The 144,179-nt window shown below is 36.2% G+C and overlaps 7 protein-coding genes, 1 non-coding gene and 5 pseudogenes across 13 annotated transcripts; 8 read left to right on the plus strand and 5 right to left on the minus strand.

The window, feature by feature from the left end:
* Positions 1–27,072: 27,072 nt before the first annotated feature.
* On the plus strand, positions 27,073–30,916 carry LOC143607032 (R-linalool synthase QH1, chloroplastic-like; annotated as a pseudogene). Its single transcript, XR_013148862.1, has 7 exons — positions 27,073–27,317; positions 27,690–27,960; positions 28,374–28,744; positions 28,833–29,051; positions 29,152–29,290; positions 29,385–29,633; positions 30,415–30,916. The product of XR_013148862.1 is annotated as an R-linalool synthase QH1, chloroplastic-like (transcript).
* Positions 30,917–34,027: 3,111 nt separating this feature from the next.
* Positions 34,028–36,026, plus strand: LOC143605337 (pentatricopeptide repeat-containing protein At2g37310-like). The gene has a single exon (XM_077081493.1). The coding sequence runs from the start codon at positions 34,086–34,088 to the stop codon at positions 35,997–35,999; it is 1,914 nt and encodes a 637-aa protein (XP_076937608.1). The 5' UTR covers positions 34,028–34,085; the 3' UTR covers positions 36,000–36,026.
* Positions 36,027–38,369: 2,343 nt separating this feature from the next.
* LOC143605342 (E3 ubiquitin-protein ligase SGR9, amyloplastic pseudogene) lies at positions 38,370–39,634 on the plus strand (annotated as a pseudogene).
* A 14,015-nt stretch (positions 39,635–53,649) lies between these two features.
* LOC143606920 (putative protein phosphatase 2C 38) lies at positions 53,650–57,508 on the plus strand. Of its 2 annotated transcripts, XM_077082543.1 has the most exons (5): positions 53,650–53,894; positions 54,037–54,546; positions 54,907–55,274; positions 55,933–56,169; positions 57,014–57,508. In XM_077082543.1, the coding sequence occupies exons 2-5, from the start codon at positions 54,213–54,215 to the stop codon at positions 57,242–57,244; spliced, it is 1,170 nt and encodes a 389-aa protein (XP_076938658.1). In that variant the 5' UTR covers positions 53,650–53,894; positions 54,037–54,212; the 3' UTR covers positions 57,245–57,508. The 2 variants fall into 2 exon arrangements, with proteins under 2 accessions (XP_076938658.1, XP_076938654.1); XM_077082539.1 differs by lacking the exon at positions 53,650–53,894 and having other exon boundaries at positions 53,986–54,546.
* Positions 57,509–57,992: 484 nt separating this feature from the next.
* Positions 57,993–72,996, plus strand: LOC143606153 (geranylgeranyl transferase type-2 subunit beta 1 pseudogene; annotated as a pseudogene).
* A 1,927-nt stretch (positions 72,997–74,923) lies between these two features.
* LOC143606933 (glutathione S-transferase L1-like) lies at positions 74,924–79,926 on the plus strand. 2 transcript variants are annotated; one of them, XM_077082556.1, is made up of 10 exons: positions 74,924–74,937; positions 75,060–75,131; positions 76,047–76,107; positions 77,664–77,750; positions 78,346–78,444; positions 78,517–78,619; positions 78,710–78,783; positions 79,356–79,463; positions 79,526–79,585; positions 79,682–79,926. In XM_077082556.1, exons 1-10 carry the CDS (start codon positions 74,930–74,932, stop codon positions 79,688–79,690), a joined length of 681 nt encoding a protein of 226 aa, XP_076938671.1. In that variant the 5' UTR covers positions 74,924–74,929; the 3' UTR covers positions 79,691–79,926. The 2 variants fall into 2 exon arrangements, with proteins under 2 accessions (XP_076938671.1, XP_076938666.1); XM_077082551.1 differs by having other exon boundaries at positions 79,526–79,606; positions 79,682–79,920.
* Positions 79,927–80,269: 343 nt separating this feature from the next.
* TRNAK-UUU (transfer RNA lysine (anticodon UUU)) lies at positions 80,270–80,342 on the plus strand. Its single transcript has one exon. It is a non-coding gene; the product is annotated as a tRNA-Lys (tRNA).
* Positions 80,343–84,526: 4,184 nt separating this feature from the next.
* On the minus strand, positions 84,527–90,152 carry LOC143606950 (putative DNA helicase MCM8). Its single transcript, XM_077082563.1, has 17 exons — positions 89,917–90,152; positions 88,285–88,425; positions 88,093–88,207; positions 87,766–87,988; positions 87,529–87,692; positions 87,178–87,441; positions 86,958–87,053; positions 86,584–86,736; positions 86,431–86,501; positions 86,230–86,348; positions 86,030–86,159; positions 85,896–85,944; positions 85,663–85,819; positions 85,251–85,425; positions 84,977–85,147; positions 84,793–84,906; positions 84,527–84,712 (listed from the first exon to the last, which is right to left on the minus strand). The coding sequence occupies exons 1-17, from the start codon at positions 90,124–90,126 to the stop codon at positions 84,671–84,673; spliced, it is 2,394 nt and encodes a 797-aa protein (XP_076938678.1). The 5' UTR covers positions 90,127–90,152; the 3' UTR covers positions 84,527–84,670.
* Positions 90,153–96,738: 6,586 nt separating this feature from the next.
* On the plus strand, positions 96,739–100,372 carry LOC143606962 (uncharacterized). The gene has a single exon (XM_077082571.1). The coding sequence runs from the start codon at positions 96,751–96,753 to the stop codon at positions 100,189–100,191; it is 3,441 nt and encodes a 1,146-aa protein (XP_076938686.1). The 5' UTR covers positions 96,739–96,750; the 3' UTR covers positions 100,192–100,372.
* Positions 100,373–103,381: 3,009 nt separating this feature from the next.
* On the minus strand, positions 103,382–104,409 carry LOC143606164 (small ribosomal subunit protein uS12y pseudogene; annotated as a pseudogene). Its single transcript, XR_013148696.1, has 3 exons — positions 104,394–104,409; positions 103,776–103,888; positions 103,382–103,685 (listed from the first exon to the last, which is right to left on the minus strand). The product of XR_013148696.1 is annotated as a small ribosomal subunit protein uS12y pseudogene (transcript).
* Positions 104,410–105,116: 707 nt separating this feature from the next.
* Positions 105,117–107,831, minus strand: LOC143606972 (interactor of constitutive active ROPs 2, chloroplastic-like). 2 transcript variants are annotated; one of them, XM_077082585.1, is made up of 4 exons: positions 107,620–107,831; positions 106,352–106,436; positions 106,124–106,211; positions 105,117–105,878 (listed from the first exon to the last, which is right to left on the minus strand). In XM_077082585.1, the coding sequence occupies exons 2-4, from the start codon at positions 106,369–106,371 to the stop codon at positions 105,132–105,134; spliced, it is 855 nt and encodes a 284-aa protein (XP_076938700.1). In that variant the 5' UTR covers positions 106,372–106,436; positions 107,620–107,831; the 3' UTR covers positions 105,117–105,131. The 2 variants fall into 2 exon arrangements, with proteins under 2 accessions (XP_076938700.1, XP_076938694.1); XM_077082579.1 differs by lacking the exon at positions 107,620–107,831 and having other exon boundaries at positions 106,352–106,936.
* A 12,968-nt stretch (positions 107,832–120,799) lies between these two features.
* On the minus strand, positions 120,800–130,428 carry LOC143606173 (3-oxoacyl-[acyl-carrier-protein] synthase I, chloroplastic-like; annotated as a pseudogene).
* Positions 130,429–139,832: 9,404 nt separating this feature from the next.
* LOC143606183 (3-oxoacyl-[acyl-carrier-protein] synthase I, chloroplastic-like) lies at positions 139,833–142,483 on the minus strand. The gene is made up of 7 exons (XM_077082039.1): positions 142,046–142,483; positions 141,165–141,483; positions 140,797–140,954; positions 140,320–140,607; positions 140,145–140,246; positions 139,987–140,053; positions 139,833–139,900 (listed from the first exon to the last, which is right to left on the minus strand). Exons 1-7 carry the CDS (start codon positions 142,481–142,483, stop codon positions 139,833–139,835), a joined length of 1,440 nt encoding a protein of 479 aa, XP_076938154.1.
* Positions 142,484–144,179: the final 1,696 nt, after the last annotated feature.

A 144,179-nucleotide genomic window follows, 5' to 3' on the forward strand; every position in this document is an offset into this window, starting at 1 on the left:
GATGTATCTTAATGCCCTGTTTCTGACTTCGTCTAATGTCCTGCATGGAGTCATCACTAAATCATCATAAAAAGGTGAGCTCTTCTGAATTCCCATCTTGAATGCTTCAACAGCAGTAGTTATGTCAAGATTTAGGATTTCTGAGCTTATATGCCGAATCTGGTGACAAAATACCTAAGGGATTCATCACTAGGTTGGACAACACGATATAAATCACTGGTTAACCTTTCAAATTTCCGACTACAGGAAAACTGAGTGTTAAACAAGTTAACTAAGTGTGAGAAATAAGTAATTAAAAAGGGAGGAAGACTTAGCAGCCATTTTAGAGTGGCTCCCGTTAGTGTGGATCCAAAGCCCTTGCAAAGGCAAGCTTCTTTGAGTTTCTCCAGAATAGGATTGATCTCTATCCTTTCCCTATACTGTGCTACATGTTCTTCAGGATCATTGGTCCCGTCGTAAGTCTTCATATTCGGAGTCTGGAACCGCTTCGGGATTTTAGCATCACATATAGGCGGAGCGAATCTGGATACACTGTTGCTTCCTCAGGTATCTCAGAAATTGGTCTTATGACCCCGGGAACACTGGATATCATATCCTTGAGCTTCTGCAGCTCCTTGGCCATAGCTTGGTTGATACCTGCATCCTACATGGAACCACGGTTAGCATCTAAGGATAAAGGATCGTACAAGTTACCTCTTTGCTGAGTGAAGGTTGGCATCTTGAATGAGTAGATGGGATATGAGGAGTCTGTGATAAGAGTTAGTCCTCCATAGGCTATAGTCTGCATGGGGATTATGTCCCCTTTATGTACTTCGGAGGATCGTTGATGTTGGACGCCCGAGGATCCTTGATTCGGAAAGAAGGATTCTTGATTCGGGATGAAGGATCCTTGAGGTTAAGTACCATAGGATCCTTGTGGAAGGATGACCGATCCTTGCCGATAATATGAGGATCCTTGATACTGCTGACCCATGGATCCCTGTTGAAGGATAGATGATCCTGGCTGAAAATAGCGAGGATCCTTGAGTCTGTTGAACCATGGACCTTTGTTGAAGGATAGATGATCCTGGCTGAAATAGCGAGGATCCTTGAGTCTGTTGACCCATGGACCCCTGTTGAAGGATAGATGATCCTGGCTGAAATAGCGAGGATCCTTGAGTCTGTTGACCCATGAACCCCTGTTGAAGGATAGATGATCCTTGAGAGAACTGAGCCATGGATTCTGGACTGGTGAAATCTAGCATCCTTGGCATCAGGGGGTGAGATCCTCTGCTGGCCTCTTGTTCTTCTTGAGATCCTCTATCTCACGGAGGATCCTCTGATTAGTCTTGTTCTGCTGCTCCATGTATGCTTTAACCTGCGAAAACATAGATGAAACATCACTGTTAGTATTAACCACCGGGGCAGAAGCAGCGGTCCTTGAGCTCTGGAAGACTGGAAGTTGCGTCTTGCTCCCAGCAGCAGCAGGCCGTTGCGTTCCCGTGATTGGCGGAGGAATCGGAGGCAAAGTCCTCGATAAGAGAGGAGTCATGGCCGGCATGGTTGATGAAGCAGAGGTTGATTGGGAGGCCATTGATAGTGATATGGGTATGAAAAAGTTGAGAATGATAAGAATAATATGGATTACAGCACCAATTGCCACACGGTGGGCGCCAAATTGTTTTGGATAAAAATCTGTTAAGGATCAAGTATCCAAATTTGTTAAGTGAGGTAAGGTGCTAATTTGATAATGACAAATGAGTAATCGTAATATTGGTGAACACAGAGGTTTGATCACGAGGGGAAAAGCCCTTAATCAAGATAGTCTTACTTCGGTCAAAACTTATCAAGGCAATCTTTGGTAAAATAGCTTCAGTCAAGGATTAATGACATAATATTTGGTCGAATTACTTTAGTCAATGATCAACAAGGTAACCTTTGGTCGAGGAGTATGTGATTATCGTGATCTCCGGCACAAAAAACCCCCGGACGGTGAAAACTATCACCGTCGATTATATTAATAAACAAAAGGTGGTTACAAATGTGGTGGAGTGTATGATCGAGATTACAAAATACGCTAGTGTAGAGAGAATGCTTGTTTCAGCTCTAGTGTGTGCAATATTACATGTGTCATTTCTACTCGATCATAGCTCGTTTAAATAAGATAATAACATTAACAATATCTCCTAATTAACCGGAAGTCCTCTACTTAGCCGCTCCACGATCTTTGACCACGTGCCAATAGTCCTTCAGCAGCGATATAAGCGGTAGACCAAGTCTAAATACCGTTTTTGTTAAACATCAATCTTCTAGAGAATTCGTTCATAATCAGCTGTGTTGAAGTAGGATCCTGGATCCATGCTCCAGCTAGAAGTTGCTATATGAAGATAGTTGATACAAACCTGTCTAACACGTCACCATACTAAACGCAATAATTAGTAAACAAATAATAACGAGGATCGCCGGTCATTTATATCCTGATACATATTTCAAGGATAACCTATCCATAAGACAATTAAGGATAAAGGATCCTCAGTATAAAATTCATGGCCTAACATTCGTATCTTCTGGAATCTTCAATGATGAAGCTAAATTTGCTAAAGCATCTGCCCCAGCATTCTCTTCTCTTGGTACTTGTATAATACTAAAAGAATCGAAGAACTTTGATAGTTCCTTCACCATCTAGATATTTGATTAGTTTTTCACCTTTAACAGCATATGAGCCATTAAAGTGGTTAGTCATTAATAACGAATCTACATATACTGGAAGATACCTGATCCTCATGTGTTTAGCTAATTGCAAACCTGCGATCAGAGCTTCGTATTCCGCTTCATTATTGGTGGCAGGGAATTCACACGCAATGGACTGGGGTATTATGTCCCCCTGTGGCGATTTCAGTAGGATACCCAATCCTGTTCCTCTTACGTTGGATGCTCCATCAGTAAAGGGGATCCAAGGATCCTTGGCTTCTTCCAGTTGTTGAACCTCCAAATCAGCCTCCTCTTGTATGTCACTACTGAAATCAGCCACAAAGTCTGCAAGTGCTTGTGACTTAATGGTTGTTCTGGGCTCACACTGAATATCATATGCACTCAATTTCACAGCCCATTTAGCCATCTGACAATTCTGGTTTTCTAAGCACATTCTTAACAGGATAATTAGTTCTTAAAATAATAGTATCTAACAAGCTTTTACTTACATAATATACCGGGTGTTGTTGTCCTTCATGATCCTTGGCCAGAACAGCACTGATTGCATTACCTAACACAGCTAAGTACAGGGTCAGCGGCTCACCATCTATTGGCTTCATCAAATCAGGTGTTGAGGATAGATAATCCTTAAGAGCCTTTAGTGCATCTTCATGCCTTTGAGTCCATTCAAACTTTTTATTTGTCCTCAAGATATCATAGAAGTCTCTTTGCACTTCTCTGAGGATCTTGAAATGAATCTGTTGAGAGCAGTTATTCTTCCCGTCAGTCTTTGGACATCTTTAGCATTCACAGGAGACTTTAAATTAATGATGGCTTCTATCTACTCGGGGCTCGCTTCTATTCCCCTTTTGGTTACCATGTATCCAAGAAACTTTCCAGCCTTAACACCAAAATGGCATTTTGACGGGTTCAGTTTCATGTTATATTGGTCAAGGATATTGAATGCTTCTTCAAGATCTCTAAGGTGATCCTCAGCCCTCTTCGACTTCACTACCATGTCATCTATGTAGACTTCCATGGTTTTTCCTAACGGATCCTTGAACATCATATTGACCAATCTTTGATATGTTGCCCCTGCATTTCTTAGTCCGAATGGCATAGCAATATAACAATATATGCCGGTAGGAGTCATGAATGTTGTATCCTCTTGATCTGATGATTCCATCTGATTTTGTTGAAATCCAGAGGAAGCATCCATAAAGGTAAGCATCTCATGCCCTGCCGTTGCATCCACCATGGAGTCTATATGTGGTAACGGGAAAGGATCCTTGGGGCATGCCTTATTTAAATCGGTGAAATTGACACACACCCTCCACTTTCCATTCTTTTTAGAAACAACAACCACATTAGCCAACCATCGAGGATACTTAACCTCTCTGATCATACCGGCATTAAGAAGTTTTTCTACTTCTTCTTGTATGATTGCGTTCCTCTCAGGAGCGAATTTCCTTCGCTTCTGATGGACGGGTTTAATAGAATAATCAAGGTCCAACTTATGAGTAATTACCTCCTTATAAATACCTGTCAAGTCTGAATGTCTGAAGGCAAATGTGGATTTTCGTCGCTTTAGGAAGGATATTATATCCTCTTCGATCTCGTCAAGGATACAAGATCCTAGGAACACCTTCGTGTCTGAATCTTTAGGATCTAAAGATACTTCTTTTACGTCTCGCTCCCGAGCTTCCAGCACATCCCTAGGAAGTTTTTGTAATTGCTATGCTATCGTTTGTTTAGCTGTCGGCTTCATGGATGAAGAATAATAATTCTTGGCTTCCACTTGGTCACCATCTATCCTTACTACTCCCCAAGGAGTTGGTATTTTGATGCAATGATGGTATGTAGAGGCTATAGCCTTCATTCCATGTATCCAAGGCCTGCCAAGAATAACGTTGCAACAAGAAAGATTGTCAATAACACAAAACTTTTGGTAAGAGTTTAACCCTTCGATGTATATTGGGAGTTTGATGTCCCCAATGTTTTCTTATTTTTACCATTGAAACCCACTATCACCGAGGTTCTCGGGATGATTTCTGAGTCCGGGATGTTCATTTTCTGTAGTACGTCATGTTGGATGATGTTGACCGAGCTTCCACCGTCAACTAGGATCCTGCGCACATAATGGTTAGCAATAAATAATGTTACAATCAAACTGTCGTGGTGAGGATCCTGGATGCTTGTCTTATTTTCTTCATCAAAGAAGATTCTTTTATCAGTCGTCAAAGTAGTGGATATGACTGGTCGTTCTCCGTTCTCCAACTTTGTTTCTTTGGCGAGTCTTTTTGCTGAGGAGAAAGAAGTACCGCATATATCTGAGCCACCGGAGATGAAGTTGATTACTTGCGTCAGGTGGGGGCGGAGTTGCTTTCTGTGGTACATCTTCAGGATCCTGGATCCTAGACTTTTTTCTTCCCAAGAGTTCTTTGAAATGACCCTTGCTCAGGAGGTATCCAATTTCCCTCCTTAAACCAATACAACCTTCTGTCTGATGGCCAAAGTCTTCATGGAATGCACACCACTTGGACTTGTCTTTGAAGGATGTTGTTTTCTCATTTTTTTCGAGGCCACCTTGCTTTCTCTCCAAGATCCTTCATGGCACAAATCAAACCATGAGTGTCAACAGAGAAGTAATACTCGGAAATACTTGGGTAGTCCTCATCATCTTCTCCTTCTTCAACTGCCCGGACATTTTGATTGTTGAATTATGTGTACGTCTTTGAGTCGTTGTTCCTGTATGAGGATCCTTGTTTCTGGTTAGATGACTCTTGTTTTGTTGGAGCTCCTGATCGTTCTTGGATCTTCTTGTCATCCTCTAGCCTTATAAATTTGAGTGCCCTGTTTCTGACTTCATCTAAAATCCTGCATGGGGTCATCACAAGATCGTCATAAAATGTGGAGCCCCTTTAAAGTCCCATCTTGAACGCTTCAACCGCCGTAGCCATGTCAAGATTCGGGATTTCTAAGGCTTCCCTTCCAAACTTTGTAACAAAATCCCTTAAGGATTCATCACGAAGTTGGATAACTCTATATAAATCACTAGTTAATTTCTCGAAATTTCTACTACAAGAAAATTGGCTATTGAACAAATAACTAAGTGAGAAAAAGAAGTAACAGAAAAGGGAGGAAGACTTAGCAGCCATTTTAATGCGGATCCTGTTAGTGTGGATCCGAAACCCTTGCATAGACAAGCCTCCTTGAGTTTTTCGGGAATTGGATTGATTTCCATTCTCTCCCTGTATTGAGCCACATGCTCTTCGGGATCAGTTGTTCCATCATACACCTTCTATTGGGGGTCTGAAATCGTTTTAGGACTTCAGCATCACAAATAGGTGGAGCAAATCTGGACAACTTATGGCTTCCTTCTGGTATTTCAGGAATTGGACGGACCACTCTTGGCACGCTGGATATCATATCCTTAAGCTTCTGAAGTTCCTTAGCCATGGCCTGGTTGATACATGTATCCTGCATAGAGCCAAGGTTAGTGTCTAAGGACATATGATTATACATGTTACCTCTCGGTTGATTGAACGTTGTCATCCCAGAAGTGTAGCCAAGGTAAGAAGCATCTGCCATGGTAGCTGGTCCACCATAGGCAATGGTTTGCATTGGGATGATGTCTCCTTCATGGACCTCCAAAGACCTCTGATGTTGAAGTCCTGAGGATCCTTGATTCTGGAAGAAGGATCCTTGAAGTTGGGAGTTGAAGGATCCTTGGTGATAAATCCCAGAGGATCCTGGCTGAAGGAACAAGGATCCTTGTGTTTGCTGACCCATGGATCCTTGTTGAAGGATAGATGATCCTTGTTGAGGGAACGAGGATCCTTGAGTTTGCTGACCCATGGACCCCTGTTGAAGGATAGATGATCCTTGCTGGAAAATCGAGGATCCCTGAGCGTGCTGACCCATAGATCCTGGTTGAAGGATAGATGATCCTTCCTGGAAGATGGAGGATCCTTGAGTCTGTTGAGCCACAGATCCTGGAGTAGTGAAATCCTGAATCCTTGGCATTAAAGGAGTCTGATCCTCCAGTGGCCTCTTATTCTTCTTGAGATCTTCAATTTCACGTAGGATCTTCTGATTGGTTTTGTTCTACTGCTCCATGTATGCCTTAACCTGTGAAAACATAGCAAAAACATCATTGTTAGAGTTAACCACCGAAGTGGCAGTTGTCTTCTTTGAGCTCAGGAAGACTGGAATTTGTGTCTTGTTTCCAGTAGCAGTAGCCCTCGGTGCTCCCGTGATAGGAGGAGGCATCGGCGGCAAAGTCCTTGATGAGAGAGGAACCGAAGATGGCATGGTTGATGAAACAGAGGTTGATTGAGAGGCCATTGATGGTGATATGGGTATGAAAGGTTGAATACTGATACGGTATTTTCTGGATTATAGCACCAATTGCCCCACGGTGGGCGCCAAATTGTTTTGGATAAAAAACAGCTAATGATCAAGTATCCAAATCTGTAAAGTGAGGTATAGTGCTATGTTGATAATAACGAATATGTAATCGAAATCTTGATGTACATAATGATTTGATCACGAGGGAAAAAGCCCTTGAATACGATAATCTTACTTCGGTCAAAACTTAACAAGGTAATCTTTGGTCGAATAACTTCGGTCAAGGATTAACGAGGTAACCTTTGGTCGGATAGTACGTGATTATAGTAATCTCTGGCACAAAAAACCCCCGGACGGTGAAAACTATCACCGTCAAGTTTATTAATCGAATAAAGGGTGTTACAATTGGTGGAGATTATGATCAGTGATAATATTATCTAAGTGTGTGTGTATTGCTAGCCTTGCTTGTCCTTAGATGATTATAAACGTGTACTATATATAGGTAGTGTGTCCTAACTGATCATAACTCAATTTAAATAGGGAAAGAATAACAAATATCCTAATTTTAGCCTAGAATCAAGCATTTCCATAATTATAGCTCTTTCCTTCATTATCCACGCGGTATATTAAATCGATTGCAAGATTATAGCTTTGACTTGGTCATTAGCCGTTATACCTGTCATAAATATCAAGATAACAAAGGAATATCGTTAATAAATAATAAGTACTGAGGATCATTGATCCTGACAGATCTGCAACCTATTCTAAGGATAATTGATCCATATTATATGCCAGGATAACATATTCACAGTGTCAAATTTCCGTGCACTAACAGTTAGTATTAACCACCGGCGCAGCAGCAACAGCGGTCTTCGAGCTCTGGAAGACTGGTAGTTGCGTCTTGCTTCCAGTAGCAGCAGCCCTTGGTTCTCCCGTGATTGGCAGAGGCATCGGCGGCAAAGTTCTTGATGAGAGAGAAACCGAAGATGGCATAGTTGACAAAGCAGAGGTTGATTGAGAGGTCATTGATGGTGATATGGGTATGAGAAGGTTGAAAATGATTGGAATAATATGGATTATAGCACCAATTACCCCACAGTGGGCGCCAAATTGTTTTGGATAAAAATCAGCTAAGGATAATGTATCCAAATCTGTTAATGTGAGGTCTAGTGCTATGATGATAATAATGAATATGTAAACGAAATAATGATGAACACAAGGATTTGTTACGAGGAAAAGCCCTTGATCTTGGTCGGATCGCCGGCACAAAAACCCCGGGTGATGACAATTGTCGATCACCACTTTATTAATATCAAAAAATGGATGTTACAAGGGTTGGAGATTATGATCAGAAGTACAATAGTTGTTATGTGTGTGTGTATGTTGCTGGAGAGAATTATGAGAGCTGCTAAAGTGTGTGAGGTGATAAGTGTGTAACCCTAGCTGATCACAATCTCGTTATATACAAAAAATAACAATAACTAATGTCCTATTTTTCAGGAACTACTCCCACTAGCTTCATCCACGACTTTGACCACGTGTTTGACAAGTTTACTAGCGAGATATGCGGTGGAATAAGTCTTGGAGCCGTTGCACTTGATAATATCATCTTTCATATAAGAAACAACCGTTAACAACACCAAATACCGAGAATCCATGATCCTGACACAGCTCTGGAACTCTTTGGAAGGATAATTGATCCAGACATGTCTTCAAGAATAACATATCCTCAGTACGCAATTATTTGTGAGTCAACAAGAGGTCCTATAAATCCGCCATTATCCCCACTAAACATGTTACAGCCATTTGACCACGTGCTGAAGGTGCCTTGTAGCGAAATATTAGGTAGACCACGTCTTATAGCCGTTATACCTATCAAATATTAACCTACACATGAGAAACAATCGTTAGTAATACCAATTGCTGAGGATCCTTGATCCTGACAGAATCTGGAACACGTTCTAAGGATAACTGATCCAGAAATATGCCAAGATAATGTATCCACAGTGTCAAATTTCCGTGCCCTAACAAATATATAGGAAATATTTTAGGAATGGAGTATAATATATATACAGAGATCTGCGCGCGGTTTTCGCTCTTGTGGTTTGACCAAATCTGTGGTTTTAGTCCAAAAGTTTCAAATTTACATTTTTTGTCAAATAGTTTTATTTTCACTTACAACTAAACCTGACCTCACTAACACCGTTAACTCTGGTCGTGAAACTCATCAACGTGCCCCTCACATGAGGAGCAATATACCCATCAGCTAGCATACGGGGATGTCACTTCACATTCTTTCTGACATAGTTCGCATCTCATCATTTATGTCGGTAACATTCTCGTATGCTAGCTGCCAAATAGCGGACATGCACTTTTGAATAAGTAATTCGGTTGGTTTGAAAATATGTAAATGATTTAATTAATTGTTTTTGTTTTTTTTATTTAAGCGGTCATGTGATCATTAAAAGAGACGTTGGAGCATGGAACAATCGAGGTGGAGAGCAGCATGCATAAGTGTAATATTATGAAAATATCGGGTTAAAAATGCCAGGTTTCTAAGATAAAGGACCAAAAAGGAAAATTTTTGTTTTCTTGACGTATCGCGATACGCGACACCCGAGACGCAACGTCATGGCGTATCGCGATGACGTGTTCTGACAGACGGACACGTGTCCCGCCACGTGTCCACACGTGGTACTGAGTCCGTCACGTGGCACCCCGTCCGCCACGTGGCGCCACGTGACAGACCTATGTGTGACTCGCCGTACCTTGATCCACCAAAACGTCCGTAAAAGTAAAACAAGTGAGACAGATAACATAAAACCACCCAAGTTTCATTATACGTAGGTTCATGTATTGTATTATTTCCACTTAAATTCAAAAAACATAAATTCTAAAACAGGTAGCTGTTGTATCCTAAACATTTAGAAATACGATGAATTAATACTTTTGAGAGCCCAAGAATCTGATAATCAACTTATGTTTTTGGCATGTAATTAGCATGTGTTGTTGGTTTGATACAGGTTTCTAAATAGTAAAGGTTGAACTATCAACTATGGTCCTCCTTATGAGTGGAAGGTTTGTAAGTACTTAATTATTTATCCTTTTAAAATAAAATGTATTAAAAGTCATTGTTGGCTCAATTGTTGTTTGGCCGAGTGTAAGGCTCAATTTAAGAATTAGGGTTTTATTATATTTGATAATGTCTTGGCTACCAAGTTAGGTTAGTCTATATAAATCGAGTTATGGTTATTGGAGAATGTGAAATTGGTGTAACCGAGTTAGGGTTCATCAAAAGTCAAACCGAGTTAGGGTTTGATAGAGTTGTAATCAGTTTTGAGAGTGAGATTTTCTAAATAATATAAAACGAAAATTATTCGTTTAGTTGTTGTTTGATTATCGATCCAGGACTTGAATTGATATGAGAGCCAAGTTCAAGAAATCGATAATCAAGTTAACATTGATCGGCGGTGAGGCGGATCAACGTACGGTGATCGACGACAACAATCCGTTGAACAAGTTGAGTTCGTTTTCTACTACTTTTGTTCTTTGTTTTGCGATTAAACAAATAAAGAAAATTGTGACAGTCTTTGGAATTTTGTACTCACAAAAATTACGTTGGTGTTGAATCGGTGTGACGGGGATTTCGAAGAACTCAAAAGAAAAGAATAGCTTGGTATTTTTTATTGAAGAATGCAAAAGTACTTCAAAAGGAATTAAAAGGTTGTGGTGCATAATAAGCAGTGCCGGTTTTTGGACCGTGCAGCCCGTGTAATGGCACAAGCCCCAAATTTTAAAGGTGAAGAGGTAGGTCCCAGCAGAGCCCAGTTGGACCCGCAAGACTCACCTTAAACAGGGACGTCTGCGCAGAGACCAACTGGATCCGCAGGACCAACCATGCTCAGAGAAGTGACGTCCTTACGCGCAGTATGCAAGCTGGTCCCGCAGGAAATGCCTCCCATGGTGAAGGACTCCGCCTGTTCCCGCAGCCTCGGATACAAGCCATGAGGGAAGGCCACCCGCGCAGCATGGCTACACGCACTAGGCACTTAACTCTCCCCAGTGTCACCTGAAGGAATGAGCAAAGGCGGGAGGGGGAAAACTCCCGCCTAAATGAGCCAGTCCGTATGATGGAGGATCTTTTGTGTGATACCTGACGAGGTACAGACAAAAGATCTGACCAAGACTGCGACAGCTCACTGACAGCAGCATGGCAGACAGCACGCCACAGCACTGTGACCAATAGCCGCCGCCTACCCACCAACTCCTGCCATACCACGTGCCTAGCCTGTAGTTGGCAGAAGAGGAAGAGTGCACGACACGCCTGCTCTGTGTCAGCCGCTACCTATCCACCACTCACAGGCAGGGCACGTGCATAGGTTACAGTTGGTAGCGTGTTGGGCCGGCTAAACCCCTTGGAAACCTACCTTCGGCTATAAATACCCCAATGGTATGATCATCTTACAACATCTTATCTTATCATATATACCTGATATCTGCTCTAGCAATCTCTTAATATACTTTTATATTTAAAGAGCAATCTAGTCTGATTCTCACGCCGGAGGGTGGTCACAAGGAGGAACCCCCCCCCCTTCTCAGTGACGAGCTCACGGTGTCTGTTTTGCAGGTTATCAGAAGAACCATCTTCCAAGGGTCTAACCCCTCGTGGGAAACAGCTCTCCAACCCCCAGGTTACCAGTAATCTGCCCGGGGTCTGGTTAGTGTTTCTTCATTGGCGCCATCCGTGGGACAAGCTAGAACTACATTTTTCTCCAGTTTTTTCAAACTTCAAAGATGGTTAGAGAAATTCCGGTAACCACAACTCCAGCTACTGGGGAGAACACCGGCAACACAGTTTTTACAAACACTACCCCGGCTAACCAAGTCGGGCCAAGTGAAGCAAATTTTACGAACACTACCCAGTTACTCAAGCTGGGGCAAGTGCAGTAAAAGATCGTCTACTGAGGTCCACTGATACCCAGTTTGAGAAACGAAGGCTCCCCCACCAAACTCTTGATGAAGTTAAGGCATGGGCGGAAACACGGCAAAAGGAATTCCAGGCTGAGTTGGACGAACGCTTGCGTTCCGTGCAACAGGCCGACGAGTTCGAATGCTTTGACTCGGAGGAATCCGACTCCGACGTAAACCCTCGCCACAGGGCGAAAGGGAAGCGTAAGGAAACGGAACCCCAACCGAAAAGGCAGTTTGGACAAGCCTTCAAACCAAAAAATACAGGTGGAAGTTCACGAGACTTCTCCAAAACGTTCAGACCGAACGTTGCAAATGCGGGAACGTCCAAATTTGCAAGGGACATTGCGGAAGCAATTGCCCCAAAAAGTGCCAAACAAATGCCCAACATAGGCACTTATGATGGTATATCTGACCCAGACGACCATTTGAACAGGTTCATAGCAGGGGCAACCGTCAGCAACTGGACGGAACCCACGTGGTGTTACATGTTTCAAATGACGCTGGTGGGGGCTGCTAGGGTTTGGTTTGATCGTTTACCGGTTAACCACATTTACGACTGGGCAGACTTCCAGCAGAAGTTTAGCCAACACTTCAGCCAGCAGCGAAAGTATACCGAGGAGCAATGGACAATCCTCAAATGCATACGGGAAGAAGATGAATCTCTGCCAAACTTCATCACTCGCTTCAACTCAAAGAAGTTAAGTTTGGGCAATATCAGCGAGGATCTTGTTCGCGCAGCCTTCATCCAGGGCGCGCAGGACCCAGAGCTTATCCGCACCCTAACGGGTAAAGATGGAATGCCATCCACATGGGATGGCATCATGACAGCAGCCAAACGCTATGCGGAAACGGAGAAGCAACTGGGTAGAGACCTTCCGCAGAGCACAAACCTTTACACCCAGAGGACGAGAGAGGACAACGTCCTCACCGCCCGATTGAACAAAAAACAGAAGCAAGGCATTTGGCAGTCAAGGGTAAACTTTGACACCTCATCCGGCTTACAGCACCGATTGGGTGAAAGGGATAATGTAAAGCTGCACCGGAACTCCAGATGGACGCCACTTACCAAAAGCGTCACTGACATATTTGCTACTGAAGAGCTCCCATGGCCAAAGCCTCCAGTAATCCGACATCGTCACGATGCTGATCGGAGCAAGTACTGTGACTATCACAGAACAAAAGGCCACAACACTGAAGAATGCATAGACGTAAAAGACATGGTCGAAACATTCGTCAGAGATGGGACGCTCGCGCACCTCGTGGCGAAATAAAAGCTAAGCAGGCAGGCAGGTGCGTGTGGAACCATGGCTGGGGTAAACACGAATAAAAAATCAGCTTCAATATGGAGACTACATGCTGCGTAAAGAACGAGATCCCGAAACAGGTGCGTGTCGGCTCGATGGCACTCCTGTCCCAACATGGAAGGGAGTTCAATTACACAGTTTGCATGTAATCAATTCCAATTTGTACAGAAAAGGCCAAGAGCCACTTCTAATGGAAATGATTCTCTTTCAAACGTCGAAGCTGATGATTTACATTTATACTTTTGTACACACTAATATGCCGGTTTTCACCGCATAATTACAAAAAACGTCATTGCATGGGAAGGCGGTCCTACCCGCACGAACCCAAAAAGCATGATAAACCTTCACGCAGGTCAGTTGAAGGGGAAAAAAGTTACCATATGAAAGTGCTGGTCTATCCGCATGAATCATTCGAGGGAACTGCACCAACCTATCAACAACCGCGCGTGGGACGGTTCAAAATTCTTAAGAGGAAAAGGTAAACCTATACGCAGGTCAGATATGGGTAAAGTTATGCCATCCTACTAAGTGCAAGTGACGGGTCTACCCGCACAATCACGAAAGAGGAAGCAAAACTTCACACCTATTATCAGCCACGTTCAAAGGTTAACTTATCCTAAACAGGTAAACCGACACGCAGGTCAGATATGGGTAAAGTTATGCCATCCTACTAAGTGCAAGTGACGGGTCTACCCGCACAATCACGAAAGAGGAAGCAAAACTTTAACCCATCAACCACGTTCACAGGTTAACTTATTCTAAACACTTGGAAAATTGCTATTTTAAACTAAGTATGCAAGTCATAAGTTTATAAAGCAAAGAATCCAATGAAAGGAATAACAATCGTATATTTCAATGATATATTACAACAGTGGCCGGGTAACTACCCGCCTAAAAGAAATCTATACAAAGCTAAGACTATCCTAGCAGTGGGAAGGGATCTTCAGGATCAGGCTTCAGGGCCACCTCCGCTTGGACCAGCACCGTCAGAGCGCGGCTGCCCAAGGAAAGCCTTAAGGATGTTTAGCCCATCATCAGCAGCAGCAGCTTCATTCACCTTCTCCACCACTGGATGCGGGAAGGCAGCGTACTGGTTCACAGCTTGGTCATAAGCAGCTTCAGTATTAACATTGAATAAAGGGAAGTTGGAGGGCGGAAAGCCTCTCTCAGCAAACCCTAGACCAAGCAGGAAGCCAGTCTTCTCCCCATCCTCATGAGAAGCGTTGAGGGCTGCGCTCATCGCATCGTCATAAGAGGTCTCTGAAAGGACCCGACGCACAACCTACAAAAGAATACAAGTTAGAACATTTTCTAATTACGAGCGGAAAGCGTAAAGAAAAAGATAAAGATACCTGAGGCAACGCTTCTCGAAGCAGCCATTGGAGGGTAGCTTGACTTTCTTTGTAAGCACGTTCGGCTCCGCTTTTATCAAGGTTGGCAAGTTGAACTTCCTTGGCGGCAGCTTCTTCGACGCTTTTGAGTTTCCTTTCAGTGCGGTCAAGCACCCCCCTCTGGTCAAGGATCTCCTGCAGCTTCTTGGCATCTTCCATTGCCAAGGCGTCATGAGCATGCTGAAGAGCCTTTAATTTGCATTTAAGCTGCTCATTCTCTTCGCGAAGCGGCTCAGCAACAGCTTCAGCCTTGGCAGCCCTCTCAGTTGAGTTTCGCGCAGTCTCCTTAGCCAGCCGAAGCTGTTCATTCACAGCTTGGGCAGCCTTGGAGCGGGCCTCGAGTCGCGCCTGGACTTCAACCTCGAGGGCCTTGAATGCTCTCTCCTTCTCGGCGGCGGCAGCGGCCAACTGCCGGTTCTCCTCCCGCAGAGCCCGCGTCTCAGATATTTCTTTGGCGCGAGCTGCTTTTAACTTGTCGTTTTCACGACAAAGCAGCTCGACGCGGGGCTGCATCCGGGCTTGGAGAACCCGAAGCTCATTGGTTAGCCTACCCTCCTGGTAGCTAGCCATGGCTTCCCCCAACGCACCATGAGGAGCAGCGTGGCGAGCCCAATCCACGCACTCCACAGGGGTGCGAAGGGTTGTTCCTCGGCGTATGTTCCATCTTGGAACATACACTTCATTGGAATCCGACACTGCAAAAGAAACAAAGGCAGTTAGGAAAAGATGACAAAAATATACAAAGGAAAAAGAACCCTACGTACCTGTAGGGTCAATAACAGGCCGATAGCCGCCAAACCCATCACCTGAACCTAAAGGAAATCCATCCAACAGGTCAGGCAGACGGGAAGGTGGCATAGATCGGCGGGAAGCCCGGCGCGTACCTGATGGTCCGGCCGTCGGTGCCGGTGGCGCAGGTATAGTGGCAGCCGCTGTGGTAGCCATTGTTGGCGTCGCCTCCTCAGCAACAGTAACCGCCGGCTCCGTGAAAGATGCTGTAAAAATTGCACTCACGGCCGGCGGAGACACCTTCTCAGCTGGAACAGCCTCAGGAAGGCTGGAACCAACGGAAGCAGGCGCAGACGCCTGGGTCGACGCCTCGGGAAGGCTGACCGAGCCTTCCCTCATTGGCGGGGGAATACTTGCTCCAACTCCACCCTGGAATGCGTCAACATCCACACCTGCACAAGCAAAAGTGTTAGAAAAATTTATTTGAAACAACAAATCTAGACAAGAATTATGGGGGTACTTACGGGGTTTCTTGAGCTTGAACGTACGGACGAGCGGGGGCGAACCCGATGGAGCCGGCCTCTTGACACCGGTAACCGTCGTCGTCGCTGCCTCCCCGGAGGTAACAGCTACAGCCTCCGGAGCGGTGGTCTCCTCACCACCGGGCTTCCCCGCCACCTCTGCACTATCTGACTCCGAGTCAGATAGGACTACCGGGTCGGCCGTAGAGGCCACCTTCTCCTTGCCTTTCCCGACGGCAGCCTTTTTCTTCCGCACCAGTGGAGGACCTTCTGCGGATTCCTCAGAAGAAGAAATGTCAACTCCAGCAGCAGGCACAGCATTGAGAGGTTCAGGGTAGAAGATAGGCTTACCTGGCCGTCGGTGGCTCAGGATCTCTTGGCCTGGCGGGTAAACCTCCACGAACCGACCCGCGGTCTGCTCTAAGATGGGCAACTCGTTCTCGTCCAGAGCACGAGTACCCATCCGCGCGGGACCATCTTCCTCCCGCGGGTTCAGGAGCGACTGAAGATCGTTCCCCTCTGAAATCAACAAGAAAGTTAGAAAAAATCGAAGTCAGCAAAATGAAACAAGACGTACCATAAGGGACAGAGTTCGAACCATATTCAAGGACGATCGGAACCTTATCCGCATTCGCCGCCTTCCACACCCGGCTCATCCCCAGCATCACCATCGCCGACTCCGGAAAACGGAAAACCGGGGACTGGACCCGGGATATCTTCGAGAACCATTCCGCCTCCTCGTAGTTGAGGGCGGGAAGGTTCGGAAGCGCCTGGCCATTCTTGAACTTCATGGCGATGGGGATGGCGCGAGCGGATATGAAGAAGAACTCTCTTCTCCATGAGCGAAGACTCCGCTCGGTGGTACAAATCTTTAAACCCTTGATACGGGTTGTAAGAGTGTACCACCCCTGGATGCACCTCCAAGTGTAGAAGGTCATCAGACGGTCAACGAGGGGCTCAAGGCCCAGTATCCGGCACACCCACTCAAAGTGCCGGACCTTGGCAATGGCCATGGGGTGCACCTCTGTCAGGTGCACACCGTGCCTCTCCAGGACACGGTACACAAACTTTGTCAACGGAAACCTAAGGTTTCCGTAGACAAAGAATGCAGCATAAACCCCGATCTTGCCACTAGGGGCATCGTACACAGTATGGTGGGGTTCAGGAAACTCAGGCTCGAGAGACTCGAGCATGAACTTCCTGACGATATACTGGTACAGATCGACAGGAAGAGAGCACTGGCATTCGCCAGCAGTCTTCTGGTCATCAGCATCATGAGAAGACATTTTTGCAGAAAGAGAAGTGATTTCGGGAAAATGCTTGCCTGAAAAAGGGGAGTATTTGCCGGAAATCACTAAGAAGAAGAAGAAGAAAGGTGAAAGTGTGAATTACAAATAACCCTCTTCCCCTTTATATAGTAATCGCAATTAATGCGGTGAATTTAATGCGGAGGAGAGAGAAATCAAAGGTGCAATGAAACTATGACACGTGGCAAAAAGCAGGCTGGCAACAGCTGTTGAAAGGACGTGTGCCAGTAATTTCGCTGCCACGCGCCCGAAAAATCACGCCCACGCGCCTGAAAAAGCGACTGGAATGACCATGTTCTGTCACGTCACCATAACTTCCTGCACGTCCTGACAGTCAGAAGAAACCGTTGCACGACGTTTCAGAGGTTTGGACTGTTCTTATCTTTCCACCAACTCTTCGAATTTCAAAATTCAAAATTTAAAAAATATTAAAAAGTAAGCGGGAAAATACCCCTTACCCCTTGGCAAACAAGTAACCGTTAGACGGATGCGGGTACAGTGTAAAGGCAAAACCCTTCACATACCTAGCACCCGCAGGGAATTGAAGCCAAGTAAACCTTGGCAAACAAGTAACCGTTAGACGGATGCGGGTACAGTGTAAAGGCAAAACCCTTCACATACCTAGCACCCGCAGGGAATTGAAGCCAAGTAAACCTTGGCAAACAAGTAACCGTTAGACGGATGCGGGTACAGTGTAAAGGCAAAACCCTTCACATACCTAGCACCCGCAGGGAATTGAAGCCAAGTAAACCTTGGCAAACAAGTAACCGTTAGACGGATGCGGGTACAGTGTAAAGGCAAAACCCTTCACATACCTAGCACCCGCAGGGAATTGAAGCCAAGTAAACCTTGGCAAACAAGTAACCGTTAGACGGATGCGGGTACAGTGTAAAGGCAAAACCCTTCACATACCTAGCACCCGCAGGGAATTGAAGCCAAGTAAACCTTGGAAGTAAAGTAACCGTAAGACGAGCGCTGGTACAGTGTTAAGGCAAAACCCTTCACATACCTAGCGCTCCGCTGGGAATTGAAACCAGGATCTTCTGGGCAATGCTTGCGGAAACGGAAATAACATCCCCGCATAGCGGGAACGTTGAGAACTACGTTGTTTGAAGCGCCAGAATGGAATTGATGGTTTTAACATAATTGATCACTATGTTCAAAACTACCAAAACCTCATGGAGAATCCACACAACTGGGACTCAATGCTCCTGACTTGCGAGGAGGTTACAGACCTACCCGCATCATACCCAAAGACCAAGCAGGAAACTCGGGCATTTCTGCAAGTGACAAGGACTTCCCATGGAAAACCTTACAAAACCCTTTTCAAAACCCTTTGCTTAAGTCCAAAAGTTCACCTCACTTTATTAAACACGCATGAGAAGAACATTGGACTGGGGGGACTTGAAGAGGTAGGTCCCAGCAGAGCCCAGTTGGACCCGCAAGACTCACCTTAAACAGGGACGTCTGCGCAGAGACCAACTGGATCCGCAGGACCAACCATGCTCAGAGAAGTGACGTCCTTACGCGCAGTATGCAAGCTGGTCCCGCAGGAAATGCCTCCCATGGTGAAGGACTCCGCCTGTTCCCGCAGCCTCGGATACAAGCCATGAGGGAAGGCCACCCGCGCAGCATGGCTACACGCACTAGGCACTTAACTCTCCCCAGTGTCACCTGAAGGAATGAGCAAAGGCGGGAGGGGGAAAACTCCCGCCTAAATGAGCCAGTCCGTATGATGGAGGATCTTTTGTGTGATACCTGACGAGGTACAGACAAAAGATCTGACCAAGACTGCGACAGCTCACTGACAGCAGCATGGCAGACAGCACGCCACAGCACTGTGACCAATAGCCGCCGCCTACCCACCAACTCCTGCCATACCACGTGCCTAGCCTGTAGTTGGCAGAAGAGGAAGAGTGCACGACACGCCTGCTCTGTGTCAGCCGCTACCTATCCACCACTCACAGGCAGGGCACGTGCATAGGTTACAGTTGGTAGCGTGTTGGGCCGGCTAAACCCCTTGGAAACCTACCTTCGGCTATAAATACCCCAATGGTATGATCATCTTACAACATCTTATCTTATCATATATACCTGATATCTGCTCTAGCAATCTCTTAATATACTTTTATATTTAAAGAGCAATCTAGTCTGATTCTCACGCCGGAGGGTGGTCACAAGGAGGAACCCCCCCCCCCCTTCTCAGTGACGAGCTCACGGTGTCTGTTTTGCAGGTTATCAGAAGAACCATCTTCCAAGGGTCTAACCCCTCGTGGGAAACAGCTCTCCAACCCCCAGGTTACCAGTAATCTGCCCGGGGTCTGGTTAGTGTTTCTTCAAAAGGGGACCAAAAAGTTGTAGTCTATTGTTTTGATAGATCTGCAGCCCAAAATAAAAACTGTTAATATTGAGCCAGACTACGTGAATGGAATGGGCCAGGCTACCTGAATGGAATGTATTATTTCTAATTTATATGCCAAGCTACGTGAATATGGAATGTATTATTTCTAATTTTATATGATTGTAAAATTGAATTTGCTATGTTTGACATAAAAGTATGTTTTTATTTTAAATTTCTTCTTAATTCTAGAAATAGTTAGATTGATGATGAAATTTCTAATTGTTTCATCCAAACTATTTTTTCTTCCAATTGAAACTTACCATCTCTTTAAAGATTTTATTATTATTATTATTATTATTATTATTATTATTATTTGAGAGAAAAAGTTTTCTGATGGTTTAACAGTAGCTTGTTTATAACAATATTTTAGTTTTTTTTAACATGTTAGTTTTTTTATTTCATGATGAATTTATATGAATCTCATATGAGTTTTGGGTTTGTTCTAGAGTCGATTTATTTTTTGGTGGGCGGGAAGTTGATTTGCTTCTTTAAAATTGAAGTTGTTAAAGTCTTATTTACAAACAAGGTCCCAAGATAGACTTAATGGATTGGCAATGATATCTAATGAAAACGAAATATTAGAAGGTATGGAAGACTTGATCGATAGGTTAGCTTCCCAAAACACTAGGAGAGCCTCAAAATTCATTTGAATTCCATCATTTTGATACACTACTTTTGTTTTGTTTATTTATAGCAATTGTATTCGTATTGTGGTTTTTGATATATAATTGATGAGTTTATATTATAAGGAGGAGGCCCGAAATTTATCTCGCACGAGGCCTAAATTTTTTTTATCATTCTCGGAGACGGGCCTGATAATAAGTCAGAATCTTGTTTACGAAGGAAGAAAATAAAACTAATCGGATTCTTTTCGACTACGAATAGTTCAAGAAAATCAAACAAGTGAGGTTTGATATATTTATTTTTTATTGGTTATACAGGAAAGTTTAACCATCGTTGTTGGGTTTTTTATTTGGGTTGAACAAGACGGTTTAATTCAAAGTTCGTAAGCTATTGGGTTAAACGAGTTAGGTTTTAACCAAGGTTTGAGCAAGCGCGTTTGGTTCTGAAAAGTTGTTCAGACTGAATTAGTTTGTATTTGTTCCAACGAAGTGGAGCAAGGGATCCGACACCTTCAATGGCAGGTGACAAAGAAGAACCGATAATGCAACCCAACGCGACCGGGGGATATCGTTGCAAGTTCCAAACTTGAATGGAACTAATTACATCACATGGGCGATTGTGGTGGAAGCGTTCTTAGATGATCAAGAGTTATGGGAAGTTGTTCAACCGAATGAGGGTGTGGTTATTGATACAAGATAAATAAAACGGGTAAGAGCGTTTTTTATTTCAAGTAATAGAAGGTGAGATTCTTCTTCAGATTTCTCAATACAAGAATGCCCGAGAAATATAAACGGCTTTGAAAGCACGGTATGTTGGGGCCGAGCGAGTTCAAAAGGCTCGACTGCTAACGTTGAAAAGTGAATTTGAGAAACTCAAGATTGCGGAAGACAAGACCGTTGATCAGTTTGCAGGAAAGATAAAAGGTATGGTTTCAAAGGCAACGAGTCTAGGTCACGTGTTCGAGCAAGATGTCTTGGTGAAGAAGTTACTGGATACGGTTCCAGATAAGTATTTCCAACTTGTAGCCTCAATCGAGCAAAGTGTTGATCTCGACAGTATGTTTGAAGATGGGGTGATTCCAAAGCGTTTTAAAACCGAGCAGATGGAGAAAGATGTTTGGTATCTCGACTACGGAGCATCGAATCACATGACGGGTAATAAAGCGTATTTTTATAAATTGAATGAACAAATCATGGGAAAGGTGAAGTTTGGAGATGAATCTTGTATTGATATTCGGGGAAAAAGGGATGGTCTTAATTGAAGGGAAAACAGGGGAGCAGCGTCTGTTGACCGATGTCTACTACATCCCGAGCCTACAGTGCAATATCATAAGTATTGGTCAAGCAACGGAAGGTGGATGCGAGATTCACATGAAACACGATTTGCTAACCATTAAAATACAGGTATGCTTTTGATGAAGGTGACAAGGACCAAGAATCAATTGTATAAGATTAGCCTCAAGATAACAAGCCCCGGTAAACGAGCTAGCATTGGAATGAAGAATTTTGCAGGTAAGGATCTTCAAAGTACTGGACTGAAAGAAGACAATCCGGTTACGAGTCAGATTCCAATCAAAGATCCAAGTTCCAAAATTCAAAGTTAAAAGAAGAGTGTTCAAGAAACTAAACGCGTGGTCAAGGAAGTGATTCAAGCCCAAGGGAAGACGTGTGATGATCAAACGAAGCAAGTGTGTCTTCTAACCAAGTGGAGTCGAAAGAACATTGCAAGTGATCATGAAAAGCCTCGATAGAATCAAGAGAATGATGACAAGCGTGAAGTTGACGGCCCGCCAATTTCGAGTAGGAAATTAGGGGGTGAGTCGGGTGACTCGGGTACAACAATTGCGGGGGTGATTGTTGGCTCAATTGTTGTTTGGCCCAACCAAGAATTAGGGTTTTATTATATTTGGTAATGTTTTTGCTAGCAAGTTATGTTAGTCTATAAAAACCGAGTTATGGTTAGACATTAGAGAGTGTGAAGTTGGTGTAACCGAGTTAGGGTTCATCAAGAGTCAAACCAAATTAGGGTTTGATAGAGTTGTAATCAGTTTTTAGAGTGAGATTTTCTGATTAATATAAAACGAGAGTTATTTGTTTAGTTGATGTTTAATTATCGATCCGAGACTTGAGTCATAAATTAATCTATTATAATCTAAACTCTGTTACAAAAGTAGATAAAATGGATGCTATAGGGGATTCCATATGCTCACTAAATGTTCAATATCTGCATTTGTGGTAGCATATGCAAGTTAAAATATATTCAATTTGGTCAATCAGGGCCGACCTTTAGGGAGGGCGGGGTGGTCGACGGCCCCCGGCCTGACATCCCGTTAGGCCCGATATATGTATTATTATGAATAACATGATGTATATTTAATTTTTGAATCTAATTACATAACAACTAGTTTGGCTTAGTGGCAAATAGGTATTACTCTCAACCAGAAGGTTGTGGGTTCTAGTCCCATTGAAACATGTTTAAGCTAACTTTTATATAAAACTTTTTTACACAACTAAAATCATAACCAAGTATTGCCATTTAAAAATTTAATTTTTTAAAGCTAACAAAATACTCATTTTTCTTGAAATCCGAAAAAATTTTCGCCTTCGGCCCAAAAAAATTTTTGGCTTCTCAGAGCCGGGCCTGTGGTCAACCTTTAAGATCGTCCGTAGTCATGCATGGCGTTTTGCATTTTAACGCCGGGGCACCCCCCCCCCCCCCCCCCCCGGTGTTTTGGTTTTTTTTTTTTTGAACGCTATATATACAACGCGAGAATTGGCTCTAATATCAAAAAAAGAGCCGTTATATATTACCGTTGGAGAGGAATAAAAAAATTATTTATTTCCTATATATTAAACAATTTCATCCCCAATCAAAACTCATCAAACTTATAAAAAATCTCTTTCAACTCTATATTTCCTCACACAAAATTCATTATATAAATGGATCCTCCGTCTATATATAAACGGTTTTTCGGGCCCGACCAACAAGCCGACGACGAGGCGGGGGAACAGGCGGTTACGAGTGCGATTATGCTCGCGACAACTTATATGAGTTCCGTTACGAGTGTGGTTAGCTCTCCACCACCCTCCCCCCTGTTTCAAAAAGAGCATATATCGAACGAGATCGTACCAAAGCCAACAACCGGTTGATGGCGGATTACTTCTGCGACATGCCGAGATACAAGAACCCGAAGACCTTTAGGCGTCGTTTTCGGATGTCTAAAAATTTATTTATGCACATCACCAATGATTTGAAACGTGAGCTTGATTACTTTAAGCAAAATCTGGACGGTCGAGGGATGCTAGGATTCACGACTATTCAAAAGGTTACGTCAGCCGTACGCGTGCTCGCCTACGGAAACACGGCCGACATCAACGACGAGTATTTAAAGATGGCCGATAAAACAACACGGGACACCTTGGAGTATTTTTGTTACGGTACGTTTTGTTATGTTTTTTTTAATAATTTTATCACTTGTTTACTTTAATCATTTATTTTATAAAAGTTGTGTAAAATATAGGAATATTGAAACTATATGGACCACATTATCTGAGAGAGCCCAACTGTAACGATCTACAACGTCTTTACGAGGCACATACAAGGGTGCATGGTTTCCCCAGCATGATAGAGAGTGTAGATTGCATGCATTGGGAATGAGCAAATTGTCCAACTGCATGACGAGGTCAATTCACACGAGGTGACCAAAAGGGACCAACTGTCAGCCTTCAAACGATTGCTTCATACGACCTTTGGATTTGGACGGCATTCTTTGGTGTTCCCGGTTCCAACAATGACATAACTGTCTTAGAGCAGTCTCCCGTGATGGAGAGTTACACATCTGGGACCGTTCAGGTCGCTTCGTTTTGGGCTAACGATAACTTCTACCATCATGGGTACTATCTCAGTGATGGAGTATATCCAGAGTATGCGATAATCGTTAAAACATTCAGAGACCCGATGGATGAAAAAAGACAGTATTTTAAGAAAGTGCAAGAGTCTGCGAGAAAGGATATCAAGAGGCGTTTTGGTGTTCTTCAACAACGATGGCTATGGTCTTTAGAAAGAATGAAATGTTCTATGTATGCGTGTATCATAATGCATAACATGATCATCGAGGACGAGGAGGAGCAATATGTCCAACTTTCATACCGGACCCGGATCCACCACGGACTCCGGCAAGTATGGAGCAAAGACTTGAAAACTCGGATTCCGTGCGGTCAAAAGAGATACATAACGCACTAAAGGAGGATTTGGTCCAACATCTTTGGATGTATCGGCCTTTTCCTGGTGAAAACGATGATCAAAACGAGGGCAACAATGAAGACGATGATGAAGACGACGACGACGACGATGGCGAAGACGACGAAAACGAAGAGGGCGACGACGACGAGGACGAAGACGAAGATGAAGACAGCGAAGACGACGAGGACGAGTAGTTTTTTTTATTTTAATGTAATATTTATTTAATAAAATATTATTGTTATTTGATTATTCTTACTAAAAAATTAAAATAAAAAAAAAACAAAAGTGTAAAAGTGACTGTGCGCCACGTGGCGCATAACGCCTAGGGGTGGAGAGTTATGACTACACCCTGTTTTTGTAAAAAATCATAACTCTGACTGGGCGCCACGTGACGCATAATGCCTGGAGGTGGAAAATTATGACTACTCATGGTCTAAGAAATGAGATAATTTGCTCTCTCTAACCCTAAAACTTAGGTCTAGATTTTTGTTTTATCTAAATTGATTATTTGAAGTTAACGTTTTTGTTATCTTTCTAAGTCTATGAAGTTATACATTGAGGAATCAGGAATGTTACACTTCTCTTATTTGGTGAAATGTTATAGAAAGAATGTGATAGTACAGTATTTTATCATATATATATTTATAGTATCGGACATGGGAGGCTTGGAGGGTGTGCGAGTCACACCATCAGCCGGGACACATAAGTATCGGGGCACCATCAGCCGGGTCATATAAGTATCGGGGGACACAAACTTTTTTATACATATTACACACACACACACACACACACACACACATATATATATATATGTATATGTTTTTTGGTGATAAAAATAAGGTTATTTGTAATGGTTTATGAGATAATTACATCAGTGGCGAAGCTTGGACTGAGGCACCGGGGGGCTGAGCTCAAAATGTATACAAAATTTCACAAACGGGGGGGGGGGGGGGGGGTGGGCTCAATTTTTTGGCCGAAAAAGGATAAACTTACACTACGTATATAAAATTCCGGCCGAAAACAGGTAAATTTACAATACTTCGCAAAAAAACAGGGGGGGCGGGGCCACCCCGGGCCCCAACTATACTTCGCCAATTAATTACATGTTCAGAATGGTTTTAGCTTATAATAAGTCGGTCGATAAAAGTTTTATCATGTACATTAGCGAATAAAAATATTTCGTTAAGGTCTACGGGCCTTTTTATTTTAGCTCGGCCAAGATATTTAAATTCTCGGAGACGGCGTATTAGGTCGGTCCAGCTAACCTTATTTTAAGAGTGCAAGTGCCTATTCTAACAATGTTTTTTAATAACAGATGTGATGCAGAGTACCTTCTTCATATTAGTGTGCTTATTTGGACTACAACTTTATGGCACACATCCTGCTATGGCTGCTATATCAATGGATTTGGCTTACATGATATTTTTTTTTGGAACCTTCATAGATTAAGCATTTTTTGACTTTTAATGTCTAAATGATTAAATCTCAAATTTGATTATAATGTTTTAAAAAAATGTCAGTCTTAAAATCAAGGTTTTTTGCAGCTCATGAAATTGTCAAGTTTCAGGATTATTTGAAGTTTCATGATATATATATTTCGTTCAAGGTTTTGGTACGGTATTAATGGTACCAAATCATTTACTGTACTTAACAAACTAAACCAACACTGAACAAACTCCCATCACAAACTGAACCGAAGCCAAACAAAGTACCATCACAGCACGCGGGTACGTTAATTAGTTATCTTATTTTGTGAAGATTGAGATTTTTCTTTTGATCCATTCACTAGTGACCCGACACATGAATATGCTCGTTGGAGCTCATAATTCACCAAACAATACTTATTATTAGAGCATTCGCATCACTTTCCCTATATTTAAATTCAAAATTATACTAAAAATCATTGTATTCTCTTTCTCTTGTTCAATTAAATAATATTTTGTATATCTTTTTTGATTTAATGTTCTCTTTTCTCTACTCACAACCACTTTAAAGAATATATATATTTTTTTAACCGAATCATTTTATATATAATTTACTATAAAACGATTACAATAAAGTGTCAGGCAAACGGGCAACAAGCTGCGCCGCAAAATATTTATAGGGTGTTATAATAACTTTTCAAATATACAGAAAAATCACAACATTTTCTCTCTCATTCCCTCGCAATACCATAAATCACTCTATATATTATAAAAATCTCACTCACATTATATGATGGATGGATTGAGAATGCTCACTCTTTCAAGTTGTATTGTTTTATTAATGAACTCGGTTTTTAATTGAATTTTATATTTTAATGTTAATAAGAAATACAAGTTATGCACAAATGCATTATGTAAATACTAACTAAAGATAATAAGGGGTGGCTGCCTTGCCTCTTTAAAGTGTTTAAACAATTGGTCCGCCATGCATGGGTCCATGAAACGTAAAGTTATGTAATTAAAATATAGTGCAACCACCATTATCTTCCTCTATATATACACACGTGCATGCATGATAACAATTAACAATAATCACCCAAATATTCTTTTAGCAGTTTATTACTTTTGTAGCATCTCTCTTGCAAGATGGCTTCAATATGCTCTTTTTCTTGTTCAATTCTCCATTACAAAAATCATCATGACAGATTAAGGCAATTTAACATTCGCAAGCCGTCGCCCCAAAGGCTATTAAAATCCACATCAAAGGCACTTGTCACTGCGAAGGCTGTCACAGCGGTTGAACCCATCCCTAGAAGATCAGCAAACTATGCGCCATCGTTATGGTCATTTGATTATGTTCAATCACTTTCTAATGAATACAAAGTAAAATTTCAAATTTGTTTTCATTTACATGTTCCATTAATCAGGGCCGTTTCTGAGAATCGTTAAAAAATTTGGGCCGAAGGCGAGTATAAATTCGGGTCGTAAGTAAAATATAAATTCGATAACTCATATATAAAAAGTAATCGAGTATTGTATATGATTTGGATTTTGAGCCTGACTTATTAGGTATTGTTTAAACAAAACTTTTAATACAGCTTTCTTTTATAAATATATAACTTTTCTCAAAAAAAAATTTCAGCCTCTAGGATGATCGGGAGGTGGTCCCTGCCTCCCCATCCCTGACGGCCCTGCCATTAATTTCTAGTATTATATATAATCAACATGACTTGTATGCATATACTCACCATTTAGGGAGAAGGTTGCAAGGCGAGAGCGAATACATTGAAGGATGAAGTGAAGATGATGATACGCAAGGTGGGAAGCGCGTTGAGTACCCTAGAGTTGGTTGATGATTTGCAAAGACTAGGAATATCGTATCATTTTGAGGATGAAATAAGAAATCTTTTGGAGGTGATTTATAACAATTACTACAAAACTCATGACAAGTGGAATACAATGGATTTGAACCTTAAAGCCCTTGGATTTAGACTACTTAGACAACATGGTTATGTGGTTCCTCAAGGTACTCCCTACTAATTTAAATAGTTGTATTGTTTTTCCGTACATGAGGTTTGGTTAATATAAAACATAGACTAAGATCATTCACATTCAATCCATCAAAAAAATGCGAGTGGAGTTTTTATAATGTATTGAGTGGTTTAGGGTGTTGTGAGTGAAGGAAATTAGAACTGCAGTGATTTTTCTGAATATTTAAAAAAATACTATACTTCACACCCTGTAATTTTTTAATATATTTTGAAAGTGGTTGTGAGTGAATGAAAAAAAAATCGTAATGATAAATGTATAAAACAGTATTATTTAATTGAAAGGAGAAAGAGAATATAGTGATTTTTAGTGTAATTTTGGATTTAAAGATAGAGGATTAGATGTGAATACTCTAATAGTAATGTTTATTTAACTTTGGTATATGTTTAGAGATATTTGACAACTTTAAGGACATGAATCAAAATCTTAATCCACGCTCACTCGAGGATATGATGGGAATGCTGAACTTGTACGAGGCTTCATATCATTCGTTCGAAGATGAAAGCATACTAGACAACACTAGAGACTTCGCAACAAAATATCTCAAAGAAAATCAAGACAAGATGGACGATATTATATCGTCATTAGTAAGCCATGCTTTGGAGCTTCCACTACACTGGAGAGTGCCAAGAGTAGTCAGAATGGTTTATCAGAGTATACGAGAAAAGAAGCGACATGAATCCCGCATTGTTAGAGTTTGCCAAACTAGATTTTAATATGGTCCAGGCTATCCATATTGAAGATCTAAAAGAGGCATCAAGGTATCAATCTAATATGGTCCGGGCTGTCACGCATACTATCTATATTATTAATCTTAACGAATCTAACGACCTAAAATACTATGAATAGGTGGTGGAGAAATACAAAATGGGTTAAGAAGCTCAGCTTCATTCGAGACGGCTTGTTGCCAAGTTTTCTATGGACTATCGGTTTTGGTTACCAGCCTCAGTATAGCCACGGTAGGAGATCACTAGCAAGGGCTGCTGCCATGATTACCACTATAGATGATATATACGACGTGTATGGCACGTTGGATGAACTTCAACAGTTTACTGATATTATAGACAGGTAAACGATAACTCGATTAGAATTAATTTGGTGTTTTGTGTTTTGTGTTTTGTGTTTGTTCACAAATGTTATGAATGATTATTAAACATCTAATCAATAGATGGGATATCAATGCGATGGAGAAACTCCCGGAGTATATGAAGATAGCTTTCCTCGGATTCTACAACACGATTAATGAGATCTCATACGACACATTGACAAACACGGATATCCTCATCCTTCCATACCTTAAGAAAGCAGTAATTAAACCATCTTTGATCTCAAACTATAAAAATATATTGTATTGTTTTAATTTTTTTATCTGTCTTATTTTTCGGAATGTTAATATTGTAGTGGGCGGATTTATGCAAGACTTACCTTGTCGAAGCACGGTGGCACTATAGCGGATATACACCAACACTCAAAGAGTACTTGGATAATGGTTATGTATCAATATCTGGTCCAACATTACTCATGCATTTTAGATTTGCAACATCAGTTGGTGCAACCGAAGAAATCTTGCAACGCATGGAAGAATTTGAGGCATTAGATCGCTACTCGTCACTAATCTTACGACTGGCTGATGACTTAGGGACATCCACAGTATGCATTTTTATTAATTGGAAAATTGATTTTTATTGGTCCCAAGTCCCAACTATTGTCTTTTGGTCATTGCCGGTCCCAACTAACGAATTGGTCACTGAAGGTCCCAACTTTTAATGTTTTTGTTTCTAACGGTCCGCGGCTAACAGAATCCTAACGCCGTTAGTTTCTGGTCGCCGTACTAACATTTTTGGCCGGGAAAATCATTTTTTTGCCGGGAAACACCACCTGAACACCGCCACCACCACCAATTGACTTGCCGCCAACCAACCACCATCACTTAAGCACAATAAACTGATTCTGATGATAGTTCTAGGGTTCCGGCGACCTCAATAATTGGGGCTTTTACTAGAAAAAGGTTCCTAAAGGTACGATACAAAGAAATCGTGATGTTTGGAACAAAATTGTCGAGTTTTCGGGAAAAATGTGTGTTTTCCGGCCAAAAACATTTTTCCGGCGACCTGAACCTAACGACGTTAGAATTCTGCTAGTCGCGGACCGTTATGAACAAATACGTTAAAAGTTGGGACCGTCGGCAGTCAATTTGTTAGTTAGGACCGGCAATGACCAAAAGACGATAGTTGTGACGAATAAAAACCAATTTTCCTTATTAACGAGTATCTAAATATCTATACTTATAGTACATTAGTATATATATGTTGGATAGACAATATCAATCATATACTTTCTTTACAAAAACATATTTCAAATTTGAAAATGTTAATAATAATATTATCAAATATAGAATCAAATAAACTTATATATCCTCTAATCCTTTAAGGATGAACTCGCAAGAGGCGACACACCAAAATCAATCCAGTGTTACATGCACGAGAGTGGTGCGACAGAAGAAGAAGCTAGAAAATACGTCAAACAATTGATCGGGGACGCATGGAAGAAACTTAACAAAGAACGAGCGCTTGCTAATACTCAGTTTTCGCGAGAGTACATTGAATATGCATCAAACATGGCTAGGACGGCGCAATTCATGTATGGCGAAGGAGACGGGCATGCTCGTCCTGAAATAACCGGATCTTACTTATCATCATTGCTTTTTAATCCAATCTAAATGACAAAATAATCAAGAATATATATGTGTCTTTCATCATAAGTGAAACTTTATTTATGAAATAAGATGGTAGAGAGCATCCCATAATAACTTATATATTGTAATGGAGTTAGAGCAGTTGTCTTTGTAATTCTATCACATTTTAATATACTAAGTTTGTTGAGGTTGTTTAACTTGTGACTACTTTTTAGTTGTGTAAGTAGCATGTATGAAACAAATCAGTATCATCGATCAAAATCTACTGGTGACACACCGTCGGATTAATTACCATTCGACTTTTAACAGCGGAATTATCGACAAGTTTTTACAGATAATAAATAAAATAAAAAACAATTTGCCGACTAATATTTGAAAATTATTTAAAATAAATTAATGACTTTTGGTGATTTTTAGTAGCCTAAACATAAAAAAGAAAAGTATGTTTGCTGTCATGATGCAAAAGTAGAAAGTTTGATGGTCAAAGCATAAAAGATGAAAGTTTTGAAGTTGGTTTTTTATAAGTTTGGCAGTCAAGCCAAACTATAAAAATAAAAGTAAGTTTGGCAACAAAAGTATAAAAGACAAAAACAAGTTTGGTAATCAAAGTATAAAAAACAAAAGTTTAAGTTGGAAATGTCGCGTGTTGTGACAACTCAAACTTGATTCGCAAAGAAACACTAACTCCTCCGCCAGTTATCTCGTCGGAAACCCGAAAGGATCCGGACCATTTCTCTATAGTTGTGTTAAATTGGCACCTTGCGGGGGGACGCGATGTATATCGGTTCGGTTTGATACAATACCATCCCAACAAAACATGTCGCCCGTGACAAGCTTCGCAACTTGTCCCCACACCCCTCCCTACACCCAGTGTGCGACTGTGTCACGACCCGCCGTTCTCACCCCCGTAAGATATAGCTTATGATTAACATGTCAAAGGTAGAGTGATTACTTAATATAAAATCTTAAATTGAAAAATATTATAGAAACTAAATAAATGGATGCAAGTTAAAAGCTTTATTCTTGGCATCAATGCGTACGGGTGTGTAGTGCGGTTTTAGGTTAAAAAAACCTAAAAAACAAAACTTTGATTTTTGGATTTTTGAAACCGTTTGGTTTTGGTTTTTCGGTTTTCATTTTGGTTTTGGTTTGCATTCGATTTTTCGGTTTTTACCATTTGAGCTTGAAATTTTAAGCCGTAAAGAAAATTTGGCCGACAATAATGAATTTAGATATAAATAAATTTGTTAATTGCTAACTCTAATAGACTATTATACATTTGACCAAAAGCATTTGAGTTACATATTTATTAAATTGGGGAGCTTACCAAGAAGAATATGAAAACATAACATTTCAACGACAACAACTGAATAATTGCTACTGCCGACGGATCACACGGGAGGAGGTGTAGACCGCACTTAGAAGGATGGGAAGGGCTAAAGCGGTTGGCCCAAACAACGTACCCATCGAGGTATGGAAGTGTCTGAGAGAAAAAGGAATCATGTGGTTAACTACTTTGTTTAATATTATCCTCAAATCTGGTAAGATGCCAGACCAGTGGAGGAGCAGCGTCGTAGTCCCTATCTATAAGAACAAAAGAGACGCCCAATATTGTGGTAACTACCGAGGAATCAAACTACTAAGCAATATTATAAAGCTATGAGAAAGAGTGATTGAGGTTAGGTGAACCAATTTGGCTCCGTGCCGGGAGTTCCACCACAAAGGCAATACACATTATAAGAAGATTGATGGAAAAGTATATGGAGAAGAAGCGTGACCTTCATATGGTGTTTATTGACTTAGAAAAGGCGTACGACAATGTGCCACGCAAGATGCTCTGGGAACGCCTGGAGGGTATAGGGGTCCCGAGGAAATATATAGAGATAATTATGGATATGTATAACAGAAGTGCAACAAGTGTCCGTGTGCCCGTGAGGGATATTGATTTCTTCCCTGTGGAGGTAGGCCTTCACCAGGGGTCAGCGCTGAGTTCGTTCCATTTTGCAATAGTCTTTGATGAGTTGTCAAAGTCAATTCAAGAGACACTCCCATGGTGCATGATGTTCGCAGACGTTATTGTGTTAGTTGCTGAGAGAAAACAAGATCTAAACATGAGGCTGGAGGAGTGGCGAACAACCTTAGAGACAAAGGGTTTAAGAATTAGTCGCTCTAAAACGGAGTACCTCCACTGTGACTTTGGTGGGGTAATTGACAATGAGGGCACCTGATCACCATTGAAGGGCAAGTGGTTCCGCAGGTAACGAAGTTCAAGTATCTAGGATCATTTGTTCAGAGTGATGGGGAATTAGACAGTATTGTGGCCCATCGAGTTCAGATAGGATGGTGTAGATGGAGAGCAGCCACAGGCTTATTGTGCGACAAGAGATTCCCAACTAATCTAAAGCGAAAATTTTATAGGGTCGCAGTTAGACCTGCAATGTTATATGGAACAGATTGTTGGACCATCAAGAAGGCACAAGTGCGGAATATGGAGGTAGTAGAGATGAGAATGCTACGCTGGATGTGTTGACACACAAGGTTAGACCGAATTAGAAACGGTATGTTTCAGAAGAGATTAGGGGTAGTTAACATATCCGACAAGATAAGAGAGTGGAGGTTGAGATGGTTTGGACATTTGAAGAGAAGACAAACGATGAATCCTGTTAGATCCGTAGAAAACATTACTATAGAGGGGAGGAGGGGTAAAGACCGACCTATATTGACTTGGGATAAGAGGATTATGCATGATTTGCTAGACCTAAACCTCTCCGTGAACATGGTTGAGGATAGGAATTTTTGGAAATGTAGAATTAAAGTTTAGGATTTTTAGGAAGAAAGAAATACTTTATGGCTGCTTTTTACTTTATTTTGGTCACACACCATTATGCTATTTTCTTTTCATATATTATATATTTTTATGTATTAGTAGTATTAATTTTACTACGTGCTAATATTATTGTTGAATTTTGATTTCCTCTTATATTCCCTCATACATATGTTTTTTTAGAGCTTAGGGTCTCTCTGGAAGTCACTTCTTTATCGCATTGGATAGAGGTACGGGTGCCTATACCCCACCCTCCTAGACCCTGCTTATGGCTTTCTATTGGTGGGATTCCACTAGGTATGATTGATTGATTGATTGATTTATTAAATTCTTATAAATTACTTAAAATAAAAATTAAAAGCTAAAAATCCGGTTCGATTATGTTATTTCAGTTTTTATTATATACAAAACTAAAACCAAAACGTTAGTTCGGTTTTTAAAAATAAAACAAAACTGTCGGTTTTTGTATCAGTTCGCTTCGGTTCTTTTTATGTCGGATCGTTTTTTCAGTTTAATGCACATCAAGATATACAAAACTTTAGCAAATTCAAATCCCACCCGCCACAACCCAATTCACACACCAATGAGCTTCAACTACACTGCATACGGCCGTTTAATCCAACACTGCACCGACCACCGTCACCTCCGCCGTGCCAAACTCCTCCACGCCAAGCTCATCATCTCCGGCGTCACATTAGACAACTTCTTGGCTTCAAAGCTCATCACTTGTTACTCAAAAACCCACAATCTTTATTATGCACACCAAGTGTTCGACCAAATTCCCCAAAGAAACACATTCTCTTGGAACGCATTGATCATGGGCTATTCAATGAATACCCGGTATACCGACACCGTAAACCTCTTTTCGGGGTTTTTATCTTGTTCCTCGATGTGGGTTAAACCCGATAATTTTACAGTTACTTGTGTGCTAAAGGCATTGTCTTGTTTAGGTTATGAATTTAGTATTGGTAAGGTGTTGCATTGTTATATCGTACTGAACGGGTTGGATTACGATGTTTTTGTTGTGAACGCGTTGATAACGTTTTATTGTCGGTGCGATGAGATTGTTTTGGCGAGACAGTTGTTTGATTGTACGCGGTGTAAAGATCTCGTGTCGTGGAATTCGATGGTGGCGGGGTATGCGAAAGCGGGGTTTTTTGATGAATGCAAAGAGTTGTATTTCGAGATGATGTGTTTGGAAGATGTGAAACCGAACGAGTTTACTGTTATTAGTGTTCTGCAAGCGTGTGCGCAGTCGAACGATCTTGATTTGGGAATGAAGGTTCATAAGTATGTGTTGGATAATGAAGTTAAATTAGATCTCACGGTTTGTAACGCGTTCATCGCAATGTATGCGAAATGTGGTAGCTTGGATTACGCTAAACAGATTTTCGATGAAACGAGTGAGAAAGATGAGATTAGTTATGGATCTATGATATATGGATACATGCTTCACGGTTTTGTGGATAAAGCTATGAGTTTGTTTAGAGAAATGGATAAACCGAGTTTAAGTACATGGAATGCTGTGATATCAGGGCAATTTCAAAACCGACACTATGAAGAAGTACTCGATTTGTTTCATGAAATGCAGATAAACGGGTTCAAACCGGATACGGTAACGCTTTCGAATATTTTTCCTACACTTTCGCATTTATCAAACTTAAAAGGAGGGAAAGAGATGCACGCGTATGCGATCCGAAACATATATGACAAAAATATCTATGTAGCAACTGCAATTATCGATACGTATGCTAAGTTAGGTTATCTTAAAGGTGCACAAATAGTTTTTAACCGATCAAAAAAGAAGAGTGTTGTTATATATACATCGTTAATATCAGCATATTCTGCTCACAGTGAGGTAAATTCAGCTCTTGATTTGTTTAATAACATGATTAACAAATGCATACAGCCGGATCCTGTTACATTCACATCAGTTTTATCAGCTTGTGCTCATTCTGGATTAGTGGACGAAGCGTGGAGGATATTTAACAGTATGTTAAAAGTGTATAATATTCATCCATTAATGGAGCATTATGCTTGTATGGTAGGTGTGTTAAGTCGAGCTTTAAATCTTAATGAAGCTATAGATTTCATAAAGAAAATGCCTTTTGAACCGAGTGCAAGAGTTTGGGGTGCGCTGCTTAACGGGGCGTCGGTTTCTGGCGATGTGGAAATTGGGAAATTTGCTTTTGATCATTTGTTTGATATTGAGCCTGAAAATACGGGGAATTATGTTATAATGGCTAATTTGTATTCACAAGCGGGAAGATGGGAAGAGGCTGAAAATGTTAGGGTCATGTTAAATAACGTCGGTTTGAAGAAGATCGCGGGTTGTAGTTGGATTGAAACGCCAGGTGGAATGCAAAGTTTTATAGCGAAGGATGTTTCGAATGGGAAAACAGAGGAAATATATGCCACATTAGGAGGATTGTTTAATTTGATGAAAGATGAAAAGTATACTGTGAGTGAAACTTGTCCTGAGGAAAGTGTATGCTAATGATAAGTTTACAACCAAATCATTCAATCCGGCTGTAGAGGTAAAGTTTTCATCTTTCTTGTATTATATTAACAGTTAGATTATTGATATTAAAAGTAAAATGAATCAAATTGTAGCATGGTCTTGAAATTCTTGGTAATTGCTTCCTGCATCTCAAGAAAATGAAAAAAAAATAATCACTTTCATTTGGCAAATTATCGAATTACATCTATCCATGGCATTGTTGTTACAACTTACAACAAAATCCACTTTTATATATATAGGATTAGGATCATTTTGGAACTTCCAGGTTCCAAGTAATTTAAGAACTATAAGGACTTTTAATTTTATTTGAGGGTAGTTTGGTCATTTATTATGTGTAATTTTATGATTAGAACATATATGTAAATCAGTCATTACACATATGTTAATTGGTTATTACACATATATGTAATCACAAATTTACATAAGTAGATGACAAAACTGCCCTCAAAAGACATGACACAACTGGTGATGCATAGTTTACTAATTATACAATTAGAAAATCACAATAGTCATTTATGGGAATACTTAAGTATCATGTGAGATGAATTTTTTTTTACCGCTAAAGCAATGATATGTGTGAAATATTTCGTCTATCTACTTTATGACCATGTATCATCATAAGTGCCTTGGAATATACATACGTGGCCCGCTTTTTACTTTCTTCTATTTATACGTCAAATAGTCGTCAAGTCAAGTGCATGCTTTTTCACGTATCTACTTTATTTTCTTTCAAAAGTGGGCCAGGCTTGCACATTCCAAAACATTTTTGATGATACGTGAATATAAAGTAGGTACGCGTTCGTTTAGATGTAAAATCTTGTATGACATACGTCTCCCGTATAAATATTCTAAAAAAAATTATTATTCTCGATTTTCTCGATTACAATTACCTATGCATAGTTGAGATATGTAGCTTGCACAAATACCAATCTATAGTTTAATAGTAAATTTTACAATTGACAATTACACATGTTCCTTCCCATTATTAAGACCTGCTGTAGGATGTAAAGAGATGCATGAATGGGCCAAATTGTTTTTTATTCACTTCTGCTTGCCTTATTAGTGATTAACAATATAAATTAATTAAAAAAGAACACAGACATACACTTATGGACAAGTTTCCAACATTTTCTAGCAACTCCATTCCATTCATACTCTGAAAGGTCTCATTTACACACACAAACATACACTAAGTTTTAGTTTCTCTGAATCAAGAGTAGGAGGATGATTGATTCTGGATATGACATATTTTCCCTCTTACTGACTTCTAGTTATACAAAGTTACAATCAATTGATTTGCTTATTTCCATTCTCATTTTCCTTGATGTGACTTTATGTTTTCTTCAATTATTTCATAAGTTATATAGAGTTTATCTACTAAATATACATGATTGATTATGTTCTTAGTATCAAGGGTGTATGAGCACAACTTTTTATCACTTTACCCTTTATTTTTTCAAGCTCAATTAAACAAATAAATGTGGTGATTTATTATTTAACATGTCAAATTAATATTTCTCTTTGATATTTTTTCGTATATTTTTTATTTCATTTTATGAAATTTTGTAGTTGGGCATTGCTACCTACAAAAATTTTAGGTGGAACCACCAAATTTTGAAAAGCGGCAAACTAGTCCGGCCGGGTTGGTAGGGTCGGCCTAAACGGTTCGGTTTGAATCAGTTTTTTCATTATTTTCATAGTTATTAATTTGTATTAAAAGCCTTACAAAATGTTGCTATGGTTCATGAACATTGTACATGTATACCGTAAGTGAATATTGTACATGCATATGATGTCATAATTACATATTCCAAAAATGAAATATAATGATAACAAAGGTAATGGCGGGTTTCAAGTTTCAAACCGTGAACTGAAACACCGAGACGTAAAAATTTTCAATTGTTTAAGAACGCCTCTAGTTAAAATTATTCAAGTCCAAGAGCATGATAAACTTTAGAAGTATAGTTTTGTGATTGTGCAACTTTATAAGGTCCAAAATATAACATATGATATACATATAAATCAATATATGTATTTAATTTGCTTAGTGGGGTCATGAATCTTGTTAAGTTTCCACATCAACTCAGTGACTCACTTGATCTAGGATCACTTAACAAGCAAGGATCATCTAAAATACTACAACCATATGTTCAAAAGCATAATATCTATACAAATTTCATATATTATGTTTTTTGTCCTTTCACTTTTCATATATATTATTTCTGGTCTTTACTTTAATTGCTAAATGGTATCCAATGACCATCTCATCATTTCCAAATGTACCATGATTTTATGTTAAAATCATTGCAACTTTTGCTTTATTTAAGCGCCTTTTCGTTCGTCTCATAATTTAAATCGATCAATTTGGGTCGTGTTACAATAAGGATAGTAATGAAACGGATATTGATCATCTCAGTTTCATACGTGATTGTAAAATCATGTCTCATACTCGATTTTATGCAATGTGATGGAACTTAACAAATGTGTCAAACTTTAGACCCCACAAGCACAACAAATTATCCTAATTCACTAAAGTTTAGAGTTTATAAACCTACTCTATTTACAAAAGTTAACATATTGTTTTTAGTCAACACTTGACTATATATCCTCAATTAGATCACACCACAAATTTAGAAACACTCATCCACACACACTTAACTACAAGAATAAAACCCCTTATCTCATTTCTTGGCACATGATCCCATAATGGAAGAAAACACCACCAAAACCACCCTCATGGCTGCCCTCTCCACCCTCACACCACCACAAATCTCCACCCTCGCCACCACAATCAACACCCTCTTCCACCGCCACCGTCACCGTCTCTCCATTCTCCTATCCTCACACACCATACTCTCCCTCTCCCTCCACCACCTTCACTCCCTCTCCCTCCACCAAAAATCCCTTCTCATCGCGCGCCATCTTTTATCAATCCTCTCCCAACTTATCACCTTCCTCCACCCGACAACCACTCGAACGTTGCCATACACCACCACCATTCTTAAAGACCGTGATCTTGACTCGGTTCTTCTACTTCTACTACTATGTGAACTCCACCAACATGATCCCAATTCGTTAAAAACGTTATCACCAACACATTGGCGGGAATCCCTTTCCCGCCATGTATCCACCACCACGTTGACTCTCTCCGGCATTGGTTTTTCCAATAGTGAAATATTGTTGAAGTACATTGACATAATAACAAGATGCAAGAAGTTTGTTGATGTGATGGGGTGTAGAGATGGGAAGGAGCGGAGAGAGGTGGCGGCATCTGTGGCAGCAGTGGTGGCGTTTCTGTCGGTTGAGGTGAAACAAGGAGGGAAGGAGTGTGCTATATGTAAGGAAGAGATGAAGCAAGGGAGAGATGTGTGTGAACTGCCTTGTGAACATAAGTTTCATTGGATGTGCATATTGCCTTGGGTGGTTAAACGGAACACATGTCCTTGTTGCCGCCACCGGCTGCCGACGGATGATGTTTACGGTGAGATTGAGCGGCAGTGGGAGGTTCTTGTCAAGATAGGTGGTAGTTATTTTTAGTTGTATGATAAGCTTTATATGTTAACATGTTTTCCTTGGTGTCTCCATCGTTATAGCCTAATATGTTAAATACAATCATATTGGTTTCCTACATAAAGTGATACTATGCATAGTTGCATACACCACTCCAAAATCTACAAACCAGCATGTCTGTCACATCATACGGGCCGTATGACTTTTCTCGAATGGTCATATAAGATCATATAACTTCTTATACGACATGTCATATCACATCAGTCAGTTTCAATAAAGTTAGAAGTGTTATGTAAAATCTTATTATATTTTTATAAGGGTCCATATAAACACTTATATTACATATAATATGTTGAAAATGTTATACGATTTGTATAATATGTTTATGTCAGTGGTGTGCGTATAGCATGATCCTATTTAACTACGCTTTTGATATTTATCAACTTGTTTAACCTTAGTTTTTCTAGTCCGTGTATGATGTATATGTTATATAATATAACTTATATCAACTCATTAATGTGGTATGTATGTTAAAAGGTCACATCTAAAGCGATACATAGGTCGTTTATCGAGCATTTTCTCACTAATCGTTAGATGACAACGTTGTATGTAGATCAAGGTGCAACCAAGCGATTTCGAGATAAAAGGTTTAATGATTAGCAAAACAGTAAGAATCAATGCTTTGCATAAGAACTATTATCTTGTTTCGTCAATTATAAGTTTACATTGGATGCCTTTGCAGTACTTCCTACTAATATGTTATGCATTAAAAAAAATTGTACAAAACTAGACTAGTTGTCATATATATTTCTAAATTCTAATTTACATGACAATAGTTGTGTAAGCGAGTCAAGCAAATCATGATTTGTTAATGACTTGCTTGCTAATAGATAAAATTAAACAAGCCCTAGTCAAACTCAAGCCTAAATTGTAACTTATATAATATTAGAGTTTGATTTCGCAAGTGATCGATTCTACATGAACTTGTTACTTGTATAAATATAATGTAACATATCATCAATATGTGTGTATTTTTACATATGTATAATAAGGTAAAAATATAGAAGTATAAATACATATTATTAATGTTAAGTTCATTGATTTGAATTTTCATTTTTTAAGTTAAATAAGTCGTGTTTAAGTTCAGTTAGGTATAGATTTATAATTTTGATAGACTTATTTACGTTTGAATGCATTAGACCAAATGCTATTAGGTTAAGTGTAGGTACTTATTTACATATGTATCCTATTGCAACTTTCCTTGCACAATTATGTAAATATAATTGGTGGCGTCTACACGAATAATTTGCGCGCAAAGACAGGTTATTATAACTTGTCTTTTTTATAAATTCTTCTAGCTCTTTTCAGCCCATAAACATCTGTGTAGGGGTGTTTAGTATAATTTGAAATGAAATCGAAAAATTAAAATTCGATTGGAATCGAACTTGAATTACATTATCAAATTTAGTTTCTAAATTCTCAAATTGTGTGTGTGTGCGTGCCTTTTAATCTTTTATGTCTTAAAAACATAATTTTATTGGCATTATTCAATAAATTTGCCGTAACTTATATTCGTATAGAAGTTATGAATCTTAATATTACTACTCTATTTCGAAAACATAATCATTTATTTTATATTTCAAATGTTGAAATTGGGATCATTTGATGCCTTATTGTTTTTAAAGAACCTTTTTGTTGCACAAAATAAGTTCTAGTCTTTATGCAATATAAGACTACGTGTTATAGTTTTAACTAAAAGTGAAAAACTTACCATCTTTACCACCACGTAATGGTGTTTAGTGTTTACTGTTTAGTGTCCGTGCCTGGCGACCTACCAAGGTACGTTGCTCCAATACACCCGGTCTAATGATACCTCTTAATTGCTTCTTATGCTTCTAAATTTTGCTTAATTTGTATTATATTCTTAAATAACCCCCACGATGCTTTCATTAAAAGCCCAACACCTATAAAAAAAACCTTGGATGCATATTTCTAACTGGACCTTCATTTTAGAAACATAAAAGAAACATTCTGTCTATTTAAGATTTAAAAAAAAAAAAAAAAACTATGCAAAATGAAAATAATCAGATCTCTTTGTTTTGGAAAAAGACATGTTTTGTTGTGTCTAACAACGTGAAGAACAACTTCTGATCCCAACATTCAACCCCATAACATGTTATGTTTACTCAATTTCAGTGTTCTCGTATATTATATGTAGTTCATTTGTTTCATGTTTGTTAAGGGGAGAAGAGGCGCCTACGGGTACTCACCATCGTGTATAGTACCCGATTTAGAGAACATTGCCTCCGCCCTTGGAGGCCGAGTTCGGGTAGCCGTTGGAAATGAAATAAAAAAATTTTTAGCTTTTTTTCTTATTGTTTTCACATATTAATACTTTACAAACACTTTTAAAGCAAAAAAATACAATTTCTTTCTAATTATAAAATTTTATGCCAATTGATCCCTTGTTTGTAATAGATTTTGGCGTAAGATGCCCAACAAATTCAATTAATTACATAAAACATATTTTATAAAATAAAATAAAAAATTTATGTGTTAAATGGGTCAAGATAGGTTAGCCTAAACATGACCCATTTAGCTAAACGGGTTTGCTAGTTTGATCCAAAATTGACCTGGACTCATTTATAACAAACCCAAACACACAAATTTCATGTTAAGCTAATGCCATGTTTAGGTTAACCCATCAAATGTGTTAAAAAAACGTCATCAAGTATGGTCCCTGCATTTCTAGCGGTAGTGACGGCTTCAAGATCATGAACTAATAAATCATCGGAGTGTGTGTCATATATCCGCTTTAGAAGAATAGCATAGATTTCACTCGTGTCTTAATTGTGAGTCTCGTGAGTTTTAGTTGATGGTGGTGTGTCATCAATATGATCAAGTACCTAACCTCATGTTTTCTTTGAGAAGTTAACCTTGGATGAGTACGCTACTATAGTGTCGTCAAGGATTCAAACCTTGTTATCGATGTTGGCTACAATGTAAATAGGTTGAAGAGCCGTTAGTTTTGTGATGCATGTACGTTGTAGCATCATTATCATATTTGGCTGCCATGGTATAAATGGAACAAAGAAAATAGGCAGAAGAAGGTCGTCGCTGGCAGCTCAGAGTAGTATGATGCCGAAGGCTAGGTATTATGGTTTTGGCTCTGATACCATAAAAAGTGTTTATACTATAGAATTCTTGATTAGCATTATTCTGGTGAAGATACCTCATTTGTATTGATAGCAAGGTTATGAACAAAATTAGCTTAACAATGTACTAATATAAATAAAAAATAAAATTAATATAATGTTGCTAATATTAATATATTATAGTCTTTGTAAATTGTAATAGTACATTACACTCTCTTGTCAATAAATTTTGTTTTTAATGATTTAAATTAAAATACTCAAAGAAAATCATATGTTTATTGTTTTATAATTACACGTTATGGTGTTTAAATTTCTACTAAATACCCATCATTAGTTAAAAATAGTAATACATCTAATAATATTTTCACCGTTAAAAAATAGACTGGTAAAACACTTCTTAACTTTTGTGACCCCAATCGTAAAAATTTTAACTTAATTTCATCGGTAGATGGTATCGTCGCGATATATCACTAGTGACCAATTCGTAGTGACCTCTACACATGTTAGGACGCATAAAGAAAATATTCTCTTTAGGCTTTTTGCCAAACCTAGTGCCAGAACGTTCATGTCTAGATTACTCCATTAAGGTTCTTTCATGTGCAAAATTTTTGGCAATTAACACATTGCAATCTATCTATAGTGGTGTATACCTAGTGACATAAAAATCTTAATTTTTTTATTTTTAGTAATATAGTTACCCGAAAATCCTGAGAGCTCTCCTTTAAATTTTGCAATCGTCACTCTTAAACTTTTGAAATCGACCATCACGAAATTTAGAAACCAACGTTAAGAAAAAACAAATTAAAAATGTTAATACTTTAAATATAATTTTAATATAAACACTAGTTATCAATATTATTTACCAATATTCAAATGTTAAGACCATTGTAATTTAAGCCCCAAGTTGGTTTAAACTTAATAGCCCTATGGCCATAAGCTTAGGCCCTTTACCCTTATGTCTTAGCCCACGATTTAAGAAATTTAGTCCTTATTAAAATAACGAGGAAGATTCCCGACACGTTGCGCCGGGCTGATGTTATTGACATGCGTACTCGTACAAGTTATCAAATTGTGCAGTGCATCTGCGAGTTGAGGTGAATTCGATGGGTGTCAGGTTACGAAACCAGTAATTACCCCCCCCCCCTCAAAAAAAAACTTTGTTAACGCAAAAGTACAACAGCTTAAAATAACAAAACACGCATTGAGGTTACGAACAGATGACACTTGGTTGATATCTTGTTACGACCAAAAAATAAAGCAAACCATAAAATCATCCATTTTTAAATACAACAAATTAATATATTTATAATTTTTAAAAATGTGGCGAACAAAAAACACGCACGTTGCAGTTTCGAGCTTATACGAATTCGTTGATTGTGGAATCGAAGGACAAAAAAAGTGATAAAAAACCCACGCGTTGCGTTTGTGAACAAACACGAATTCAGCCGGAATCGACGTTTTTCGAGACTGAATCGTACATAGAAAACCATGTGTTGTGGTGGTGAACCGACACAGGTTCGGTTGGTATCAGGTTACCACTCCGAAATTAAAGCAATAAGTTAACTCGTTCACACTCAAAGTACAACAAATTAACATATTTACATAAAAAATACCACGACGAAAATAAATAATATAGGCGTGTGCCTTGACCTGACGCAGGTTCGTCCAGAATCGCTCGACTAAAATAACTCACGGGAAAAAACCCTTGAGTTGCGACCGCGAGCTAACACGAATTTGACTTGAATCATTTGACAATATTAACGATAAAAAAATCCGTATTTTACGGCAACGAACCGACACGAATTTAAAAATATAAAATAAGTTAAAAGCAAATCACGTGATTGTGTCACCAAACTTCTTGATTATAATATAATAATAAGCCACAATTGCAAAGTAAAAAGAACAAGAAGTAGCGATAGCTAGCGCCCCCTTCGCCTACCAAATGACAGACAGACAGACTTCTGAGTTCTGACTCTAAGTAATTTATTAAGTGAATCGCTCATTTGATGGTTTTATTATTTTAATTTATTTGATTCACGAATATGGATTGGGTTTTAAAAATTATATAAGTTATAAACTTTAGATTTAAACATTGTAAGAGTACCATATATTAGATTTTAAATTTTCATTATGCATTTGTAATGACATTTGAAGTACTTTTGTTAATTATATAAAACTTAGTTTTTTTGTCTGTTTTAACATGACTTGACCGAGCCGATCTGAAACAGACAAAAAAATATTATTATATAGACAAACGGCCTCTGAATTTTTGCCTCCCATTATTAAAATTTTTGGCCCCGTCACTGTCTATCTATTCATGTTTACTTTTTTATTTATCAAAATTACCATCACTAATTATATTCGTAATTTATATATATTCATTTACGGGTGAAAGTGTGCTTCACCAGTAGTACATCATGCAGCAAAGGTTGTATACCACTCCACGTGTATAGGTTACTGCTTCTCCATCTCAGTTTTAACCCACGTGTCTCTAACTCCGTTCATATGTTCGGATTTCTGACGTGGGCATATTAAACCTAATGAACGATATTGGTTTCTTTCTATTATGTTTTGAGTGTCAAATTACCAAATTGGCGATGGTGATTGTGTTGTTGATGGCGGTAACGGATTTCTTATGTGTATGCATCAGGGATGGGATGGTAATTATTAATTACTCATCGTTCTTATTTGTCATGTGTATATTGTTCTTAGGTCAAATAAATTGCATTATTTGACAACATTTCAATTTGTTCTTGCAGTTGGTTGAGCTCCCAATTGTGATTCGAAAACATAGTTTGGTAATTCATCATTTTTTGGAATCGGTTTTCATAGGTATAATTGAGTGTATATTTTTAATAGTGTTACATTGTAGTACTTGAATGATGTAGTTAGAGGTTTATTATTTAGTAGTCATCTTGCTTATCTTGAAAACTTAGAGGGTGAACAGGTAATTACGTTTTACATTATATCTTTTCAAATTATTAATAAGATTTGTTATACTTGAGTGTACAATGAATGCCACATGTAAAAATAACTGTGTCACCTTGCTGCGAGGCTAGCTCAAGAGGATGTTGATAAAGATGAGTGGTTTATTGCTAAAGTAATTCACTTTGATAGGGACATGAGAGTATCGATTATGTAAGTTTTGATGTTTTTTTAGTATATGTGTGTGTGTGTGTATGATGTTTAAGTGGAGCTTCTATCTCTGTATATGTGAGCTGGTGTAGGGATATTTTGCATTATAAGTTACATAAATACAACCCGAAGCGACCCCTTAAGAGATTGAACATTTGAGATAAATCGTTCCGAGTTTGACCCACTAGAGATAAATATAACCCAAGTCGAACCATTAAGATTTCAAACATAACTGTTAAGATGTCAAACATAATGCAGATCAACCCGTTAGAAATATTTTATAGCCCGAATACGAGCCGTTAGATAAACATACCTGAGTTTGACCCATTATATAAACCATGCTCGAATTCAACCCGTTAAACGTAACCCAAGTTCGACCCATTAGGGTTAAAGATAACCTGAATCGACCACCCGTTAACTCAGCGTTAGGTGATAAAAATAACCCGAATTCGACCCGTTAGATAAACGTTACCCGACTATTTTAATATTTTTGCTTTATAAACGGGCCAACAAGAATTTTTCGTTGTAAACAAGTGTATGATATTAACGCTTTCTGATTCTCTTTGTCATGGAATAAACAAAGTGAGGCAACCAACTTAAGGCATTCAAACTTCTTTAAAACACATTATTTTGGATTACATAAACTAAAATTCATGTATATCTGGCATGTTTAGATTGGTCGACACCCTAGCATGATCCGTTCTCACATTTTGCCCAATCGCACGTAATCCTATAAATGGTGACCGTATTCCTTGACATCGAAGAAATACCATTTTTATTTAAAAATATTTACCATGAAAATTACATGACATTAGTTCTCTGATTGTAATGTACAATGTATTTATCCAAATCAATGTCAAGGTTGTTGCTATTGACGATCGTATGCGAGTAATCGATGCAAAGGGAAATATAGTTTGTTGCTGCAAGTGTACATGGGATATCAGGTAATGAGGTAAATGATATTACCATGTCTATCCACCTCATAATTATGAAATCAGTTTGAAAACGAAGGTCACATGGGTAATTTGGTTACGGGTTCGGTTGAATGAAAACACTTTTTGTCATTTTTTAAATTCACTATTTGATTAGTGACATTGCCCAATTTTGAACATTGCAGCCTCTTCCAAAGAAGAATGCCCAAAAGGAAAGTTTAAGATAAGTTGTAGGATAAAAAATGTGTGGATGTGGGCTTTGTTATTGTATTTGTAAGGACTCTGGTTGTTAAATTGGAAAGGGTTAATATTAGAATGGCAGTAGTCGTGGTGGTTTTTGAGTTGGAAGTTGTAACCCTTTTTGAAACAGGACGATTATGTCATGTCCCTCATATTTCATTCGTTAATTTCAAATTGACCGCACCTGCCCCTGCAACGCGGGGGTTAAAAATACTAGTTTTGTATATAAAATTCTACATGTATATATGATTCTTTGGTAATATTTTTATATATAAACACAGTGATTCTTTTCCAAATCTATAATATATATAAACGAATACCCAAAAATTCTACGTGCCGTGATGTAGTCTCCCTCCCTTCTTGGAGTCACTAGATTTGCTTGATTTATAAATGGAGGCTTCTCATGCATTTGACCCGAATTCACGGGTATGTGCCTCATCAAACTCATATATTTTTAAACGAGTTATAATATCTCAATAAATTAAAATCTAATCTCACCAAATATTTGATATAAAAATCCTATAAAATAGGGATATACTATAAATTAATTTCTGATTTATTTATTTTTTTTAAATATATATATTATTTATAATTAAAAAACCAATTTTATAGTAAAAAAAATAAACGGGTTTTAGGTCTCATTAAACACATATAACTTTTAAACCCGGTTATAACATCTCAATTATTTGTGAAACAATTTATCATTAAACCATAAGTATATCATTAATTTTCATACAATAAAAAAATAAAAATTCAAAAAATAAATTAATATTTAAAATAAATAATATAAAACCACCCGTAATACTACATAAAAACTAATATAAAACTAATATATGTATATTTTTGGATTTAAATGTCAAAATCAAGCCCATGTTGTATTTCTTAGCAGAGTGGACAAAAATTAGAGAGACGTCTGAGTCATTATAAATTTATAATGGTGGTGTAGGACCAAACATTTAAAGATCATTTTCTTCCACGTAGTGTGTTATAAGTTTATATGCAGATTTTAAGTCAAGTGAGGGGAAAATATCTATTTTATTTTGATTTCTTAGTGAAAAGTATTGTTATAAATTAGTCTGTAATAAACTTTTAAAACTTTTGTTAGTGAGTTTAAAAGAATATAATTTGCTTGTTGATCTAATTCATTTTAACTTGGCAAGTGCAACAACGGAAATTAATTGATGAGTCGTTGTGTGACATTTAAGTTTTTAAACCGATCTGGAGTACATATCAGGGTGGTGGGAGTGATTTCACCGATTCCCCGAAGCCATTCTTCCCAATTTGCTCTACTTACCTCCCTCTTTCTTCTTTATATCCTTCCCGAATCAATGTAGCAACCCCAATAAGGGTATTTTTGTGGGTCCCGACGGACACGGGTTGGTGTTGCCAGCGGTCCTGAGGGATTCACGAGCCCCACCCGGAAACCACTCTCACCTTCCTCATGGGGTTTTTCTTTTCGATGTCTTTTAGATGTTTTATTATATTGGTGAAACAAATTGTGATGTGTTTAGCCAAATATAACTCAAAATTTGATTTAAAAGTAATTAAAATATATTATGAATTCATGTAAAAATAGGTATGTGATCCAAAATTTAACCAGACTTGTGTATACTTAAGTACAGTGTTACCTTGATAAAAAATTTCATAAATATAATTATTTTATAATTTATTGATAACTATATAATTAATTGTGTTATATAGACGCAATTTATTAATTGTCAACAATAAACAAATTGTGTTATATATTAATAACCATACATGTCAACATATTTAAATTGTCAAACTAATAATTATCAAAGGATTACATTCAAGATTGACGGAAAAAGTACGTAACAGACTCTCAACATTGAAAATACTTAAAACAATTTTGACAAAAACATCGTTGGAATAAAACAAGCCAAATTTATAAACTTATGTTTACAAAACTACTTGAAAATTATGTTGCATGCTTCATGCGCTTTTGATGTACATCTAAAATGAATCTTGAGGTAATTTCGAATGATGTGCAAGAGTGACCGGGAAAATACTGTTAAGCATGCTTCTATTTCATAAGACTTTTAAACGCTTGGCTTATGCATTCTCTCACCACCAATATTCACATGTCTTCATGCATAATTGTTTGACTGTGTCAGACTGTCATCGCTTCATAAAATTAGATCTACATTAGCTCGAGAGAGGCTCGATAAACACTTGCTCCAAACAATCTCTTAGGTAGGTCGATCACTTTCTTGCGATCCGTTTTCCAGCCCTTCTAACACTCGAACGAATCACTCGACCCCATGTGGCATCATGTTGCCCTTTATAACACTCTAGGGAGTAAAGATCCTTGTCCACTAGCATCACCTATTATCATGTGCCTATTAAATGTAGCTTCTTTCACTACCATTTGTTCATCCACTTTAGAAACTTTTGAGACTATGATATTGACATGTGTCTATTTTATTTTTATATGTTAATTTGACAATTTATTTTTTGGGCTTATTCTGGTGCCACTAACCAATACCGAGTGATTACACATCGACTCGCCGCAATGTGATAGGTACATAAACATATTTGAACTGCCTGCCGGGTAATAAACTAGTTTTATATGATATTTAACAATCCTGCACATAACATTTTAATGTATTTTCTACAAGTTTTCATTCATCTCATAGTGGATAACCATCTATAGTTATATTTATTGGTGCATAATAAAGTTTTGGGTTGTTTGGAGAATAATTAATCACATGGTTAAATGGATATGTCATTTTTCTTTGTTATATATTTAAATAGTGTTAATGGGGGTGCCGGCTTCTATAAAAAAATGTTCAGTTGGATAAAACCAAATTGTCTGACTAGACAAATTTAATTAAATTAGCTAGTAGTTTTTTTAACAATTTTATTAAACTCATTACAAACTTGAATTAAGTATTTAACCGGACTAATAATTAACTTTGATTCTTAAATAGCGAACTGATATTGTCTGAATTCTTGTTATGTCTCGTCGCAACACACTGATTTAATAGCAACTTTTTTGGATTTAAAGTTAGAGAGTCTATAAATAATTAAATATCCAATCTAATTATCTGGCCCCAAGTAGTTAATGTGAATATACCCACTTATAATAGTTCTTGACCCGACCATGCTTGCAACTTGAGGGGTCAAATTAACGTATTTTTTCCGTTGATATTATGATAGTATCAAATCAAAATTTTCATTTGACTTTGTAAAATAATTAAACACACATATATACATATAGACTATTTATATTAAAATATTAAATAATTATGACTTTTTATTTCAATATGCTAATTTCTATGTATTGTTTGTTTTTGTTTTTGCATGATACAACCTAGCCAAAATGTTTTAATATCTTGTTTTCCAAACGCAACAAAGCCTAGGCCAACAGATTTGGTGGCATGGGTGGTGATATTACATGCTAGACTCTGAAAATGGTTAAAAAATTTTGTGCCAAAAGCAAACAAAAATTTGGGCCTTAATAAAAAAGGGTATCTTGTTGGGTTTAAATAATTTAATATTTAAATAAGCCTTAATTTTTTGAGCGTTATGATTTGGTTGTGTAAATTTTTTTTTTTATAAAAATAGGGTTAAAATGTCTCTAAGTGAGGTTAGAATACACAACCTTTTAGTTGAAAGTCATACATCTTTACCATTAAAACAAACTAGTGGTTGTGTAACTAAGGTTAAATATATACATATTGTTTTTCATAAAAATATATATATAATTTTATTTTTTTTAAACCCGGGCCTATCAAGATGTCGGGCCGGGGTCCATTGACAACCCCGCCCTCCCTTATAGATGGCCTTGTGATACTAGCGTCTGCGGTGGTGATGGCGATGGAGGTTATGATGTGGTAATGGTGGTGGTAGAGCTAGCTTACAACATTGTTGACGGTGGTGGAGTTGATCGTGTGGCGACAACTAAGAGTTGGTTGTGACATGGCGACAGTTGTAACATCACAAATTTCGCAAAATTTTTAAACTGTATTAACATGTTTAAATAAAGATTTTATTGTACATTAATTTTTAACTAAACTCAAGGGGTGGTAAAAATGAGTAATCACTAATAGATAGATTTTAAAGTCACAAGGTTGTTGAAAGACCCATTAAGGTATGGTGTCAAAGACTTTTTAATTGTGACTTATTTGATTCATTGATTATTAGATTTGAGAAAGTCAAGTTATGCCAAAGAAATTGGTTGGATTTTAGTTATAAACATGTTTGGTATATATGTTGGGACAATGATTAAAAGAGTTAACAAGTCGTACGAGATTAGATTGGTTCATTAATATAAATTTCGGATTTAAAGTTTGGCATATTATTCGCTAACCTACTTAGCCGATACTCCTAAATGTGCTGCCAACACCAAGATCATACGCCAAAAAGAACCAGACTGGCGTATCATACGTCAAGTTATGTTGTATTGTTTCAATTTTGCGTAGTTCGATTTGTTATATGTATTTTTGTTATTTAATGATGTTTATATGTATTTATACTAACCATTTTATTGTAAATGCCTTAGTTAAAGTCAATTATTAGATGGTGCATAGATCAAGTGCTCGGGTTAGAACACGAACGACACATCTTAAAGTATTGTATGGACTGTCCTTGGGTCACTTAATAATGTTATGTGAAGCTATATTTGTGAAAAAATAGTTATATTTTGGTAATGAAAACAAGTTTTAGGTTGTTTATGAGAACACAAATTTGGAACCTATTTTTTTTCATTTTAAAAAGGTTATTGAGTCTGTATAGTGATCAGATCTAAGTTAATTTATTTATATGAGTGATTCATTTTGACTCATGTATAATTTGGGTGACTAGATTCAACTTATCTTAGTTATCTAGCTAATTAAAAAATTACACCAAAACCAAGTTATTTATTAAAGAATTAGTGATGATTGTCATTTGTACGGATTACTATAACAATAAAAGCTAGAGTCTCAAGAGGAAATTACTAGTTTACTACCCTTATGGCGTTGTCAGAAATTTTTTCTACGGGTTTGAAAAATTTCGAGGGACGAACGACCAATTATTTATCACTTAGATTTGGTTTTCTACGGGTTCAATGTTGAAATTTCTACGGGGTTCGATGTCAAAATACACTAATATATAACACTAAAACAAAATTTTGTACGGATTAAGCCGAATCTGTTCCCCTAAAGCTGCTTATGCCCCCCCCCCCCCCCCCCTCCTTACTTAAGGCCTTAACACCCCATACCGAAAATAAAAGGAACAAATAAGCTACAAAATAAAAGGAAAAACCTGAATAACATTACGATTAATTATACGAATGATTCATATGTTATGTCTATATTTTACATTTAGCCATAACTTTTAAGTAAATATGGATGCTATCTTAAACTTCTAACAATTGCGGTGGCTAAAATGTTAAAATACGTGTTTAAAATATGGGATTCAACAGTTTTACCTTTTTATAAAAAAGAAATAAAATATTCATAGATGATTCATTCGGTTTTTTCATATCATCTGATTGACTTTAACGACTTGTACATGCGAGCATGTCATGATCATGCATTCTTTGGTTAACGTCAGTAGTATAGTAATAATGTGAAAACGTAAGGATGAATGAATTGTTTGGGAACAGTTTACGAATGTTGAATTTCTGGACTGCAGATGCTCTTATAAGTTTACAAAACGTGTTGGCGCCAATGGTGGTGGTTTTGACCCGTATGCGATGGCAGATAGAAGTTGGTGGCTGGTGGGACTAGCTCGAAGAGGATGGATTGAAATACAAAACAAGATTCAATTTAATATTTCATTTCTTCAATTAAAATAATAAAGTTGAGTTGACATATCATATATTACAAAACAAAGTATCAAAAGCAAACAAAAATGTAAAAGAAAAAAACCAATATATGTACTTCTTTTTTCAAAATTAGTATAGTTTATTTTTAAACACTACACGAATCATTCAAATGAATTATTGTTAAAATTCATAATATCGGAATACACTCATCTTTTAATTTTGAGAAAATCCTTACCTAAGGCCTCCGTCACCGGCTCATTGGCCAAAATTAGCATCAATGGTACAATTAAATTGGCGTTCTTTATTCTCAACTATCGTCTTTTGGTCGTTGTCAGTCCCAACTCATGAATTGGCTGATAATGATTCCACATTTTATCATATTTATTCTCAACAACCCACAACTAACAGAACGCTAACGCTGTTAGTTGCATGTCGCCAGAAAAACACTTTTTACAGGAAAAGCCACTTTTTTTTTCCAGAAAACTCAACATGTCCACGAGCACGACCATACCAACTGACTTACCACCAGCCAACCACCACCACTTGAGCACCAACCGATCCCTACGATGACTTTAGGACTTCGATGACCTCAATAGTTGAGGCTTTTTACTAGAAAAAAGGTCTTAAATGTCCGATCTAAGTTAACAAAGATGTTTGGGACGAAAATGTTGAGTTTTCCGGTCAAAAACGTTTTTTCAGCGACCTGCAACTAATATAGTAAACATCTTGTTAGTCACGGACCATTAGAAATAAATATGATATAAAAGATGAAATCGTTATCAGTCAATTTATTAGTTGAAACCGACAGCGACCAAATATCAAAAGAATAGAAAATTGGAATATGAAAACCAAAGCTGTTTGTCTGATAAGTTGATGATGAGTAGCCTTTTCTTTCTTTTTTAAAGCTCTGAGATCCCAATCAGACACCAATTTAAAAGATCTCCTGCCCAAAAAATTCCAAAACCCTTTTTTTATTTTTATTATTTATTATTATTTTCTTATTATCCATTGTCATCTTCCTCTGATCTATGAACAAACTCTGTCACAATCAAATCTATATGGGCTTTTACAGCTAATACTGTTCTTGTAAGTTGGCACAATAGGAAGGTCCACATGAATTAAGTTCAAGGTATGCACACCTCCATATTATTATTATTATTCTCTTAACTCCATCTCAAAAAAAAAAAAAACTCTCTTTTTTGTCTTTGAAGAACATTCATTAGCTTTTCACCAATCTTTACACATACCCGCTTGATATTAATGGTGTTTAGGGTTTCTTTTTTGTTGGGTGTTCATAATTTCAAGAATCTTGAGTGTTTTGACTTAGATTAAGGTCAAAGTTTAGGGCTTTATTGAGTTCTCATCATTGGTTCTTGATTCTTGAATTTTGATGAGTATGGTGTTTGTGAGGTGATGAATTGGTGTGATTTTGGTGGGATTTTGATCAATGTTGTCTGGGAATAATTACTTAAACATGGTCAAACCGTGTTGGAAGGCGTCGGTTGAAGGCGATGAAGGTTGTGGTAGAAAATCTGCAGATCAAATAGGAAGAACAGATGGGTTGTTATGGTATAAAGATTTAGGGGCTCATGTTAGTGGTGAGTTTTCGATGGCTGTGATTCAAGCTAACAATTTGTTGGAAGATCAGAGTCAGGTTGAATCGGGCCCGTTGAGTTCCTTGAATTCAGGCCCGTTTGGAACGTTTATCGGCGTCTATGATGGGCATGGTGGACCGGAGACTTCAAGATTCGTGAATCAAAATCTATTCGCTAATCTTAAGAGTAAGTTATTATTGTTCGATTCATATTAGCTTATATAAAGATCTTGTTTTGGTGATTCGGTATAGAAGATATTATTCATCAATACAGTTTTTTAGTTCTTTTGAATTCTAATATTTATGTAACTTTATAAATTCTTTGAAGATCAAAAATTTGTCTGCAAATGTCATATCAAGAACTCGATTTGATGTTATCCGAGTTATGAATATTTGATTTATATCATTAGTTAGTTAACTTTATCATAATCCTTAGTAATCTATAAAAAGATCCGGTTTTGAATATTATTCACGAATACAGTTTTTCGGTTCTTTTGAATTCTTTAAATTATGAAACTTTATTAATTTTTTGTTTGTTTTGGTTCAGAATTTGCATCGGAAGATCAAGAAATGTCTGCAAATGTTATCAAGAAAGCATTTTTAGCGACAGAAGATGAGTTTCTTTCGGTTGTAAGAGAACAATGGCGTATGTGCCCGCAAATAGCTTCTGTGGGGACATGTTGTTTGGTCGGTGTTATTTGCAACGGGTTGATTTATGTTGCTAACGCTGGAGATTCACGAGTGGTGTTAGGGAGAGCTGACAGAGGTGTTAGAGGCGTTGCTGCTATACAGTTATCAACCGAGCATAATGCAAGTTATGCTTCTGTAAGAGATGAACTTCATTCTTTGCATCCTGATGATCCAAAGATTGTTGTGTTGAGACATAATGTTTGGCGAGTTAAGGGCATCATACAGGTTAGTTTGATTTTTAGAAAGTCAAACATGGTACTTTTTGAAATGAAAAATTAGTTGATGTTTTTTTGGTTTTTTGGGTCCGATTCTTTCATAGTTACAATGCCTTTCTTGTATTTTCGATTCCCATTTTTTATTTTTTTTTATTAATCATAATTCTTCTTGAAGATAAAATGTAGCTCATTTGACTCCAAAAAGTCAACTGTGGACTCTCTCTTTGTGAGTGACTTTTCGTTCTATGAAAATGATTCAGTCTTCAGCTTTAAATCAGTTTAGAACAAGCGTTTCTCAAGCGTTTCTTCTTGTTGACTGTTTTAATACCCTAGACTAGATATGAAAAAAAATCATTTGACTTTCAGAAACCGTTAGTTTAGACTTTTGGAAGTCAATTCTGTTGACTTATAAGTAACAATCTAGCTTTGATATTTTTATTATTATTATTATTATTATTATTATTATTATTTTATTTATTTTTTTTTGGGGGGGGGGGGGTTCTGTATGAATTTGTCTCAGTTTTATTACTTTCTTTAATAGTTCGTCAATGATGTATCGTTTTCTCTAAAGTCATAACATTTATCATCGATTTGAAGAGAAAGTTCATCTTTTTGACTCTCAAAAGTCAACCATGAACTCTATGTGAATACTTGTTTTGGTTTTCAAGGTTTCAAGATCCATTGGTGATGCATATCTAAAGAAGGCGGAGTTCAACAGAGAGCCTTTATTATCGAAGTTTAGGCTGTCCAAACCCTTTTCAATGCCGATTCTTAACGCTGAACCGTCAATATTAATACACAAACTAAATCCTAAGGATCAGTTTCTAATATTTGCATCTGATGGTTTATGGGAGCATCTCACCAACGAGGAAGCAGTTGATATCGTCCATAATTATCCACGCAGTGTAAGTTTATTATCCGTTATTATTATTATTTTTTTTTGCTTTTTTCTTGATATTCTTGTTCCCACAAGCAAACGTACCCAGTAAAATCTCACTCATAACGTAGTGAAGAAAGTACATGTTGAAGGTCTTGGATTTGCACTTGAAAGTGATTTTGACACATTCTTATTTTTTGACAAATTAATATACTAAGTAATAAAAAATTAAGGCTGGTCAAAGAGCTCACGGCTAACTCAAAGTTCGCTCAGAAAAAGCCCATTTCTAAACGAGCCGAGCTCGAGCTCGAGCGGTCGAGCCGGGGTCGACTCTCAGCTCGTGGCTTGTTTGTTTATTTTCTCTAACTTAAACCCCAAGTATTAATCTATGTGTTATATAACTTATACATATTATTATTATTATTATTATTACTGCTACTGCTACTGCTACTGAAAAAGATAAACAAAAACAAAATCAATGTATATAATATTATAAGTTCTCTGGTTTACAAAATTTTCATTGTATGTATATTAAAATTAGTTTGTCGACTTTTTATATATCAATATGTGTAATTATTAAAAAAAAGGAAAAAAATAACTAGCCAGCTCTAGCATTTTACGAGCAGAGCCGAAACTCAACTTTTCAACCATTAAAATAAACAAGTCAAGTCAGCTCATTTAAGTTCGAGCTCGAACCCAAGCCTGGGCCCAACCTAGCTTGGCTCGTTTATAAAACCAGAGTATCTCAAATTAGGCTGCATAGACGACAAAGAGATTTATTTTCAAACACTCGTTAGACGTGTTTAGACTTTAGATTTCATTGGTTTTAAAAACCAAAACTTTAATTGATTAGAACCTTGTGTTTTGTGTAGGGAATCGCAAGAAGACTAGTTAAAGCCGCACTTCAAATAGCAGCCAAGAAACGAGAAATGAGATATTCGGATTTGAAGAAAATCGACAGAGGGGTTAGAAGACATTTCCATGACGACATCACTGTAGTCGTCATGTTTCTAGACCCGCCAATAACAAACCGAGCTTCTGCACGTGGTTCGGTTCTATCAATAAAAGGAAGCCGAGGATTACCACACAGCAACAAGTTGTAGCCTGCTGTTTTGTTGAGTTAATGTTTGTAAACTAAGAGCGTAAAAGAATGGTTTAGCAGCGGTAGTTGGAGTCGAGTCGGGTGGTGGTTGAATGGAAGTGGAAGGATGTTTATTCTTTCATTCTTAATTAATCAAAGATGTGTTAATGATAATCTTTGTGTTGTTTTTGAGGTGTTGGATGGATGGTCTTCAGATAATGATCTTGAAGAAAAGTGAATCAGTTTTTATTACAGCATGTAATTTTATAAATATAAACACACAAATTCACAGTTTATATGTTTTTTCACTGTGCTTTCTCTCTAGATTGGATGTACTTTTATATTCATTGCGGGTGGTAATTATCAACACGAATAGAATATGACAAATTCACCGAATAAACTGGACTGATTAACTGAAATTGATTGGTTAATAAAATAGATTAACCGGTGACTTCGGTTTCTGTTTTGGTTGAAGTTAATTAACAGAACTGTACAGAACCATATACACCTCTAGGATGGGGTAAAATTATAAAAACAAGTAAAAAATTAATTATTTAAACTTAAAACAAAAAAAAAAGTAAATAATGACCAGAGTAAGGGTGTGTTTGGGATTGCTTATTTAAGTGAAAAATGACTTATTGTTAAAAGGGCTTATTAACTTATTAATTTTTTAAAAGAAGTTTTTTAAAAAATGTTTGGATTAGCTTATGTGTTGGAGAAAACCAAAATGACTAAAAATGACACTCTTTAATGAGTTTTGAGGGTTAAAGATGTGTAACAGGTAAATCAAACTCATTAAGTTAATAAGTTAGAGATTCCTAACTTTACAAAACCCCTTTATTTTGCCTTCTCCATAAGTTAAAATCCATAAGGCCTTACGGTAGGGGTGTGCGTGGTGCGGTTTGGTGATGTTTTGGCTAAAACCAAAGCGAAAACCAAAACTTCGGTTTTTGGAGATTTTGAAACCGTTTGGTTTCGGTTTTTTCGGTTTCGGTTTTCCGGTTTTCGTTTTGGTTTTGGTTTTTATGGTTTTTGCTATTTGAGCTTGATTTTAGGCAGAAAAAAAGGTAGCAAAAAATAATGAATTTAGGTATAAATAATTTTGTTAATTGTAAAATAATAGACTATTATACATTTGATCAAAAATATTAGAGTTATATATTTATTAATTTCTTATAAATTAATTAATATAAAATATAAAAAAAAATTAGGAATTCGGTTCGGTTTTTCGGTTTTGTTTACATGCAAAACCAAAACCGAACCGTTAGTGCGGTTTTTACAAAAACATAAACCAAACTGTCGGTTTTTGTTTCGGTTCGGTTTTTTCTGTTTGAATTTTTTGGTTTTTTCAATTTCGGATCGGTTTTTTCGGTTTGAATTGTTTGGTTAACCTTATGGTTCGTCAAACACCTTATACACCTTATTAACTTTCTTAAAAGTTTATAAGTTATAAATTGATGAAAATAAGAAATCCCAACACAAAATGTTAAACATTAAGTAAGCTGAGACAACTTAAAAGACATTTTTGAAATTTTGTCATCAATCAATATTAAAATTTGTCTTTTTTTATATATATATTTTTAGAACGACTTTCTTTGTGTTTAGTTTATCGCACTCATCAAATTAGAGAGTCTCGTTACCTCGCTCTAGCCAAATTATGTTGTCTTAACTGGGCCCAAGCTAGCGAGTTTGGTTTGACGTTTCCCTAAAAAACCATTCCGTCGGCTGCCACTTGACAATCATTGTGCCATCACAAAAGCAGCACTCTCTAGTCGGTGAGTTGATGATTTTTCTTGTTGAGTTGACTCATACCGATCGGCCTTGTTTGATCATGTAAGTGTTCAAACTGGCTTGTTTAATTTGCTGAACACTAAATTAGTTTTTGAACGGTTGAATCCTATTAATCACCCTAGATATAAATTGTTTACAATAATAATATGTTGTAATAACGAAATTCGGATTAGAGTGTATGCAAAGATTTTATTGCTATTGGGGATTTATGGTTGAGAATTTCTCTATGATTTATACAACCAACATTGTGTTTGCTATGTGATCTTAACCTCAAAACTAGAGGTATTCAACCAGGGGATATGGTGGGAATTTGCTCGGTATTAGTGAGATTCGTTACGGTAGCAGTACAATACCAGCACTGTTGATTAGTTCTTCATGTAAGCAATAGAAAACATGATAAATATTAAACCTATGAACATGTTACAACAAGGAAAGTAGTAACCGCAGCAGGGTATGATGTAGTCGACATGTTTGTCATCTTGATCGAGTTCCCTTTTAGGATGTATAGTTAAGGATGGTAAGGGTTCTTGAGAGGAACCCGGTTTAGAAGAGAGAGGAGACACATGATTTCTTATTTGTGTGAGATTAGGTTATGATGTTAATTTATTCTCTCTATATATACACCCAAAGAGAAACCCTTTATTAGCTATTAAGAGTAATATGGCCCATCAACAATTACTAAGCTAATATATAATAAGGTATAATAAATTATTTTGATCTATTATTATATAAATGATAATGATGGCCATATAAATATATATATATATAATATATTTATTCTTACATTCTCCCACTTGGCCGAGTAATCATTTATTATGAGTATTAGATAAGCCTGATCAGGAGTTAACACTCATTTTAGCTTTAAACTTAAACTGGAGGAGAGAAATACAGTCATTGAATTGAACATCAGCTCAAGACCCCCATTAATCATACTGCAGTCCTTATTTAAAACCTAAGTAGTTATGATCAAAATTTTCAAGTAAGCCCTTCAGAACGTTTGATTTGTATATTAATTCGTCTATATGTCATTATGCATGCAGAACATATTAAGAGACGTACAAAATCAAACTGATGAGGAAATATAATAGTTAATCATTCATGGTACGATATGCAGTTGTACGTGGTCATTAATAAACCCCTCATAATTATAAGCGCTTTCATAATACTTATGGGCAATAGACCTTTAGTTATAGGATCCTTAAGCATATCATGAATGTATTCGATATGAAAATTTAGATTCCTCAATTCGTTCATAAACGAATAATTAATTTCATATCAAAATTTAATGCAGCACCTATCAAACTGTTACTGTTTGAGAAAACATGGTAGCTGACGTTATCACAATTAGTCTTCAATATATAAGTTATTTGGAGTTTAATAAAACTTATGAGTCCACTAATAAAATTCAACAACATTTATTGACAACAACGTTGTAATTAATCAACATATTATGTTGTTATGACTTAGGTTGTTGTTATCAGTTCATTATGACTCCTCCATGAGATAGATTTATCTGCTGACATGAGAATATATCCCGAAATTTACATTAGGTTATCTTTGAATATAACAAAGTTTAGAGTAATCTACCGGTTTGAATTCTCACTTCTTCTTTTAAATTATAGTCTTTCGTTTCTTTTAAAGATATTTTAATACTCTTTTAAATGCTTCACATTCATCTAGACATATCTAGTGTGTTGCAATTTTAATTAATATCTGAACGAGTATAGACTTGAACCTACATAAGGCTTCTACTTAATGAAGCATAAGGTAATAATCTCAATGATCCTATTATCCTCTAAATAGAGCAGTATTGTTTGTTACATGTGTAAGGAATATCTCTGAGATCTATAATATCAAAGTATGTGTGAACAATGTTTTGACTTATGTAACATATATTTGTCAGAAGAATATCATCTATATAAGGACAAGTTTGTTTTTAGTTGCTCCCACTCATCTTGAGGTATGTACATTAATCCACTTGGTTTTTGATAAAAATAATTGTATAAAGATTCCATCACATTTTGATGTTTGCATTAACCCATATATGAATTTTATTGACTTATAGACTAAATGTTCTTTGACCTTCAGTTTATAACTTTTAGGTTGCTTTATGAACAAATAAGTATGTAAGCCGATTGTTAGGGGAAGTTGTTTTAATGTTCATCTAATGTAGCTCTTAACTATTATTATAAGCTACTAGAACAATAATGATACTTAAAGAAATCTTTTGTAATATAGGTAAGAAGATTATTTGATAATTTATTCCCTCTTGAATATAACCTTTAACAATCAGTCATGCTTCTTAGTGTCTTAATGTATGTGTTAGGATTTAGTTTAGTTATGAACACCTTTAGGTGATTCAACCAAATCTCAAAACGTTAGCCTGACTTATGGAGTCAATTATGATTCATGCTAATGGTTTAATTATAAGGGGTAGGATCATTAAACTTTCCAACATCCATTTCAACTTAGTTAGGAAGGTTACATAATCATCAAAGTTAGTAGGTTTTAAAACCTTGATGACCTCCTGAGTTGATTATTGGGTTTATTTGAAGTTTCAGTTTCATAAATTAGCTCTTGGTTAGGTTGCTATTGTAGGTTCCCTGGACGGATCGCACGAGATATCTCGGTCTACTCAGGTGCGGATCCCTGCATAGATCGTTACGAGTATAGAACACGAATCACACGAACACACGAAACGAACACACGTTATATATTATAACTCAAACACGTGATGTAATATCACTGTTACAGACTCTCGTCCTCACGTTACAATGAACTTGAACAACTGACACGAACTTAAAACTACTACACAAACCAAGCCGTAACCTAGGACTATTTATACACGACAACTTCGCCTGGCATGTTCAGGCGAAGTTGTCCATAACTTCGCTTGACTAACAAGTTCGCCTGTTAAGCGAACTTGTCAGTAACTTCGCTTAAACATACAAAACATAATTAAACATTACAGACTCGATTACAGACACTAGACTATGAACTACTGACATTATGCACCAACAGACTCCCCCTTGGCAGTAGCTTCATATCTTGATCTTTAAGCACTTGTCTTGTAATCTTCAATCTTGTATCTTCACGCATGCACTCCTTCTCTAACACAAACTGACACAACTCTTTGATACTTCCTCGCTTCGTCCTTCCAAGCAGGAATATAAAAGATTTTCTTCTCATTAAGCACCTTCAGATCAGCTTGCGATAAGTTTACCAAATGCATCGGATCGTAAACTCTTAAGAGCTCTTGTTCATACTCGTCTTCCATCACCGCCTCTGCTGTCTCACAATCCACATACCACCACTTTAGGTCTTTAAGCACATCCTTGGGCATTAGCTTCATCGGTACTTCTTTAAGGCACCGGATCGGTTTATACTTCATGACCATCCAAGGTTTTCCATCAGCTCTCAAACCTCTATCCTTGTCTTCAACAAGTTTTCCCTTCTGCAGTTTCAACAGCTCAAACTTCTTCTCTTTTATACTCTTTCTCCATACAATTTTCTCAATGACTCTAGCTATATAATCGTCACTTCGATTGATTAACCCCAATCTGGCTAAGTCTTTCACTTCACATTCCGGCAGTGTATTCAACGACCTTAACATTCTTTTAAAATACTGAGCGCCGTCATACCGTTTGATCACAAAGAGCTTCAACTGCTCATCATAGATCCAGCAAATAATCCATTTCTTCGCTTCAGCATAGCCTTTAATATTGTAACTCTTCTTAAACATTGTAGGGACCGCTGGTTTCTTCGTTTTGACGAACCACTGAGCATAGCCTTCCTTCCACCTAGGCTGCTCTTCCCATTCAGTCTCATCGATTACTGTCTCATTACCCATATCTGCTTTCTCCACACCTGGAATGTCATGCTCTACATTCTCTTCTACTATTTCACCTTCTTCAACATCTTCTTCAATCACAATCTGAGCTCCAATCTTCTCAATCTCCTCAATTGGCAGCACATCATCATCAAACAACACATCATCACTAAACATATCATCATCTAATTCTTTCAAAGCATCAATCACATCATCTCCCATTCCTTCATCATCAAGCATCACCACCTCATCACCACCAGAACTGCCAGCCGCACCTGCAGACTCCCCTTGAGCTGTGGAAGTCCCAAGAGCTTGAGTAGTTCTTGGCAACTTACCACCTGCACCTTTCGATGCATTGGGATCATCGTCTCTGTCATTCCTCTTCTTTGTCCTTAACTCATCGCCTTTACAGCTTGTCTCCCCTTGAGATGCCAAGAACTCCTTCATAGCATCTATAATTCTCCCATGTTCAACCAGGAGGGACGACTGTAGTTGATTTTCTGCTACAAGGCGTTGAATAGCCTGGGTCTGGACTAGATTCACCCTTGACTGTTCTGCCACGACCCGCTCAAGTGCAGCTATTCTCTCCGAGTCTGAGAGGGTTGCATCGAAATCAAACCTCATGTGAGATGTGTCTTGAGAATACTGAGGTGGGATTTCACATGTAACCGGGACATCTGAAGTAGTTGTGGACGTAACCGCAGGTGGTATCGTGACCGACAACCCTGCAGTTGCAACGACTGTGGACTTTACAAATTGTGCAACCACCTCTGAAGGAGTAAGCGTTGGAGGTGGTAAAGACACAATCTCCGGAGTCGTCAGCTGGATAGTAGTGATTGGGATGCCAAAAGCTGATGACGTAGCCACCACGGGAACATCCGCGGCGCTTAAACCTGTGACCTGTAGTGATGTAGGAACAATCGACATACCTGACAGTGCGGGCGGAGCGAAACGTACAACTCTTGAAGTCTCTCCAGCTCCCATACCTGCACCTGTCCTTTCACGTCTTGAACGTCTAATCAACTTGTGAATATCCTCTTCTTCTTCTGACTCGCTATCATCAAATGTCCTCTTTCTCTTCCCAAATGTTCTCTCTTGAGTCACCAACATCCTTCTCGCCTCATCCATAACATCATCAAGATCGGAGTCAGCCACCGTCGTAGCTGCTCTAGTAATACGCACAGTCGAGACACGTTCAACTGGGATCCGAACGTTCTCCTCTGGATCCACCCGATCCATATCAAAGAATCCTTGACCTCCGAATTCTGCATCAAGGTCCACTTCCTCCTCCGGTGACACAACAGGAGCAGCAGGTATAGCTTGAGATGCTCCTGCCTGTTGTGTTGCGGGTCTCTGAACTCATCCCCATGAGCTGGCACATACCCCGGGTTTATTAAGTACCCAAAGAGTGGAGTATGCCTTGGACGCAGTTCAGGCTTGCTCCTCGCACTGGATGTTCGGCATTGAGCGAAGATACGTTTGCTCACACTCTCCACATATCGTATTGGACGTCGTTGAGGCAACGTGGGAGCAACATGATTCAAGATCATCTGAATGAATCTTAGATACATGATGAACCTCTCACGGGCCATCGCTTTTCTCTGTCTATCGATCTCGTAAAAGACCATCTGACTAAAGCTATAACGTTTGTTATAAGTCAGAGCAGTCATTGCTGACTGCATGGTCGCACCCATACCATCAGTGCCCGCCTTCCTCCCAGACATGCAGACAATCATTACGTGCATGAGGAAGCGCCACTGATCAAGTAGGAAACCCTTCCTCCGTTGTGTATCGCCCAATGGACCAGAATAGCCCATTCGTAGAAATGCTCCATCGCGGAACGGAGCAACAAACTCTGTAGGGTCATCCCTAGTCTCCTCTCCAAAACGTAAAGCCACCCGTATTTGTTCAGAAGAGAACTGAACTTCTTGATTGTTGACGGTTGCTCGCATAACCGGGGGCTCAACGCGGCAATCGTATTCCACTGTCTGCCAAAAATCCTCAATATTGGGTAAGGAAATCGGCAGAGTCGTAGTGATTGCGTGGAATATCCTCGAGCGAAGTAGGAATGTGATTATCTCGCGGTAATCCTCCACACCACTCGCTTCCGGATCTAAGGTGATGAACATGTTGTGACCTGGGAAGAATTGCCTCTGATTATCTCCTCCGTCATCTCCTCCAGCACCTCCAGCACCGGCAACAGTAGCCATATCTGCAACAAACGAACCAAGTTAGATAAACATTAAGGCATAACACAAGTTTGCTTGTTACCATGAGCGAAGTTGTGATAAAATCTGTATAGGCGAAGTTAAAGTTGGGGCGAAGTTGGGAACAACTTCGCTTCATCTTTAAGTTCGTCTGATAAATGATAAGTTAAAAAAGGTCCAGGCGAAGTTAATGTTAACTTCGCCTCAACACAACATCGCCTCAGGCGAAGTTTAGACTCAGGCGAAGTTACGGATAACTTCGCCCAAACCTTAAGTTCGCCTGAATCTGAAACGACAACAGTAAGCAGAATCTAAGTCGGAAAATCTGATGTTTCGGTCAATTTTGACGATTGAGGAGCCTAAAACACATGATATTAAGAGTATCTGGACGATCGTTTTGTTCATGACCACGTAAAAACAAGTTTTGACAATCCGGTAATAAAGGTCGATCGACCGAGGTCACGAAACAAGTCGAAACGACCTCAGATTAACATCAATGAACATTGATTATACGATATGATGACCCAACAAACCTATAAATCTGTTTGAAATCGAAGAAAGATAGCAAAGATGAATCGACAGATAACTTCGCGAAGTTATCGAGAAGTTCGCTTAGGGTTTTGCAGACAAGTTCGCTGAATTTGAAAAATATGAACAGTTTGACCTTTGAAAATCCTTATATAGGGACGATGTTATACAGGCGAAGTTACGGTTAACTTCGCCTAGGCGAAGTTATTCACAAGTTCGCCCGTTTAACAATTTCACCTATATTTACAAAATCAGACCTTATAATTTGAACATTTTTCAATTAACTTTTAAAACTTCCCTTTAAGAATTAAATGACACGATCAAGTCCCAGTAACCATTTATAAAAGCATACAACTACATAAAAAGAAAACTTTTAACAATTAAAGTATAAGGGATCAAATTTCAGTCTCGATAGGGACTACTACGTTTTAGAAAAATCCGAACAGGAATCATACTAATTACGTGACTGTCACATAGATCCGTGTTTAGCTGTATTATGACATAAAGAGACAGGTTGTAAGCAGGTAAATAACTTAAGATGGTTTTCATCGTTTCTGTGATACGAGTTAGGTTCAATTATGCCTCAAAATTTAAGTGGGCAACAACTCAGAGATTATGATGCCTCCTATCTATTCTCAAAGCGTATTTGGCTTTCCCCAAGTCACCCCGAATTGACCTCGACCCATAGTGTCTGATTAAGTTTGTAAGTACTCTTCATCTGGTTCCCGTTCTCTTTCTTACTCCATGATTGAGAAGTCTTGACATTTTCAGCTCTAGAATGTTTTCATAACTCATAATTTTTTTTTTATGATAAACATTTACATAGACTTCAGAGTAGTAAACAACTGCAAGTCCGGAATCTGGATCACTGCAGTTTCTTCATACACTATCTTTACGGGAATCAGAACACGTACGGGCTCGTGTATGACTGGGTAATCGCTTTTCTGCCTATCATTCGGAAAGATATATATGGAGACATGCAAAACTCGTAGGGAGTTTCCACGTAAAATCAAGTAGATTTAGTTTGTATCACATCTACTTTTACGCACCATAAAAAGCTACCATGACATACAATAACTGTCCTAAAGCCTTTTAAGCCTAATAACTTCACTAGTTAAGCACACAGAATCAGTATATTTATCATTTTCCAAGGTTGGATCAATTTTCTGTTAAACATAGCAAACGAACTTCTTACGAAGTAGCAGACTTGAAAAATAATTTCATTTCCCTAAAAAAATTTTAACATTAATCGCCCCGACCAAAACAAAGTCTTCAGGTAAACGGCTATCCCGAAGATCCAATGGATCAGCTGGACTGACCACATACTAGTATGTGTCCTTCTAACTAAGTATGATCGACTAATTTTAAGCGAAAGAATGAAAACTCATCATAAACCGCCCCGGTCACTTTCAGTCATCTGGTTAATGGCTATCCTCAAATTCTACAAGTAGAAAATGAGGACCAAACATATCCTAAGACATGTCCTTCAAACTGAGGTAACCGACATAATTTTAAGCGATAATGACGTTTTTTTTTTTTTTTTTTAACTCGAACACAAAAAGCATGGTTACTCGGGATTGATCATCCCATTCAGCTCAATAAGGTTTTGAAATCTTGTTTTGTCAAACGCTTTAGTATAAAGATCAGCGAAATTATCAAGCGTATCCACCTTTTCAAGCACAATCAGTTTCTTCTCAGCACAATCCCGTATAAAATGATGACGTATGTCAATATGTTTAGTTTTACTGTGCTTCACGGGATTGTTAGTTACTGAGATAGCAGCTGTGTTATCAATGCAAATAGGAGTAAGTAAGAAATTCAGACCATAGTAGCGTAACTGTTGTTGAATCCACAGAACCTGGGAGCAGCAGTTGGATGCTGCCATGTATTCTGCCTCACATGTTGAAATTGCGACTGAAGTCTGCTTCTTGCATTGCCACGACACCAATCTGCCACCAAGAAACTGACATCCTCCAGTTGTTGACTTCCGACTCTGATTGCACCCTCCATAATCAGAATCTGTGTAAGCGACTAGCTCCAAGTCTCCTCCTTTTGCGTACCACAACCCCAGCTTCGGTTTGCCTTTGAGATACCGCAAGATCCTCTTCACACCCTTCATGTGAGATTCCTTTGGGTTTGCCTGAAAACGAGCACAAAGACAAACTGCAAACATAATATCAGGCCTAGAAGCAGTTAAGTACATTAAAGAACCTATAATAGCCCGATACTGAGTTGGGTCCACATCTGCGTCATTGTCAGAATCAGCACCCAATTTATGGTTGACGCAAATTGGAGTATCGAATGGAGTGCTGTCCTCCATCTTGAAACGTTTGAGCACATCATGGACATACTTGGTCTGATGAATGAGCATCCCTTCCTTCTTCTGATCAACCTGCAATCCTAAAAAGAAAGTTAGTTCACCCATAGCACTCATTTCAAACCTTTTCTTCATGACGGCCTCAAAATCTTGACACATGGAGACTTTTGATGCAGCAAAAATAATGTCATCCACGTAGACTTGCACCAGCAGGAAGTCGCTTCCTTCTCTCTTGAAGAACAACGTGCTATCAATCTTCCCTCTTTCAAACCCATTTTCAAGCAAGTAATCTGATAAAGTTGAGTACCAGGCACGAGGTGCCTGATGTAATCCATACAATGCCTTGCTTAATTTGTACACATGGTCTGGAAAGTCTGGGTCAGGAAAACCCGGAGGTTGCTCAACATACACAACCTCATCAACTTTCCCATTTAGGAATGCACTCTTTACGTCCAACTGAAAAACCTTCATCTTTTTATAAGCAGCAAATGCCAAAAACAATCTAATAGCTTCCAATCTTGCCACAGGAGCGAACACTTCATTATAATCAATACCCTCTTGTTGATTAAAACCTTTAACGACTAGCCTCGCCTTGTTTCTTATAATAATCCCTTTCTCATCTCTCTTGCACTTAAACACCCATTTTGTGCCTATCGCATGCACATTCTTTGGTTTTTCAACCAAATCCCATACTTCCATTTTCTTGAACTGAGCCAACTCTTCTTGCATGGCTTCGACCCACGAGCTGTCCTTTAGAGCCATTTGATAGTTCTTCGGTTCAATCTGGCTGATAAAGCAAGTGTACAAGCATTCGTTGATTATCCCTGTCTCCTTGATGCTTGTGTAAACACAGGTGTGCTCATTCAAGCTACGTCTTGTTTGTACACCGGAGGACACATCACCAATCACATTCTCCAAAGGGTGATCTTTATGAATTCTCGTGGTCGGAACAGAACCGACATGCAAATTGTCTTCCAAGTTAGAAGAGAGCTCGTCAATGTTTGTTTCATGCTCGTCAATGGTTGTTGGCTATGCAAACCTTATAACTGTCATAATGTAACTTAAGTATTGATACTAAATTCTGATTAATCTTCAGAATATTTAAGGTATCATAAAGTGTAATTAAAAGACAGTTTATCATGGTTCTAATAACCTTAACATTTAAATTTGTCACTAACACTCATGTTAGTTATTTGTTGATTTCGGGTAAACATATAGAACTAGACTCAACAAATCATGTGTTAATGGGAATATTAGGATTAGCAGACTTATATATCATTATTATACAACTATCAATTTTAGCCAGTTGTTCTTTTGAATTATGGATAGTCTTTTAATGTCTATGCCTAATCTAATGGCATATTTTTACAATGGGACTTCTCCTTAAGAAACCTAAAGCTTGAAGTAATACTTGTATTTTGTTTATGAACATTAGAATTATCCTCTTATAGGTTTTAGTGGTAGTGAGTTGAATAACATCTTATTTCTAGCATCAGACATTTCTTTTCGTTTACATATGTTGTTGATCAACACACTCATTTTCCTTTGGTACTTCTGAGTGTTATAGTTGATACTTAAGGCAACAAATTGTAATAATATAAACTTTTAGTATGTAATGCATTAGAAAAGTGTACTTATTTCCATGTGTGAGCCCTTAACTTTATGGGTCATGGTATTGTACATTATGATGTATTCAATAACGTCATTTAACCTTATAGTTAGAACTTTTAAGGAGTGCATGAATCTTAGGAGTTATTTTGATTAGTCTTAGGAAAAACTAAATCTAGAATAACTCTAGTGATAGCATTTATTTATATAAGTTCTTGATTATCATTATCGTAAGAGACATTATGATTGACTCATTCTATTTGTTATGCTCCGATTTTCAATGGAATGATTGTTATTATAAAGAGCAGTAAGATAGTCATATCATGTCTTAAGGGATAACTAAAACTAAGAAGAGCTAAATATTATTGAAACTCTTTATGATGTAAAACTTATACTATGTTTTAATATTAGAGTGGACTATTTAGATGAGATAATTATTTATAGAAAATTATAGTGAGTAATGTTACGGGATATTAAGATAATACATATTAAAACTTATGATCATTAGATTAATGAAGGATAATTAATGTAAGGATCATTATATTTTATTGAAGATGTGATATGTTTATTATTAACATCAAACTAATAGACTATAATTAAAAGTTCTACTTAAACAAAAAATAAATCACCTTTGGGCAGAAGTAAAAAATTTATTTAAGTATGTGTGCAAAACAGTTGTATCACATCACCTTTGTGCAGAAGTGATTCAATTATTTTAATTATGCACGGGTTAGTTTTGCTAGATATAAATGTAACGCGTCACCTTTGGGCAGAAGTGAGACATTTGTATCATGTTATGCAAAAACTAACAAAAGCTTTCAATTAGACTTGAATGATATGGTAAATGTAACTCATCACCTTCGGGCAGAAGTGATACATCAAAAGTTCATTCAAGTTAAGCCTTTATGTTTTGTAAAATTTTATAATGTTTAAGTATTTACAAAACATTTTAATGAGTTAATAGCAAAAATTTTCTGGGTAAAATTAAGGATTTCGTGAAATAACGTTTTCAGGTAAATTATAGTTTTCGGATGATATGTGTTTTTGGTTAATATGTTTTCGAGTATTATGGGTTTTCGGGTAAAGTAATGAGTTTTCAGAAAATTAGTGTGCTTGCGGGAAAAAGATTGGAAAACTATTCCAAAAAAAAATCCCGTATAAGGCCATAAAGTTTAAAATCCGAGAACTCTAAAATCCAAAAATTAATATTATCCTAATTAAACTGAAAACACAAAAAAACATTAATAAAACCCATACAATTAATTCCGTAAACTAGTTGCCCTAAACTGATTTCGAAATCTAAAAGGATAATAATAAGATTTGGTTCAAATATTTTAAGGATTAACAATTATATCTATTTCCTATTTTAATGGGATTCAAATCTTTTTAGAAAATACCAAAACTTTTAATTAATTCAAGATTTGAAAAATTATATCTCTAAATTAACTTTAACAGATTTTTAATCCAGATTTGAACCAAAATATATTATAATTTTCAAAAAATTATGATGAACACGAAGAACATCGTTGAAATTTTTAATTATTAAACATATACAAAAACTGGAATCGAAATCTTTAAACATAATTTTAACAGATTTCGAAAATATTAGGGTTTATTAAATATGAATTTTAGCGATTTTAAACAATATCATATATTGTTTTCGTAATAGAACATGAAAAAGAAACCGAAAAAATTAGGGTTTATCAAGTTTTAGTCCATGTCTTCTGATTCAATTCCAGATTTAAGGAAAACATGAAGAACTGATTAATCAACATCACTCTGATGCCACATGTTGATTAGTTCTTCATGTAAGCAATAGAAAACATGATAAACCTATGAACCTGTTACAGCAAGGAGAGTAGTAACTGCAGCAGGGTATGATGTAGTCGACATGTTTGTCATCTTGATCGAGTTCCCCTTTAGGATGTATAGTTAAGGATGGTTAGGGTTCTTGAGAGGAACCCGGTTTAGAAGAGAGAGGAGACACATGATTTCTTATTTGTGTGAGATTAGGTTATGATGTTAATTTATTCTCTCTATATATACACCCAAAGGGAAACCCTTTATTAGCTATTAAGAGTAATATGGCCCATCAACAATTACTAAGCTAATATATAATAAGGTATAATAAATTATTTTGATCTATTATTATATAAATGATAATGATGGCCATATAAATAAATATATAAAATATATTTATTCTTACAAGCACTCCTTGTACCAACTGAAAGAGAAAAACTTAAAATATATAAAGTCGTAATATGCAGCGGCGAAGCTTGGACATACATGTCGAGGGGGTGGACTCAATATGTATAAAAAAAATTCATAAACTAAGGGGACGGGCTCAAAATTTCGATCGGAAACGGGTAAATTTACACTATAACCTATATATAAAATTTTCGGCTGAAAAATGATACATTTACACTACCGAGTGAAAAACAGAGGGGGCCGGGCTCAAAATTTCGATTGAAAACGGATAAATTTACACTATGTTTAAAGATTTTCAGCTGGAAAAGAATAGATTTATACCACCGAGAAAATTCAAAAAAAATTCAAAAATCCCCTATTACTTTTTTAGTTTTTTATTTATACTTCGAGCTATGATTTTTGAATTTTCTTTTTTTGAATTTTTTAATAGGGGATTTTTGAAATGGGTCAAAATGGGTTGAGATTTCAAAAACCCCTCATTAAATTTTTTTTTTTTAAAAAAGTAGAAAACTATAACTCGAAATATAAATCAAAAACTTAAAAAGTAAAAATACTAAAAAGTTTCATCCGTTTTTCTCGTTCCATAAAAAAAACCTCGAGAAATGTCAACCTATTTCGACCCGTTTCAATCATTTTCTTTTTTTAGTTTAACCCATTCTGATCTGTTATATACATTTTAATACAACTCATTCAATCCAACGGGTCACATTTGCCACCCCTAGGTGAAACATATACTAGATTTTCGTACATTGCTATATGTGCTCTCGCATTACTAAAACAGTTGGATAAAATTAATGTTTTTCAAGAGATTAAGTACATTTTAACTTGCAAGAATGTTGATGGCGGGTTTGGGTGCAACCCGGGTGCTGAGTCACACTCGGGTCAAATATTTTGTTGCGTAGGTGCACTTGCGATAACGGGTTGTTTACATTATGTTGTTAAGGATCTTTTGGGATGGTGGTTATGTGAATGGTCGGCCCGAGAAGCTTTCGGATGTTTGTTACTCGTGGTGGGTTTTATCGAGTTTGATAATGATCGATAGAGTTGGTTGGATTGATAAAGAAAAAGTTGTTAAGTTTATTTTGGATTGTCAAGATAAAGAAAATGGAGGGACATCGGATCGACCGGATGTTGTCGATGTGTTTCATACTTATTTTGGCGTTGCGGGTCTTTCGCTTCTTGAATATCCGGGGTTAAAGGCTATTGATCCGGCTTATGCACTGCCTGTTGATGTTAGTAGGATTTTTCTTAAGTGCCTTCTGTTGTTAATTGTTATGTTTGTTTAAAAATTTTACTATGCTTGTTTTTTATTTTTGAAATTAATAGATTTTATTTTTTTTACTAGCTTTTAATTTTATTTTTACTAGATTTTATTGCATTTTTCATTTCTAATATTTATATATTTTTTTGAATTTTAAATATATTTATTGTAAGGAAGTTAATAATATACTTAAGGTTTGATGATGAAAGAGTTTCACAAATAAACGAGATGTTAAAACCCGTTTGAAAGTTATTCGGGTTTGAGACCTATGACCCGCTTATTTTTTTTACTATAAAATTGTTTCTTAATTATAAATAATATCTTTTTAAAAAAAATCGGGTATTATTTTTTATTATATACTATTTTATAGGATTTTCGTTTATAAATCTTCATTTGCATTGCCTGTTGATGTTGTAAATAGGATTTGTCTTAAGTGACTTGTGTTATATTTGTTTTAAAAAAAAATTATTGTGCTTGTTTATTTTTAAATAAATAGATTTTATTATTTTTATTGTTGGTGATGCTATTGTAGTATTGTTGTTAGTTGTCACTGTTGTGTGTTTGAAGTTGAATGTGAAACAGGAGTCCAGAACCAGTTGTGTGTTTGACTTAATGGTTTGGGTTCGGTTTTACCTGTGTTTTCATATGCATGAAGCTAAAACAAATTATTATTTTAGTATATAGTATATGCATTTCGAAACTTATCATGTATGTATGATTGATAAAAAAAATTGCATAGATACTAATTATCATATCATGATTAGTATTGTTAGCGGTAATCATTAGTAATAAGTTAATAACTTAATACTCATTAATTGTAAATTTGGTCCATCGGTAACAAATAATGATCTAACCGGTCATGAACAATAACAACGCATAAACAATAAGGTTGTTCGTTATGGAGAGGCAACATAGCCCCTTCACGTCATCGTCAAGTAGGAAACGGGGATTTGAAACCCCTCTCCATAACGCCCTGCTGTAGTTTGTTGTCCCTTTGTTGCTCCATTACACACACACACACACACATATATGTATGTGTTCTAATGCATATGGGTTTCGTAGCCGATGTTCTCTCTGAAAGTAACCTCTCTGTTCTTTGGAACATAGGTACGGTTAACCTACATCTCATCATTCCCGGACCTTATTTATAGCATTGTTATTTGTTGGATCTTACTGGGTATGGTTGTTGTATGTGTGTGTGTGTGTGTGTGTGTGTGTGTGTGAGAGAGAGAGAGAGAAGTTGGATGACCCACCTCCATCCCCACATCGCCCTTCATACCCCCCCCCCCCCCCCCCAAAAAAAAAAAAAAAAAAAAAAAAAAAACCTATGCAGTGTTCCTCCCTAATGCTGCCCCCAAATCGGGGCTCAAAACACCCACAACATGGTCTAACATAGGTCAAGGACAACTTGCATGTCATGTGTAACTTAGTTATATAATTGTCTAAGGACTTGTTTGATAATCTTGTGCTGAATTATTAGGATGTATCATGTATGACTGAATAAGAGGCAGTTTTTGAATCATTCAGCATGTCTTTAAAACTTAACAATTAAGAGACTTAACCAAACACACTCTACATCCGATATATTAAAGGCCAAAAGGTCGTGAAAGACGCGTTGAAACCAAACATATCGTCAAAGACGTGTTTATAGAAGATATTACTTACAGCTTTTACATACGACGATAAAACGAAATCTCTATTCATTAATAAGACATTTTAGGATTTTTTTTTTCTTTTAAGCTTAAGTTTTCTTTTCCATAAACAAATGTATCCGGAACGGCATTAGTGTCCAAATTATCTTGTCTTGGTTCAAAGAATCGTAAGTGATGACGCAAACACACAAAAAACACTTTACCAATATTACATTTTTAGTCCCTCATAAACTTAGAACTAAACACAATACTCCCTCTATAAATATACACCTCTCATTAGTTCCAACTCTCATCTTCACATTCATAATGGCTCCGTAAGAACTTATTAGTGATCTGATTAAATTTCAATATGATTTTTTTTTAATATATTTATATGTGAATTTGAATTAATATTTGATTTTGATACATGTATATATATATATATATGATTGTGCAGTAGTGTAGAGGCTCTTCCACCACAACTGGATTCAACTTCTCCACCACCTCCTCTTTTTGATGGAACCACTAGGTAGGTAGGATGATTGCCAAACGGGTCGGGTCGGGTCAGACAGGTTTGGGTCGAAACTAGTTGGAGTTGATTTATAAAAGGGTGGGTTATTTTGGTTTGGCCCAACCATGGGACTGTCTCCGAGAATAGTGAAAAATATTTGGGCCTAAAATTATTAAATAGTGAAAAATATTTGGGCCTAAAATTATTAGTTAGTTGAGTTAAACATTAAGAATACATTTTCTTTTCCGAAAAATATATAATTTTAAAAAAATAAAAAATTCGGGTTTCCCGGGGTGTCGGGCCGGGGTCGGTTGATCACCCGGCCCTACCTCATAGCCAGCCTTGGTCCCGACGGGTTGGGTGGAAAGGAGTCGGAATGGGTTTGGGGTTAGAACGGTATCGGGTTTTGGGTCAAAACGTGTTAGTTTAAAAAATGATTTTTTTAAAAAATATATATATACTACATGGGATGAGCGTTTTCGGTACCGGCATTAAATCGGTAGCAAGTTTTAGTAATCGGTATCGATACGATACCTAACCGAACATTTCGGTACCTGTGCCAAATATTTTGGATTTTCGGGATTGGTACCGGTACCGGTACCATCCCGAGCTCATCCCTAGTTCTGGTTGAAAGGGGTCGGGCCAGAAGGGATTTCAGGTTTGAATGGGATCGAGTTAGAACGGGCCGATTCGAAAAGGGGTTGTTTTGGTTCAGGTTGGGTTTCGGGTTAGAACAATGGTTATTTATACGGGTTGGTTTAAAAAATGGTTTTTTTAAATACTATACATTTAAGCTTTACTTCTGGTTTTCCACGTCACGCTTTGTAACCGGATCGATCAGTTTGATTGAGCTTTATTTTTGTTTAATATGATGCGATTTGCGATCATGATAACTGAATTCTGAAATTTGGTTTACTTTTGTTTTTACTGAAGGTTGTATACCAACTACCTATGCCCCTTTGCACAGCGCGTTTGGATCACCCGGAATTATAAGGTGAATTGCCGCTCCATGTCTGCGATTTATGAATTTTTAACATTACGGAATCGATTACGGTTTAGTCATGATTTTAGGAAAAACACAAACGGTAGAAAAATATGAACACGAGTTTATTTTAGGAAAAACACACACAACCGATAGAAAAATAAGAAAACGAGGATTTACATGGGTCGGTCTAAGCTGTGACATGTGTTCACAGGTTGCAACCAGGATATATAATATATTATTATCTACATCACACTATAAAGTTTATAACCATGTTAATTTAATAACCTTTTAATCTTCTTGAAGATGACGGGTATTGATTATATGCTATAAATATAAGGTCGTTTAATGCAAAACCAAAGTTAAGTACAGAACTGCGAGAACTGCATAATAAACATGTTGAAGAAACACTAATCGACCCCGGGCAGATTACGGATAATCTGGGGGTTAAATAGATGTTTCCCACGAGGGGTTAGATCCGGCAAAGATGGTTCTTCAGATGACCTGCAAAACAGACACCGTGAGCTCGTCACTTAGAAGGGGGGGGGTACCTCCTTGTGACCACCCTCCGGCGTGAGAATCAGACTAGATTGCTCTTGAATATAAGTGTATATTAAGAGATTGCTAGAAAAGATAAGATGTGATAAGGTAATGTAATGTAATGTCCATACCATTCCAAGGTGTTGGAGTATTTATAGCCGAAGGTAGGTTTCCAAGAAGGTACAGCCGGCTGAATAGTATTCCTGTTCTGCCAACTGTGGGCTACGCACATGCCATGCTGGCAGTTGGTGGGTAGGCAGCGGCTGATAGGGACCAGGCCAGCTGTGTACTATTCCTTTTCCACCAACTGCAGGCTATGCACGTGCTACGACAGGTTGGTGAGTAGGCAGCGGCTAATAGTGACAGGGGTTGGTGAGTAGGCAGCGGCTGATAGTGACCAGGCCGGCTGTGTACTATTCCTTTGTCACAGTGAGCTGTCGCTGCTTTGGTCAGACCTTTTGTCCATACCTCGTCAGGTACAGTACAAAAGGTCCTCCAGTAGCGTACGGACTGGCTCATTTGGGCGGGAGTGTTCCCGGCTTGCTCACTCCTTCAGGTGACATTACTGAATTATTTAAGAGTTAAGTGCTTTGTGCGTGTAGCCTTGCTGCGCAGGTAGCCTTCCCTGATGGCTTGTATCCGCAGCTGCGGGAACAGGCGGGGTACTTCACCATTGGGAGGCTTTTCCTGCGGGAACAACTTGCGTACTGCGCGTAAGGACGTCACGTCTCTGAGCATGGTGGGTCTTGCGGATCCAGTTGGTTTCTGCGCAGACGTCCCTCTTCAAGGTGAGTCTTGCGAGTTTAGCCTTTGCGCATACGTCCCTGTTGAAGGTGAGTCTTGCGGGTTCAACTGCGCAGACGTCCCTCTTTGAGGTGAGTCTTGCGGGTCCAACTGGGCTCTGCTGGGACCTACCTCTTCACATGTGTACCTATTAACCATAGACACAAGTGACTTTAAGAAACAAAATTTTGGTCATATTGTGGAATTAGTATTACATTTTTAACTATCTGGATCTTGATATGTAGGGATTACAAGACAAGATTAAGCTTGTTGGAATAGACCTTGGTAATAGACCCGCGTGGTACAAGGAGAAAATTAACCCGCTAAATAAGGTAACACTTCTAATATGTATGTATTAGGGGTGACAATTGTGACCCATTGGGTTGAATGAGTTGTATTAATATGTATATAATGGATCAGAATGGGTCAAACTAAAAACAGAAAATGAATAAAACGGGTCGAAACGGGTTAACATTTCTCGAGTTATTTTTTATGGAACGAGAAAAACGGAAGAAACTTTTTAGTATTTTTACTTTTTAAGTTTTTAATTTATATTTCGAGTTATAGTTTTTTAATTATTTTTTTTAAATTTTTTAATGAGGGGTTTCTGAAATCTCAAACCATTTTGACCCATTTCAAAAACCCTCATTAAAAAATTCAAAAAAAATAAATAACAAATCATAACTCGAAATATAAATCAAAAACTAAAAAGGTAAAAGTACTAAAAAGTTTCCTCCGTTTTACTCGTTCCATTAAAAAAAAACTAGAGAAATGTCAACCCGTTTTGACCCGTTTCAATCAAATTCCTTTTTTAGTTTGACTCATTCTGACCCATTATATACATTTGCCACCCCTTGTATGTATGTATATGTATATATATATATATTGTTGCTATTATGTTTCAATGTGGTATTTGTGTTTTCTAAGGTGCCGGCTCTTGAACACGACAACAAAATCATTATAGAGAGTTTGGATTTGGTGAAATATTTGGATAGTAACTTTGAAGGGCCTGCATTATTACCGGACGTAAGATTTAACTAACATGTTTACATGTTTACCATCTTTCGGAATTTTTACAACTAACATGTTATTGATTAGGACCCTGCCAAAAAAGAGTTTGCTGAGGAGTTGTTTAAATACACCGACACGTTTCGTAAGACCGTGACTTCTGCATTTAAAGGAGATGTTGTGAAAGAAGCCGGTATGATTCAAGCCTTAGAAAAATCGCGATCTTTTTGTTTATCTGCATTTAATTATAAATTTATAATATGATGTTTTGAATTTTAATCAGGTGTTGCTTTTGATTACTTGGAATCAGCTCTTCAGAAGTATGAAGGTCCATTTTTCCTTGGAGATATCAGTTTGGTGAGTATTCGGTTTATTTTGGCCCCTTAAAAGTTTAACAGGTTGAAATGTAGGGGTGCAAACGAGCCAAGCCCAAGCTCGAGTCGAGCTCAGCTCATTTAACTTACAAAGAGCTCGAGCTTGGCTCGTTTCGTTCTCTAATTCTAAAGCTCGAGCTCAGCTCATGAGTAGTTTTTGAACTCAAGCTTGGCCCGGGCTTGGCTCGTTAACTATTTCTTAATTACTTTTTATATGTTTATATTTATTTATATATTTTTTTTTTCAATAGTAATTTTATGTATAACCTAATGTATATTATTTAGTTATTTTTCATAATATTATAAAGATTTATTAATAATTATTAAATATATATTATGAAAATTATATTATTGATAGACTCGTTTAGGCTTGCGAGCCGGCTTGAGCTTGATAAATGAAACTTGGGCTCGGGCTCATTTAAGCTCGGCTCAATTGGGCTTTTTCGCAAGCCGATCTCGAGTAGCTCGCGAGCAGCTCAGCTCGTTTGCACCCGTATTGAAATGGGTCGGTTGTTATTAGTTATTTACTTATCATTACAAAGTTGTGGATTGCAGGTGGACTTTGTTTATATTCCTTTTGTAGAGAGGTTTCAGTTATTTATACAAGAGGTGTTCAAATATGATATTACTTCAGGCAGGCCAAACTTAGCAAAATGGATAGAGGTATTATTATTATTATTATTATTATTATTATTATTATTATTTATTTATTTTTTTGCAAGCAGGAACTGAACAAATTAGATGCATATAAAGTGACAAAAGCCGATCCTGATTACGTTATTCAGGTGTACAAAAAACGTCTTCTAGTAACTAGCTTTCGGCAACACATACAAAGTTTCTCTTTATAATACATGATGCATTATTCTATATCATTGTTGCAGGCTCAGTGAAGCTGATGATGAGGCACTTGTAATCATGATCCAAGATATTGAAATAATATAAATAATATATGAATAAAGTTGTTGTTTGTGTCTCAACAACTACTAGCTCTTGTGTAGATGGATAAACATGTGGTCTTATCACTTATGTTGTATAACCTATGATAATTATGTTTTGGATAATTGTAGACTAGATAGTGTGTGATGTTGTGCTGCTTAATTTCTGTAAAATACATGTTATAAAACCAATCAAAAGTAGAATAAAGTTATTGCCATGGCCAAAAACACATAAATACATAATAAAATGTAGCAGGGCTTTGGTCTAGTGATACCAAGATGTCAGGTAGAAATATTATTTTTTAAATGATGAGGGTTCAAGTCTCGTGGTTAACATAAAAAAGGTAGATTTATTAGTATTATAATAGGGTTGTGTGAGTTACTGGATTTGTAGTTTTTTTTAATAATAAATAAATAAATAGCATAATACGACGTGTTTTTTCTACCAAAATTTAAAGAATGTTGCTTTGTGTTGTGTAGAATGTATTGTGTCTTTTTATGCTAAATTTAGTTGTTAAGGAAATACAGTAAGTAGCCGTTCTAGCTCAGTTGGTAGAGCGCGTGGCTTTTAACCACGTGGTCGTGGGTTCGAGTCCCACGGATGGCGATATTGTTTTTTTGCCTTTGATCACATTTGCTTGAGACTCTAATTTATCATTAGGCTCCACCTTGGTAAATACTAAATAGTATCATTGGGTTACAACCGCCTTTGATAGCTCACATTGTGCAATACAAAACTTTTTTGCTTCATAAGATTAATTTGATCCGAATTATTACGCTAGAGGTTACGCTATAATTGAGTTTCCTATCGAATAGATGGAGTTATATTTCTTAACTATGAGTATTTAAAGTTTTTAGTCAAAACTAAAGTAGATCAAAAGATGAACATGATATAGTAATACAGATGATTTCTACACCCCTTTGGTAGTAGATAAAATATCAATTCTACATTTATAAATGAGTGTGTACATTTTTTGAACTATAAAAATGTACTAGTGTCAAAGTAGTTAAATCAAAATATTTCGACTTATTAAACCAATAGTCCATTTGGTTTTAGCAAGTAACACACCTTTTGGTCGGTTTGATTTATGTGGTTTTCATTTCGTAACAAACAATCTTAGGTTCTAACACTAAGTTTCATTAAAAATCAGTTAATTTGTGTCAAATGACTAAAATACATTACGAGAAACTATACTTGTTGTTTATGTAATTTACTCAAAAATAACAAAAACAATAATAAAACCCCAAATTCCTCTCCGACTGACATCCACACCCCCAAATCAAAGGCACGAATCGTTGGACTATGAAGAGAGATTGCGGTTTTGTTTTTAAATATATTTCAAGTAAATTACATGAACAAACTATTAGTTTCTCACTAGAGTGTTTTAGTCGTTTTACACAATTTAAATGTCCTATGACGTAACTTCGTGTCATAACTCATATTGTTAGAAAATAAAATTCCCGTAATCTAAACATGTAAGAGCATTTTCATCCGAGTCTCTATCTTCATATATATAACTTAACTACAAACACATTTTTTTTAAAAACTTTGTTAATTTCTTTAAAAAAAACCTCAAACATACGATTCTCCATCTATTTTCCTATTTTACTCACAATCACTTATTTTGTTGGGTTTTTTTTCTCGATTTCATGCACTCAAAAATTATATAGATTGACGAATAAACACTTTTTAATTTTTATATATAGATGGCCATTATTGCTTTTATCAAAATTTTCTTTATTGTAGAGAAAATACAAGTTTAGCCACTCCAATACTAGTTATGTCTACCAAAATTATTTTTGGTACCAATCACTTGTGTTGAAAAGGAATAACATATATATAGTACAAACACAAGAACCACATGTATCGGGTGTTCGAATCCCATTGATCAATCCATTACTGCCATGTGTCATGTACAATGGCAGCCCAAAAAACATGAAACCTGACCAGCGGTCATAATAAGTTCTCAGTTAGCATCTTTAAATGTCTTAAGTCTCATGGTGAATCATGTTTTTTGTTCACTAGTTTGGTGTGTGTGTTTTTGGAACTTTAGGACTTGGTTCAATGGATGAGAGTGGAGGTTTTAGACAAGACAGGCTTTTGCCGATCAAGAATATCGATCGCGTCATGAGGAACGGGATACCGGCGAATGGGAAAATTTCTAAAGGTGCTAAAGAGAGTGTTCAAGAGTGTGTTTCTGAGTTCATCATCTTTGTCACCAGCCAGTATGTCTTTCACATAAATAAAACATATGTTTGACATGATTAATATTGTATGGTTTGTTTAAAATTGTTGTTTATAGGGCAAATGATAAGTGTCAAAAGGAACATAGGAGAACCATTAATAGTGATGATCTGCTATGGGCAATGGCGACATTAGGCTTTGAAGATTACGTGGAACCACTTAACGCATTCGTCAAGAAATATAAAGAGGTAAACAACCTTTCTTAGAGGGTTGAACTTATATATATATATATATATATATACATATATATATATATACATATATATATATATATATACATATATATATATATATACATATATATATATATATATACATATATATATATATATACATATATATATATATATACATATATATATATATATATACATATATATATATATATATATGGATCAGAATCATGAGAGAACTTTTTTGAAATTGAGAACTATGAGAACCATTTTGGATCACAAAAAACCCAAAAATAAAAAAATCATAAAATAAAAAAAACACAAAAATGAAAAAAGTAAAAAAACCAAAATTCTTATTTTAACATCCCGGTTTCATTAAAAAAACTCGGTTTAGCAAATTATATACACATATGTATAATATATACATATATGTACATTTACGTGATTTTTTTATACACATGTGTATAATTTAAGATAAATGATACTGTACATATGTGTATATTACGTAACTAAAGATTAAATAAAATTATACATATGTGTATAATACGACATTTTTTTATTTTTTTATTTTTTTTAATGAAACCGGAATGAAATATAAGAATTTTGGTTTTTTTTACTTTTTTAAAATTTTTGTTATTTTTTGTTTTATGATTTTTTTAAAGGTGTTTTTAGTGGTCCAAAATGGTTCTCAAAGTTCTCAATTTGCAAAGGGTTCTCTTAGGATCCTTACCCTATATATATATATGTTTAAGTTCAAGAAAGAAATCAAATTATTGCAAGAAATGAGAGAAATGAATATGAGCCACTAGTTTTATTTTAGGTTTTTAATATTTAAAAATAAATAAAAAAGATGTAAATGCAACAATAAATGCACTCTCTCTCTCCAATTAATACAACTAATATAACTATAATAAATATCTCTAATTAATATATCTAATTAATTTAACTATAATAATTAAAAAGATAAAAACACTACTTTAGTTTTATTTTTTATTTACACATTCTTCATTTTATTCAACATAAATACAATTTATTCATATAATACTATTTCTTATATTAAAAAAATAATTTTCACTCAATATATTAGCATATATCAACGTATTTAAGTTCAATAAATATACAACCTACACAAAGTTATACAACCTACACAAAGTTATATAACCTACACTTGCTTTGAGCAATAAAAACGTACAACATACAAAAAACATATAACTTACATATGTAATTCGACATCATAAACTACACAAAGATACACATACCCTACACATGCGTAGGTCATATGTTTTTCATATGTAAACTATATGTTTTCTTATTCTTAGAACAAGTGTAGGTTATATGTTTTTGTGTAGGTTGTATATTTTTTATTGACATTTAATGCAACCATGTGTAAGATAGTTTTTTGTATTATTCATCACAATGTAACTACGTGTTGATGAATATTGATATGTTGAATTTGAAGAAATTGGTTTTGAAAAGAAATTAACGTATAAATAAATTGTATTTGTGTAAGATAAAATTTTCGTGTGTAGGTTATATGTTTTTGTGTGTAAGTTATATGTTTTCGTGTGCGTGTGTATTTTATTGATGATGAATTTTGTGTGTAGGTTAAATGTTTTTCGTGTGTAGCTTATATGTTGTCTTAATTTTAGAATAAGTGTAGATTATACGCTTTTGTGTAGGTTGTATGTTTTTTGTTGATATCTAATGCAAACACATGTAAAATTGTTTTTTGGTATTATTCATCATAATGTAAGTATATGTTGATGGATATTAATATATTGAGTTGGAAGAAATTAGTTTTTGATAGAAAGAAATTTTAATGTATGAATAAATTATACTTGTGTAGGATAAAAATTCAAGAAACAAAAAGTAAGTTATAAAAATAAATGAGTTTTTAATATTTTCTAATTATAATAATTTAATTAGTTATACTAATTAAATAATAAGTATTATGGTTTATTAGTTATATTAATTGAAGAAAGTGAATAATTAATAGTTTCTTTATTTAGCTTTAAGCATTTAAAACTTAAAACAAAACTAGTGGTCCATATTCATTTATTACATTTCTTACAATAATATCATTTCTCTCTTGAACCATCCCATATATATATATATATATATATATATATATATATATATATATATATATATATTTATTGGGGGGGTGTTTCAAAGAGTCAGTGGCTCGCTCATAAACCAGCTCATGGACTCGTTTGAATCATACCCATATATATAGGGACGATTTTCTGTGTTGTTGTTAAGTTAACATAGGAAGCTAATTTGAGCTGTTTGATGTAATTTGACAGCAGCAGGCTCAACATTTGATGGTCCCAATGCACAGCGCAGAGTAGCGTTATAATCTTATATGGGAAAAGGCTTATTTTAATTGTTAAATCATTTATGTAGTTGGGCCATGTAATCTTGCAGTAATTAGCGTTCAGATACGTGACAGTTAAAATTTACAAACTTTACAATGTTGCTTTGCTTAACCATGAAATTAAGTTCGGCTGACCTGAACTAGTGTGTTGACCTTAACGATGAATAAGATGAAGATAACACCTGAAAGAAAGAATTATAAGTTTGGATTAGACAATAGTTTTTAAATTCAAATATTTTATAAATTGTAATCCAGATTTGACCTGATATGTTTTTGATCCCTTTTTAAGTAAATAGCCAACATTGTTTAAATTCTCAACAAATGAGTCAACGTCCGGGACTCTTAACCCAATCCTATCAGCCAAACTGAATATTTCCTGATAATAAAAGTAATAAAAAGTCATTTCTCCATTTTAATAAACAATAGTTTTTATAACAAAATGTTACCGATATAGAAAAGCAGTCTTTCTGTTCAATCTCTGATTTCTTGTTGAGTGCACTTAGAAACCGCTTGGCTTCTTTTTGATGGCTCATCCCACCGCTCCGACCAAAATCCACAACTCCGTGCTCATCAACGTACTTGTCATACAACGATTCCTTCATTATTTCAACTACATCCTATGAAACATACAGTTTGACCCAAAAAGTCAACGTTATAAGTACGCATCTCATTACTGCCATAATATATGGAATTCCAATTACTATAAAGAGATGAACTTACCTTAGCATCATTAACAGTTATTTCTTCTCTCAAATCAACCCTGGCACGCGCTTGTGCTAATCTTACTAGACTTTCTAATTGCCTTGCAGTTACTGGTGTACCATCAGCAGACGTGTTTCTATCTCTTAGTTTTAAGTAGAAATCTTGCAGGATTTTAGCTGCTTCTTTTGACATCCTAACATTAAAAAAAACATGTCAAAACGAACTGTGTTGTTTCAAAATGTGTTGAAAGTTGAAACTTGCACAATGTCTTATTAATGCAAACAAACTCCTACATAGTTTTAGGCTTTTAGCCAAAGATGTACACTATTAGTTTTGTAATAATATTGCATCCGTATCATAATTAACACATTCATAAAAAGTGTTAGGTGGGTTGACCCGTCACCCATTCTGACCCGCCCATCATGAGTACCTTGGAAAGACATAAGTTCTTGCATAAGCGATATATTTACGGAGAAGTGGGCCTGGCAAAGGAACGAAATCACTGTCCTTTCTTGGATCAAGTCTTAACCTCGAGACTAATGAATTACTTTGTGCATTTGGGACTGTGCTGCTAACACTTTCAAATGCTGCACCATTTTAAACTGATCAGTTTTTAGAGTAAAATACCCAAGGGTAAAAGGATTTACAGAAAAAAAAACACACCTGTAAGTTTTTTCACAGTTTGTGAACTATCCCCACTGCCACCATGAAGCTGCATATAAAAAAAATAATATGTGTTACACCTTGATTCTGTTTAGACTTTAGTGTTGCATAAACAGAGGCCCCAGATGACTTACCGACATAATGTGTTCAGAAAGTTGTTTATCAAGTTTCTCATCAGGCTTGTCAAGCAAAATGAAAACCAAATCGAATCGTGATAACAAAGGTGCATTAATTTTCAAATTCTCGTTCACAGTTTTTGCCCGGCTGTAACAAAAATAAGCAATTAATATAAAAGTGATTAATTATGAATTAAAATAATAATATTGATGGGTACTTGTAATGGCCACCAACAGGATTCGCAGCTGCTAAAACAGTAGTTTGAGCTGACAAACTTGCTACCAGTCCTGCTTTCGCAACCGAGACACATTGTTGCTCCATAGCTTCCAGTAAAGACTATGGTGATAATAACAAATAAAATAAAAAATACTTCCTTTTTATAAATATAAATTTACCTCCATTGATTAAGAAAACTAACCTGATGTTCTGCAGACATTTTATCAAACTCATCAATACAGCACAACCCTCTGTCTGCTAGTACCATAGCACCTGTTGAAAAAGATGATACCTCAAATTATCAATTTTTAGTAGGGGTCAAAACGGGCCAGTTTGGGTGTTTTCACAAACTTACCTGCCTCGAAAGCATAGTCACCGGTCATTGAATCTCTGACCACTGCAACAGTGAGGCCAGCATTTGTCGTGGCGTTCCCACAAACATATATACCTCGTGGTGAGACAGAAGCTGCTGCTTGCAGCAGTTGACTTTTTCCTAGTCCAGGATCACCTAATATGGTACACATGGGATTAATGAGTTAGTGTAGTATATTAAATCATAGAGTTTACACAAATCTCGCACTATATGCATGTAAAACTTTGATTAGCAAACACATGCAAAAAAAACTAGAATAAACATCACCAAATTGCAGATTATACACAAATACAACATTAAATGCCTATAAAACATTGATTAACAGACTCGTTAGGAGAAATCAGAAAACTTCGTACCAACAATTATCACATGAATATCTCCTCTAACGGGAACCTTATTCTGATCCATTGAATGCTTCCTTACACCTCCAAACAGTGCCAATGTGATTCCAGCTGTTCAAGGTACGAATATTAATTAATGTCACATGAACCCTCTATAACAAACTTTGCATAATTAAATCACCAACAATAACAAAGCAAGGCAAAATATTGAATATTGGAACTGCATTTTAAGCACCTTTAACAAGTTCATGCCCATAAATGGACGGACAAATTGACTGCAGTATTTGACGAAATACATCTGAACCATACTCTGAAGTAAATTTACAAATGAACTCTAAATCCCTTTGACTGAAAGAATATAAATCCAGCAAGTCTGTAGCTTTATTCACATTTTCTGTGTCTTGCAAATTCTCAGTCTCAGATTGTGATTTGGAGTTTTTAACTGAAATCCCTTCTAAATACAAGTAATATAATCCTTGATTTTTGCCCTTAGATTTTCCTAACTCATAACATGAATTAATAAGAAAACTAAACTCTTTAAGTATCAAAATAAAATAAAATAAAATAAAATAAAAATAATAATTACCTCCACCTATATCCATATAAGTATTAATCACCCTTATTATACCAGTAACAGTCACAACATCTCCAGGGATGCAAAGATCTACAAGATCTTCAATCAATTCACATTCCAAAGTTCTTGGAACTCGGCCTTCTTCATGATGTTCAGATTTCAACAACTCTTGAATTCTAGAAAAGTTAACATATGGTTACAGTCACATAACAATACAAACAATATGAAGTTATATTTTGAAACTCGTACCTTATTTTCTGGAAGTCTATTTGTCTATCACTCGATCTGATTGGATTAAAACTTCTGCTTTTGCAGCCATGTATTACACAAACCGAAGGAGGTGAAAATTTCCCATCAGGGAAGTCACGTGCGAAAGTAGTCCCACATTTAGCACATGCAAAACTCATTTGTACCACTAAAGGCTTGACAGTGCTAACTTTTACCACAGTTCCACGCACAGAAACAAGTCTTTCTGCAATATTGTTATGGTAAGTTTTACTATAATACATAACATAGATACAATTCATAGTGGAGTTAACTAATAATCGTTAAAAACAAATAAAGAATAAAATATACCAATGTAAGCTGCCTTCAGATTCTTCAAAGCAATCATTGATTCTGGGTGGTTGTGCAAGCGGATGTTGACCTTTGCACTGTCATCCCATTCTTCAACATATGAGTCATAGAGAACCTAATTTAATTATAACATAAGTTTAAACTTGCATTAAATGACATAAATATACAGTAAGCAAGCAACTGGTATTTTACCTTGTGTACTGCAGCACTCATGCAAAAAAGAGCTTCTTTCGGTTTTCTTTCTAAGGCTTCATAAAATTCTGATATTGTGCATACTTTCCGAAAATGTTGGAAATCAAGTGGCAAAATGAACAATATGTCTTCTCTTTTTACCTATTTGTATGTTATTATACATAATATAGCAAGAAATGTTATAATTAAGAGAGTATTAAGTCCATTAGACAATAGCTTCACTTAGAAACTTACGCAATTTCAACTCATGGTGTGAGTTTTCCAAAAATTTGTTGTTTGTCAACTCACTGTGTGAGCTTCCATGTCATTTTCCTAATAGCAATTTCAGCACTTAATGGTTATGCCACTGGGCGCACTGTACCCACTAAGCAAATAGCCCGTTGTGCGAGCCCCCCACCAAGGGCCCACTGTGCCAAAAGCAAGTAGGGGTGCATACAAGCCAAGACGAGCGCGAGCTCCTAGAGCTCGTCTAGGCTCGAGCTCGACTCATTTGACTTATGAATGCTTGAGCTTGGCTCATTCTGACTTACGAATGCTTGAGCTTGGCTCATTTTGACTTACCAATGCTTAAGCTCGACTCATTTTGACATACGAATGCTTGAGCTCGGCTCGTTTATTATTTACTAATTAACTTATATATTTGATAAAAACCTCAAACGAGCCTAAGCTCAGCTTGAGCTCGTGTGCAGTACCTTAAACAAGCCAAAGCTCAGCTCGTTTATTATTTACTAATTAATTTACATATATTTTTAATTATTTTCATATATTTAATGAAAACCTTAACAAGCATAAGCTTGGCTCAAGCTCGTGTGCAGTACCTTAAACGAGCCAAAGCTCGGCTCAAACTCAGCTGTGCAGTATAAAATCAATACATAGAAGTCCAAAAGAGTTGAAACTTAAAACTGCACTCGGCTCATTAAAGCTCGACAGGCCTTTACAAGCTTCCCATACAAAGCTCGAGCTTCAACTCGATAACTAAACGAGCTTTATCGGCTCGAGCTCGATTAGGCTCGGCTCATTTCAAGCTTTTCACCAATCCGATCTCAAGTAGCTCGCAAACGCCTCGATTCTTATCGTTTTACCCTAATTTCCATCATAGCACTCTTCACATACAACCTTTAACTATAACAAACCCCAGAAATTTCCAATTTCATATCCGTTTGCATTTTAACACTACTCTTTAATAAACGAAAGCTACTCACATTATCATGAAATTAATTAATCTCTAACAAAATCAAAAACACACATCAATTCTAGATTGAACAAGCACACTCCTCTCAATTTCAATAAACGAATTCGAAAGCTACTCTTAACTAGCCTAATCTCAGCTCGAGCTCAGCGATACAATATAAATCAATACATAGAAGTCCAAAAGAGTTAAAAAACTTAAATATACACTAGGCTCATTAATGCTCAACAACTAAACGAGCTTTATTTGAGGCTTGGCTCATTTCAAGCTAATTATCGAGCTGATCTCGAGTATCCGTAAACTGCCAGCAGAGCACTGGTAACAATTAACAAACCCTAGAACTTTCATTTTATGCTCAATTGCAGTTTAACAGAGCTCTGACTTATCATGAAGTTAAATAAATAATTAATATCATATCTAATGAATTCAAAATAGATAGATACCTGAGAGATGAATTGTGATCCGTGAGTATTATTATTATTATTAATATTATTATTGAAGAAGTGGTCAATGAGTCTGGAAGTGAGTTGCAGGTTCTTCTTGCCGTCAGCGTGAGTGTAATCGATTTGAGGCAAGTATTTGGCTAATATCTGTGTCACTTGACCTCTCGTGTCCGATGACTTTTGCTTACTGCTACTGCTATTGCTCATCATCGTCTTCGTCTTCGTCGCGAGGGTTTGCGTTTGATTTTGGCGGGAATAAGTGTCATTTTAATGAGTAGAGGGGGGTAAATAACCCGAAATTCGAACCAAAACCGAACTGGTTTGAAACTAATTATGCAGAAACCGGTTGGTAACCGATTAAAACCGCAGATTCCGAACCGGTTTGTGACTTTTGCCATTAAAACCAGTTCCAAACTGGTTAACCGAACCGAAACCGACTAAAACGGGGCAAAAATGATTTCAACCCGAACCGAAACTGATCATAAACTAGTTTTTACTTTTGTTGGTCAACTCGAACCGGTTTCAACCCAAACTGGTTTTAAGTTTTAAACCGGTTTGTATACCTCTACAACTGAGTAGTAGAATGGGTGGTTTTTGTTTTTTTATTTTTGAACTGTAAATTTCAATCAAACAACTAGCAAGACACTAGAGACTAACGAATATATTAAAAGTTATAAAGTGAAATTATGTCAATTCTTTCAAGTTCCAAACAATGCTTTGAAATGTAGAATGATTTTTTATACAAAGAATTTATGTATTTGTATGTTTTTGCAAGATACACCGATGTTATAACTGTTGGATGATTATAATTTTCAACTAGAAGTTTACTTAGTTGCATTCTAATGACATGAAATAACTAGTTTAACGCAAGATGGAAATCTTCGTTAATGTCACATAAATGAAAACCGTCTTAAAAGGATGCTAATGGTTTCACATATTCCATTTAAGTAAAACAAAAACAAAAATTAAATTACATAAAAAAATAAATAATTATAATAGAGTGATACTGATTGGTTGAAAAGGGGTGATGTTCACCCACTTTGTTGAAAAACTTTGTCACTACAAAGAAACCCATGTTGCATTGCTCCCTTCTAAAGCGCTATATGGTAGTTTTTGGGCTTCATGAAAAGACGTGTCATGTCGTATCTTAATGTTTGCTAGTCATATTTAGCAACAAAATGTCAAACATCACAAAATTGAATTTCCGTTGTTGGAGATTACTAGAGAAAACTATTTTGGAAAAACAATAGTTTAAACTTTAATTAAATCCATTGATTTTGATCATGATTAAGTTAAATGTTACTTAAAATATCATTAGTTCATCAATGATAATTATATCACATTATCACACTCAACACTTTACTAGCCATCTTAAGTCACAAATCAAGAATGATCAAGACATCAAAGCAAAAAGATATAAGAAATAGATCTAGAATAATACTGTTGAAAATCAAGAGCGAATAAAATGGTAACACCACATTATACAATAAAGATGTACACAGTAAAAAATTTGTAACTCGTAAATCATTTTACAAAAATAACTATTTAAAAGATTCATAAATTAAATTAAGTTAAAAGGTTTAGAAAATGCATTAAAAAAATAATATTGCAAAGGCAAGTCTTCATGTAAACCTTTATTGAAGACCAAGATTCGGTATGGATAATGATGCGTGTTTTTTTTTTCAAAATATAACTTTAATAAACATCATCGAAAAAACAACCACCAAACACCCCTCTTCAATACAGAGAGAGCCAAACGCACCAAAAGGTACATCAAATTAAATAAAACACCAATCTCAACCATGATATCGTTCTAAGTTTCGACCTATACTTGAACCAAATGAATCCCCACAATTTATTTCTTCAATAACGCCTTCAATCTTGATATCTTTACCGCGAAACCTGTTCTCGTTCCTAGTTTTCCAAATACTCCAACAGGTTAGAACCACGATCCATTGGAAAGCCTCTTTCTTGACTTTCCCCATACCCACTTGATCATGAAGCATAAGTAAATCTCTAACTGAGGAAGCTGCAATCATCGGCACCTTACACTAGTTGCTAACCCACTCCAAACCTCCGAAGCCACTGAGCACTCTAAAAATATATGGTCCACCGATACAGGCGTCGAGCCACAAAACACACACCTACTTAGTTGAAGTTACATTTCTCCTTGTTAACGTGTCTTGAGTAGGTATTCTTTTCAATTTAGCCCTCCACACACGGATTTGACACTTAGACGGAACCCATTTACACCATTTCATAACAAAAAGATTGCTCACATCCCGACTTGAGGTAATTAATTTCTTAACCGAGTTTACCGAAAACTCGTCTGACTTATCTCCCAACCACTTCCAATAATCAGTGCCAGTTTTCCAAAACGCCGCCATTAAGCGTTTCAAACAATCTTTCCATTCTTTTCTCTCGACCTCGGATGTCAGTATAAGAGATCAGTCCCATTGCCAGACAATCTGGTTGCTATACCACCAAAATCTCTCCTTAACTTTGCAAGACTTGTTCTTTTCCAACCTATAAATATTAGGAAATTCAACTTGAAATTTAGAATTACCACACCAAATGTCCGACAAAAAACATATAGCCTTGCCATCCCCAAGTTCTTTAATAAAGTTATGAACTTTCAACCCAGCCAAAGAGAATTTATTCACCATACCAGCAATGTTCTTCCAAGTCCCGACAATGCTTTTATTGACCAGAACCAATTCCCATCACGATCTATGTCTATGAAAACCTTATGTAACTCTTCTCTACAACACATATTTTTTGGTTTTATACCTCTAAACCCACTTAGTTAAAAGCAAGTAATTAACCGTTTTTAATATAGAGAGGCCAAGACCTCCATTTTCTTTAGGAAGAGCCACTCTATCCCAAGCCACCCAACACCCAACGTATCTTATGCACATTAGTCCCTCCTCATAGAAATCTTTCCATGATACTTTCTAATGTCTCCAATACTTTAACTGGATCTTTAAAAACCAATAAAAAACAGTTTGGTAAACTTTCAAGCACCGATTTTATCAAGGTTACCCACCCCCCAATCGGTAAAGAATGAGCCTTCCATAAAGATAATCGCTTTTCGAAAAGATCAACCACCCGGTGCCAGTAGTTAATATTATTCATATTTGCTCCGACCACTATGCCCAAATAGTTAAACGGATTGGTACCCTGATTACATCCCAACACCCCCACCATATTAACCGCTTCGGCCATCTCCACTTTTTCACTCCAAAAAAGATTTGACTTTAATAGACTAATTTTGAGTCCCTAACACAATTTGAAACACCTCAAATTCTACCATCGTTTTAAAATTATCTAGAGACCATTTTTCAAATATCATGGCGTCATCCGCATATAGAAGGTGGGAAATTAAAGATCCCCCAATTCGGAACTTGGAAACCACTAAGAATGCCCGCTTCACACGCCTTATTAAGCATGCAAGAAAGGGCTTCCATCGCCACAATCAAAAGAAAAGAGACAGCGAGTCTCCCTTTCTCATTCCTTTAAAACATTGAAATTGAAAAGTATGAGCACCCATTAACCAAAACAGAAGAGCTCGCTGAAGATAGAACTCCATATATGATATACCCACTTACACCACATCGAAGGGAACCCCATTTGCTTCATAATAGACCCCAAAAATCCCAAATTCACATTGTCATAAGCTATTTTGAAATCGATTTTCATAAGAAAAGTTTTGATCTTTTTTTTTATTTACCCACGCCAAAATTTCGTTGGCAATCAAAGGCCCGTCGAGACTGAAACCGTCTTTAAGGTAAGCTGATTGGTTTTCAGAAATAACTGAACTTAGAACTTGTTTAAGCCGGTTTGCTAGAACCTTTGACATGACCTTACTAATTACCCTTACCAAACTAATTGGTCAGTACTCGTTAAGATTTGTTCGATATACTAATTAACACCAAACCGCTAAGTCACCAATACCAAACCAACAACAAATCCTTATTGTAGCTTCTTATAGCTTATGACTTATGAGCTTTAAGTTATAAGGTGTTTGGGAAAGTAAGGCTTTGTATATGTATAAGGTATAAGTTACAACTTTATAACTTATAAGTTATGTCTTAAATAAGTTATAAGCAGTGTTGTAAAAATCGCTAGTCGGTAGTCGGGCGGTAGGATGGGAACTAACGATTAACCGGTATTAATGGAATCGGACTTTAATATATATTTTTTAGTTTTATATATAAACGCACACATTTTATATGAAATTTTCAGTTTTATACATACACAAACATAATTTGGCTGGAATCTCGCTAGAAACCGTTGGTTTTTGCTAGAATCTCGCCGAAACCGTTGATTTTGGTCAGGATTTCTCGCCAGAAACCGCCGATTTTGGCCGGATTTGACCGGCGACCGATTAATTAGCCGACTAGCCCCCAATTTTTTTTGAACGACTAACAAAATTTTTTATTAAAAAATTCTAGCAAGGAGCTAGAACACCACCAAGAACAGCCATCGTACACTAGACCCGATATTTACAACAAAGGCTTACCACCTACGAGAACTGAGCTAATACATGATATATTTTTTTTGAACGACTAGCCCAAAATTAATTAGTAAAGTTGGGACTAGCGATTAATCAGCGTCTAATCGGTATTTTGCAACACTGGTTATGGTTATAAGACTACTCGCTATGGGGCGTGGAAGGCTGAGGTGGCATTGGGCGACGGGCGAGGAACACCGCCATGGGGCGCGGTTGATCCTTGGGCACGGTGGATTTCGCCGTTCAAACGGTCGGCGCGGATGGTGTGGCTTTGGTGGGTCCCCCCCCCCAACGTTCATTTGAACGGCTAGATTTTTTTTAAAAAAAAACTAATTATTTTATTTATAAATACTAACTCATTTTATCATTCTATACACAAACAAATACCAAATACTATTAGATTTCAAAACAAAAACCTCTCAACTCTCTACCATGAATCCTTTCTCAAATTTCACCGGCTCGAGCTCAAACCCAAACCAGAACACGAGCTCGAGCTCAAACCCTAACCAAAACCCGAACACCAATCCAAACCCGTGGGATCCGTCTCAAAGGTGGTGGGCTAGTTTACTCGCAAACAATGACCCTACCAACCCTTACTTTGCCAACCAGAATGTACCCGCAATGCCTCCAAATGATATGTTTTATCGAATGCCAATGTTGTTTATGCCTCCGCCACCCCAAACCAAAACACCCCAAACATAAACACCCGAAACCCAAGTTGTGGAAACCCAAATTCCCGAAACCTAAGTCGAAGAACCCCAAGCTCCTCGCAAGCGAATCCATAAAAAGAAGGTCGTTGCCGATGAAACACCAACTGAATCGTACGACAGGAAGAAGTGGGAAGACGATGAGGAAGCGGCGTTGGCGCAAGCGTGGATTGACTCATCCGAAGACTCGGTGTTAGGTGACGGTAAACGCACCGCGATTTTTTGGAGAGAAATATGTGGTAAATTTTTTGAGATAATGGGCCGAGGTCGCTACCGCGGGGATGATTCCGTCTCCAACAAATGGAAGGCAATGGTTTTAAAAATGAACCACTTCTCCACAATTCACACTCGCCTTAAGAACAACAGAGGAAGCGGCACGAACGACGCCGACCTTCTTAAGGATATGTTGAAACAATACAATCGCCTTCATGGTAGCGAATTCAGCATGGGGATGTTTGATATTTGGATGAAATGCACGAGCTCGCCAAAGTGGCATCCGATCCCGACATCTTCACCGCGACCGTCCAAACGGTCAAAAACAACGTCTACTTCGGCCAATCAATCGCCGTCTCAAGCTGCGTCGGATGCTCGTTCTCAGTTTAACTTGAACGAGATTGATCCCGATTTTCAATTTGATGAATCGGATGAGTTGTCACGTCCGATAGGAAGAGAAAGGGCCAAGGCGGCGCCTAGAGGTGGGGGGTCTTCGTCTAGAATGACATCCTCGATGAGTTCCGACGTGAGCGCGCGGTTTGACAACTTGGAGCTTGCACTTAAAGAGTTTCGCGAGGAAAAAAAACACTCGAAAGAGGAACTCAAGATAATACACGAAGAAAGAAAAGCGATGCATGCGGAATACAAAGCCATGCATGAAGAAAGAAAGAAGGCTAAATCGGAACGACAACGAGAGAAGGACTTCAAGCTCCTCGCAAAGGATCTCTCGCATCTAGATTCGGCCACGCGGGCGTTTTTGGAGAAAAAGAAAGAGAGGATAATGGCAAAATACGTAAACGAGGACTCGGACGCCGAAAATTAGTTGTATTTTTTTTTCTATTTGTATGTTTTTTTTATGTATTTTAGTTTAATTAAGTTTGATTTTTATTATTTAGTTTGTTATATTAATTTTATTAGTTTTATTAAATAAAAAAAAATTAAAAAATTAAGGGGCTTCGAAGCCCCGTCACCATTGAGGGGCATCTTTGGGGTGGGACTTTGAAGCCCCCAGTACACACGTGACGCTGACGTGGCACTGAGGAGGGATTCCGCAGTGACCAGAGTAAGTAAAAGGAACCCCAAACACCATAGCTGACTTTTATAACAAGCGAAGCCTACGGTTTGAATAAATAACTGAAAGACACGTTAATCCCGTACCTTGCAAGTACACAAAACAAGCCGTTGCATCCATAGACCATAGCTGACTCATTTCTGACTACCAAGATCTTCTTCAATCTCACACCAGGTACGTCTTAATAGCTGACTCTACGTACATGTACATACATCATTTTCTATACAACTTACAACTATGATCCATTAGCCTTTGCATTCATCGTTCATTGTATAATATTAATATAATAATTATTATTAATATTATTATTACAGGAGATTGTATATCCAATGTCCACAAACGCCTGTGCTACTGATATAAACTCGTTAGATTCGAAAACCGAAACCCTAGCGATCGAACCGTCATCTGGTAGTGGTGTTATTGTTCAGGATTTAGTTGATGTTGATGATGCTAGGGTTTCTAGAGGTGAATTAGGAGTTGTAGTGGATAAGGATGAGCTAATTGATGGAGTTAGGGTTTCTGGAGGTGAATTAGGGGTTGTAGTGGATGAAGGTGTGAAAGTTTTGGATGAATCGAGGTCGGATGCTGCGGTTTCGTCTGTACCGGTTTCTGCGAGTGACGAGGTTAAGATTGGGGATGAGTTGACAGAATCGAAGTCTGGAGTGCTAATAACGAAAACTTCTGATCGTGATGGAGAAGATGATTCTAAAGATTCAATTGATGACGTTAGGGTTTCTAAAGTTCAGGATTTAGTTGATGAAGCTAGGGTTTCGGGAGATAAAGGTGAGAAATGTTTGGATGAATCGAGGTCGGATGTGGTAGTTTCGTCTGGACCGGTTGCTGCGAGTGACGAGGTTAAGATTGGGGATGAGGATGACTCGTTAGATTCGAAAACCGAGACGCTAGCGACTGAACCGTCTTCTGGTGGTATTACTGTTCAGGATTTAGTTGATGAAGTAGGGATTGCGATGAATAAAGGTGAGAAAGGTTTGGATGAATCGAGGTCGGATGCAGTAGTTTCGTCTGTACCGGTTGCTGCGAGTGACGAGGTTAAGATTGGGGATGAGTTGTTGGATTCGAAAACTGAGACGCTTGCGACTGAATCGTCTTCTGGTGTTGTTCAGGATTTAGTTGATGATGTTAGGGTTTCGGGAGGTGAGATAGGAGTTGTAATGGATAATGATGAGAAAGTTTTGGATGAATCGAGATCAGATGTTGTAGTTTTGTCTGTACCGCCTGCTGCGAGTGAAGAGGTTAAGATCGGGGCTGACTTGTTAGAATCGAAGTCTGGAACGCTTATAATGGAAACTTCTGGTCATGATGGAGGGGGTGATATTGATCATATTGGAGTTGGTGATATTGTCGTTCAGGGTTCAGTTGATGGTTCTATGGCTTCTAGAGACGATAAAGAGATTGTAATGAAGAACGTTGAGAAAGTTTCTGTTGAAAATGAGGTTAACGAGGAGGAAAAAGAAGGTGAATGTAAGGTTGTTCAGGATTCAGTTAATGACACTAGGGTTTCTGTAGATGAAACAGGGATTGTAAAGGATAACAGTGAGCCAGTTTTGGATAAGTCGATCGCAGATGCTGTTGTTTCATCTGAAACCCTGAAGATGAACCCATCTGCTGATCATAACGAAGATGGTGTTGTTGTCAATCAAGGTTCAATTGATGATAAAAGGATTGTAACGGAGAACATTGATAAAGTTTCTGATGAAAATGAAGTTAATATTGAGGAAAAAGATGGTGAATATAAGGTTACAGATATAGTTTGGGCCAAGGTAAAGAACTATCCATGGTGGCCCGCACAGATATTTGATCCATCTTCTTCAACAGATAAAGCCAAGAAATACTCCAACAAGAAAGGGCTTCTTGTTGGTTATTTTGGGGATCAAAGTTTTGCATGGAATAAGCCTTCCAACATCAAGCCATTCAGGAAGAATTTCTGTAAACTGGAGAAACAAAGTAATTCCATACCGTTTCTTCATGCTGTCGATTGTGCTTTGGATGAGGTGTCAAGGCGTGTGGATTTTGGATTGGCGTGTTCTTGCTTATCCAAAGAGGTATATGATGAAATTAAATCCCAAGAGTTTGTTAATGCTGGAATAACGAAAGAAGCTAGCAGAATAGACGGTGGTGATCGATTTTCAACCGTTTCTAGTTTTAAACCTGTGAAAGTTGTTCAATCTGTGCAAGAACTAGCTAAAGAACAATTTGATGGATTTGATAGATTGGAGGTTTTGTCTGTAAGAACTCAGTTATTGGCATTCTTTCGTTGGAAAGGTTGGAAAGGTTGTTATCAGTTTCAAGCGCTTAACTTTTTGGATGAATTAGATAATAAGTTAGAAGATAAATCTGAGGTTCCATTAACAGAGGAAAATAAGGTTGTTGAAGATGAAAAACCAGCTTCTGTAGGTAAAAAGGTTAAATCTAAAAAGAGAAAGTCGGATGTTTCTGATAGTGATGATAGTGAAGACTCGGTCCCACACAAGAAAGAAAGAAGTTTGACCAACGTGACCCCAAAGGGTAACTCAAGTGCAAAAAGAAGTAAAAAGAATTCTAGCACAAAAACAACTGTTGAGGATAATGTCATTAAGGAGAAAAATGGGAAAGAAAAAACAGCTTCTGCGGGTAAAAAAGTTTCATCCAAAAAACCGAAGCCAGATGTTTATGATAGTGACGATAGTGATGACTCGGTCCCACACAAGAAAGAAAGAAGTTTGGCAAACATGACCCAGAAGGGTAACTCGAGTGTAAAACGAAGTAAAAAGGACATTAGCAAAAAAGAAATCGTTAAGGATAATGTCATTAAGGAGGAAAATGTGGATGAAAATACAGCTTCTGGAGGTAAGAAAGTTTCATCTAAAAAAAGGAAGTCGGATGTGTGTGATAGCGATGATAGTGAAGACTCAGTCCCACGCAAGAAAGAAAAAAGCTTGACAAAGATGACCTCAAAGGGTAACTCGAGTGTAAAACGAAGTAAACAAAGTATTAGCAAAAAGGCAACTGTTGAGGATAATGGGGGTGAAAAACCAGTATCTGGAGGTAAAAAGGTTTCATCTAAAAAACCGAAGCCAGATGTTTCTGATAGTGATGATAGTGAAGACTCGGTCCCACGTAAGAAAGAAAAAAGTTTGGCAAACGTGATATCAAAGGGTAACTCGAGTGTAAAAAGAAGTAAAGAAAGTATTATCAAAAAGGAGACTGTTAAGGATAACGGGAATGAGAAAAAAGTTTCATCTAAAAAACAGAAGGCAGATGTTTCTGATAGTGATGATTGTGAAGACTTGGTCCCACGCAAGAAAGAAAAAAGTGTAGCAAATGTGACCCCGAAGGGTGACTCGAGTGTGAAAAGAATTAAACAAGGTATTAGCAAAAAAGCGACCGTTGAGGATCATGGGAATGAAAAGCCAGTTTCTGGAGGTAAGAAAGTTTCATCTAAAAAACGGAAGCCGGATGTTTCTGATAGTGATGATTCGGTCCTGCGTAAGAAAGAAAGAAGTTTGACAAACAAGGCCTCAAAAGTTGACTCGAGTGTAAAAAGAAGTGAAAAAAACATTAGTAAAAAAGCAACCTCTGAGGATAATGCTTCTGAGGAGGATAATGGGAATGGAACCAGTGATAAAAAGTCATCAAATTCGTCTCCCAAAAGGCTGTTTAGAGTTGGTGACAGCATATGCAGAATTGCAAAACAAATATCCGAGTCACCATCGATTCTCAAGAACGAATCCCAGAAATTGAAAAATGATGACGATGAGGAAAGCTCCTAAGTAAGGTACAAAGTCATTTCGTACTCCCTTGTAACAAATATTTATTTAGCAGTTTGAGCGAACTTTAATCGACTTTTTCTGTTTATTTCTTTACTTGCAAGCATTATCTTAAAAATGCATGTGTTTGTGTCTCTGACTCTTTGTTATCATTCTGTGCATTCTGCAAGTTTGTAGGGCTTGTGCTTTATAAACCTCTATGAATTATTTGGTATGTTTGAAATGTGATTAAGAGATGCAAGTTTGGCATGCTTCTTTTGTCTTTTTAAATCAGTACTCCCTCCGTCCATTATAAGTGTCCAGGTTTGAAAAACATAAAGTTTAAGGTGGATTGAATGATTACTTTTTTTTTCTTATCAAATGACAATAATGCCCTTGAAAAGTGGGTCCATCAATATTGTTTATTAATGTTAGTTGTGTGTGTTTAAGGGTACTTGAAATTGGCTAATAATTTTTTAAAGTGGACACTTGTAATGGGACAAATAGAAAAGGAAATGTGGACACTTAAAATGGGACGGAAGAAGTATTTCTTTATTTTTAATCTTGTATTATGTTGCATTAATATTAAAATCCTGGAGGCCTTATTAATGATATATGCTGCTAGGAATTTACATTATTATGTGTCAATACATTATTCTTTGGGATTAGGCTTGCTTACATTTTAGTTTGACAAGTGAGAGAGAACATAACTCGTTTGATTCGTGTATTAAATGGGTTAGCTTTTGATTTGAGATATAATGGTCATTGTTTTTTATTGTAGATGGATAAAAGACAGTCACAGGAAATTACAAGGGGACTAAATTTTTTGTAAATGCTTTATCTGTGGGAGATTATAACTTATAATATGTCATCAGAACTGCCGAAACCATGGGTGATTGCGTATAGTGATATACTTTTGGGTTGTCGAAATTTCTTATGTAGTTTAATGTAGATTCCGTATTTTGTTTACTTCAACTGGCAGTTAGAACCCATATGCTTTGCTGGTGGTGTTTGCCCAATAATTTCTAATGTATTTGTATGTAGAACTTGTGCAATGGAGAATGCATGTTATTAGTCTTTAAGCAGGTTTACAGTATTACCTGCATTATCAAGAGAGCGGTGTTTATTATTTACATAATATTTTGGGTCTGGTAGTAAGTAGTTGTGCATTGTATATGTATTATAATAACTAATCATCTTTTTATCATTTTTAAAAATGTTATATACGAACCATAGATTTATACATAAGTGTTATTTTAGTACCTGTGGTTTGGATAATTATGCAACTTTAGTACTTAATCTTTATTTTATGCAAATAGCTACCTCAGTTTCCAAAGTCTTGCATTTTTAGTACTTTTTTTTAACCCCGTTAACTTTATCCGTTAAGTCAGGTGTATTTGTGGAATTTTATTATTTAAATGAAGGATATTTGGGTAATTTTACTATTATATTTTTCTTTTTCTTTTTTTGTTTTCTCTCCCCCTGATTATAAACCCTTTCCTCCATATCTTTCCCCAAAATCATCATATGAACCCTAATTCTCCAAAATCACATAGACCTCAAAATTGATCATGGTTATGTACTCTTGTGGTTCTTCAAAGGATCCGATAACACGCGCCACGCATGATGAACAACATCCATACAGCTGATCATACTTCCGTTTGATTAAACTGGAGTCGTTTGAGTGCCGATTGACATGGATTACTTGGTACCAGTCAAGAATACTTCCTGCGAGTAAGACGGCGGCGACGGCGAGGATCTCGTTGATGCCGGGGAGGTCAGGGTTGAGGTGGTGAGCTTGGAGGGCGTATTTCCGGCAGTCGTCGAAATGGCGGCGACGGGGAGGTCAGTTTATTGACAATTGATGAGCAAAGTCGGGGAATCAGTTTGGTTTATCAGTTTGGTGTTTAGAGAATTAGGGTTATTAGGAATGAGTTAGGATCTGCTAATAATAAAATGGGGAAGGAATAAATAAAAGAAATAAACAAATAATAATAAAATTACACAAATACCCCTGACTTAACGAATAAAGTTAACGGGGTTAAAAAAAGGACTAAAAATGCAAGACTTTGGAAACTGAGGTAGCTATTTGCATAAAATAAAGATTAGGTACTAAAGTTGCGTAGTTGTTCAAACCACAGGTACTAAAATGACACTTAACTCTATAAAGAATAGAACATCAGTTCATATTGCAGTCTGGTTTGTCATTCTTGAACTATAATTAGTAGTATGATCCAGATATTTGTCAAACCACACTATTTGACATTAGATTGCAACAAATCTATGCACCGATAAAAAACCGAACCCATAGGAAAAAAATTCCGACGAAGTCATTGGATTTTTTTTACCGACTTGGTGACTTCATGCCTCATCTTTACAATGGAGATTAATTTAACATGTTTTACATAATTCTTTGTTTTTTTACTAGTAAGAATATAAATCAAGAATAATACCCCGCAAACAAATTTCTATGAAGAATATGGAGTAATCTTTCATACTTGCTAAGAGCATAAATTACCGACTGAGCGCTAATTAATTATTGATTAGCTTTCACATAAATTGTTGAAAACATGTGTTTATACATATCTGAGCCAGTGTAAACGTAAGTCGGCTGGTAAGGTGACAACTTGCAGTTAACCTCACCAGCCGACTAACGCCTACACTGGCTCGATTATGCATAAACACATGTTTTGTACAATCTGTGTGAAATATACCTATTAGTAGACATGCACAAAATCGGGTATTTTTTAAACCCAGAACCGGTGGTCTACAAAAGTCAAACTAGGTTCGGGTAGGAACCGGCTCCATGTATGGTCGGGTATTTGACCGGGTTTTAACCGGTTCCGGGTTGGGTTTTGACCGGTTCTTCCGGGTTTTTGACCGGGTCGGGTTTTTGACCGGTTCCTCCGGGTTTTTTCCACCGGTTCCGGGTACGGTTCCGAGGATAAATCTTATACCTGGTCCTATCCGCAGGTAGGATATGGGTTGGAACTGGTTCTGGGTAGGTTCCGCCAGGTCGGGTCCGGAACCGATTATTTTGTGCACCTCTACCTATTAGTTTAAAACAAATCACTTTATCATTTTAAATTAGGTTATTCATTAACAGCGATAAAACTGAAAAGCTTAATAGATCTGTCCGACTAACTACTTATAAATCAACGTTACAAAGTGCATGCAAAACCAACAACATAAACCACACATTCACAAAAAAATATCCAATAAAAAATAAGCAAAAGTTATCTAAATAAATTGTGTTTACCAAAATCACAGTACAAACTGAGAACAACCAATTGTCTGCCCTCCGCAAACACAAAGCTAAAACATTTGAACTCTTCAACAAACATAACAAAATTAACCCAAACCGACACAAAACATAATTAAGATCTTGGCTTCTCCTTCTTCTCCTTGAACAAAGCCAAAAGAGAAACACCGGAAACCTTCACAACCTTGAACCAAACTCCGGGAATATCTCCCACAGCGTGACCCTTTCGCCCAAATCCAGCAATCAAAACCTCATCCTGTCATAATTCAAAATAACCTACTAAGAATCTAATAATACCTATATAATAAAAATGTTGTCGTTTAAATAATGTGATAAAAAAAATTACGTTTTCTTCAATATAGTTCAAGCAACCATCGTTGGGGACAAAAGCAGCAATCTTCTTTCCGTTCTTGATGAGTTGAACTCTGGCACACTTTCTAATAGCAGAGTTTGACTCCACTTATAAATGATACTTGGAATTACAATCATCGATGGTGATTTCGGAATGAAAATAACATCTATGATCTATGTTTACGGGAGGAGTTAGTGTCCACCTATGTTTATACTGAACCTATAACAATCTTGAACACAAATAAAACATTGAAATGGAAAACACTTCATATCAAAATGAGAGAAACTTAACACATTTGAATGAAAATATACACAAATAATCAAAGAGAAAGAAAACAAGGTCAAACACTTACTTGAGAGGTGTACATCTATTTTTAAGATTTTGTGTTATGTTTTCAAATAACAACTAAATGAGGACGGAAATGATGTCAACAAAGTGAATATGGTAAAAGTTGCAACATTCACGATGCAATACAGATTACCAAAGATGTTATTTTTGACAACTCTCTCTCTCTCTCTCTCTCTCTCTCTCATTTTCTTAGCATAGTTTGCGTATGAAAGTACCCTAATAACTGAGTGTATTTTTCTGAGACGGAATATCAGTCGTCCATACTGTTTTGATGCCCCATGCTGTATACTCACCCAGAAACACTACCAAGAAGAAAATTCACCGCTTTGAAAAAACCTTATTGAGTTATGTTTTGAACTTGATACTATAAAGATCTCAAACATTAACCATCATTCACATATTATTGGATTGGATTCCATAAGACCAATTAATTTGACAATTTTAAACAGTGTTTGAATTAAATATTTTATTATGTACTCCTAATGGGAATAATCATTCTGAGGATAACACTCTTATTTGTTCTGTTTTTATCACTAAATATTATTTTATAAAAGTTTATAAACTAATTACTGAATTAAGTTAGGTAACCACAATCACACATGGATAAAGTTATTGAACTATAATTATTGATTATGTTGAATTACATATCTTATTATTGTGTACTACTCCTAATGGGAAATGAGTTAAGAATCACTAAGACAAATGAATGCATGTCATATTCACACCATTGTTACTTTTAAACCTATATCACTCCAAATATAAATAAACAACTTTAAATTTAACATATTTAAATATTAAATAAAAATGAAGAATAAAAAAAACTTAGTCAAAACTAATTAACTATAAACATTTATTTTTTTTTATTTCAAATAAATCAATAAAAAAGTAAACAAGAAAATAAATAAATCATTTTCAACTTAGAACTTATAATTACCCCCAAACACAATAATTCCTATGACAACATGTAACTTAACAACTTAAATTTTCATCGGATGATCCGAACTACTTTTGTCCTTTTTTTAACAACACCCCAATTTTCTTCAACATGTTACTTGTTTTCTTAATCGATGACTCATCTTCCGTATCATCCGAACTCGACTTCTCACCAACAACATTAAAATCTAACGAATGTATAAACTTTCCGCCGCCGCCGCCCATCACCATGGCGGCCGCTGCCTCTGCCGCCTTTCTCCACTGCTCCGCTTGCACCTTCAACTTCCTTAACTCATTCTCCATCTCTGCACCTGCTGCCAGAGCGGATGCTAATTCCAAATCTCGAGATTCCAAATCTCGAGATTCAGAATCTTTATATTCCTTTAGTTGAATATTTAGCTGTTCAACTAAATAAACATTTTCTGACAGTTTTAACTTTAGTGTCATTATCTCATCTTGAGCTGACTCAGCTTGTTTTGCATGAGCTGACTCAGACTCGGCTAATTTTTGAAGCCGAGAGTTGAGTTTTTGGTTTTCGTTTATAGCCGTGGCTAAGTGTTTTTGGACGGCTTTCAGCTCGGACTCCCAGGCTCGGTCTCGGTCTTTTGAGATTTTTCGGAGTTCTTGAATTCGAGATTCTTCGCAAGTCCAAAGCTCGTCAAGCTGGTTTTGTGACTCGTGGAATTTGGCTGACATAGCCGCGAGTTGCTTCTTGGCTTCTTCGGCTTCTTGGTTAGCCGTTTTCGTACATGACTCGGATTCCCTTAGCTGATCCTTTGTCTTCTTGAGCTCTTCTTGAAGCTGAGCCAATTGTTTCTGCCATATCCAAAAAATGTTACATTATTATTATTATTATTATTATTATTATTATTATTAGGTTTGAAAATTCATATCTTGTGTATGTTTTTTAAATTTGAAAGTAATAATTATATATTTTGTGTGTTTTATAACAAAATGTTTTATAACAAAAAGTTGTAACTTAAGATCTATATAAGATAAATACGAGACATAAAAAATAAGACAACATAACTGAACTCAGTTGATGAATCACGGTATCATACCTCGGATGTTGGAGCACGTTGCCCCCTATGGTCAACGACTTTTGGCCCCGAGGTTCTTGGTTTTGTGTCCGATCGTGTAGTCCCACCTCTTGATTAAATTTCCAACAAAAGGGCGTTTTAGATACAAGAACATGAAAAAAAAACGTTGCAACGAGCATTTTATCGATGTAAAATGACGATTATAACCTTATGTTTATAACTAAAATGAAAGAAGATTGGAGGCCATACCTTGTCTTGGGATGTTGCATTGTCCAAATTACCCTTTAGGCAGAGTGCCTACAATGGTTTTTGGAGGAATACTTGATAAACAAACCTTTGTAGCATATATGTACATGTAAAAGTATACCATTAAATGATGTCATAATGAAATCCTCAATTTAATCAATACCCAATAAAAGAAAATAACAAATTGTCAAAGTACCTTTTCTATACCTAGTTGGAACTTGTACATCAAGACAAAGGTACAAGTATTAATGCTTAAGTTACAAACCGATATAGCGGTATGGTTTGGAAATGGTTATGTGGCAAGAAACAATACACAACCCTTCATATGAACTCCATACCAACTTGAAACTTGAAACTTGAAACTTGAAACTAACCCCACTCCCAACAACCAAGTTCACAACACAAGGGAAATTAATAAAAGATAATGAAAACAAGAATGATTGCATAAATTTGTATACCTTTTTTACATTTAACTTCCCTATTACTCTTGATTATGCTTGTTTTAAAGAAATAAGTCAAATCATATTAAAGGAGCCACAAGTAGTCCAGAGTAAAAAGATAAAACAGACCAATTCAAACATGATTCATAACATAAGTATTTGAAAATAAAAGAAAATAGATGGATCAGCCTGGCCAATTTGAACAAAATCTATACAATAGCTATTTAAGAATTCAAACATAATCCATACAATAGCTATTTAAGAGTTCAAAAACGAAGTGTTCAACACGACCCACTTAAACCAATCTAATGAGAAATTGATCCAAAAGTTAGCAGGATTTTTATATGGACCAGCTTGATAGGGGAAAACATGACAGAAAAGACGCAAGCTTAATAATGACATAACTACGAGTGTCCTAATTTCAACTTTTCATTATTGTTTTGTGATTTAAAAATTTGACAAACTTGCTAAATTTAGGTATTCAGAATTCAATACGTTGTTGCATTGTAATATTTACCGTAACTATGTGAAACTTAAAAAAAACGTATCAACCCGACCCATTTGATCGCATTCCATACTAAAACAATTTAAAAATTCAAAAACTGAATGGATCAACCCAATCCGTTTTCAGTAGTACCAAAATGTATTTTATGCCAACCGCGATCTTATACGCTCGCATGCCACCTTTAGGTAGCAAATCACATCAAACTAATATAAAAAGTGTATTTGTAAATTATGATTATAGATTCAAGGCTCATAGCCAACATTTGGAGACAACAATAAACATGTCATGTATAAATATAAAATTAAATTACAAAATAGTGGAATTACCTGGGAATTTAATTAGAAACAATGGAGGCTAAATTGGAATATTAAACAATAAGAGAATGAACACTATTTTAGTGGAAGAAGGTTGTGTGAGTGTGTGTGAATAGCTTTTGATGGGGTTGTGTGTGTAGCCACATACGAAGGTTCAAAGTCACTCTCTGTTACTATTTCCCTCTACAAAACAAAAATTTATTGGAAAAAGAGTATGTCTAGGAAAATAATTTCATATTAAATTAAAGTGTTATTATTATACTAACTTTTTAATACTTTATAAATAAAAAGTATACTATACTTCTACTTTAAGACAACAATTGTTTTCTTTTTTCAAATAAAAAAATAAGAACGATTGTTAATTCAATAATGTACATGTCTCATGTAATGGTATATAACGCGTAGTTCTTTTTTCTTATATTTTTTTAAAAACAAATAGAGATGAGTTCTTTTTTATTTTTTCTGAACTGTAAACTTTTATAAAACAACCAACCGAACACCCACAAGCAACCTCCATAGCCACGATAGAAGTCACTAAAAAAAGCAACAAGAAAAACTACATGAACAAGAATTTACACCAATTCGATCATTCTGTATATATATATTTTGACCTATGTTTGAACTAATAGAAGCCAAAAGATATGATGTCCCCTTATATCTCTTTAATTTTTACCTCTTTTTCTTCAAATAATTTCTCATTCATTGCCTTCCTTATTCTCCAACAAACAATTACAATAACCCCATGAAGCACCTCCTTCTCGATATCTTCTATCTTAATGACTTTAAAATGTTCCATAATATTTTTAACCGAGAAACTAAAGACACGAGGAACTTTATAGCAACGACTAATGTGGTCCCTCACCCCCGCTGCTACCATACAATCAATAGAAATATGATCCGTCGACTCAATGTGTAAGGCCCCGAACCCGGTAGCCCTACTTTAACGTCGGATTTACTCATAAACACAGTCTTTCAAATCAGAGTTTATTAAAACTTTTCGCGGAATATAAAACATCAATCATTTGTTACAAAACATTAAATCTTTTCTTTGATACCATAACACAAAACTTTATATTTAAAACATCTTTACTTTTTTCTTCAGATGCCAGCCGTTCAATCCATGCCGTGTGTCATCCTCATGCTAACTCTATAATCAGCTCACCTGCGTGCATACTAAAAGTCAGCTACGCTGAGTGAGTTCTAGTTAATCGAACGCCATACAATACATACACATACATACACATCCGTAGATACATATCCATACTTCACTAGTTACCCTTCTGTTCTACATACATACTTGCTACCATACATACATACATATCTACAATCACTAACCTCAGTCTACCGAGAGTACGTTCATAGTTCACCGTCTATACCTGTACTCAAGGTCGTGAACACGTACAAGGTTCGCAGTCCTTACCTATGTTCACCATTTATGGTACGTACAAGGATCGCGGTCCTTCCCTATACCATAGCGCATCCACAACACGTACAAGGTTCGCAGTCCTTCCCTATGTTGCAACCTAATTCATAGCACGTACGAGGTTCGCAGTCCTCCCCTATGCTACAAATACAACACGTATAAGGTTCACAGTCATTTCCTATGCTGTAATACATCCACAACACGTACAAGGTTCGCAGTCCTTCCCTATGTTGCAACCTAATTCATAGCACGTACGAGGTTCGCAGTCCTCCCCTATGCTACAAATACAGCACGTATAAGGTTCACAGTCCTTTCCTATGCTGTAATACATCCACAACACGTACAAGGTTCGCAGTCCTTCCCTATGTTGCAACCTAATTCATAGCACGTACGAGGTTCGCAGTCCTCCCCTATGCTACAAATACAGCACGCATAAGGTTCACAGTCCTTTCCTATGCTGACGCCTATCTACATTACGTATAAGGTTCGCAGTCCTTATCTACGTCTACATATATCATCTACTTCACGTATAAGGCTAGCAGTCCTTAACTACGCCATCACCAGCCGAGTCTATGTCCGACAGAAGCTAGAGGGATTTGCCATCCTAACTTACTATGTCAAACGTAGAACTCACATGCCATTCGTGTACCTATATACACATACTTACATTATAACATAAGAACACTCTAGGCATTCTTTACCTCATTCATTTAACAACCATACCCCTTGTCGACACGTGCAATATCCGAAGATCGTTCACGCCCCGACAAGTATTCATTTGAAATATTCATACATCTTCGATATATAATATTTGTACCTTTATTTTTAACCTGACAGTACGCGCAATATCCGAAGATCGTTCGCGTACCGACAAGCAATCATTCATATCTATCACACATATCACATATGACATACACTTATCACTTAGGATAAATGTATTAATCAAAACATCGAGTATGCACACAGCCCCGAAAACATAACAAGGAATGGGGCTAGAAACTCACCTGAACACGGTTACGTTCACCGTTAATCGTAATCCCTTTCTTCAGCTGTGCACGGCTGACTGTATAACAAGTACACGTATCAAACAACTATCACTACTCATATCATCTTTCCAGTCTTAACTACTACCCGCAACGAACGGGGGTCCGGGGGCAGCGCCCCTGGCAGCGGGGTCTAGGGGCGGCAGCCCCTAGCAGGGTCCAAGGGGCAGAGCCCCTGGCTGGGGTCGAGCTGCCAGGTCAGCTTGGAAAAATTTTATTTACATTAACTGTCTTAACACATTTTCCATATGGTTTTTAATTTATTTTCTAAGCGAACTTAACTTTAGGCGAAGTTAAACCTTAGGCGAACTTAGCTTTAGGCGAAGTTAAACCTCAGGCGAACTTGGCTTCAGGCGAAGTTAAACCTCAGGCGAACTTGGCTTCAGGCGAAGTTAAACCTCAGGCGAACTTGGCTTCAGGCGAAGTTAAACCTCAGGCGAACTTGGCTTCAGGCGAAGTTAAACCTTAGGCGAACTTGGCTTCAGGCGAAGTTAAACCTTAGGCGAACTTGGCTTCACAGCGAAGTTGCCATCAGGCGAACTTAGCTTGCAGGCGAAGTTCATCAGGCGAACTTAGCTTGCAGGCGAAGTTCGTCACTTTGAAGGCGAAGTTGCCCAGATGAAGGCGAAGTTGCCCAGGCAGCCGCTGTTTTAGTTTCTGATCGGCATTTCGAGCGATTTTAACACCCTTGCTATGGTTCAATATCTCCCACTACGCTACCCGACAATTTTTTTGGTCGTTTATACACTAAAAGCTTGGATCTTTAAACTTCAAAGATCAAGAATCATACCTTTTTGGGCTTGTTTGGATCTCCTTTAAGTTGTTAACGCAACTAGTTGCCCTCTCTCACTCTCGGATCAGTCCGATTCTTCCCTTGGCTCGGCCCGGTTCCGGCGAAGTTAGTGTATGTGTGTGTGGAGTGTGCTTGGATAAAGATAGAGTGAAGATATTTTGGGGTGTTAGGGTATTTATATCCCTGAGATCCCATGGACCTAAGGCCCATTCTCATTTAACCCATTTTAATTAATCCAAGTCCACAACCCACATCCATTACCCAACACTAGCCCGACCCATACCAACTCCTATTCTATTATTTATCCTGATAACCCGGGTAAACTTTCTCTCTATTATTAAGTAACATAATTAATATTACTTGGAAATTTCGGGATGTTACACAATGCCCATGTCACATAAAGTACGCTATTTATTCTAGACTTGATTAATTTTTTTTTCAAGCATGCCCTGCCTAGGAATTCTTGTCACGCCCCAAACCACGGCCTAGGAGTGTGACCCTTAATGTTAGTACCAAAAGTGTAATTAAATCAGAGTTACGTTCAATTAACGGAAGACTTGTAAAACTTGTGTATTTAAGTTGTAAATGTTTACATAAACAAAAGTCGGGAATTTAAAAGATTCCCAAACTAGTTCAAAAGATTTACTTGTTTTACATTACAAAACCACCATTATATATTTAAGTTTATACAAAAGAAAATCCGAGCCATCGGATATATAAATAACACTTCGACATTCCAAGCGCTAATCTTGTTCACCTGCAAAATGTAAATAAAATACGTCAGCAATGAATGCTGGTGAACATGCTGACGCTAAAATCTTTTCCTTTACTTTATTACCCCTCGAGACTACGCCTGCCTCGGCCCAACGTGGCTTAGGAATAACAAAGTTAAAACAACACATATATAAATTCAAGTCTCTACTCTAGGTCACCTCATCAAACACCGCAGCGTTCGACTTAGTTAAGTACCCGTAAATATACACAACGATCGTACTCCCGCGGGAGAGCGTCCTACGATCAGGGTGGTGCGATTTGCCCATCGCGTAGTACCACCTATGTAAGGATCAAAACACACGTATACCACAGCGTGAGGGCTAGGTTTATACTCTCATTTATAATGGTTTTAGGAACACATAGTTCCTTGTAAACAATTTTCATTTAACACGTTTGACTCATTTTAAAATAAGTTATAAAAGTTTGGGGGCGTATTCACCTTATCGCTTTGGGATCGGCTTCATTCACCGTCCGACGGTCTTTCCCTTTTTTTTATCTCGCACCTATAGTACGAGTATAAATATTTGTTAGTCGGATATACAATCCGGCTTAAGACCTTTAGTCTTATTTTATACCTCGATGAACCTTTAGTTCATATATCTCTTTTACTTGAAAACCTTTAGTTTAAAAGTAATTATAAACCTTTAGTTTATATAAAAAAACCAACGTTTCTTCTTCTCTAAGAAACGTATTCATTTTCTTTTATTATTTAAGAATACTCATTATTACTTAAATAATAATTTCATAACAAAGAATATACATATATACTTACACACATATATACGTATTTGCAGTTCAATCTTTTACTCTTTTCTTTGTTATGTTTGTATTTCTTTTATCGAGGCATCGAGTATAATCTCGACTTAAGGCTTAAGCCTTTAAAATAATATTATATTATATTCATTTGTCGTTACGCCTAACCTTTGTTGGCGTTTCGGAAACCCTAAGAACTTTGAGCAGCACTTCGACGCCGCTTCACTTTCTCGATCAACTTTGGCACTTCAACGATAGCACCAATCTTCGACAATTGATGGCACTCCTATCGAGAACAAACACCTTCCTTGGTCGAATGTGGGTGGAGGGTGGCACATACTTCGAGGAAACGTCAACACAGAAATCGAGGATCGGGACACGTTTATCGAGGGATTATGACACGTTTATCGAGGTGGATCGAGGGTACGAATATCGAGGTGTAGATAGATGTTAGAGAGAGAGGAGTGAGCTGAAATGGTGTGCAAATGGCTGGTCCCGACCTTGCTATTTATAGACAAAATCTGGGATCCCATCGTGGTACGCGATGGGCTCCTTGGCACCCGTCGCGTAGCGCGACGTAGCCTTGCGCAGTCACTGCGTAGGTCTGCCAAGTGTCGCCACGAGGCAGACGGTGTGCCACGTGTTGACACGTGGGGATGTCGTGCCACGTGTGGCCACGTGTCCGGACACGTGGCAGACGGTGTGCCACGTGTGGACACGTGGCAGCTCTTGTGCCAGAGGTGTCAGGCCACGTCATCGCGATACGCGATGACGTTGGCTCAACAGCGATCGCGTATCGCTGTTGACTCCATCTAGAACCTTTGACCAAGCGTCATCGCGTTACGCGATGGGCTTGTCTTTTGTCCCGTCGCGTAGCGCGATCGGACAAGAAATCAGAATTTCATTTTCAACCCTAAGGTTTGGAATTTGGCAATTTTAGTCCCTTGACTTTGAAAAGTTTACATTTTGAACTCAAAATTTTCTCGATGTTACAATTCTCTGCATTTTTGATCTCCAACCATGAATAATACACTCCACTGGAACCCATTTGTTCCGTCTCATTACATAGTTGTTACTATAATCTTTGTTTTAATTTAAAGATATCTTTACTGAACTCATCGTAAAAAGACCATCCTTTTCTCCCATCCACTCCCAAGAATTTATCAACTGAAAGCATTTCTCCCACTCGTCCTTCCTTGCAGATCTCATTACATAGCTGTTACTATAATCTTTGTTTTTAATTTTAACTAGAGATGAATTCTTTTGACTATTCTACAATTTTTTTTATCGTTTTAGTTCGAATCATAATGTAACAAAATGAAAAGGTATAATTATGACAAACATACAACACATCTACGGTATAATGACGACATACAGGTTGTGTTTGTTTTTGCATATAAGGTCCCAAAGAGACTATGTCCGCGGACGTGCAGACATAAGCTCTTAAAGAATGTTTGTTTTAAAAAATATATATATGAAAACCGTTTTTATGGTCTTAAAAAATAAGCTTTTTTCACCAGCTTCACACTACTTCACACTTCTTAACATCATACCAAGTACCAACACCTAATGTCCGACACCACCACCACCCACCGTCCGACACCACCACCATCCGCCGCCACCAGCACCGTCTGCCGCCACCACCACCCACCACCACCGTCCATCACCACCACCACCCACCGTCTGCCGCCACCACCACCGTCCGCCGCCACCACCACCGTCCACCACCACCACCGTTAACCACTCACCACCACCACCGTCATCACCACCACCACCCCCGTCGGTCACAACCACCGTCCACTACCACCACCACCACCCACCGTCCGTCGCCACCACCACCCGCCACCGCCACCACCCACCGCCCGCCGCCACCGTCACAACCATCCACCACCAACATAGTCCACCACCCACCACCACCGTTCATCACCACCACCACCCATTGTCGGCCACCATCACCGTCCACCACCCACCACCACAACCGTCCATCACCACCACCCACCGTTCACCGCCTTCCACAATCGTCTACCACCACCCACTTACCAATTATTTTAGCAGTCTACAAACTCTAAATGACTTTTATCAACTGTAATATATATTATAGGTAACTAATTTTCAGCTTATGCAAACGATATCCAGTTTATAAAACAAACAGTATTATATTTTCAGCTTGCACACTTTCATACCACATCTTCAGTTGCAGGCATTAAATCAGATGAAATCAGATTGTAGACATCTTTTGTCTTAAAAAACAAACAACACCTAAGACTTAAATCCTCAATCGTTAGAAAGTTCTAATATCCTTATGCTTATATATGAACTCAATTCTTATATCTTTATGCTTCAATATATGTGCACTATGTTAGAAACTCGCGTATTACACGAGTTAAATAGACGAAAAATTAAATAAAACAATTGTTTCTTTGATTTTGTAAGTTGTAAACATATTACGAAGAGGTGATGTAAAAGAATCGAAAAAACAAGTTGGACTAATAGAACTCTAATACGTAGCAGTGAACAGTTACACGTATTTATTATGTATTTTATCTCATTCTATTAAAAATAGTGATTACATTGAAACTGAAGTAAACGTGCGATAAGTTGCGCTGCCACCTTTTTCAAATTACAAAATCCAATACTTTTGAATTGAAGTGAATAGTTACACGTATTTATTTGATTTTACCATAATATACAAGTCTTGTGATATTATTAGATTGCAAGAATTTTATATTTAGTTTTATAATAATTCATGCTCCAAATATATATTAATAATTTGTTCCAAGTTGAAAACAATCAATACTCCAAGACAAAATGCTAATTTTCAAATGCGACTTTCATGTAAAACGAGGAAAAAATGCATATATTTGAACGTAAAGTCAATTGCAAAATCGGACCGATATCGGCTTCAAAACCTAACAAGATTCGTTCATTGAAATAGACTCAAACCTACCATGATAGTTGTTTAGTTTTTCTCTCTAAAAAGAAGTGGTACAATGATGGGCTTGACAAATACTCGTAAACGGGCTTAAGGCCCAGATAAGTAAAGGCTCCCACTGATGTGGCCTTTTAACTAGTTAGGCCCGACATTTCTTAAATTTTAAAAAGTATTTTGAACCTACGTAATTTACGTGAGTTTGAATCAAATACAAACGAAATTAACATGCTAAACGTGAGAATCAAGTAGAGTAATTATGTAATAATTATGTAATTACCCTACTTGTATATATAATTACTCTACTTGATTCTCACGTTTAGCATGTTAATTTCTTTTGTATGTTAACCTTCCCAAATAGTTCCCGCGAAATCCAAAACCAAACACAAACAAAATAAACTCTCACTAGTTGTTCGTGTGCGGTTTCGAGGTTTCTCTTTACGCAACTCTTGATTCTTTTGGACAACGACTTGTCGCTTGCGTGACTAGATCAAGTAATTGCACATCTTCTTGATCATCATCATCATCGCTACCAGGTTCTGAGCTAGACGGCAAAATTTTATATTTTAAAAAGATCCATTTTTGAGAAGATGGGTAGAGATATGAAAGGTTGAGTAGAGATTATTTTCGTGTGAGGGTAAATAGGTTGGTTTATTATATTGAGAAAAAAATACAATAATTGTTTAACGTACATTATGTACAAGAATACTTAAATTCATGAAATCGATCCACGAAATCACATCACAAGATTTCGAAATCGTCAATACATATCCAGTTAATCATTGGTTCACCGAAATAAACAATTTTGGATCGTTAATCGATCATTTTTTTTACTTTTCTTCACGAAAACCGTTTTTGAGCGTTTTAGGTTTTTAGCTGAGCGTTTTAGGTTTTTGGCTGAGCGTTTTGAACGTTTGAGTATTTTTGCCTTTAAGCGTTTTTGTTTTTTTTGCCTTTGAGAGTCTCGCGTACCTATCGTACATTAAGCAATTTATTGTATAATAACATCACCCTTATTATATCATTGGTTTAAATTAATTTTTTTTGAAACAATATTATCACCGTTGGTATATAGCCATTGGGCTTCGGGATCATTGGGATAGCCATGCCGCCCGAGATGTTTTTTGCTCCATACCGATGCCCACAATGATGTGTTCCCGCTAGGAATGAGGTGGCATTATACCTATCTTATGGACACTCTGTCCATCGTAAGATAAGTTTTCGTCAGCCGGAGGGTCAACGGACTTGTTGAGTATGGAATTGACTTGAAAAATTTGATAAGGAAATAAATAAAAGATGGGAACAACACCTTAGGGTGTGTTTGGGACTTACTTATTCAAATAAAAAAGACTTTTTGTTGCAAGGACTTATTAACTTATGATTTTTTTTAAAGAAGCTATTTTAAAAAATGTTTGGATTAGTTTATCAGCTTATGTCACACCCCGACCAAAGGCGGCGGAACATGCCGGGGTGCAACGGATTGCCCAAATATACAAGACGCTATTAAAGCGACAATATTTAATCAACTCATTTTATTTCATAAAATCAATAAACAATACATCATGTTCATACAAAACAAATGGAATACAAGTAAACAAATATATGTATTGTTAGTTTTGCTAATATCCTAATAGTCTTGATAACGTTTTTCGTCAAATCCTCGAGTCAACAAAAGTTAAACCTGTAACATTGCATAAAATAAAGTTTGTCAACACAAAGGTTGGTGAGCAATTTCATAGTTTTTGAACAATAAGTATATAATAAGAAATGCCACAATCTTGTATACGAAACAATAAATAATAGCAACAACTTGGATTAAATAGATATCGCTAAAAACATTAGCGACACCTAGCTATAAGGGGATGCCAAATAGTCTAGGATTTTATAGTTATCATTAATTACATTACGTTAATGACACCTTGCTATAAGGGGTTGCCAAATAGACTAGGATTTTATACTTCCACCAACCAAAAGCGATAAACACATAGGCATATAATCATGTAAGCATAGAAACACCAAATCAAGCATTTATTTAAGTAAAGTATACAATAAAGTTTGTGGTTTACGACTCAAGTATATAAAACATTTAGTTTGGATAAGTATGCAATATCACCCCCAAAACGAAAGATGGAAAACGGAGAATGAAAGTACTCACATTCAAGTAACAAACTTGATTTGGTTAAAATGACAAGTAACCAGAAGGATGAGGTTTAACGAGCAGGGTCTAGGTGGAAGGGAGTCTTGTATTAGAAAAGTTGCCTAGGAAGTCTTTAAATAAAATAAATGATAGGAAATGTAAACAATTTAAGAAAACATAATAATAGTCTTTTAAAATTATAAGTTTTCTTGAAACCGGGTTAAAGTATCTAGCCCTTAATATTTACTCAACCTATGTTAAGTAATAAGGTGGGTAAAAATGCTAGAATATAAGTCCCTTTATAATATAGATACTACAACGGGTTTTAACGAGTGTTTCGGGTTGTTTGTTCGGGTCTTGATAATTGGTCAAACCCAAAGTCAACTTTCCAAAATAATGAATGTCATGAGATAACTCAATAAAATTTAATAAGACTTAACCAAGTATGTAGTTCTATTATTTTAGAACTAACAACGTCCATTAAGCGAGTGTTCGCTTTGTTATGAGATCAAGTTGGACCCAACATTTCCAAGTACTTAAGAAAATAATTAAAATCAGTTTGTAAACTATTTTTAAAGAAATATACAAGTCTTGATAGCTAAAAACACACTTGTATGTCTTAAGCGAGTGAAAATCGGTTTAGTTCGGTTTGGTTTGGTTTCCATCTTACAATAAGTTCATAGATGGTTTCCACATGCCCAAATATCAAAGAACTTGTATAATAATGTACAAATGAAAATACTTAAGTTTTACAACCAAAAAGTTAACAATAAAGTCTTTAAACAAAAGTTCGGTTTTCGGTTCGGATCTTGGTTCGGGTTAAGACCGAGGTAAGATTCTACAAACCCATAACCATAGAACTTATAAAAATGATTTAACAAACTTAAATCTAACATTAAACATGTTTAAACACTTACTTAACAAAATTAGTAAACAAAGTTCGGTTTATGGTTTAGAGCTATCTACGGTTAAACCAAGGCTAGACTCTTAGAACCCTTAACCATGGAACTTGTAATATGACAAACAAACTAAAATGAGCAGAAGTTAAGCATGGTTAGTATGTATAAACAAGTTATATAAGTGTGTGTGTGTGTGTGTGTATATCAAGGACACGAAATCCTCCCTGAAGCCTTGCCTTACGAGGTCCGAAACTTAACCAACCGAGGCCGGATAAGTAACTACTAAAGGTAATAAGGGGTGTATATTATATATATGTTGTGTCATAAGCTTCAAGTATTGATAAGAGTTAGCAAGTTAATTAAAATGAAAAACTATGTCAATTTGACTTTGAAAGGTCAAACTACAAAGAACATGAAGAACAACCTTTAAGATCTTTGAATTGAGAGAGAATTTGGAGTATGTGCAAGTGTAAAAATGAAGAGATGGGTGTGCATTTAGACTATCACCAATGCTAAAGGCCCTTATATGCCCTTAGCTGCCTAGTCACCTGCCACATTATATTCTTACAAATTATTTTAAATCTTTAAAAATAATTAATTACCATTTAATATATGTGTCATCAATTGAAAATTTATCTAAAAAGAAAAATGGAGGCAAAATACATATAATATAATTTCTTGGAAACTTTTGCACAAGAACCAAAAATTTATAGGCCCTTGCAGATGGGCAGTTTTTCACTTTAAATGAAATTTAATGCTTATGTGGCTGTGATATTTTGCCATGTCATCACAGGCTTTTGTTTGTAAGGGCTCATTAAAGATGGTCTTATATGGTAAGTTGAAATGGTCAAGCATAAAGAGTCTTGCATGAAAACGGGTTGGTTATAAACACAAGAAAGCATAAAAAGCCAAAAAAGAAAAAAAACGAATCTGCAGGTCTGAGGCCGCGCCACGCGGCCGTCCTAGCCCTCATGGCCGCGCGGAGCGGCACCCATGAGGGTGGGGTTTGGTCAGCTCGTCTTGCGAGGTTCGTTTTGCATCCCGGAAGTTCGTTTTCGATGTAATTTGAGTGTTTTAAAGGCGTTTTTGAATCCGTAAAAGGGGTTTTTCAAATTGAACAAGTGGGAATGATTTAGTAACATAAAGTACAATATTTATATATTTGAAAATGTTCGGGATATAAATCGGGTCGGTTTACAACATAAAAACAAATACAAGATAACCCGAAATTGACGAATGTCACAGCTTATGTGGTGAAATGGCCAAAATTACCAAAAATGACACTTTTATTTTAAATAGTGTAATGGGCTTTGAGGGTTTGAGGGATGTAATAGGTAAATCAAACACAATAACTTAACAAGTTACACTCATGACTCCCCCATCTAATCAAAACCTCATTTTTCCTTATTGATAAGTTAAAATCCATAAGTCCTTTTTGTTTGCCAAACAACTTATGTAACTTATTAACTTTTTAAAAAGTTAATAAGTTATAAGGAGTCTCAAATAAGCAAATCCCATACACAACCTTATTTTGGTTTGATTGTTGGTGGGGAGATGTTGCCTTTCATTTGAGATTTCCATTACAATTCGCACTTGAATCACATAAAGGGCGTCGAGTATCTGACCGGTTACTGATGTATGAAGGAGGGATTTATGGTAGGTGGGGTTGGAACCATGCGTCATTCGGGGCGGAATAGGTGGAGGAACTTAGGGGTATGTTGATTGTTTGTCAACATGTTAGGATGGTGAAGGAGATGACTAATTAGTTTCAAATTTGGAAGTGGGGAGTGGGTTTTCGGTTGGAAGCTTGAAGGCCGGTTTGGAAGGTGATGGTGATTTGGCTAGTAACTTAGTTATGGAGTGGAACAATTATGCTCCTAAAAGAGTTTTAATCCATGCTTGGAGAGTTGAAATGGGTAGAATCCTGGTTTTATTTTTCATTGGCTAAGAGAGGTATTCCGGTTGCGTTGGTTGTTTGACCAATATGTGAGGTAGAAGTGGACTCATTAGAGCACTTGATGATTTTATCTCGGTTTACAAAAACGAGTTGGAGTGTTATTACGACTTGATGCAATGTGCCATCTAGTTATGCTTTTATGTCGAAGATCTATGGGGATTACATAGGTGCATGACACTATCTAGACAGAAGGCGGGGGCGTGATATGCGGTATGTTTTGGTTGTCCGTTCAAATAAACCAAAAAGCCTGATGAAATGTCGTACTCTCAAGTTCATTTCCAGTTGTATAACATATGCTCTAGTTTCATATAATCGTGAATGCTATCTTAAGGTAACTTAACATTCTCTTAAGTTCATGTACATTACATACGATTGTAATATATATTTCGCATTTCGTAGTAATTTTGTTATAGTACGGATGATATCATATGTTTCATCGCTTGAAATATAATATCTTTATTCACTTTATATATATGTGATACCATCATGGCTTGAAAGCAGAGAATGCTACAACAGAGTTGTGTCCACCCATACCAAATGAATTTGAAATCGCTGCGTACAAATATATTTGAAATCGAATAAGTGAGCTTAACGAATACTAACATTGGATAAATGAGATCAAAATCGAAAGAAACTAACCAACGTTGATTTCATGTTGTTGCTTATGATTTGCAACAGTGTCAAACTCAACTTCAGGATCAAGTTGCTACAGTTTCCATAAAAACATTAAACTTAACTAAAGTATGAGAGGAGGAACGAGAAATAATATGAATAATACGAATGCAGATATGACGCACAAATTGATTAATGGTTGGGTGCAACCATCCAGTTTGAATTGCTTTAAGTGTAGCAATGGCCTCCATACCTCCTGAAGCTGCAAACGAGTGTCCGATCATAGACTGTAAAATAACACAAGGCAAATACTATCAGAATGGAGTTCATATTTGGGGATACATGTATGATACTCTTCACCTTGGTGGCATTGACTTTGATTCCTAAACTATGCTTGAATACGTTCTTTAGAGCCTTCATTTCCGCAGCGTCTCCGGCCCAAGTAGATGTTGCATGTGCATTGATATAATTTACCTCCTCTATTGATACACCAGCATTCGCTAAGCTACTTTGAATGCACGATGTAACCCCAAAACCATCAGGTTTTGGTCTAACAATATGATATGCATCACAATTTGTTGCACCTCCTAAGTATTCAGCGATTATCGGTGCATCCCTTTTCATTGCATGTTCTAAACTCTCCATCACCTACAAACGAATGAAAAATAAATATTAAAATATAAGAAAACTACAATATATATGTTTATGACTTTTTTGTTGGATTCGGTGGTTTACAAAAACAAAAAAGGGGTAGGTGGCTGACTAAATTTTAAGTGCTTTTAGGTAATTTGTTATCTCAGATAACGGAGTATGAGGACACATTAGCTAACTTTCCAAGTGACAATCCTTTTCATCGTCCAAGTCCTAGTCATTGTCCAAAAATGGTGGTCCGCGTAATATGCTATTTGAGAAAGCGGCTTCCATATTTCATGATTGGATGACTTGGACTGTCATTTGGAAAAGTTAGCTGATGTATTCGTATAATCCTCTATCTGAGATAACAAATTATCTAAAAACACTTAAAATTTAGTCAGCCACCTAAAACCACATTTTTCTTTGTAAAACCACCTAATCCATCAAAAACTTCTATGTTTATATTGTCTAATGTACCAAAACACCAGCCCCTTCACCAATGACAAAGCCATCTCTATTTTGGTCCCATGGTCTGCAAGCAGTCTGGGGATCATTGTTTCGTCGAGACAATGCATTACATGCGCTAAAACCTGCCAACAAAAGTGGTGCTAAAGAAGCTTCTACACCTCCAGCAATCATTAGATCAGCCACCCCTTCATGGATATGATTTGCTGCTACGTAGAAGCAATAGTTGGAGGTCGCACAAGAAGCTGAAATGGAGTAGGTTGGTCCCGTAAACCCAAGATCCATAGCAAGAGAGGCAGGACCTATACTTGATAGAACATATGGTGTGAAAAATGGTGTGATTTTATTACAACCTCTCTCCATTAGAATTTCCACACCACCACTAAATACCATTATGCACCCCAATCCTGTTCCAATGAGCACACCAGCACGTGTTTTATCGATCTGCATATAAACTTAATGAAATCTTGCACTCATTAATGGACACGTGAAACAAGGAACAAATGACATACCCATTGGCGGACCTACTCATAAGCGAGGGGTTTACCGTCTCGGGCCCGGCCCATGGGCCAGCCAAGTCAGGCCATCGCCTTGGGCCTTCAATTTTGTTAGGCCTCCAATTTTTATATCATGTATGTAATATATATGTTAAAAATGGGCCACAAACTTAAATAAAGCCCAATTTATTTCTATTGTTAAAATGGGCCACACACTAAATGAAGGCCCAAAACTTTCTATTATGTTCCGTGAACCTTGAAAGGGTTAAAAAAAAAAGAAAATACAAACAATAACAAAAGGATGGACAACAGATCAGAAGCTAGGGTTGCAACTGCAAGAAACTGAAGCGACCGGTAAATTACAAGTTCCAAGCCTCCAACGTTCTAATTTCATCATTGTGTCCATTGTGTTGTTGAATATTAAAGATGAAGAATTCTCCATATTTTATCTACCCCAAATTGATTGTAAGATCTATTTTGAGCACTTGAATATGAAATTTACTAATTCTAAGGCTTGATTTTGATTCTTAAAATCTGAAATCATAAAGGTGGAAGCCCTAATTCGAAGGTGTGATCTGAAGCCGGAAGCCCCAATTTCTAATTTGATTTATTTGGTGCCAAGGCTGAACGCTTGACTACAACTCCTACTGAACTGATTTTGAAGCCTTAAAGGTACGCAGCAGCCTACTAATTTTTATTTTGAATTCGTTTATAATTTGTGCATAGTTCCTGATTTTTGCTACTTAGACCTTCTGTGAATTTCATGCTATTTGTTGATACTTAGAATTTTAGATTATTTATATTAGATACTTAGAATTTTTAAAATGTCAAACGGAATTCGAAAGTTTGAATCAGGTCATTCTAAAAGGTTAAAGAAACAGAAAATAGAAGCTGAAAAGAAATTACTTAAAGATTCTTTGCTAAAATATGTAACCATTAAAGATAAAAATAATGAACATGTAAATGGTGATGAACCTTCAAATGGTAATGTAGATAATATAAATAGTGATGAGTCTCTCAATGTAGAAGAATGTAGAAGAAGATCAGCCTCATAACACTGAATCCATAAGCATTGATGAAAATAATAATGATGAAAAACCTATAAATGATGATTAAAATAATAACGTTGAACCTATAAATTTTGATGATCCAAGTCAATGGACTAATATTACTACCAAGCTAAGAGATTTACTTGTAAAAAAAGGACCATTAAAAGTTTATGATTATGATTTTCCAAAAGATGAATACTCTAGAAACTTTAATCCTTTTTTTTTTATATTCAAAGGATGGCAAATGGGGAAACATATGAAAGAAAATGGTTGCTTTACTCAAAACAGTTAGATAGAGTGTTTTGTTTTTGTTGTAAGTTATTTGTGTAAAGATTGGAAAAATATGAGTGCTAAACTAAAGTTACATGAATCAAGTAAAGAACATATATTGAATATGAGCACATGGTTTGAGTTAGAAATAAGATTGGCGAAAAATAAAACAATTGATAAAATAACTCAAGATCAAATAAATAAAGATAAGGAACATTGGAGAAATGTGCTAATAAGAATTTTCGCCGTTGTAAAAACTTTTGGTAAGAAGAATATATCATTTCGTGGGACAAATGAAAAACTTTATGAAGAAAACAATGGTAACTTTTTAATTATTATTGAGATGATTGCGGAATTTGATTTAATAATGCAAGAACATTTACGACGGATAACTGATAATGAAATTCATAGTCATTATCTTGGACACAATACGCAAAACGAACTAATTGATTTATTAGCAAATGAAATAAAAACTAAAATTGTTAAAAAAGTTAAAGAAGCTAAATATTTTTCAATTATACTTGATTGTACTCCCGACATAAGTCATAAAGAACAAATGTCCGTTATTTTACGATGTTTAGATATTTCGTCAACTCCGATACAAATTAAAGAATACTTTCTAGGGTTTTTAATAGTAGTTGATACAACCGGTAAAGGTCTTTTTGATGCTATTATTGAAGGAATTGATAAAGTAGGACTTGATGTGAATGACATTAGAGGTCAAGGTAATGATAATGGTTCAAATATGAAAGGTAAACATCAAGGAGTGCAAAAACGTTTCTTAGATATTAATCCTAGAGCATTTTATACACCATGTGGTTCTCATAGTTTGAATTTAGTAATTTTTGATATGGCTAACTCATGTACTAAAGCTGAAGAGTTTTTTGGTTCAATACAACGTGTTTATTGTATGTTTGCGTCAAGATGGAAAATTTTGCAAGATAATATACCAAATTTAACTCTTAACCATTATCACAAACACGTTGGGAAAGTCGATTAGAAAGTGTTAAAGCAATTAGGTTTCAAGCTCCACAACTAAGAGAAGCAATATTGGAAGTATATGATGGTGGCGATCCTAAAAGTAAAAGTGAAGCTAAATCGTTAATTGAAAGTGAGTTTGAAAGTTTTGAATTTTTTTTAGCGATGGTTATTTGGTATGATGTTTTGCATGCTACTAATATAGTTAGTAAAAACTTACAAGCGAAAGACATGTGCGTTGATGATGCTATTAAACAACTAGATGGACTTATTTGTTATTTTGAAAAGTATAGAGATGAAGGGTTTGAAAATGCTAAGATTGAAGCTGAGAAAATTGCCTTAGAGATTGGTATTGAACCTATTTTTCGTGAGAAATGCATTATTCGTAGAAATAAAAAATTTGATGAAAATGTTGATAATGAAACTTTGAAAACTCCTATTGAACGTTTTAGAACAGGTTACTTCTTGTGCATAGTTGATCAAGCTATTTCTTCTCTTAAAACTAGATTTGATCAATTTAAAGAGTATGAAAATATTTTCGATTTATGTTTAGTATAAAAAAGTTAAAAACCTTAGATGAAGAAAGTTTGAAAAATAAGTGTATTTCTCTTGAAAAATTATTGAAGCATGATGAAAAATTAGATATTGATGATTTAGATTTATTTCAAGAACTAAAAATGCTAAAAGATATTATACATTTAGAATCGGACACACCTATTAATATACTAAGTTATATTAAAACCTTATATTCTTTTTCAAATGCATATATTGCATATAGAGTTATGTTAACTATTCCCGTAACTGTTGCTTCTGCAGAACGTAGCTTTTCAAAATTAAAATTGATTAAGAATTACTTAAGATCTACAATGTCGCAAGAAAGATTAAACGGTTTAGCTATGTTGTCGATTGAAAAAGATTTTTTGAAGAACTTGATTATGAATATTTAATTAAACAGTTTGCATCAAATAAAACAAGAAAAGTAAATTTTATATAAATAATTTACATACAAATTTTTTATTTTTATTTTTTTTTAACTCTGCCAACTATAAACTTAATAGTTTATTATCGTCGGTCCTAAGCCCGGGTAAAGGAGGAGGGTTTATATCAAATTCTTTTTAAAAAAGGTCTCAACATTTTAGTTCGCTTTAGGCCTTCAAAAACGTTTAGACGGCCCTGCCGTCTCCTGTGAATTTTTTTTAGTACTAATATAGTGTAAAATCCCAATCCACCCCTGTGGATTTAGAGACGACCCCATGAAAGTTTAAAATCGACCCAAACAAAAAATAAAATGAAAGTTTTCACAAATACAATTATATAAATGTAATATCAATAATTTTTCCAATTAAATTTGAGTTTAATACCAATTTTTAAGTCTTATAGTCAAATACCCAACCAAGTTATATCTCCACCCAAAATTAAGCTCAAAATTCAACTCATTCAAACTCTACCCATTTTTTAGCCCAATACGCAACCCAATTCTAAGTTGTTTGATACGAAATAAACGACTGGAAAATATAAATATGAATGATTTAGAAAGTCTTGTTCAATTGATAGTTCAAACAAAGAAACACCATTCGTTTGCATATTGGTGTGTCGTTTATAAAGTTAGCTCTCGTACCACCCGTCGCAACCGCAAACATTGAAAGATGTTTTTTTTGCATAATCGGATGGATGATTGCGATAGTCGTATTTGTTTCGTTGAGAAATACTCGTTTAAGAATGTTAAAATAAATTATTTACCTGTTAGATTTAAAATAAAATGTAAATTCATAGAGAATAACTTTGCATATATTTTATTTTAGTTATGAATTTCTCTCTCTCTCTGTATATATATATATATATATATATAGGGTTAGTATCATTTAAGAACTCTAAAAAAGTTCAGAATTCCTATGAACTCTACATAACTAAACATTTTTTTAATTTTTTTTATATATTAACATTATTTAAGAGTAGTTTTATCATAATTTATATAAAAATTTTTGATTACATATATAAATAACAAGTTTACATATGTGTAAAATTTATGTACTAACTAATTTACATAGGTGTAAAACAAAACATAGATATGCATAAAAACTAATTTTCAAAATAGTAATCGTAAATATAGATATACAAAATGATGAAACTACACTCAGATAACATTAACATACAAAATTTTTTATAAAAAACGTTAGGTTTCAATGGTTCCTTCAAATTCTTAAATAATATAACAGCTCTGTAATGATACTCATCATATATATATATATATATATATATATATATATATATATATATATATATGGTGAGGATCCTAATCTATCTATTCTAATAAAAGACTACTTACTTTTGCCACTTGTCATTCTCTTAGCCATCCTCACTTTTTTTCAACTTATTTCAATATATGGTCCTTATCATTTTAGCAATTTAACATATGTATTCAATATTTTTATTAAACATAAATAATAACTTATTCATTCATTAACATCAATTATGAAATAAGAAAATATCAAAACTTAAATTGCAGACACGTTAGAATAAAATTTTAAAGTCACACCTAATTGCAAACTAGAGAATATAAAGGTGCATCATTGTCGAAAAATTTGGACTTGTCTGGTAATCTAAAATTTGATTTTAAACTGATTCGAGCAACAATGCAAAATTTTTTATATAAGTTTGGTTTCAAATTTGGATTAAAATTTTCTCATATGCATTTGAACTCAGGAAAATGTTTATTTTTCTAATTTTCACCAAACATTTTGAATAATATTGCAAACATGAAAAATACCTATTATATATATCTTGAAAATTATAATTATAATTCATATGTATAATGTTTACTATATGAACTATTTGTCATTTTTATATGACTTTTTTTGTGTAATATAAAGGGTTTTAGCAATAAGGTCAATATCAAAATTTTCAATATTTTCTTCCATAAATCAAACAAAAATGGTTCAGAAATATATATTTTATGGGTTGATTTATAATTTTTTATACATTTAAATATATTTAATTTAATATGCCTTATAAGACAAATTACTTGACTAAAATCATTCAAAACGTTAAACCAAAAAATCTGTTTCAATCTCATTCCATTATTTTCGTTTTTCAAAAATCATTTAGGATATTGAAACCTAGAATATCGTTTTCATCAGTTATTTACATAATTTCGATATTATATTAACTTAATAATTTTATTTTTATAAAAATACAATACCGGGGTTATGTTAGTTTTACCTGTTGATTAATACAAAATTTAAGTGTTTATTATGATTTATATTCAAAATAATAAAGTTATACACAATTTTTTTTATAAAAAATACAGTTATAACATTTATTATTAAAATTTATAAAAATTCATTAAAAGATTTACATCTTAAATATAATGTAGCTTAATAGAAATATATATTATTATTTTTTATTTGTTATTATTTATAACTTAATCATGTTACTCATTATATTTCAAGAATATATTCCATTTTCACAATAATGTTTTTTAAAAACATATAGTTAATCCGGTTTAAAGTCATTTACCATGCTATCATAAAATCTGAAATCTTTGCTTCTTTTGTTCTATAAGTTGTTAATATACATATATATATATATATATATATATATATATATATATCAATTAGTTAAATATTCCAACAACTTCCCACAGTATTAACTAATAACACGGGATTAGTATTCAAAATATCAATATTCTTAATCTAATACTTTCAACTATTATAAATAAGAATCACTACATTCACTTTATGCAACTTTAAAATTTCTAATATTTTGCTAACTCAAAATAAATACTATTATTTGAACATGTTTTAAGGTTAGTATGTCTTTGCTATTTTTCTAGCAATTACATTCATATGAAATGAAACAAATTATTTTGTTATATTTTAATTTTTGGGTTTATATGTTGCTTGATTATACAATTGTTATTTGTAAAATATAAAATCAATTAACAATTTGTGACATATAGAATATTAATGACAACAAATTTATCATGATCAATCAATTTCAAATTCTAAAGATTCTAAGAATGATTATCTCATCAAAGTTCAGGTAATCTGGTTCTTGGGATAATCATGATTTTTGGATAAACATGAGTTGATGATCTTAAATGACATCATATTAATAGATTAAAAATGTATGATATTTTATGTGTATGAATATTTTTTGGTTAGTTTCATGGATACATTATCATTTATCTAGGGTTGTTATGTACTTGAAGGACCTTATTTGTCACACGTAATATGTTGCGTAATCAAGAGTTATAAGCAGACATGTACTAAAGATTTTGATTTTTGATAAACAATGTATACCGACCAATACAATCACAAATGTAATGTACAAAGAAAGTTTTACTTATTTATAACATATTTGTGTAATCTTAGTTATGTAATTTCTGTAATTTAACGTAAATTGTAATTGTATTAACAACATATGATCATGTTGTTGAATATATTTTACTTAATGATTAAAGTTTAAATTTTTCATAAATTACCCGTGTAATACGCGGGCCTCAAACTAGTATATATATATATAGGGTGAGGATCCTAAAAGAACTGTTTGAAATTGAGAATTTTGATAACCATTTTGGTCTATAAAAAAATCCCTTGAAAAATTATAAAAAAAAGCAAAAATTTAAAACGGTAATTTTTTTTATTTTTTATTTTTCATTCCGGTTTCAAAAAAAAAACCTTAATTATACATATATGTATATTTTTATTTAATCTCGATTTACATAATGTACACATATGTATATTATCATTTATCTTAATTGTACATATGTGTATAAAGAATAACTTGTATAAAGTTAAAATATATATATTATACATATATGTATAGTTTCGCTAAACCGACACTTTTTTTAATTTTGTTATGAAATCGGAATGAAAAATATTGTTTTAACCTTTTTTTATTTGCGCGTTTTTTTGTTTTATATATTTTTTAAATTTTTCTTAATTTTTTTTGTCTAAAATGGTTCTCAAAGTTCTTAATTTCAAAATGATATATATATATATATATATATATATATTGTTATTTGACACTTTGTTTGGTCATCTATTTTTTTGTAAGACTTGACCAAAACGGCTGAGTTGGATCCAAAAAAATATATTTATATAACTGAGTATTGACCCAAAAAATTTCAGATCGTCGTAAAAAGTTTGTGGGTCCGACACTAGACATACCTTGGATAATTCACCAACTCCAAGATTAGCATATTCAAGGGCCTTTTTCCCTGCAACAATGCAATACCTTAGACAATCATCTAACCTTCTGTCATCTTTGGGATTAATATATCCACTTGATTCGAAGTCACGAATTTGACCAGCGAATCGCGTGGAAAAATCTGAAACATTGAATCGATCTATCAACCCAACCCCGCTCTCTCCTGCTAAGAGTCTTTGGTAGAAGGTATCAACGTCATTTCCAAACATGGACAAAACTCCCATACCGGTTACAACAACCCGCTTTTTGGCATCGCTTTCTCGTTCACGGGCATAAACGTGAGAATGTAATATGCGGTGGCTTGTGGTAGTGGTGTGTGTTGGTGATTTAACACTTATGGGCAAACTATTTTGGTATAGTGGGTTAAATGTAGTTGCCAAATGAGTTTGAGTTCCCATGTTTGTCATGAGTGGTATGAAGATGCTCGATTGTCACTACTTAGGCATTACTAATATATATAAATAGAAACTTTGGTGTTGTAAGTGGTTTATTGGGCTATTTGGCGACACCATATTAGTAGGTGAGTTTTGTTTTTAATTTATTTTTATTTTTTTAGTTCAATAACAATAATAAATGTAATGGAAACCGACCAAACGTCAAATTTTTTTGTTTTAATTTTGGTACTATAGCAAACTTGAAAGAAACCGACAGAGTTCGCACAGTTCGCAAGTTTACCGAACGACCCCCCCCCCCCCCAAAAAAAAAAGAATTTTTTGGTTGTTTGCTCAATTTTTATATTTTTTTCATTATTTAGTTCCGGTATCGTAAAGTACGTAATCAAAACTAACCGAATTCGTGACAAGTTACCTCCCTAATGCTCGAGATCAGCACCGTCTGGGTTTTGCCGCCAACAAGATTTGCCAACAAAATAAACATCATTTTCAATATTTTGTTTTCTTATATGTTAATGTTTTTATATGTTAATTTAGTGATTTTTTTTGGGTTTTAACGCTCAAATTTTACCAATAGTGTATATCTTGTAACGAACGTAACTTGTACCGACCGAATTCGTGTTAACTCATCGTAAGTAACATCCTAAAATCTATAATGTTGAATAAAGAAAGTTACGTTTAGTGATTTCGCGTTATTAATTAATTAATGTCGAGTAAAGAACGGATCATGGACTTAGATTAATTAAGATGGGTTAAATGAGAATGGGCCTTAGGTCCATGGGCTTTAAGGGATATAAATATCCCCTAAACCAAGCTAAAACCCTAAACCCTCATTTCATTTCCATCATAATCTCTACACACTCCAAACACACACACACACCATAAACGAGCAAGACCCGAGAGAGAGTAAACGTTAGTTGGTATTAGATCTTATTACACGAGATCTAGAGTGCATAAACAAGCTAACCAAGATCGAACGAGCGCTAAAGGTATGTTCTTGACCTTTAAAGTTTACGTAGTATTGAACGTTTTTACTTAAAGGTCCAAGCTTTATAGCATATACGGGATATATATACGACCGAAAACGGTTAGGGAACGTAGTGGGTGATGTCGAACCATAACAAGGGTATTAAAATCGCCAAAATGCTTGATAAAAACTAAACCCGTAGCTGAACTGGGCAACTTCGCCTGCAAAACCACAACTTCGCCTGCAAAAGCTTAACTTCGCCTTCAAAGCTTAACTTCGCCTACGGCCAAGTTCGCCTAGTTGGTAACTTCGCCTAAGGCCAAGTTCGCCTAATTGATAACTTCGCCTAAGGCCAAGTTCGCCTAGTTGATAACTTCGCCTACGACCAAGTTCGCCTAACTGATAACTTCGCCTAAAGCTAAGTTCGCTTAAGGTTTAACTTCGCCTAAAGTTAAGTTCGCTTAGAAAATAAATTAAAAACCTAATGGAAAATGTGTTAAGACAGTTAATGGAAATAAAATTTTTCCAAGCTGACCTGGCAGCTCGACCCCAGCCAGGGGCTCTGCCCCTTGGACCCTGCTAGGGGCTGCCGCCCCTAGACCCCGCTGCCAGGGGCGCTGCCCCCGGACCCCCGTTCGTTGTGGGTCATATAAAGATAGAAATACAACATGAGTAGTAGTAGTTAATTGATACGTATACTTGTTATACAGTCAGTCGTGCACAACTGAAGAAAGGGATAACTATTAACGGAGAGCGTAACAGGATTCAGGTGAGTTTCTAGCCCCATTTATGTGTTATGTTTTCGGGGCTGTGTGCATACTCAATATGTTTGTTAATACGCTTATCCTAAGAGATAAGTGTATGCCTTATGTGGATAATGTGAAATGTATGAATGATTGCTTGATGGTACGTGAACGATCTTCGGATATTGTACGTACTGTCAGGTTGTAACGCTATGTATAAGATAAGTATGATATGTATGCTTATGTGTATGAAAGTGATAAAGTTAATAAAAGAAGGAAATGATGGTTGTATGGTTGTATGGTTACGAAAAGGGTACCGAGCCCTAATAATACTCGAGGTATGATGTATGGTTGTATGGTAACGAAGAGGGAATCGAACCCTACTAATATACGAGAACTAGGGAACCGAACCCTACTAATATTCGAGGTAAGAGGGTACCGAGCCCTAATAATACTCGAGGAAGGAGGGTACCGAGCCCTAATAATACTCGAAGAAGGAGGGTACCGAGCCCTAATAATACTCGAGGAATGTAGGGCGTAATGCTCTTTATAACGTAAGATATGAAAGTAAGTTAATACAAAAGAAAGTATGAAAGTATGAATGAAAGAATATAAGTTTATGTGTATTGTACAGTGTATGATTAACTAGAACTCACTCAGCGTAGCTGACTTTTAGTATGCACGCAGGTGAGTAGGATGAGGCAGCTCGCTTGAGGAGACACGTGGCACTGAATAAGAGGCTGGCATCGGAAGACTCAAGACGTTTAAGTTTAATGTTTCGTTTATTTTGAAAGACAAAATGATGTTTTAAGACAAGACGTGTTTTGTTATGAAATGTTTTATGAAAGCTTTTATATTCCGCGAATGTTTTAATTAACTCTGATATTTAGAACTGCGTTTATGAGTAAATCCAACACGAAAGTAGGGCTACCGGTAACGGGGCCTTACATCGTAGTAACGCTCGGGTTTAACCAACGTTCAGTTTTAACAGTAGGGTTTTGCCTGCTGCCCCGACGTAGCGCGCCGTGTAAAGAAACTAGTTGTTATAAATAAATAAATATATTTTTTTCATCGAGGAAAGTTAGTACTGTGTCTTATCAACCTATTAAAATTTCATACCTAATTTGTTGTGTTTTAAAATTTTATCGCCAAGTTTATTTAATATGTATTTATGGGCTGTTGCATTTTTATAGCTAGGCCGCCACCATATATATAAAAAGTGGTGTTAGGTCATCTATACAATTCTTTTTTAGAACAATAACTTTTTTGTAATTAAACTACTACACCTTTTAAATTTGAAGAACCTCGATTCCTCCACTCCATTCTATTCCTCCACTCCATTCTGGCCAGACTATGTTGGCTTTAAAGTTTGGCTTGGGCGTTTCCCAGGAAACTATACCGCTGACTGCCACTTGACATCCGTTGTTCTACCACAAGTGCAAAACTCTCTGGCGTAATACACGGTGGGACGAAAACCCGGGTGGGCTTAAGGTTCGAACTGACAACCTTTGCACAAGGCCTAGTTCAAATTCTTCATTGCCAATATCCATCCAAATGTGACCCGAGTGAGATTCGAACTTGAGTCCCCACCAGAGAACCTAAGTCTCCTACCACTAAACCACAAATGAGGCCTAGTTGAAATCCTTTATTGCCAATATCCATATAATGTTTTTAGTTCAGAGTTCAAACATTTATTTGAACTAAGATGCGGGCTCATATATTTATCTCTAAAATAAAATATCTTAAATATATATAAACGGAATTTTTAAAAGCTCTCTGGTTGATTCTTACATTTTCTCAATCCACCATATTGTTTTATTTTTAAATAGAGACTTCTCATGCATTCGACCCGAATTCAAGGGTATAAGTCTTATCAAACATAGATAACCTTAAACGGGTTATAACATCTCATTATATTAAAAACTAGTTTTTATCCCCCGTATTACGGGGGTTGTTTTATATTGTTTGTTTTAATATTTATTTATTTTTTGAATTTATATTTTTTTATTGTATCAAAGTTAATAATATACTTATGGTTTGATGATAAATTATGTCACATGAGATGTTATAATCCGGTTTAAAAGCTATATGCTTTTGATGAGACCCAAGACCCGTTTATTTTTGTTACTATAAAATTGATTATTTTTAATTATAAATAATATTTATGAAAGTTAATAATATACCTATGGTTTGATAAGACTCAAGACCCATTTATTTTTTTACTATAAAATTGGTTTTTTAATTTAAATAATATATATCTTTTTTAAAATAAATAAGATATTAATTTTTAGTATATCCTATTTTATAGTATTTTTACATCAATAATTTGGTGAGAGTAATTTTTTATTTAATGAGATGTTATAACCCGTTTAAGGAATATCTGGGTTTGGTAAGATCCATACTCATGAATTCGGGTCAAATGCATGAGAAGTATCCATTTAAAAATCAAGCAAATATGGTGACTCCAAAAAAGGGGGGAGGGACCACATCGCGACACCTAGGATTTTTGGATCTTCGTTTATATATATTATAGATTAATCAAATCAAATATTTGATATGAAAATCCTATAAAATAGATATATACTAAAAATTAATAGCCAGTATTTTTTAGAATTTTTTTTATATTAAGAAATAATTTTATAGTAAAAAAATAAGCGGGTCATGGTCTAAACAAACCTATATAGCTTTTAAATGAGTTATAACATCTCATTTATTTGTGAAACTCTTTTATAATCAAACCCTAAGTATATCATTAACTTCCTTACAATAAATCAAATTAAAATCCAAAATATATAATTATTCGACACGAAAAATGAAACACAACTCTGTAATACGGGAAATAAAAACTAGTTTCTTAATATATGATAACATAGATAATAAATTAAATCGTAACACTTCCCTTTAGCTATCAAGCTTATGAAAGATAACAATATATTATTATTTAAAAACAATAGAAAAGATCAGAAACAGCACAAAAAAGTTATCTATTTGAATCTGTTTAAATTTTATTTTTAACCATATATAGATGAAACCACTTAGAAAAATAAGAAAAATCGCTTCAAATAATATGTGCATCAAGCCAATCACACTAGATTGGTGTAAATAGCGTCATTTAAAGAGGTTAAATCTAAACTAGTGTAAATAATTTTCATTTATAATTGTTTGAATAAAATGCTTTTATCTTTCAGATCGATAATTAAACACGAACTAAACAACTAACTCTTGTTTATATTAATTAGAAAATATAACTAAAAAAACTTATTACAATCTCTCAAATTCTAACTCGATTTGACTCTGGATGAACCCTAACTTGGTTGCATCTAGACAATGTAAGATTATATATAATTATATATATTTATATATGTCCCTTAAAATCATTTATATTATAATATATCAAAATATTAATTATACCTTATTGTATATTAGTTTGATAATTGTTGGTTGACGCATATTATCCTTATTAGCTAATAAAGGGTTTTCCCTTGAGTGTATTATAGAGATAATAAATTAACATCATAACCTAATTGCACATACAATTTTATGTGCCCCCCCCCCCTCTACTAAACTGGGATCCTTTCAAGAAACCTAACAACATCCTTAACTATACATCCTAAAGGGTAACTCGATCAAGATGGCAAACATATCGACTACATTATACTCTGCTGCGGTTACTGCTCTCAATGCTGTAACTTGTTCATATATTTATTTTTATTCACATATATTCACATATTTTTTATTACTTATATGAAAAACTGATCAACATGTGGTATCAGAGCGATGTTGATTAATCAGTTATTCATGTTTTCCCTAATCTGAAATCAAAAGAGATGGACTAAAACTTGATAAAACTTAATTTTATGGTTTCTTTTTTCATGTTATATTTTCTGAAAACTCATTATTTACCAAAAACCTATAATACTCGAAAACCTATTAACCAAGAACTCATATCATCCGAAAACTATAATTTACCCGAAAATGTCATTTCTCGAAATCCTTAGTGTTACCCAGGAAGTTTTTGCTATTAACTCATTAAAATGTTTTCTAAATACTTAAATATTATAAATTTTTACAAAATATAAAAGCTTAACTTGAATGAACTTTGATGTATCACTTATGCCCAAAAGTGATGTGTTACATTTACTATATCATTTAAGTCTAACTAAAAGCTTTTGTTAGTTTTGCCTAACATGATACAAATGTCTCAGTTCTGCCCAAAGGTGATGTGTTATATTTTTATTTAGCCAAAGTAGCCCGTGCATAATTAAAATAATTTGTTCAATTCTGCCCAAAGGTGATGTGTTACAATTGTTTTGCACACATATATAAATAAATTTTAATTCTGCCCAAAGGTTATATATATTTTTTATTTAAGTAAGAACTTTTAATTATAGTCTACTAGTATGATGTTAATAATAGACATATCACACCTTTAATAAAATATAATACTCCTCACATTAATGATAATGCATTAATCTAATGATCATAAATTTAATCTATCTTATTTTAATATCCCATAATATTACTCACTATAATTTTCTTCTATAAATAACTATTTTATCCAAATCATCCACTCTAATATTAAAACATAATATAAGTTTTACATCATAAAGAGTTTCAATAACATATAGCTCTTCTCAGTTTAATTATCCCTTGATATGACTATCCTACTTATCTTTCTAATAACAATCATTTTATTTAAAACTAGAGCATAACAAATGAGATGAGCCAATCATAATGTCTCTTATAATAATGATGTCACACCCCAACCTAAGGCGAAAATGCCGATGCGCGAACTTATTGTTCACAGCTCACAGGGTACTATCATGCAATTGTAAAGTGACATTATCTAAATAATTATTTTAAATAACAAGTTACAAACAAATACAACAATTCATAGAACATTACAAAACAAATCTAATAATTCTTGAATAAGTTTTAATCCTAGAAGTCATCTCTACGTGATCTTCATCTTGATAAACAATTCAATCTGATAACCTGCAAATGCGTATAAAATAGAATAAGTTTGTCAACACGAGGTTGAGTGAGAAAATCACCAACGATAATACATATAAGAAAACTGTAAAATTGTTATCTGTGAGCGTAAACAATCAAATAGTAGCATGTAACTATTAGAAACAAATAATAATGTGTAAACAAATATGTTGGAAACCCGTGAATTATATGAGTTAAATAAATAAACTATCAATTAAAACAAGTTTTCTATAATTTCGCAAGTTGTAAATGTATATATATTACAAAGAGGTGAAGGATAAAGTAAAAGAATTGAAAAAGGTAGGTTGGACTCACAGAACTCTAACACGTAGAAGTGAACAGTTACACATATTTTATATTGTATAGATTATTAGATTTTACCATAAAATACAACTCGTGTGATCTTATTAGATTGTAAGAATTTAACATTTAGTTTTATTATAATCCATGCTCCAAATAAATATTATTTTTTTCCAAGTTGAAAACAATCAATACTACAAAACAAAAATGTTTTTTTTTTTAATGTAAAACGAGGAAAAATGCATATATTTGAGCGTAAAGTCAATTGCAAAATTGGACCGATATCAGCTCTAAAAACTAACAAGATTTGTTCATTGAATCCGACAATGGACTCAACCTACCATGGTCTTTTCTTTTTCTTTAAAATTAAAGGTACAATGATGGGCTTGAACAAAGGTACATAAATGGGGTTAAGGCCCATATAAGTAAAGGCTCCCACTAATGTGGCCTTTTAACCGGTTAGGCCCTCCGTTCTTTCTTATATATTAGAGTTCATGTATTTTTTTAGGGCTGTCAATTCGTGTCTTAACAGGTTTAATAGGTAAGAAGTGACGCGCGCCACAAAAATTTCAAACATGAATACGACTCGTTTAGCTACTTTATATGTCATGACTATAAGATAGTTTTATTAAGTTTTGTGTACCAACAAGGGAAATTCATGGAGTCTAGCCTATTAATTTCAATTATTTAAGAAAAAAAAATGCATACCACACTTTTTTGATTAACAAGTATTATCGTGTCTTAAACAGGTACTCAATTGTCATCCCTAATTTTTTGCACTATTGTTGTCAACCGGCATATGCACTTTGCAATCACCATTTCTAATTTAATATTTAGAGCCAGGGTAAACACATAATTTTACTAGAAATCCATGAATTCTTTCATGAGCAAGGCCTCATCGTAATCGTATGTCAATGTGTACAATCGATGCTTCCTATTATTCCCGGAAATCCGTGGATTCTTTCACTAGCATTGTATAAAATTTCTATGTTGTGAATGGTTGGTCTAAGCAAATATATTTTTCCATATAACTGAATAAAAGAGTCACAGCGATTTTGTAAAGTGTCAGGTGACATTCTCTTAAACATAGCTAGTACCTCATCGTAGGCATCAACAACATTCCCATATGTTGGCTGACGAATTACGGATGTGCACTTTTGAATTGACAAAAAACCTTTTTGAACCTACCATCATAACGTTGAAAATACTAAAAGTTTGCCTCCAGATCAGCTACAATTCGTAAAAATAGTTCCAATGGCATCCAAAACCTACGCCTGAAAATATCTTCATTCAATTTTGGATCTTCATCAAAAGAATCTCTCATTAACCGTTCGTGTACGATTTTACGATCTCTCTTTACCGCAGACGACGTGCCACTACGTTGTTAACCACCATCATTGCTAAAGGATTCTGATCTTGATGACAAATTTTAAAAAGATACTTTTTTTTGAAGATGGGTAGAGATTTTTTTATTAGATATTTTTTGGTGTAAACATATAAGTAAATTGGTTGGTTTACTTATAGGTTTAAATCATTCTTTTTTGGAACGATAATATTTCCGTTGGTATATAGCCATTGGACTTTGAGATCATTGGGATAGCCATGCCGCCCAAGATGATTTGTGCCCAGTACCAATACCCACGAAGCCATCTTCCCACCAGTGACGGACCCATAAATTATTTTCTTGAGACCGATCGAAATTTTAAGGTGGGCGGCTGCCTCCTACCAGACACATAGGTCCGCCCCTGCTTCCCACTGCCCACTGGGACCAGCCGGCGCATCACCCATCTCTTGGGCACTTTGTCCATCCTAAAAGTGTGAAAGAAGTGACTGGTGAGTAGGTAGGCTTGTGGGAAGTAGTGTACACAGAAAATACTATGTTAAATTTTTAAGGGAAATTATATAATTAAATAAGTTATTTTGGTAGCATTGTTTAAATATATAAACTCAGCTCTTTCTTCTTCTTCTTCTTCTTCTTCTTCTTCTTCTTCTTTTTTTTTTGTGTGTTTTCTAGTATATGAGTGTTCACCGGCCGGAAAGTCAAGTGACCCCCCCCCAACCAGACACTTGTTTTTTCTTGCTCTTAAGAGCCAGTGGTTGCAGCGGTGTCAGTTGTCTTAAGCTCTATCATGTACTTGTTGCTTTGTTGTAAAGACGCTACGTTTCTTAATCAGGAATGTTATTTTAAGGTAATTATGTCTAGTATTTGCATGAACCACATATTATTCTAGGTTGATTGTTTGATACATATTTGAATCCTATTACATTCTCTTAAGTTCATATATATTACACACGATAGTAAACTATACTTTACATTTCGTAGTAATTTTACTTAAATATAAATGCTATCATATGTTTCACCGGTTGAAAGATAACATCTTTATTCATTTTATATATTTGTGATACCATTATGGCTTGAAAGCAGAGAATGCTACAACAGAGTTGTGTCCACCCATACCAAATGAATTTGAAATCGCTGCGTACAAAATATTTGAAATCGAATAAGTGAGCTTAACGAATACTAACATTGGATAAATGAGATCAAAATCGAAAGAAACTAACCAACGTTGATTTCATGTTGTTGCTTATGATTTGCAACAGTGTCAAACTCAACTTCAGGATCAAGTTGCTACAATTTCCATAAAAACATGAAACTTAATTAGAGTATGAGAGGAGGAACGGGAAATAATATGAATAATACGAATACAGATATGACGCACAAATTGATTAATGGTTGGGTGCAACCATCCTGTTTGAATTGCTTTAATTGTAGCAATTGCCTCCATACCTCCAGAAGCTGCAAACGAGTGTCCGATCATAGACTGAAAAATATCACAAGGCGAATATTGTCAGCACAAGTTTCATATTTGGGGATACATGTATGATACTCTTCACCTTGGTGGCGTTGATTTTGATTCCTAAACTATCCTTGAATACATTCTTTAGAGCCTTCATTTCAGCAGCATCTCCGGCCCAAGTAGATGTTGCATGTGCATTGATATAATTTACCTCCTCTGCTGATACACCAGCATTCGCTAAGCTACTTTGAATACACGATGTAACCCCAAAACCATCGGGTTGTGGACTAATAATATGATATGCATCACAATTTGTTGCACCTCCTAAGTATTCAGCGATTATCGGTGCATCTCTTTTCATTGCATGTTCTAAACTCTCCATCACCTGCAAACGAACGAAAAATAAATATTAAAACATAAGAAACTACAAGATATACGTTTATGATTATTTGTTTTTTGCTGGATTAGGTGGTTTTACAGAAATAAAAGTGGTTTTAGGTGGCTGACTAAATTTCAAGTGCTTTTAGGTAATTTGCTATCTCAGATAGCGGATTATGATGACACATCAACTAACTTTCCTAGTGGCAATCCATGTCATCGTCCAAAAATTGTGGTTTGCGTAATCCGCTATTTGAAATAGCGGCTTCCACATGTCACAATTGGATGACTTGGACTGCCACTTGGAAAAGTTAGCTGATGTCTCATAATCCTTTATCCGATATAGCAAATTACCTAAAAGCAATTAAAATTTAGTCAGCCACTTAAAACCACTATTTTAATTGTAAAACCACCGAATCTATGTTATGTTATGTTTATATTGTCTAATGTACCAAAACACCAGCCCCTTCACTAATGACAAAGCCATCTCTATTTTGGTCCCATGGTTGCAAGCAGTCTGGGGATCATTGTTTCGCCGAGACAATGCATTACATGCGCCAAAACCTGCCAACGTAAGTGGTGTTAAAGGAGCTTCTACACCTCCGGCAATCATTAGATCAGCCACCCCTTCACGGTTATGATTTGCTGCAGCACAGAAGCAGTAATTGGATGTCGCACAAGCAGCTGAAATGGAGTAGGTTGGTCCCGTAATTCCATGATCTATAGCAAGAGAAGCAGGACCCATACTTGATAGAACATATGGTGCGAAAAATGGTGTGATTTTATTACAACCTCTCTCCATTAAAGTTTCCACACCTTTACAAAATACCGTTACGCACCCCATTGATGTTCCAACGAGTACACCAGCACGTGATTTATCGATCTGCACACAAACTTAATGAAATGTTGCACACATGAATAGGGCTACAAACTAACCGAAGGAACACGAACACAAACAAGGCTTTGCCCCTGTTCGTTTAATAAAGAAATGAACGTGTTCCTGAACGGTTCACGAACACAAACAATCGCAAATAAAATTGGCAAAGCCTAGAGATTGAGGATGATCGGTGTATTCATCAATGTGACTAATGAGAAATGAAATGAGAACAATGCAAAAATAATGTGAGAATATGATTTCCTATTTTTATGTTAGGGGTAATAAGTTATAGAATATAAAATATTCAGATAAAAGAAATAAATGTACAAAAACACTTTCTTGAACAACATATATATACAAATGAACATGAACGAACGTTCATGAACATGTTATTGAACGTTCACGAACACAATTGAACGGGCGAGGACTCTGTTCATGTCCGTTTGTTTAACTAAGTGAACGAAATTTTTGTTCACGCCCGTTCACTTATTAAACGAACATAAACAACTTTCCGCCAAATTTTGTTCGTTTACAACCCTACACATGAAACAACTAACAAATGACATACCTTGGAGAATTCACCACCACTAAGATTAGCATATTCAAGAGCCTTTTTCCCTGCAACAATGCAATACCTTTGACAATCATCTAACCTTCGGTCATCTTTGGGATTAACATATCCACTTGATTCAAAGCCATGAATCTGACCAGCGAATCGCGTTGGAAAATCTAAAACATTAAATCGATCTATCAACCCAACTCCGTTCTCTCCTGCTAAGAGTCTTTGGTAGAAGGTATCAACGTCATTTCCAAACACAGACACAACTCCCATACCGGTTACAACAACCCGCTTTTTGGCATTGTTTTCTCGTTTACGTGCATAAACGTGAGAATGTAGTACGCGGCGGCTTGTGGTGGTGGTGTGTGTTGGTGATTTAACACTTATGGGCAAACTATTTTTGTATAGTGGATTAAGTGTAGTTGCCAAATGTGTTTGAGTTCCCATGTTTGCCATGAATGGTATGAAGATGCTCAATTGTTACTACTTAAATAAATAAATATTTTTTTCCATTAAGGAAAGTTAATACTATGTGAAGAAACGTGTATCGACTTACTTGTATTCGATCTACGTTCCTCGGGTATGAGTGTGCTATATCACTGATGGTTTTCCGAGATACGAGTTCTTCCACCTACAAAACGAACAGCACCGTGAGCTTACCCCTCAGAAAGGGACAGAGGGGTCCTCTTTGGGGTAACCCTCCGGTGTGAGAATAAGATATTGTAGGAGAAGATAAGAATGTAAAAATGAGTAAAGGATTCAGAATATATTTCTTGCTTGACCCCAACTGTGGAGGTGGTGTGGTATTTATAGTATTAGGGTTTCCAATGATTGGGCTCAGACCCAATTAGGGCCTTTTTGGCCTCCTCCTATTGCTTCGCGCCACGTGTACTTAGGACACCTGGTGCTTTTTCATTGATTATTCTCTGACCAAGGTATTTTACCTGACCCATGTGCCATCACGTGGTGGCACATGGGTTTTGCTGAGTTGTCCACCCTTCATTGGCAGCTGTCAACATCAGCACATTCTTTATTCCTTAAAAGATACCTTCTGGAAGATTGTCTGATGAGTACAATCATGGTTGTCCTTATCCTGATTTGGATTAGACTATTGTCTCATTTGTTGTGTTGTCCTTTATGCGCCTATCCCGGGGATGCGCAAGGTCTTCTCTTTATTCTCACGCGCAGATGTTTCATGCGCAGATGTGATATGCGTGAGCATATGATATGCGTAAGCATATGTAATATGCGTGAGCATATGTGATATGCGGATATGATATGCGTGAGCATATGTGATGCGTGAGCATATGTGATATGCGTGAGCATATGTGATATGCGCCACGCGCATAGGTTTTGGCTTTGTGTCTTCATGACATCCTGATTTCAAGCCTCTTGTCTATATCTTGTGGGTTGACCCGCTCGATGTTAAGGCGGGTGCATACCCCTTCACTATGTCTTATCAACCTATTAAAATTTCATGCCTAATTTGTTGTGTTTTAAATTCTTATTATCTAGCTTATTTAATATGTATTTATGAGCTGTTGCATTTTTATAGCGAGGCCGCCACCATATATATATACACTGTTGTTAGTTCATATATTATTAGTATTATTATATATATATACAATGTTGTTATTACTATTAGTATCATCATCATTATTATTATGATTATTATTATTAGTATTATTACTACTACTGTTGAACTCTGATTTCCTTTGTATTGCTTCATATATATGTATTTTAGAGCTGAGGGTCTCTCTGGAAGCCACCTCTTTATCCATGTGGATAGAGGTACGGTGTGCCTACATCCCACCCTCCCCAGACCCTACTTATAGCTATGCTATTGGTTGGACTTCACTGGGTATGATTGATTGATTGTTAGTTCATATATACACTGTTTTTAGTTCAGACGCTTTTTACATAAGCATAATATAAATAGACTTTCAAATTCGAAATGGGCCTAAAAAAGGTCATGGGCCAAACACAAACCCGAAAATAAAAATGTAAAAACTGCTGGAAAAACATAAAAAAAGGCCCATAACTTTATTTAGGAGACGTTTTTGGGCTTTGGACAAGGGAAAAACCGTCGTAGGCAGTTTGCCACAACGTGCTCCTCGTCTCAAGCTTTGATTTGACTGGCCGT

This window comes from Bidens hawaiensis, unplaced genomic scaffold, assembly GCF_021521415.1.
Source record: "Bidens hawaiensis isolate Kalapana, Puna unplaced genomic scaffold, B.hawaiensis_p1.1 tig00002123_1, whole genome shotgun sequence".
NCBI classification, from domain to species: domain Eukaryota; kingdom Viridiplantae; phylum Streptophyta; class Magnoliopsida; order Asterales; family Asteraceae; genus Bidens; species Bidens hawaiensis.

Excerpts from the sequence above, each read along its gene's own strand:
- LOC143605337 (XM_077081493.1), top strand. The coding sequence starts at position 34,086 with ATGAGCTTCAACTACACTGCATACGGCCGTTTAATCCAACACTGCACC.
- LOC143606920 (XM_077082543.1), top strand. The coding sequence starts at position 54,213 with ATGTTGTCTGGGAATAATTACTTAAACATGGTCAAACCGTGTTGGAAG. Across the intron at positions 54,547-54,906 it reads TCTATTCGCTAATCTTAAGA|AATTTGCATCGGAAGATCAA; the intron begins GTAAGTTATTAT and ends GTTTTGGTTCAG. Across the intron at positions 56,170-57,013 it reads TCCATAATTATCCACGCAGT|GGAATCGCAAGAAGACTAGT; the intron begins GTAAGTTTATTA and ends TGTTTTGTGTAG.
- LOC143606933 (XM_077082551.1), top strand. Across the intron at positions 75,132-76,046 it reads CTTTTTGATGGAACCACTAG|GTTGTATACCAACTACCTAT; the intron begins GTAGGTAGGATG and ends TTTTTACTGAAG. Across the intron at positions 79,464-79,525 it reads ACTTAGCAAAATGGATAGAG|GAACTGAACAAATTAGATGC; the intron begins GTATTATTATTA and ends TTTTGCAAGCAG.
- LOC143606950 (XM_077082563.1), bottom strand. The coding sequence starts at position 90,126 with ATGATGAGCAATAGCAGTAGCAGTAAGCAAAAGTCATCGGACACGAGA. Across the intron at positions 85,426-85,662 it reads AGAACTTATGTCTTTCCAAG|GATGTCAAAAGAAGCAGCTA; the intron begins GTACTCATGATG and ends TTTTAATGTTAG. Across the intron at positions 84,907-84,976 it reads AAGACTGCTTTTCTATATCG|GAAATATTCAGTTTGGCTGA; the intron begins GTAACATTTTGT and ends TTTTATTATCAG.
- LOC143606183 (XM_077082039.1), bottom strand. The coding sequence starts at position 142,483 with ATGGGAACTCAAACACATTTGGCAACTACACTTAATCCACTATACAAA. Across the intron at positions 141,484-142,045 it reads GTGGTGGTGAATTCTCCAAG|ATCGATAAATCACGTGCTGG; the intron begins GTATGTCATTTG and ends GTTTGTGTGCAG. Across the intron at positions 140,247-140,319 it reads TCAAAATCAACGCCACCAAG|TCTATGATCGGACACTCGTT; the intron begins GTGAAGAGTATC and ends GATATTTTTCAG.
- LOC143606972 (XM_077082585.1), bottom strand. The coding sequence starts at position 106,371 with ATGCAACATCCCAAGACAAG. Across the intron at positions 106,212-106,351 it reads ATGCAACATCCCAAGACAAG|AGGTGGGACTACACGATCGG; the intron begins GTATGGCCTCCA and ends AATTTAATCAAG. Across the intron at positions 105,879-106,123 it reads AACGTGCTCCAACATCCGAG|AAACAATTGGCTCAGCTTCA; the intron begins GTATGATACCGT and ends TGGATATGGCAG.
- LOC143606962 (XM_077082571.1), top strand. The coding sequence starts at position 96,751 with ATGTCCACAAACGCCTGTGCTACTGATATAAACTCGTTAGATTCGAAA.